Source organism: Meles meles, chromosome 13, assembly GCF_922984935.1.
Source record: "Meles meles chromosome 13, mMelMel3.1 paternal haplotype, whole genome shotgun sequence".
NCBI classification, from domain to species: domain Eukaryota; kingdom Metazoa; phylum Chordata; class Mammalia; order Carnivora; family Mustelidae; genus Meles; species Meles meles.
In genome coordinates, this window is record NC_060078.1 from 30,965,966 (window position 1) to 31,068,145 (window position 102,180).

The 102,180-nt window shown below is 49.1% G+C and overlaps 4 protein-coding genes across 9 annotated transcripts; 1 reads left to right on the forward strand and 3 right to left on the reverse strand.

Moving 5' to 3' along the window:
* Positions 1 to 2,581: 2,581 nt before the first annotated feature.
* Positions 2,582 to 47,717, forward strand: LOC123955299 (core histone macro-H2A.2). The gene is made up of 9 exons (XM_046027188.1): positions 2,582 to 3,967; positions 22,952 to 23,182; positions 35,096 to 35,202; positions 36,466 to 36,663; positions 37,905 to 38,015; positions 39,495 to 39,594; positions 44,354 to 44,443; positions 45,149 to 45,323; positions 47,018 to 47,717. Exons 2-9 carry the CDS (start codon positions 23,011 to 23,013, stop codon positions 47,181 to 47,183), a joined length of 1,119 nt encoding a protein of 372 aa, XP_045883144.1. The 5' UTR covers positions 2,582 to 3,967; positions 22,952 to 23,010; the 3' UTR covers positions 47,184 to 47,717.
* An 84-nt stretch (positions 47,718 to 47,801) lies between these two features.
* Positions 47,802 to 64,054, reverse strand: AIFM2 (apoptosis inducing factor mitochondria associated 2). 4 transcript variants are annotated; one of them, XM_046027187.1, is made up of 10 exons: positions 63,891 to 64,054; positions 56,037 to 56,230; positions 55,556 to 55,671; positions 54,585 to 54,704; positions 53,770 to 53,862; positions 52,228 to 52,336; positions 50,970 to 51,122; positions 49,624 to 49,824; positions 49,304 to 49,478; positions 47,802 to 48,036 (listed from the first exon to the last, which is right to left on the reverse strand). In XM_046027187.1, the coding sequence occupies exons 2-9, from the start codon at positions 56,212 to 56,214 to the stop codon at positions 49,327 to 49,329; spliced, it is 1,122 nt and encodes a 373-aa protein (XP_045883143.1). In that variant the 5' UTR covers positions 56,215 to 56,230; positions 63,891 to 64,054; the 3' UTR covers positions 47,802 to 48,036; positions 49,304 to 49,326. The 4 variants fall into 4 exon arrangements, with proteins under 4 accessions (XP_045883143.1, XP_045883142.1, XP_045883140.1 ...); XM_046027186.1 differs by having other exon boundaries at positions 47,802 to 48,068; positions 63,891 to 64,053; XM_046027184.1 differs by having other exon boundaries at positions 47,802 to 48,090; positions 63,891 to 64,053.
* Positions 64,055 to 70,736: 6,682 nt separating this feature from the next.
* Positions 70,737 to 78,358, reverse strand: TYSND1 (trypsin like peroxisomal matrix peptidase 1). 2 transcript variants are annotated; one of them, XM_046027182.1, is made up of 4 exons: positions 77,064 to 78,358; positions 75,221 to 75,351; positions 74,532 to 74,717; positions 70,737 to 73,073 (listed from the first exon to the last, which is right to left on the reverse strand). In XM_046027182.1, exons 1-4 carry the CDS (start codon positions 78,242 to 78,244, stop codon positions 72,856 to 72,858), a joined length of 1,716 nt encoding a protein of 571 aa, XP_045883138.1. In that variant the 5' UTR covers positions 78,245 to 78,358; the 3' UTR covers positions 70,737 to 72,855. The 2 variants fall into 2 exon arrangements, with proteins under 2 accessions (XP_045883138.1, XP_045883139.1); XM_046027183.1 differs by lacking the exons at positions 70,737 to 73,073; positions 74,532 to 74,717 and having other exon boundaries at positions 75,227 to 75,401.
* A 3,740-nt stretch (positions 78,359 to 82,098) lies between these two features.
* Positions 82,099 to 96,204, reverse strand: SAR1A (secretion associated Ras related GTPase 1A). Of its 2 annotated transcripts, XM_046027190.1 has the most exons (8): positions 96,097 to 96,190; positions 95,401 to 95,509; positions 91,228 to 91,301; positions 90,985 to 91,104; positions 90,482 to 90,547; positions 87,438 to 87,541; positions 84,337 to 84,468; positions 82,099 to 82,693 (listed from the first exon to the last, which is right to left on the reverse strand). In XM_046027190.1, the coding sequence occupies exons 3-8, from the start codon at positions 91,283 to 91,285 to the stop codon at positions 82,577 to 82,579; spliced, it is 597 nt and encodes a 198-aa protein (XP_045883146.1). In that variant the 5' UTR covers positions 91,286 to 91,301; positions 95,401 to 95,509; positions 96,097 to 96,190; the 3' UTR covers positions 82,099 to 82,576. The 2 variants fall into 2 exon arrangements, with proteins under 2 accessions (XP_045883146.1, XP_045883145.1); XM_046027189.1 differs by lacking the exon at positions 95,401 to 95,509 and having other exon boundaries at positions 96,097 to 96,204.
* Positions 96,205 to 102,180: the final 5,976 nt, after the last annotated feature.

Consider the following 102,180-nt stretch of genomic DNA (forward strand, 5'->3'; position numbering starts at 1 on the left):
GATGTTCCTTTTGTTAGGAGACTGCGATGTTCATTTTAACCAGAGCTACTAAGAATAGGCGTTGTTGGCATAATAAGGGCCTATGTGTTTCTTCAAAGACATCATTCCCTTTCCTAAGTGATTAAGATCCTAAAGCTGCCAGTTTTGGTGAAGGAAATCAAATGAGTAATTAAACATTAATCAAATGTTCACCATTCAAAATATAACACCGGGGAAGACTTCGCATATTTCTAGCCAATAAAAAATTTTGAGTCAGATTGCGTAGTGTTTCTCAGGTTATAGGGTACATTTAAAAGCTGTGTTCGTTTCCTAGAATGGTGGGGTACTTTTTAGCCTGGAGCTTTGCCTGCACTCATAACCTCAGGCCTCCGTGTTGCTATTTCAAGTTATGCCAGTTGGTGCCTTGATGGAATTAATACAGCATCTAGAATTGCCTAACTTACATTCAAAGAAGAGCTTAAACCAATGATTTCCATCTGTTTTTATGACACTCCCAGGGAATCTCAAGTTACTTCAAAGGGGAGCAGAAATTCTCAAATGAAATTAATCTGGATATATAAATCTTAGACACATAATATGCATACACTCACGTAGGCCAGATATAAATATATGCCCACACAATACAGTCCTTCTGGAAGAGGCAAGGGTCAGGAAATTAATAGGGTCATTGCATACCAACATCTCAGAAGGGTAAAATGACCACAAATTATAATAGGTGTCTTGAACTATATTGGAACAAATCACGGAAAATAAACACCCACTCAATTCACACAACATCATACATTGGGATCATAAGAAAATAAAACTGGGGGGTGCAAAATCAATGAAGCTGTCTTTAAAATAGATGATTTTGTGAACGAATGACTAGTAGACTCCACAGACTATGAATCTAGCTGCATGGCTGGTTCTCCCCCCCCACCCACCCACCCATCTCTAAATCATGCTACATGGCTCCCTATGTGGAGAAGAAATCCATCCTGCATCTCAATAAAATGTTCGCTAGACTCCTTGTCGCTGATGGAGTCAACTCACAACGAACACATTTATTCATAATGTTATCTACACACACAGTCCAAGGTTAAGAAAATGTTTTCAGCGTGTTGGTAATCAACCAAACCTGCCACACCTTTTCACTGGGCTTTTCGCTGCCTCCTTGAGTATATGTATCGGGAATGGCCAAGGGACTTCCTGTCCTGTGACCGATCACAAAATTACTTCACCTGAAGTGAGCGCACATGTTCCCTCCCACCAGATTAGCACAGGGATTAAGAATATGAAACCGCCACTTCCTAACTCCATTACTGGGGGCAAGTTTCACATTCACTCTCTGCCTCAGTTTCTCCATCCATACGGAGAAGGTAATAGTGCCCAACTCACAGAGTCGTTGTGAGGATTAAATGAGTTAGTAAGGGTCAAAGTACAGTGCACTCTGGAAAAATGCAGGAAGTGCGAACTCTCGTTATTCCTATATATAATTCCCTTCGTCTGTGATTCCTTGAGCTAGGTGCGTGCAGAACTTATGATTACTGATGAATTTCCAATTACGTTGACCATTTTAAATGGTCAATATCATCCGGGTCAGATTTTTGTTCATGTGTCAAATGTCCAATAATAAATACATATAATTTAACTAGATCTGCATATTAGGTTACTTATTTATGCCCTGTACATCCTCTGAAGTTTGGAGTTGGGGGAAACAGCTGTAGGCTGGGTAACGGTAAGTGAACTGGAGTTTCACCCATGTGGTCTTGACTAAGTCACCTGACCCACCTGAAGATCAGATTTCATCCTATAACATATAGGCAGGTGGCCTTTATGATCCCTTCTATTCAAGGAACAAGAGCCTTATGAAGCTGACACCCCCAATGACTCTCCGAGTTGTGACTACATCATCTATTGGAAGAAAACAACCAGGAGGAAACGGGAGAACACTGGCCAGTAAATTCTTAGACCAGCCTTTCTCAGGATAGCACATAACAAAATGCTAGGATGAAATGAGTTACATAAAATGCACATAAAAATGACCAAGTGTACCATTTTTATGGCAAAGTTACAGGGAGAATGTGAATCTAATATATATTGATGAATTATTCAACTATATCTCAGTCAGCCTGGCTGAGTGGGTCACAGGGTAGGAGCATTTTTCAAGCACTCCCAGAAGGCTCCTGAACTCTTTTGAATGTTGGCCTGGAGGTTATTTGTGATCAAGAATGGACACACCAAAAATCTATATAAGAAGGGAGATAGGCACTTCCTCTAGAACAGGAAAATCGAAACCATTTGAGATGCCCCCAAGGGATCATTTGAAACCCTTTAAATATATGTCTCAGGAAAAGAGGACTTTATCCTGACTAGATTTCTGACCTGGAGAGTACCTTCAAAGACAAAGAAGAGTGAGGTCATATACAGAGAGGGTAAAAGGGATAGGAAAGAGAGTGAAGGACATCTCCATAAACTGAGACCATTGCGTCCAGGAGAGCTGGAGAAGCCATACGAGATTTCAACAAATGGAGTTTTATTTATACCTTTCTGATACATGCATGATCTTTTGAGAAGCAGACAGATTTCTCAGCAAAATACTTGTTTAGAAGGCATACGGTCTGGAGCCCTATCTACTAATTCCCCTACTAAGCCCCCATGGACTAGTGTAAATCCCGAGGGCAGCTGGGCATTTGGGTTCTTTCCCACTCCAGGGATTGGAGGCTCTCGGTCACTCCCAATGTTTCCCACTACCTAAACATTTACAGGTTTATGGGGGCAAGTGTGCACTATATTACCAAATGTGAAAGGCTCTGAAAAGCACACATTTGACCAATGCTGGAGACCTGTGTCTTCCTGTGGGTTTCTCTTTTATGAAGAGGTCAAAATTTCACCTCTCCCAATCCTTTGAGTCATGGGGAGAAACCCGAGGAAGCATGGGTGGCCCATAGCAAGTGAACATTTCTCCCCGCAATAAACACATTCCTTTGACTCGCCCCCAGCCACGGAGCCCCCACCACCATCTCCAGTGACAAAGGAGATGGCTTCCAGTAAAAGAGCTACTACTAATCCCACGATCACACCTGATATTGTCCACGGCATCCCTAGAAAAATACATTTCCTGGAAACTAACATTTGGTCCTTAAGACAATAGCCTCGCGCCCATCTTAACACCTGCTTCGATATTACAAATTAACACACGGTAAAGCAACCGAATTCAAAATTATGTCCACGCGCACCGTCTCCCCCACCAAAACATCCATCTGCTAATATTATGCAACGCTGGAATCTAAACTGGTCTGAATTTATAAAAAGCCAACAGGCATGGATACACAGTCTCAGTTCTCGTGGCCGTGGCCACCCTAGGCAACAGCCCCAGGCGTAGACACGAACGTTCCTATACGGTATTCGTTATTATTTGAGGACACGAGACCATCGAAGGGGGCCGTTTGGGCTTTCCCCTTCTAAGGCTCTCCCCAGAAGGGCCCGATGAACGCCCATGCCGTCTTCTCCCACCAAAGGTGGCTCCTGCTCTCCGGAGCCTCCGGATCCTGACCGTAGCGCTTCTGTCCCCGGCCCTGGGGAAAGCCTCGTCTTCGCGAGTGGCCCTCGGCGCAGCCGGCAGATCCGCCCGCGACGCGGAGGCCGCGCGGTTTCATCATTAATGCTCCTGAAGGACAATAGCTCATCAAGCCCCACCGAAAGCCCCGGACCCGTCGCGGAGCCTGGGCTGGCGGGGGATGAGGCTGAGCGACTCCTCCTAGAGGTGGTTATGTGGAGAAGGAGCAATCCCTTCTCCCTCCTCCTCCTCCCCCCGCTACTATCCGCGGCCCGGAGAACTGCCGCTTGCCGCCATTGACAAGCACCGATAGAACCCAAAGAAAGGCAAAGAGTCCTGCCCCGCACCGGCGCGGCGCGGGCCAAACCTGCGCCCCGGGAGCGGCGCGCCGAGGGCACCGGGCGCCCGGAGCAGGCGGCGCAGCACCAGGTGAGCCCGCCATGGCGATGGCATTATTGTTCAGGGGGCTCCGGGGTCTGGAGACAAAACGCGCCGCGGGGGCAGCGCAGGGGCCGGAGAGAACCCCTGCCTCTCCCGCCGCCCGGCCCCTGCGGGCGCACCCCGAGAGCCGACCCTCCCCGCCAAAGAAAAGAGAAAAGAATTAATAAATCAAGCTGCCCAACTTGCTTCCTCGCGAAATAAAGGCGGGGGGGGGGGGGGGCGGGGGTGCGAAAGAAGCGGTAAAATTGCTTCGGCCGGCAAGGAGCGGGGGGCATCCTGGGCGAGGAGGGAGAAGGCGGCGGGATGCGGGGTCCAGCGGCGGGCCGCGGCGAGGCCGGCCCGGCAGGGAGCGGAGGGCTCCCGGGATGCGGACTTCGGGGCGCCGGAGCCGAGGAGGGAGGCGCCCGGCCGCCGAGGAGACTGACTGCTCCGGGGCGGTGGGCCGCTCGGGGGGCCTCCGAGGGTGCGGGGCTGGGTGCCGGCCCGCTCAGGACTGACAATGGAAGGGGCGCGGGGGCGCGGGCCGGAGGGAAGGGGGCCGGGGGCGGGCCGCGCCGCGGAAGGTCAGGCCGGGGACGCGGGCGGAGGGGGCGACGCTGGGGGCCGCTGCGCGGTAGCGGGGCTCCGCGAGCTCCGTGAGCCCCGTGAGCCCCGGCCGGCGCGGAGGAGGGCTCGGGGCCGGGCACTCCCCTCCGGTTCCCTTTCCGGGGCGCCCGGTGCCGCCGCGCGCTGCGCTTTCCCCGGGAAATGGCGGCCCCTCCGCGGAGCTCGCTCGAGCAGTCCCCACTTCCCGCTTTGCGCGGGAAAAATACAATAATAATAATAATAATAATTAATAGTAATAATAATAATACAAGGGAAAGGGAGATAAAAGTAAAGTGGCCGCGACGAAGGAAAGGGCTACGGCGAGCGCCAAACGGCGCGCGAGGCGCGTGCGGGGCGCGGCGGGCGGCACCGGCCCTGCCTTCCCGGCTCGCAGCCCGCTCTCCCCAGCACCCGGTGCCAGCCTCGCCCGCCGCCGAAATCGCGCCGTCGGTGTCCTTCCCCACCTTGCCTCGTGGGGGCGCCCTCCGCTCCTGCCCTCTTTGTTCCTCCCAACAATGGCCAACGGGCATTGAGCCCCCAAAGGGCCAAATGAGCCTCTTCTTCAGGAGTTCCCGGGTGCTGATTGCTGCGGCCGCGACCTGGGCCACCACGGGCTTGATTTCGGCCGGGTCACTGCTGGGGTTTAGTGGCAGCGGTCCCATGGTGAGCGAAAGGGGCCAGAAGAAGCGGGCTGAGAAGCCAAAGCACAGGTCCCTGTGTATCTGGGCAGGGTAGCCCCGACGAGAAAGGGGGTCCCCGCACCCCAGCGGCGCTGGTGACCCCAGGGAACTCCGAACAGGGCCCGCGACTGCTCCCCCCAGACCTCAGGGGCCCACACCACTGGAGCCGTCAGTCCACCCTAGCAAACGGTTTCCTCTTTTTTTCTCATTTGTGTTTGTGTCCAAATACCACTGTGCCCCCTCCCTGGGCTGCACAGTTGCTACTGAAACGGTTCAATAGGCGAGAGAAATAGAAACGTTATCCAGAGCGAAACGCGCCTCGGTTTGTACTGTTTCTTATTTAGCGACACGCCAATTCTCAGCTCGTTCATATTTAACTGAAAGTTATCTTTTACCCTTTTGGAAAACTCCTTTTTTTTTTTTTTTTCAAGTGAATGTTCAAAACGGCAAGATTTGGAAACACGCTCACGGATTTTTAGAATCGCTTTAGCCCAAGATTATCATACAAATAAATATAGGCTCCGCCTGAAGGAAAAGTTTATCTTGCATCCAGTAATTCACACCTCTAAAACCTCCCTTTCCTGTAACCAAATTGAAAATATATTTATTTCCGGTTCTCCGCTCCAGTTCTGCTAGCCTGTCACAGGTCTTCCTCACCCGGATCCATTTATTGCCATGCTTGGGACATTATGAATGATTTCCTCTATTTCAGAACTCTGTAAAAGAATTTCATTCCTTGGATCTAGAATGTTCCAAAGAGGGACCTTACTCCCTCTCCATCCCATCTTCAGTCTAGTTCCCAGGGATTCTGAGGCTTTTCCCAGTGGGTGGGACACCCTGCTAGCTGTTGTCTGAGACAGGCAGGTCTGCTTTCACTGCCTTCTGCCTGCAGAGCACGAGGGAATCCTGATTTAGGCAGACAACTTTGAAAGATATCTGTAACTTGGCCAGGGGGAAGGATGTACAAAAATCCAACCAAGTTTTTGAAAAAAATTTTTTCGTTCTTAAGAAATAATCTCAACGATAAATACTTTTTTGGCACAGGGATGAGCAAAGATTGTGATTGGAGATCACTCCCAAGCATCTACTGGGACCCAATTATTAAACACCTCTGGTTGGGGGAACCAATGCACGTATGTAGAAGTCATGGGCCTTGCTCTGAGAGAGCTCAGGTTCCAAGCCTAGGAGATAAAATATGTATGCAAGTAAGACAAGGTAAAAAATGATTACCCTTGGCAAGCTAACTGGGAAACCGTTACTTTCTTACTGCTAACAGGTGTGTCAACTGGTACAGCCAATTTGGAGGGCACTGTTAAAGTCAAATAATGGGCACACTCTGTGACCCAGCCATTCCGTTTCTTGGTCTATATCTTAGGGAAGCGGGCACAGATTATGTAATTCCCTCCCATTACAGAATTTTGGCAGTTTTGAAACTGAAACCAACCTAAAGGCCATCATAAGGAATGACTAAATAAAATCTGGTACATCTATCTTCTGGACAGATCAGGCAACAGTTAAAAAGAATGAAGTAAGCCCATATATACTGAGACAGAAAGGTCACCAAGACATACTAATGAAAAAGGCAGTTGCAGAACAATACATACTGTGTGGTACTATTTATGTAAAAAACAAAAACAAAATACTATGCATTCTACAAGTAAAAATGCACATATAAAAAGATAGGAAGGGCATAAAGACACCCACTGAAAGAGATGAGAACTGGAGAAATTGTCAAGGAAGAGTTTAGTCATACAATTATTCATACCCATCTGTAACCATTGTTACAACATTTGGAATTTTACTATTTGAATTAATTTCTGTATTACTTGCATAACTAAATACAATTAAGAAGTTACAAGTGATTGATAACGTGTAATAACAGTCCCAATAAAATGCTACAACCAGTTTTTAAAGGGAGAATAGAATTTTAGCCTGAAAGAAGGCTGGGAGTAGGCTTCACAGAGAATGCAGAAGAAGAGGAAAGGGTCCGAGGCAGGCAGAAGGAAGACTGACCAGACAGAGCTTCTCCTCTTTCTTCAATGTCATCACGTTATCATGTAAATTCCCTTGCGAGGCTGAGGCCGGCCTGCCCTGCCAAGGTTCAGGTGGATGAGAGTACTAAACCAACAGTTTATACTTGTCTAATCACTATGATTCTGTGAATATCTTACATTAGATTTAGATGAGAGAGAAAAAAATGAACCAGTAGAGGAACTTCTGACAATGATACTGGAAGGTAGTATTTTAAAAAGGAAGATAGTGAAAACTTCAGGATGGGGGAGTTATTTTTCTCCTGGATGCACACAGGGCTATATATGGGGAATTGAGTTGGAGGGAAAGATGAGCGTTTGAGAGGACAATTCACTTCCCCTCCCTGCAAAAATTCTCAAAAAGAACCCCCCAAATGCTTTTGAAACAAATATTTAAGGGGTACCTGGCTGGCTCAGTCCCTAGAGCATGCAACTTTTGATCTCAGGGTCATGAGTCCAAGTCCCACATTGCAGGTGGAGACTACAGTAAGAAGGAAGGATGGAAGGCAGGAAGGAAAGAAAGAAGGGGACATTTAAGGCTAGTTTCTCTTATTCACTCGTTCAAGGAATATTTATTGAAGACCAAATGTGTACATAACACTGCCAGGTATAAACGAGTACAGGACAATCAGCCCCAGACCAGGGTTCCAGAAGTGGGGGTGAGGGGCTGGTCATAGGTCTGGTCTCACATGGACTGTGTGGTCATGGACAAGCTGTTTACTGACCCCCGCCCCTCCCATGTCACACCTTCTGTGGTGGCTAAAAGCAGGAGGGGCACTAAAAATGGTCGATCACTCTAGTCCCTTTCAGTCTTAGATCATGACCTTGCTAAATCCTAGGATTCTAACCATGTGATGACTGATTGTGAATTCCCAGACAGATGGAATTTGGGTGATTGGACTAGGAGGGGCCCCAAAGTGCCCCGTCTTGGGAAAAATAAAAGTACTCACTGTCTTGAAGTTCTCAGTAGCTTGGGTAGCCCTCGGAGTTTCCCCAGGGTGGAAATTTCATCACCAGCCCTTTACACAAGCTCCTAGGAAGATGTTGCTGAGGTCCAGCTTCGTGATGTACACAGACCACCCAGCGCTGCGGGATTGTCATTGTTGCTTTTGAAATAGAGGGGAAATGCCAGCCTGCACTCCATGAAAATCATCCCCTAAAATTGTTTCTTCTCTGGAAATAAGTCCACAATGGCTAAGGTTTATAAAATGCCTTACTGCCTGCCAGGCGCTGTTCCAGACACTTTCTCCATATTCACTCCTTTCAGTCTTCCAATAGCGCGAAAGGCGGGTACTATTATTAGATCCATCTTATGGGAAAGAAAAGAGAGGCGGAGGATATGCCCACAGCTGGAGGTAGACTTGGGAGTCCGGTCCAGACACCCTCCCTCTACAACCCACATCCTCCCCTCCATGGGGTGAGAACAAGGTCCTGCGGGCCTCCCTAGGGAGTCAGATTAGGTTCGATACGCAAATTCTTACTTTAAAAACTTCTCCGCATCACCATTTTACCTGCCTCTGTCAGATGAAAGATAAAGATTATCCGATTGAGCTACACAACACTGTGCTTTAAACTGTCTTGTCACAAAGTATTAAATAAGATGAACTTGGTGGTTTCGCTGAAGCCCTTGCCGTTCATTTATCCATCCCGCCCTCCATCATACTTCGCCCGATTTATTTGACTGGCGTTGCCAATTTGGACTAGGAATGGAGTAAGTAATTCAAGTCAGAATTCTCGTGCTTTGACAGAAGGGTGTGTGGAAATCCGTGTCCGACCAGCAGCCTCAGCCCAGGGACGTCTGCTCTAGCTCATTCCGGGGATGCCAGGATTAGCTATGGGCAACCATAATATTGAGCCCAAAACTGTGACACGTGATCTGATCAGAGATTTGGGGTTATTTCTGGATAAAAAAGGCAATCCTGATGATATAGTTTGGAGGGTTAAATGTGGGGTGTTTCCACCACAACTGGACAAAAACCTAACAAAGTAAAAATCAAAACCGATCCTGGGAAACCCACGCCCTGCATTTACTGCATTTACATCAGCCGGGCGCTAATAACACCATATATTATGCAATGTGTATTCTGGGCTGCCTTAACCGTTCAATAAAGCCATTAAAATTAAATAGTGGTGGCAGAATATGAAAAGGTAAATTCCAACAGCTTTTGTAATAGACAACATAAACTTTTCGATCAGGTGATTGTTCACGGGGTTCCCCAGCAGGATGCCAAGCTTGCAGGCCGATCACACTTCCGGAATTTTCGTGCAGGCTAACCCACTCCAGTGTTGCCCCCGTGCTACGAAACTGGATTTCACCCCTGCTGCTCTTCAGCGAACACTATAGATTATTGTCTTGGGGTGGAGAAGGGCAGTTCCAGAACAAATCAAAGTAGAATATTAAAGTCTGGTTTTTCTTTCCTATGATTGCTGTGGATGACAAGAGAGTCCCTTCAAAGGAAAGGTCACCTGGCTGTGACTTCATTCTACTGGGTCGTTCCATGTCTGTGGATGTAACGGAGGGGAGGGGGGTCAGAAGGAGGGACCTTTTGAGCATCTTCATAGAATAGGACCATCTTTCAAGTGGGAAAGGACCTCACAGGTCGGCAGGTGTCATGCCTGTCATTTCTCAGAGGCCCAAAGCAGGCAAGGCGGGGACCCAGCCATCAAGGTTCTCAGGGACTTCCCGACTGCACCCAGGACTGTTCCCCTTCCTTCCATCTGTTTCATATGTTGGAATTCCCGAAAGATTGTTCTTTTTGTTGTTCGTTTGTTCGAGCAAAGTTAGCGGGGTTGTGGGGGGAGAGGTATTGAAAAATCAGTGGGTTTGGCTGAGGACCACAGGTGGTGAGTACAAGACTGGAGCCCCCACCCGTTCACACCACACACCGCCCCCCCGCCCACTCCCGTCCCCTGTACCTCCCGTCTGCCATTGTGTCGCACCCTCGAGGTCTAGCGGCTTCCACTCATAGATGGAAAGGCACCCCACGGTTGCCCTTACCTAGGGCAGTGCATACACCTGCCAAGCCCAGTCCGTACGTGCACACCAAGAAAGGACACTGTGTGTCGCCAGTATAGGACACGGCAGCCGGAGTCACAGCCCCCACCCCCACCAGCACCCACCGTGCAGCCACTGCCTTAGGACCGACAGTGAGGAAAACAGGGTGGGAGAGACAGGCAAGGGAGGGATGGAGGAAGAGGAGTTCCAGGGCAGCTGCCTCTATCTTGAGCACCCACAAGCGCCCCCACCTATGCACTCAGAGGCCCAGCAGTCATGGATGTCTCTGGAAGCCCCTGGTGGATCAGGCAGTCCCGGGGGGCTACAGTCTCCTTGCTGTCTGATACTGGTATGGTCACACCCAGCCCCGAAGCTGGTCCCGCATCTCCTCACCCCTCACCTGAAAAGCTCATCTTGGCTCAAAGTTGGTCCCCTGCTCAGAGGATAAGAGACCACCACTGATAACAATAAACCTCACTACGAATCTGAAACTGCTCGATTTTGAAGAAAGAAGACAGCTTGCCCACTGTTCTGGTTTGTTATTTCCCAAGAGCAAAAAGACAAGAGACCAGGCTGGACCCAGTGAAGGGTTTGGTTTTTATTTTGTTTTCCATGAATAAATAGATTCAGGAAGACAGTTTTCTTCTGGGGTGCCTGACTGAGATCCAATAAGAATAAAACTCTTTTTTATTCATTCATTTATATTCATTTCTCAATCAACTGATACCATAGGTAACCAAATATACTTATATTGTGTTAGACAATGGCAGGCTAATAACAAAGAGACTAAATATATATTAACAACTTGTCCTTTTGTCTTTTTTTTTTTAAAAAAAACTTGAGCTCACGTTTAGCAAAGGTAACAAAACCTGTTAAAAGTCACTGAGTACCATCCTAGCAGGATTATACTCTATATCCAGACCCTATCTGTCCCCCTGCCCCCACGCTCTGCTCTCTCTCTCTCCCGTCTCCTCTAGAAGGAGATGGGCACACACTCTGACTCTCGATTATAAAGAATTCACTGGAAGCTGACGTCCTCCTAGATTATTCCAGGACATGACTTGAAAGACTTTTTAAAAAGGGAATGATTTGTAACCCAATAGTCTAATTTAAATAAATTGGGTTAATGCTTGGTTCTAACGTTCACAGTTGGTTAATTTAGTTAATTTGATCCGTGCGTCATTTTGATGAAATTGCATTTGATATAGCTCTTTACATTATAAATTGTTAATGTGCTCTAACATATACGACGATAAAATTATTGACTGTTCTCATTCACTTAAAGGTGGCCTTGGAAGAAAACGGTTTGGAAAGTATTACTTGTGCAATAATGATTTGCCCTTGGACTTCATAAATGGAAATGTAATAGAGCAGGTGATTTAGCTAGTATTACTGAGAATGGTTTTTACAGCTACAAAATAATACTATTATTATTTTAATACAGTACATAGGGGAACACACCAAAATATATTAGAATTCTATTAGGTATGAGGCTAAGAGGTTTTTTTTTTTTAATACCCTTTAAAAATATATTTCTACATATAGTTAATACATTTGTATTGAATTCCCTTATGTTCTGCCGAGTTTTATTTCATCTCATTTTAGTCTCCCAAAGGCGAGTTTTGAACTGACAGAGTGAAGATGCTTCATTGCGGCGTCTACCTCGTTTTTTTCATAAATATTTACAATACGAGATATTCTGAAGCACGGTCCTACAGATTAGAAAAATATCACACCATGGGATGAGAAATGAGTACATCTCAGCAATTTTAAAACAGTACTTAAAATTTTTAAAAATTCATTCCCATCATTAAAAGCTACAAGTCCTCTAACTTCCGGGGGTTTTTTTAAAGATTTTATTTATTTATTTGACAGAGGGAGAGATCACAAGTAGGCAGAGAGGCAGGCAGAGAGAGAGGGGGAAGCAGGCTCCCTGCTGAGCAGAGAGCCCAATGCGGGGCTAGATTCCTGGACCCTGAGATCATGACCTGAGCCGAAGGCAGAAGCTTTAACCCCCTGAGCCACTCAAGCGCCCCCTAACTTCTGGTTTTAAAGTAATATATAGATGAAAGCATTTTGATTCACATCCTTTTTTATGGGGATTCACTCTTTCACTGACTTACTCAACAGAAACTTCGGGAGAATCATCTAGGAGGCAAGGTTTGTCTAGCTAGTGCATGGATAAAACAAGACCCCAGGCTTGTTGATGTTCAGGGGTCAGGCCCCTCTCGCCGGCCAACCCCAGGGTCCCTCCTCACTAAAGCAGAGGCTTCTATCCAGCCGGAGCAGCCTACAGGCAGATGGGGGACCAAAGCCTGCCCTGGAGCATTTGCTGCTCCCAGCCACTCCCTCCCCATAGCCCCTGATCGCATACTTCTGAAGAGAACAAGCTCAAAAGAGTAATTTAAAATAAGCTGTCTTGTAATTCCAGATCCTTTGTCAGGGTGGTTCATCAGCCCAACCAACCCTCACCTGTGACACGTGGCCTGCAGTGACTGTTCCCATCTCAAATGACTGCTCTCTTTAGCTTTGCAGCATCTTAACAGCAGGAAAAGGGTCATTGAAATCAGGATCGCTGGCGGCTTCTGATGGACCATCTTGCTGATTGGCTAGAGTTTGTCACAGTCCTCATCAGTTTACATATAATAAACATTGCAAGAAGTTGTTGGAGGCAGAAAAAATGGATTACTCTTAATCAATTCTTTATGCTTGAGAAAGAACATATTTAAATTAAACAAATATTGGTCCAAACACACCAGACTATTTTGTCTTCTCAAGAAGGCAGGCAGGCAGAGTGTTAAGCAAAGTTTGCTGTTTCCCATCAAAAGCAATTCATTCAATAAGGGCAAATGCTTGGGATTTTTCTTTCCTTTCTTCTCCTTCCTTCTGGGATTACAGTATAATTATAAATATTGTTTATAGGAATCCCATATGCTATAGTTGGGCAAATACAGACACACTGAATTTGATTCGGTTATATTAATGGGTCTTACATAATCTCTTGATAGGAAATTTTATATTCCTCAATTATCTCAACACCAGTGACTCACCTGGTGATGAAAGCGATCTAAATTTTTCAGTATGACATTATTACTCAATTATAAAACAGTTGAGCTTTTTCTCTTTACCAGCATACTCATTTCTAGGCTGATTTCCAATTGATGTTCTTTAGGATGTTAAGTTATAATGACACCTTCTGTTTCCAGTCTACATGATGGCCAGAGTGCAAGGGCTTTCCCTCTCCTGGAGCCCACAAATATAATGGTTAAGAATTTCAAGGAGGGGCGCCTGGGTGGCTCAGTTGGTTAAGCGACTGCCTTCGGCTCAGATCATGATCCCAGGGTCCTGGGATCGAGCCCCACTTCGGGCTCTCTGCTCAGCAGGGAGCCTGCTTCCTCCTCTCTCTGCCTGCCTCTCTGCCTACTTGTGATCTCTGCCTGTCAAATAAATAAATAAATAAAATCTTTTTTTAAAAAAAAGAATTTCAAGGAAATTCAAACAACATTTGTGGAGGGCCGGTGAGGGTCTTCAGCAGGTGGGAGATTTTAACAAATTGCTGGAATACCCTATTGCCTTGGACCATGCAGACAGTGTCACACGGGAGAGCTTCGCATTTAAGGGTAAGGCAAGAGAGAGCTGCAAGGAAGGTGGGCAGGGTGAGAGAGGGGGAGTTGCTGAGAGTCTGTTTCCAGAACAGCCAGTTGAATTCGTCCCTCTCCCTCCCCTCCTCCCTACAGTTTCTGGCCAGCATGTATACACCCAACTAACAATCTGGGTTTCCTCTCTCAGGAAATAGACTAACTACATGGGGCACCTGGGTGGCTCAGTTGGGGAAGCGTCTGACTCCTGATTGCAGCTCAGGTCATGATCTCAGGGTCGTGAGACCGAGCCCTGCTTCGGGCTCTGGGCTGAGCATGGAGCCCGCTTGAGATTCTCTCTCTCCCTCTCCTTCTGCCCCTCCCCCCTCAAAATAAATAAATTTATTTATTTTAAAGAAGAAATCTATTAATGTTTATTTTTTTTAAAAAAGAGAGAAACTGAACAACTACAGGGCAGGTCTAGAATTTCTAGGACACCTGCAGCTCCACGAAGTGATGCTTTCCCATTCTGGCATTTGGGGGCTCTCAGTCCCTGACTGGGTGCCCAGGTGATACGTGCTTGTCAGGCCCTATGCACACACCCAGAGCAAAGCAGGAACCATGCCTAGCTAATAACAACAGCTGAGAAAAGCTTTTCTATCTGCCAGTAATGATCAGCCTTGGCTTTCATTCTTAAACATGAAGGCATGACCAAACTCACCAGACAGTGAAGGAAATCTGACATGAAAGAGAAAGAAAAGAAATACATGGGATGACCGGCTGGACCAAATAATTTCGAGAACAGACGATCACACTAACACACCCTAACTAGTCTCAGAGAGACTTGAAGACGTGGTGCATTCATAAAAGGCGGCGCTGATATGAGAAAAGGAATGATCAGAGAACGAGAGAGCGCTCTTGGAAATTAATAATATGGTTGCCAAAATTAGATGTTAAGAGGGCTGAAAAAATGGAAGGAAAAAGACGAGAGACTTCGAGGAGCAATGCAGGAGCTCCAACCCCTGGTTTACGGGCATCCCAGTAAGAGAAGAGACAGGCGGGAAGAATAAAGAGACAGGGCAAAATGATCAAGTCTGAAAGAGAAAATGTCCAGAGTTATTAAAGACTCCAGTCTTCTGACTGATTGAGCAGGGTGAATGGGGTTGGGGAGGACCCATCCTTAGACATCATCCTTAGACACATCCTTGTGAAATTTTAGAACAGAAAGAGGCAATCTAAAATCTTGGGGTTGGAGCTCCTGGGTAGCTCAGTGGGTTAAGCCTCTGCCTTCGGCTCAGGTCATGATCTCAGGGTCCTGGGATCTAGTCCCGCATCAGGCTCTCTGCTCAGCAGGGAGCCTACTTCCTCCTCTCTCTCTGCCTGCCTCTCTGCCTACTTGTGATCTCCCTGTGTCAAATAAATAAATAAAATATTTTAAAAAGTAAAAAAATAAAAGCTTGGGGTTGGGGGCACCACACTTCTCTGTAACACTGGAGGAAAAAAACAATGGATGGATGGTTTCAAAATGTTAAAACAAAATTATTTCATGGTGAAAATTATATACCCTACCAAATGCTCACCCAAAGATCATTCAGTAAAGACAGTTCCATTTATAAGAGACCAAAGTGTACTTACTTCCCTGTACTGTCTCCGAAGAGTTGCAGGAGGCTGACCCCGAGCAAACCAGGCAGGGAGTAGAGGAGGAAGAGGTGGGGTGAGGGAGGAGCTAGGAAGATGGTCCCGGGATGACCGCTGGGCGGCACCACCATTCCAGACTGGAGCGTGAGGTCAGAGGTCTGAGAACTTTTGGGTAAAAGTCTCTGGGAATTAAGTGTCCCCCGCAAAGAACAATGAGTGAGAAGGGGGGGGCGGCGGTTAGGCTATGGCAAAGCCACACTTAAGGAAAGCACAGTCAATCCTCGTTATTCAGATTCCGTATTAGCGAGTTTGCCTGCTTACTAAACTTTATTTGTCACCCCCAAATCAATGCTTTTTCTTCTTCTTCTTTTTTTTTTTTTTTTTTGTAAATTTATTTGACAGAGAGAGAGATCACAAGTAGGCAGAGAGGCAGGCAGAGAGAGGAGGAAGCAGGCTCCCTGCGGAGCAGAGAGCCCAATGCGGGGCTCGATCCCAGGACCCTGAGATCAGGACCCGAGCTGAAGGCAGCGGCTTAATCCACTGAGCCACCCAGGCGCCCCCAAATCAATGCTTTTTCAGTCTTTCAAAGACATGCACAGAGCAGCAAAACATTTGAGCCGAATCACTCACTTTCCCAGCCGAGTTCTACCGAGACTGGCCTTCCTCTTTCGTCTCTCACTCAGTAAACTCGTGCCGTTTCCACAGCCTGTGTAGCGCCGTGGTTTGCACATCTGTGTGCTTTGCATGGATGATTCCACTTTTCGAAATGGCCCCCAAGCACTGTCCTGAAGTGCCGTCCAATGTTCCTGAGCACAAGAAGGTTGCGAACAAACGTGCCTCTTTGGGAGGAAATACATGTGTTAGTTGAAGCTCGTTCAAGTTTAAGTGATAATCACTAGTTCCCATGAGTTCAATGTTGATGAATCAACACTACATATTACATAAGGTATCTGTAAACAGAAACACACATAAAACACACATATATTGATTTCATTAATGAAAAAGTGATGACCAGGGGCTTGCGGCCACCTAACCCTGTTTCCCCTAGGAGCTGTGCTCCCTATTCACTAGTCCGGTGTTTCTGGTTGCTTTGTAGAACACAGCTACTGCCCCTCCCCCACAGCCGACAGTGATTCCTAACTTGGGGGTGGGGGTAGGGAGCCTTGTAACAAAGGCAGGATCTAAACGTGAAGCCAAGTGAAATGTAGAATGATTGTTGAACAACACGTTTTCAGAGCGCAGAGAATCCGCTTGTTAATCCTGAGACACAAGGCATCCGGAGCTGGACCACGGAAGGCCAATGTGAGCCCCGCACCCACCTGATTCTGAAGGGCCAGTCTTTATAAAGTCTTAGTCACATAAACGCTGCCTAGGAGCATTTCACTTTCTTTTTTTTTTTTTAATATTTTATTTATTTGACAGAGAGAAATCACAACTAGGCAGAGAGGCAGGCAGAGAGAGAGGAGGAAGCAGGCTCCACGCCGAGCAGAGAGCCCGATGTGGGGCCCGATCCCAGGACCCTGAGATCATGACCTGAGCCGAAGGCAGAGGCTTTAACCCACTGAGCCACCCAGGTGCCCCACATTTCACTTTCAAAATCAGCCTAGAGCCAAAATGAAGATTTCACTGTGATTCCGAAACCAAAGGAAGGTTGTGAGTGGGGATGATGGGGGCAGGGAGGGCAGAGGTAGGAACGGGGAGGAGAGGTAGGGAGTGGAGGACCGGGGAAAGCTCAGGGCACACAGCTCCAGTCTACCTAACAGCAGCTCAATAGGGAACACCTGAAGTTGGGGGAGTCAGAGCTTGAAGTGTGTTATTTAAAGTTCCCAAGGTAGGGGTGCCTGGGCGGCTCAGTCGATTAAGGGTCCCACTCTTGATTTCGGCTCAAGTCCTGATATCAGGGGCCTGGGATGAAGCCCTGAGTCAGGCTGCGTGCTCCGCGTGGAGCTTGTTTGTCCCTCTCCCTCTGCTCCTTCCCCTGCCCCCCGCTCAAGCTCTCTCTCATTCTCAAATAAATAAATAAAATCTTTAAAAATAAATAAAGTTTCCAAGGTAATCGGCAAAAGAAATAAAAATGGTATTATGCTGTCAACAGCTAGAAAAGGGAGGAGAAAGTCCTTGTCCTTCTTAGGCATTGATAGACTATCTAAAAATGGAAATAAATCACCAAGTAAAAGTATAAATACTAGAGCTGAGGAAGTGACCACCAGGACTAAAATTATAGAACTGTTCCAGAATGGCCTCTGGAGGCAAGATTAAGGGTAGAAAGAGTGGGGTGGGAGACTACTGCTTTTCATTTTGTGCATTTCTTTGTCTTTTTGCTTTATATTACTATGTGCAAATATTACTTAGATTTAAAGATAAAATAAACTTAAATTTTTATTTTAAGATTTTATTTTTAAGTCCTCTCCACACCCAGTGTGGGGCTCGAACTCACAACACCAGGATCAAGAGTCACCCGCTCTACTAACAGCCAGCCAGTCGCCCGTAAACACAAAATTTTAAATAACTAATTTAAATTTTTGTTTCCTTGCTTCAGGGTGACCTTGAACAAGTCACAATTATATGTTTCAGCCTATTGGTGATGCGCCCTAACAGAGAAGTTCCCAGACTTTCTCAGTTTACAGAGAAATTAGTGTCTCCACCATTTTTCCTCCGAGTGCCTAGGCCAGAAGAAATACCCATCAGTTCTACTTATTAAGTGGTGAGGTCCAAACACCTTCGTATTTATGTCCTAACAATTAAGAGCTATTTGAAAGAAAAAAAAAAAAAGAATACATGAATAAGAAGAATAAAAAATATTTGTATCCTGTTCTTAAATAGCCACAATGAATTACAAATAGCATGTATGTGTGTGTTGGGCACTGCACAACTTCCCAGACCTTAGAATCATGTTGGACATGGCCATTCTCATTTTCTGTTCCACATCAATTTCTCCCTGGCTTTTGCTTTAATCACAGCAGCAACCAAAAACTCAGCTTTGTAAGATATGGAACCATGAGAAAGAAGTACAATCTGTCATAAACCCCTTGTAGGAACACTTTGACCTGGAGGCTGTAGGGTCCCCCAGTGTTTGCGTATCACTTTATTTCCCTTGAAAGCTTAAACATTTGCTGGCTTGTCCCAGGGTATCCTGGTGTCCAGTTTGGGAACCATGTCTCTAGCATCTATTTGAAACTCTATCATGGTCTGTCTTGCAACTTCATTGGAGAATATTTGAGGACAAGGGCCGTGTATACTCCACAACTTGTGTAGTTTCTTGTTCAATAATAAATGCTTCATAAATACTGTCTTTCATTGAATTGATGATGTCATAGATTGGAAGATGCATACTGATTTCCTGAGATAGTAAAATATAAAAAAAGAAAGCACTATAAAATCAGGGAAATACAGTAGTTATTTGAATAAGCCAGCATGAGTTTATTGCCTTTGTCTGAGTCAACGCTGCAATTTAATATTTACCCTTGTGATATCTGTGAATCTAGCTCATCGGTGTTCTTACGGGCTTAAAACCCATTGTAGGAATAAATCCTAAAACAACGGAATCTGAATGTGCCCTCTGCCCAGCACACAAAACCAGTTTTGTTCTTCCAACTGTGCTTTTGGAGGGAAAGGGAAATGAGCAGGCAGCAAGGCATTCTCAGGTTTTCTTCCCGGAGTCTCCACTGTTAGCATGCTGAAAACTCTCCCATCCGCTTTGCAAGTCATCAGGAGACTTTATATCTTGGTTTTTCTTGGTCTCTCTGATATGAAAGGACAGATATATTGCAGATCTAGGTTCTCTCTGGTCTGGTCCCCAATTCCTCTTAAGGACCCCAGGATACCCCAGGATTGGCCTGGAGGGTGGGGCCGGTTGAGCTCGGCCAGGCGCAGCCTCCAGAGGGCGCCCACGTGGTGCCTGTAACCACTGGGAGAGCTCCATCCAGCTATATTCTCCTCTTCAAACTTGTAAACAAACATAACGTAGGGTAGTCCTTAGCTGTGCCTAATTAGAGAAAAAATTGTTTTAGAGCAGAAGGTAAATAAGTGTAAACATTTAAGTATTAGTCTGATGGAAACAAATTTCACATTGCCATACTGCTTTTCTCTTTCGACAAGTGGCCCTCTACAGTAGATTTCAGAGATTCACAGGAAGTAGATAAAAACCTGTTCAAGTTTTTCACTCCTAACTTCCCAAGACTGGACAGAGTCAGGGGATAGGGAGTCCTGGGAGGGAAGGCAGTTAGGGGTTACAATGTCTCACTGCTCCAGGCAGAGTCCAGCCCAGGCTGGGGGTGGGGATGGTCTGTAAAGGGAGGGTCTTCTCTGGAGCGGATGGCGGTTGCCAAGCCCTTCCTTCCACCTGTGGGGTCCAGTAGGTGTAACACGTCAGCCCCATCAGCATCCTCTGAATCCTTAGGGATTCCCGGATGTGGTCTGGTTCTTACAATACCCGGGTCCTCCCAGCATCTGGGGCCCCGGAGTTGGGTGCCCATCTGCTTAAGTGTCTGCAAAGATGGGTTCCCCAGGCACAGTCTCCCTCGGAAACCTCAGACAGTGCCACCTCCGCAGCTATAAGGCCCTAACCTGGAGGAAAGTCTGGAAGCCAGAAAAAGAAAGCCTGGTTACAAAATGCTATGCATAGGGTGATCCCTACGTTTTACACTGCTTAGCTGACATGCGCCTCTGTCTGATCTGACCCTGCTTTTCCCTACCTGGCTGTTTTATCTTCATGAGTGTTTTAGGCGTCAGTCCCCTGATGTCACCTGTTTTTAGGGAAACTTGTGACTCCGCTTGGCTGACATTGGGGGAGTCACTAGGTGGCTTTACCCTGCATACTTAGTCATTCTCTGGCTATTTTCGTTTGAGAAAAATATGGCGGGTGGGGAGAGATGAGTAGCGGGTCCTGCCCCCGTGGTATTCGTGCCCTGTGTGTCCTTCTCTCTGTTGGTACGAGATATCACGTCCGTCCGGCGTGCACAGTGTCTGCAGGACAAGTCGACAGACTTTCCAGGTGGTTTTCTTGGCAACCAGACCAACTGATCTTCCCCCTCCCCCAACTTACCCGTTACTACAAAAAGCATATAATTCCCTTAGCGGAGTCCCCAATACTAATACATCTTTATGAACCTGTACAGGCTCTCAACTCCTTAGAATTCATTTCCTAAAGGAACTAAAGCTTCTTTATCAGAACCATTTGAAAGTGCATTTCATGAACCCTGGGGTGTTTCCGACGGCAGTGACTTCGGGATCAATGAGTCGCCTCCGTGTCTTACAGATGAGGCCCACACCAATGACAATCAGAGCTCTCCTGGCTACTTACGTAGAAGCGTGACCTCGCCCTGGGCTTCTTGCTCCCGATTCTAGGGGCTTTCCATTGGACCAGGAGCCACCTCCGTTTTGGACCCCACCAGCCAATAACACAGCTGTCGTGTAGCTTCTCTGGGGACAGGACCAGTTCGCTGTGCTCTATGAGTGCCCTGTGCCCCCGGTCAGCGATGACCAACAGCGGGTACTGCGGACTTTGACGGATGCCTGACCTCAATTTCCTTAACGTAAATTGATGGTTAGGACCTTAATGTTGTAGTCGCTTGTTTCCTCCAAACGAGGACATCTGAGCAGCTCCATGAGAGGTAGCAGCCTGGGACAGGGGAAGCACAGAAAATGTGGGAGTTTTAAAAAGGGTGCTATTGTTTGATCCCTGTGCCTTATTATGAGAGAGACAGTATTCTAAGGCTATTTGCTCCTCTTTGCTCATACTTAACTTTGATGAATACCTACATCTTTCGGGGGCAAAACGACTCATAAAATAGGAGTACAGTAAGTACATAGGAGCACGTAAAAAATAATGTATGTGAAGTATGTAATAAAATGCCTCAAATGCTCATTATTCACCTTAAGGATGAGAGGGTGTCGAGGACGAGGTTGGTTGCCAATTCCATTGTGTTGATATAAAATTTCTCAGTTGTAACAGGGTAATCAGCTACTTTAGGAACCTGAACTCTGTGTTCATTCTTCCATCCAGATTAAATACATCCCAGCTTTGTGTCTTTCCCACCAGCCATGCCTCAGTGTCGCACTTTCTTCCGTCATATTTTTGTCCACTTTCTTGGGCCTTTTCAAGGTCACGTTGGCTGTTGGTAAATGAGGCTAGCTAGCATGTGAGACAGGCAGCCTCCGCAAATAGAACCAATCTCAATTTCTTTTTGACTTTCTTATTTTGCATTCCCAAACGAAATAATCAGAAAGAATGACATTGCCCTTGAAGCAGAGAATTTTGACTCATTTACGGATTTCCTAGAAATTTTGTTTTCTTCCCCCCCCCCCCCCGTTGGTCATGCGTGTTTGTCCTGTCTCATTTGCTTTTACTCCCTCAACCAATGGGTGAAGCTCTTCTATGATTCTCTGAGTGAGCTTTTCAGAAGTATATAATTATCTTATCTTCATACAGAAGACCGGTTCCTGAAATAACAGTGAGCTATTGGCGTGTCTGTCCATGCGTTGTATTGAAGTCACCTCTTCAGGCTCTTTCTGAAGTTTCTCCCCCAAATCAGCCTGCACCCCTCATTCAAAGAAAGGGAAGGTTGGGCTCCTTTGCAGCTCTTAACTTGCTGGGTTTTTTTCCTCTGCATTTAGCATGTTGAATACACTGCATTTTCTGGCGTCTTTCTGATTTTGAGAATTGGAGATTGGAAAATTTAAAAAAGCACTTTCATCCGAGAAACGCCCAGGAGCTCTGAGTCGGTCAGAGCCAGCCGTGACAGGCATTCCCCTATTAACGAAGTACCCTGGAGCCAGACAGGCAGAAGCAAATCAGGGCAAAGAAGAATCCTATTCATTTTCTTGCTGCTGCTATAATAACTTAGCCCCAGTTTAGGGGTTAAAGCAATATGAATTTATTCCCTGACAGTTCTGGAGATGAGGTGAAATTCAGGTTCTCTGGGCTAAAGTGAAGTTGTCGGTAGGACTCTTTCCTTCTGGAGGCTCTGAAGGGAGAACCCATTGCTTTTCCCATTACATCTATTCTACTCACTCATCTCCCGCTCCCTCTTAAAAGAACCTTTGCAATTATGCTGGGCCTGTCCCAATACTCCAGGATAATCTCCCCATCTCAGGATCCCCGACCTCATCAAATCTTCAGAGAATCTTTTGCCATATAAGGTGACATAGGCAGGGATTCTGGGCATCTTTGGGGCCACTGTCCTGCAGACAGCAGCACTGTGACCCCTTTCTCTAGTGACTTTCTTTGGCCTCTCCCGTGAGGTTGGGCTGACTCAATGGGGTGGGGAGATGTTTACAGAGTGGCTGCCAATGCCCCGTGAAGCCCCCATGCCCAGCTCCCAGCCCTCAGTGGCTGGCAGTGACGGCCAGGTCTCAGCTGCCACCCTGGGGCCACCAAATGTGTCACCTGGTGTCCTGATGCCCCATCACCGTTCCCCAAATGCTTGCCAGCCCCCCTTCCTCACCCTGCCTTCTTTCCTTCTCAGCATCGTGTTAGAGCCTGGAGGCCTCCGTGTCAGCAAGCTGAGAGGGAAACTGAGGCAAGATGTCGGGCCGGAGCGGGAAGAAGAAAATGTCCAAACTGTCCCGTTCAGCCAGGGCCGGTGTCATCTTCCCTGTGGGGAGGCTGATGCGGTACCTGAAGAAAGGGACGTTCAAGTACCGGATCAGCGTGGGTGCTCCAGTCTACATGGCGGCAGTCATCGAGTACCTGGCAGGTAACGTGTCCCCCCGTCCTGGCTCCCTACCCCAGCCCCTCCACCCCTGCCGCCCCAGGACAGGGAGGATCGCTCCCCTCGGTCGCGGGTTCGAGGCTCCTGCAGGTGCTAACAGGGTTTCCGCGTGCCTGCTTGGCTAAGATTCATTTTGCAGGCTTTAGGGGAGGGAAGAGGGCACAACAGGGAAACGACATGGAAAGAAGAGACCGCACCATCAAATGGCTTCTCTAGACCAGCCGTGAAAAAGGTGCGTCTTGCTTTCGGCAAACCCAGCGTGCAGAAGGCTAGGTTCCTGCAGAAGAGAAACTCCAGGGAAGACTGTGGGTGTGGGTGCGGGGTGCTATTCACTTTGTAACAGGGGGTCTTCGCTTTTCTTCGACGTCCTCCCTGAGCGTTGGGCCTCCTGGTGTGTAGACACTAGTCCTCGGTGTCGGTGAATAGTGTTGACCCCCATCAGAACCAGCTCCAGCTGGTTCTGTGAAGCCCATATCATTCCAGGAGCACTCTCTGTTGTGTACAGTGGGTCCATAGGAAATAATTCCCATATTGATTGTTAGTAGTACTTTTTTTTACTAAAAGATGAGATTTTTGCCATGTGTGGTCTTTATACGTTAGAGTAACTTCCTGTTTAGCTTTTTTTTTTTTTTTTTTTTTCCATAGAGAGAAAGAGAGAGAGCACAAACAGGGGAAGTGGGGGCAGAGGGAGAAGCAGGCTCCCCACTGAGCCTGATGAATTCTGGAATCATGATTCTGGGATCATGACCTGAGCTGAAGACAGATGTTTAACTGACTGAGCCACCCAGATGCCCCTAGTTTTCTTTTTTTTTTTTTTTTAAGATTTTATTTATTTCTCTAAATAAAGAGAGAGAGTGCATAAGCAGGGGGAGTGGCAGAGGAAGAGGGAGAGAGAGAATCCTCAAGCAGGTGCCCTGTTGGGCGCGGAACCTGACATGGTGCTCGATCTCATGACCTGAGCATCGAAACATCTGCCCTCTTGGCCCCCATCTGTCACCAAGCGACGTTAGCGATGCCTTAATCCACCTGTGGAGGCCTCCCCCTGGAGCTTCCTAGGCAGACCTTGGCATCTTAAGCCTGTCCCTTATTGTGAAATGAAAGATTTATCCTGGGCTTTTCACTGGCATCCTTTAGGAGGTTGGAGAGGAGGGCTGAAGGCTCTGTGAGTTGGTCCAATCAAGTGTGAGAGAGCTGTGTGTTCAAAGCGCTGGCCATCCTGGGGATCTTATTGACAAGGTCTGGGTTGGGGCCTGAGACTCAGACTTCCTCATCCGCTCCCAGCTAGTGCTGATGCTGGCCCAAGGATGGCTCAGAGGAGCAAGACTCTAGCCAGTCTTGTAGTAGCAGCAGCCTAAACGCTTAGGGAATGCTTGTTTAAAATGCAGGATCCTGGCTGCTTGCCCCCCACCTCCACCCCTCATACACACCCTGTGGTCTGATTCACTGGGCCTGGAATGCGACCTGGGAATCTGATGGAAAAATCTGCCGGCCCAGAGAGGGAAAGGCGAATGAAGCTCTAAAACTATCACTTAGGAACACATCACCCAGTGAGACTGGGAGACACCGAGTAACCAGAGATCCCAAAGCCTCCAAGCAGGGAGCCGGGGTTCCCCCGATGTCCTTCAACCCTAAGCCACGTACTTCTGCTGCACTACATTGTCCCATTAATGCTTGTATAATCAAATAATAGTTAAGTACATCCCATGCCTCCACTCGGTGAAAGTCTAAATTTGGGGCATAACAGAACAGACTTTAGACTTTTGAATCACTGGCATCTCTGTTAGTCTATGGTTCCAATAAAAGCTGATGTTTCCCTGTTCACTCGTTTAACCAATACTTGTTAAGCATCAACACGTCGGTGTACAGCAAGTCCTTAGCCTCTCCCCGGTGTTAGAACTGGACCACTGATAGGATTTTTAATTTATGTCGGATTAGAGCCACCAGACCCCATAGGAATGCCTACTAAAGCCCCAAAACAGGCAGGAATCCCCGCCCTCGAGCAGGTGCATTCCGGGGAGGAGAAGCAGCAAACAAATAAGGGAAGTGTGTGTGATCCTCAGATGGTGACAAGGGCTAGGGGACAAATAAAGCCAGGAAGGAGAGAGGCGAGGGGCGGGGCGAATAGCGCTGGTTGAGGACCCACTGGGGGCCGGGCAGGGAGTGAGTGTGTGCGTGTGTGTGTGTGCGCGCGCGTGCGTGCGCGTGCGTGGGAGCGAGTGGGTGCTCCAGGCAGGGGCAAGGCAGGTGCAGGGTGTTGGAGGAGCAGCCTTGGGCCCGAGCGCCAGAGGGAGCGGCTTGTTCTATAAATGAGGCCGGAGGAAGGCTGGGCCGGTGGGGGATAAGAGATTGCACTGGGAGTTCTCGGGGAGTTTTGAGCGGAAGTGGAAGTGATGGGACCCTGTGGGGAGAGGGTACCAGGGCGGAAGCAGGGTAAGTAGCAAGACGCTCTTGCAGAGATCCGGTGAGTGGGCGGGAAGGTACTGAGAAGCAGTTCGAGTACGGATATATCTTGAAGGCAAAGCCAACAGCGTTTGCCAATGTGTTGGACATGAACGAGGAGAGAGGATGAGCACCCGGAAGGATGCAGTTTCCAATAACAGTGTGTCCCCCGGGGCCAGTCCCAGCACCCAGTAGGGTCCTGGGCCAACGGGAGGAGGTGAAGTTGGTCCTCAGAAGCCCAGGTCTGTTCTCTGTGCGCCTTCCTTCCCTTCCTGTCAGTTTAAATCTGGAGTGTCAATTTACAGGCTCTGTTACCTTGGCTAATTCCTGAGCCGCTCTGAGCTCACTCATTGAGCTCTAGGAATGAGCTAACGTATTTTTAATGCCAGGTGCCTAGAATACACTCAATAAATGGTCATTCTTCTGTTGTCCCTTCATTGAGAGCTGATGAAATCATTCCGGGCAAAGATAATGACTAACTCGGTTCCCATGTTACATTTCCCGGCGGCACTTGCATTCTACTGAAACAAAAAGTTTTAAGCCAAAGGAATGAATCCTTATTAGTAGAATTTGCAGACCATTGTTGAGGAAGTAAAAGGGGGTGTTTTGTTACTTTTGGGGTGGGGTGGCAACCATCAGTTGGTTTTGTTTAGGAAAAGAGGTTCAAAGCATGAGAGCATCCTGTCACCCTTGAGACGACTTTCGGCATCCATGACACAAATCTCGACTGAGCTTCTCCTTCGGATCAGGCCTTGAAGATCCAGAGGAAAGCAGAGGCCAGCTCCTGCCTCTGAAGGTGGGGCTGGCAAACCAGCAGGGCTGAGAGCATGAAACACAGCAAAATAAGCCGCATACGTGCTGGGCAAGGAAGTTACCGGAGCTCTGGAAAGCATGCGTGGAGTTGGGGTGCCGGGGGCTGCCTCTTCTCAAATAAGAGTTATTAGGACCGAAACTGAGTTCGCAGCTCTGGTTTTTCTTAAGTTGACTGATCTAAAATCCTGCTGACTAGGCTCTCGTGAGGGTATGTTCTAGGCATCAGGATTTTTCTAAAGCTCCCCCAAATGATGTTGGTGGCAGGCAGAGTGGAGAATAGTAGGAATTAAGTAGATTCTGATGGGAGATTGAGCTAGGGTGGGGGAGATTTTCAGGCTGGGTAGGAACAAGAGTGAAAACCCGAAGTTTAGAGGAAGTGTGTGGCTCCTTCCAGAACCTGGAGGAGGTTCGTGCCTGGAGCAGAGCTGGGCAATAGGAGGGGGTAAGGATGAGATGGGGAATGGGCAGGCAGGTCCTTGAGGTCATGATGAAAATGTATATGTTATGAACGCACGGGGACATACGCGTGTAGAAGGGAGGCAGTGGCATCTGGGAGACATCACTGGACTTTAGGTGAGCGGTTGGCAGGAAGCACAATCAGAGTGCAGGAAACCACTGGGGCCGTATTTGTGTCACCTTTGAGAAAACCAAGGAATCGAAGAAGGAATAAGCAAGTAGCTGCAAACAAATGAAAATGAAAATACAACAGTCCAAAACCTTTGGGGTGCAGCAAAAGCAGTCCTAAGAAGAAAGTTCATAGCTATAAAGACCTACCACAAGGAACAAGAAAAATCTCAAATAAACAGCCTAACCCTACCCCTACAGGAACTAGAAAAAGAAGAACAAACAAAGCCCAAAACTAGCGGAAGGAAGCGAAGAATAAAGATTAGAGCATAAGTAAATGATAGAGAAACTAAAAAAAAAAAAAAAAAGAGAACAGATCAATGAAACCAGGAGCTGATTCTTTGAAAAGATCAACAAAATTGATAAACGTCTAGCCAGACTCATTTAAAAAGAGAGAGAGATGGCTCAAACAATCACAAACGAGAGGGAAAAACAACCAACGCCACAGAAATACAAAGTGTTATAAGAGAACATTACGAAAAACTATGTGCCAACAACTCGGACAACCTAAAAGAAATGGATAAATTTCGAGGAACTTATAACATTCCAACACTGAAGCAAGAAGAAGTAGAAAGTTTGAACAGCGTAAGCGAAGCAGTAATGAAAACACTCCCAGCAAACAAAAGACCAGGACCAGACAGCTTCACAGGCAAATTCTACCCAACACATAAGGAAGGGTTAATACCTATTCTTCTCGAACTATTCCAGAAAATATAAGAGGAAAGAAGAATGCATTCTATGAGGCCATCATTTCCCTGACACCAAAACCAAATAAAGATACCACAAACAAGAAAAGAGAGAGAGAGAGAGAGAGAACTACAGGCCAATATCTCTGGTGAACATAGATGCAAAAATTCTCAACAAAATACTAGCAAACTGTATTCAACAATACATAAGAAAAGTATTCGCCATGATCAGTGGGATTTATTCCCAGGATGCAAGGGTGGTTCCATATTTACAAATCAAGCAACGTGATACATTGCGTCAGTAAGAGAAAGGATATAGGACCCTCTCAATAGATGCATAAGAAGCATCTGATAAAGTATAACATCCATTCATGATAAAAACCCTCGAAGAAGTCCATTTAGAAGGAACATACCTCACTATAATAAAAGCCTTATATGAAAAATCCACAGCAAATGTCATTTTCAATGGGGTGAAACTGAGAGGTTTTCCTCTATGATCAGGAACAAGACAAGGATGTCCACTCACCATTTTTATTCAACATAGTAGTGGAAGTCCTACATACAGCAATCAGACAATAAAAAGAAATAAAGGGCATCCAAATTGGTCAGAAGTAAAACTATCTGCACTATTTGCAGAGAACATGATATTTACATAGCAAACCCTAAAGACGCCACAAAAAGCTACTAGAACTGATAAATGAATTCAGGAAGGTCGCAGCATATAAAATCAATGTACAGAAATCTGTTGCATTTCTACACATTAATAATGAAGCAGCAGAAAGAGAAATTAAGGAAACAACCCCATTTACAATTGCACCAAAAATAATAAATTACCTAGGAATAAACTTAACCAAGGAGGAGAAGGACCTGTATTCTGAGAACTATAAGACATTGATGAAAGAAATTGAAGGTGACAAAAAGAAATAGATTGGAAGAACAAGTATTGTTGAAATGTCCACACTACCCAAAGGAATCTATAGATTTAACGCAAGCCCTATCAAAATTCCAACCGCATTTTTCACGAAACTGGAACCAACAACCCTAAAATGTGTATGGAACCACAGAAAGACCCTGAATGGCCAAAGCAATCTTAAAAAGAAAAAAATGGAGGCATCACAATTCCAGACTTCAAGTTATAAAACTGCAAAACTGTAGTCATCCAAACAGCATGGTACTGGCAGGAAAATAGACATGTAGATCAGTGGAGTGGAGGTGGCTCAATGGGTTAAAGCCTCTGCCTTCGGCTCAGGTCGTGATCTCGGGGTCCTGGGATGGAGCCCCGCCTCGGGCTCTTTGCTCAGCGGGGAGCCTGCTTCCTCCTCTCTCTCTGCCTGCCTCTCTGCCTACTTGTGATCTGTCTGTCAAATAAATAAATAAAATCTTAAAAATTAGAAAAAGCTAATTTGAAAAGAAAACCCAGAAATGAACCCAGAATTATATGGTCAGTGTTCGACAAAGCAGGAAAGAATATCCTGACACCGACAATGATCTAGCCTCCCAGGCAGAGGGAGAGAAGCTGCATATGCTGGAGACAAGGGGGCCCATCAGGGAAGTAGGGCCCATGGGGCCTCCGAAGCTGGCTGGAGGCTCTGGTCGAAGTGGGTAGGTCTCCCCTCTGGTTCCCAGAAGCAGAGGGACAGCTGGGTACAGATGAGCACACTACAGTGTCCCCATACGAGCACATCAGCCTCTGGGCAACACCGTCCTACCCACAGAGCATCATCACCTTTGCTGTCTCTCCTTACTGAACCTCGTAAGAGCCTGTAAGTCTCACCATTCAGCTCTTCTCTCCTGCCCTGATCTCAACAGCAGACCGTGCTCTTCATACCCACAGTGCATGGCCAAGAGAAAGCAGTCTGCCTTGCCCAGTTTCTCCGGACTGGCTGCCCAGTTGGGCCCTGGTTCATACATCACCAGGATGTTAGAGCCATGCAGTGTTTCTAGTCCCAAGAAAGGGGGAAGGGGTTGCACAGTCTGGTGGCAGAGGCATGCTGAACCGCTCATCTAGAGTGTTCCTTCCACCTGAGACATTCTCAAGCCTCCCAGGATGGACATCACATTCATATTTGTGTGTCGTCTGTAAATGTTGGTCCAGCTCACATCTCCAATAGAAGTGAGGGAAGACGGACTGAAAAGCACGCCCCCAATCCTGGAAAATAGTTTTGCATTTACCAACAATAGATAAATAACTATCTATAAATATCTATAATAGATATATATAGATATAATAGATATAAAATAAATATCTATAAAAAGATACATGTAAGTTGTTGAAAATGAATAATTTAAATAATTTTTGTAGTGAGGAAATGTTCTATAATATATTTTTAATTGATAGAACATATAGACCTTTTTTTCCATTTTATTTATTTTTTTCAGCGTAACAGTATTCATTGTTTTTGCACAACACCCAGTGCTCCATGCAAAACGTGCCCTCCCTATTACCCACCACCTGTTCCCCCAGCCTCCCACCCCTGACCCTTCAAAACCCTCAGGTTGTTTTTCAGAGTCCATAGTCTCTTATGGTTCGCCTCCCCTTCCAAATTTTTGTTTTTATATAAACATATAATGTATTTTTATCCCCAGGGGTACAGGTCTGTGAATCGCCAAGTTTACACACTTCACAGCACTCACGATAGCACATACCCTCCCCAATGTCCATAACCCCCTCCCCCTCTCCCAACCCCACCTCCCCCCAGCAACCCCCAGTTTGTTTTGTGAGATTAAGAGTCATTTATGGTTTGTCTCCCTCCCAATCCCATCTTGTTTCATTTATTCTTCTCCTATCCCCCTAACCCCCCATGTTGCTTCTCCAGGACATATAGACCTTTAAAAGAACTTCACTTGGGGCGCCTGGGTGGCTCAGTGGGTTAAAGCCTCTGCCTTCGGCTCAGGTCGCGATCCCAGGGTCCTGGGATCAAGTCCCGAATCAGGTTCTCTGCTCAGCGGGGAGCCTGCTTCCCCCTCTCTCTTTGCCTGCCTCTCTGCCTACTTGTGATCTCTCTCTCTCTGTTAAATAAATAAATAAAATATTAAAAAAATAAAATAAAAGAACTTGAATTTCCAGGTACCTTAAGTCCCTGTGTCACATAGAAACCCATCATTTACATCATTTCCAGACGGTTGGGTCTCTCCATTTAACAACAAGCATTTCTTTATCTAATGATTTTCATTTGTTACATTTATGTTTTGAAAAGATCACTTTGGCATCCAGGGCCACATGTGTGGTTGTACAGGTTGTACACTGTGCAAGGACACACATTCCACTCATGTGTGGGAATATCATTGCAATCACAGACCTCGAAGATTTGTATATTTGTTACGAGGATTGCCAGCAGATGGCAGTAAAGGGTGTTGTTCTGACAAAATCAGGGCAGCAATGTGTCTGGCAGAAGGGACCTCGAATTTGTACAAAGGTGCCTATGGGCCAGCAGTGGTAGTGTTGGCATGGATCTGGAGGAAGACAAAAATGGGGACAAGGAAACCATTTGGGCAGCCATGACCACTCTCTGGGCTCAAAGAGAAGAGGGCCTGAATTCAGGTCCTCAGGCAGCAGGAATGGAGAAGAGGGGCAAAGGTGTGTGACTTGTGAGGCCAGGAGGAGGTGAGAAGGGGAGTTGGAAGGAAGGACTTGCAGGTCTCTGGGAGGAACTGTATGGAGTTAGAACTGCCACCCCCAAGGAAATGATTTGGATTTGGGGATGTGGTAAGTTCGATTACCTGTGGAACAGCCAGGGGAGGCTGTCCAGGGGACATCCCATCAGGACTGGAGGTGCGGAGCTGGTGGCACAGAGAAGCTAGAGCTGTGAATGGATGGGGTTTCCCTGGAAGACTGCATGGTCTGGGCAGACCAGAGGGCCCAGATAGACCCCTGGGGACATCATCACCTCATGGGCAAATGGGCAGGAAGGAAGGGGCTGAGGAAGGAGACAGTCTTGAAGGCATGGCCATGCCATGCCTTCTGTCCCAGCCCTGCAGTTACTCATTATTTCCGGGCTCCCATGGGCTCAGGTAGCCAATGCTGGTTCAGACTATGGACAAAACGAGAGGACCCAACTCTTGCAAGATTATGTGCATGATGAGATTTCCAAAATCCCTTTTGGCTACAGAAATCATTTTTTTTTTTTTTTTACGACCAGATTCTAAGCCGTATTCCAGATGGTTCCTATTGCTGGAAGTGTGACTTCCGAGAATATAGAAGTCTATAGACTTCCAAGGAAGTCTCCACCGCTTCACAGAATAATAATCTTCCCACAAAATTTTCAGCGAAACAAATTTGTGCTATAGAAATCCATTTTTCCTACTGACTGCCAATAAAAAGATACTTATGTTCTCAAAATCCATAAAATCACTCAAGAATGTAATAAACATTTATAGTTCATGTGAATATATAGATCATAATAACACTTGGAAAATATTAATAATAACGTTATTTCAGACATTTAAACCATGAAGTCCTTGTCCCAAGGAACAATCAGACCACCTATCCGACAGAGAAGTCCTTGGTCTAGATTTTCAGCTGTGTGTTGTTAAGAAATTTTTCTCTTGGGGCACCTGGGTGGCTCAGTGGTTTAAGCCTCTGCCTTCGGCTCAGGTCATGATCTCAGGGTCCTGGGATCAAGCCCCGCATCGGGCTCTCTGCTCAGTGAGGAGCCTGTTTCTCCCTCTCTCTCTGCCTGCCTCTCTGACTACTTGTGACCTCTCTCTCTGTCAAATAAATAAATAAAATATTTTAAAAAAGAAAAAAAAAAGTTTTTCTCTTTCTACAGCACAAGTCTACCTGTTTTTGTGCTCGAGTACAGAATTGAGGTTTTTCTCTCCTCTGTCTGATTTTAGAAAGGGCTAGTCCGGGAGTCCAGTGGCATGCTGGCCGGGCTGTGCTGCCCTGGATTCCGGCAGGCTGTCGGTCTGTGAATCCAATGTGTCTGCATCCTGTCTGTCAAGCTGAAAATAGCCCGACCTCAGGGGCTTCCTGAAGCCTCCAAGTCTGTCGGGCTTCCCATTTACCCTGCCTCTCATGCTGACAGCTAATTTGTAGAACATGGCAGGGTGCTTAACGTCTTCCTCAAGTGCTGGAGACACAGGCAGGAAAGTGGTAGTCCCAGATCCTGAATTAAATTCAGTGGCTCAGAAGTTTAAAAGTGGGGGGCTCCTTGACCTCCCCCACCCAATCTAGAAAAAGGGCTGAGAGGAGTCCTCCTTCCCCCCAGGGGTGGAACCCCCAAGATGAGCAGGTGCAGGCAACTCAAATGGCGAGCTGTACATTTTAACCTAGAGTCAAAAAAGCCAGCCTATTTGCAAAAGCTTTATAACTACAGTTCTTTGTGATGGATACCCTTCTTTCAAGGGAAAATGGGGCTGGTCAGCAGCTTGAACTAGCCAACCAGATGACCTAATAGGGCATGAATTTCAAATACTCTATCCCATTGTCCCAACAAGCGTGGTCATACTTCTCAAACTACCGTCCCCCAGTCTTTGATTCCGAGAACACGGCCACTGTATAAATGGATTGTGGGTAAACACGATATTCATTGCTTAATAACCTGGAAAAGATCTTGTGAGAATGAATTTGCAGTGATTTATAACTTTTCATTATGGAAATTCTACATAAATATTTAACTCTAATGCGTATTTTATTCTAATTTTTTGTTAATCACATTTGCTTAGTTAATATGGCATACTTAGGCAGTTTTTTTTTTTATTGCCATAGATTTTTATGAGTGATGGCAATTTCATGTGCTATTTATTTGAAATTAGGTTGATTGTAAAGACTCACACAGAATTGCCTGTTAATTTTAGAGCTTAGTATTTATGCCATTGTACCAGCAAATTCTCCCAACACGCACACATACACACACACTTTGCCACCACAGTATCAGTGAGACAACGCATTGGCACATGCCTCTAGCGTTCTAAGCGAAGGAATTTTTCCTTAAAGCTTCACTAATACTTTTGAAGGTGGACAAATTTGATTAGCAGAACATCCGTCTGAAATTGAGGAAGAAAGAAAGAGAGGAAAGGGGGAAAGCATATGGATGTTATGATCCAACTCTACAGATTTTTTTTTAATTTTGACTAAAAATTTTGATGACATGTAAGAGAATTGTAGGAAAATTCTTCTTTATCAGCCCTTTTATGCTTATCAAATGACATGTTTGGTAAAGTCAGATCCTTTACCAAATGTAAAGGGATATGTGGAAACCCCCCAAACCCCAAATACCTTCCTTCCAAGCCTTGTAGGTATCCCACATTCAGAATTCACTTTCCGGGTTAAGCATTTCCTCCTCCCACAGTACAAGTCAGCTCTTCCCATCCACTTTCCTTTAGGACAGGAGGGACCTGGGGCATCAAGTGAAGAGGAATAGGAGATTCTGGAAGATGTCCCAGTAGGCACCAAAGATAGACTCTGCCTACATCACTATCCTCTTCAGAGATGGCCCTGCTCTCCTGAGACTAGAAGAGACTCCAGTCCTGTGTTAGGGCTCCATATGGGTCAGCATTAACTCCTGCTGACTGTGGCTTAAACGGGAGAGGGTACTTCTCTCTCATACAAAAGAAGCTAAGAAAGACAGTCCAGGAGTAAGGACAGGCCAGTCAGGAGCTTCCACCATCACAAGAGACTCCAGTTCCTTCTGTTTTGTTCTTCCTCTGGGCCAAATTCCAGCCATCACGTCCCCAGTCTGGCAGCAGAAAGGGAAGGAGAGCACAGTCCCGCCATTGATGGACACTTCCCAGAAGTACCGCACAGGAGGACGCCTCCCTCTCATTGGCCAGAATCTAGTCACATGACCACAGTTATCAACAAGGCAGGTTGGGAAATACTTTTTTCTCTTGTGATGGTGGGCTCAACAAAAAGTCAGCGGTCCAGATGCTAAGGAAAATGAGGGAGAATTAATGTCGAAGGCCGCTGGAAGACTGCCATGGGATCATAGAGCAGGACTTGCTAAAACATCGTCCTTGTCTATAACCTGAGTTCTTTTTTTTTATTAAAGATTTTATTTATTTATTTGACAGACAGAGATCACAAGTAGGCAGAGGCAGGCGGGGGGCAGGGGGAAGCAGGCTCCCTGCTGAGCAGAGAACCCCATGTGGGGCTCAATCCCAGGACCCTGGGATCATGACCTGAGCCAAAGGCAGAGGCTTTAACCCACTGAGCCACCCAGGCGCCCCTATAACCCGAGTTCTTTCCAGCTTTCTGGATTTCTTTCCAGGCCCTGACATTAAAACTCACAAATGCATCAATGTGATTACATTTAAAGACCATTTCCAAAGAAAAGCTCTAGAAATCTCAGACGCCATTCTGTGATTGCCTATTAACTCTCCATTGTGATTTCAGCGGAAATTCTAGAACTGGCTGGGAATGCCGCGAGGGACAACAAGAAGGCCCGGATAGCACCAAGACACATCCTGCTAGCGGTGGCCAATGATGAGGAACTCAACCAGGTACGTCTTGTCTGAAACATCACATCACGACAAGACATAGTTGCCAAACACACAACGGCTCGTGGACCCTGTTGGCTACGTTATCATTCCTGCTACAGTTCCCAAGCATATTAATACAAAAAAAAAAAAATTCAGATTGTGTAAAAGAAGAACCATTTCTGCTAGCTCAGTCATTCAAAGAGAAGACTGCTTCTGGAATAAACCCGTTACCTACTCTGGGTCTTGCCAGACCTTCTTTTCCTCTCTAGAAGCAAGCTCTGTGTGTGGCTGGGGAAGGTACAGTGCAGAGATGCTATTCATGGTTTCTTCACCTGAATTTTGTTGATTTATTCTGATGAGGGCAGGAGAATCTTCTTCTTAGCATAGAATTAATTACCAAGTGTTGTGAATGCCTCCCCCGGGAAATGTGAGATGGATGGTGGCTGGTGTAAGAATTTTTATTCTAATCGTTTTCTTCTCAAACTGTGTGTGGTCAAGAATCAGCTCTTATATTCCAATCCATCATGGACTGATAATTTCCAAAAATACAATAAAAACTAATTGCCAGAAGCATTTTTAAAAAAACAAAAACATACAAACCACAAGTCACAATTCTTTGCTATTTGATCCAGTAGATACACCGTACATTTGTCAGCTTGCTTTAAAAGTTTCTGGGCTCTTCCTTGCCATTCCTGTATTTCTCTTGCCCTGGACAGTAACTGCCTGTCCGTGGGCTAGTCCTGGCTGCAGACCACCCTTGGAGTCCCTGAACTGTTTTGGGTGTGCAGACTGTGCTAATGCAGCAGCACATGTCAGTTACGTGCAAAGTAAACATTAACGGAGAGGCGCACAGTCCAGCCTACTTTACAGATGGAATGCATGATCCCCAGAACGTGAGACCACTGATCTGTTGTTAGCTGGGTCTAGCCCTACCATGGACCTTTGAACCCAGTTTTGTCAAGCAAAGCTCTCCACCTGCAAAGCTCGTTATCCTCCTTTATGTCTAGAATTCCACACCCGGGCAACATTGCTGGCTGCAACCCCTCCACCCTTTCCTCGTGCCTTCCTTGTTTTGCTTTCTGTATGAGATCAGGGGATGCCTGGATACCTACAGAGACACGCTCTGCCGGTGAAACAGGAAAGCCAGTGAAACCACTAATCACACAGTGTCTCTGGGAAAGCAAAGGCCAGATGTTAACACTTGTTTTGCCATCAGTTAGAACAGTATTAAATCCAGAACCAGCAAGCTCTTTGCTGCCTGAGTTCACACATTTCTCTTTCTAGCTGCTAAAAGGAGTGACCATCGCCAGTGGAGGTGTCCTGCCCAGAATTCACCCCGAACTTCTGGCCAAAAAGCGAGGGACCAAAGGCAAGTCAGAAACTATCCTCTCCCCTCCCCCGGAGAAAAGGGGAAGGAAGGCGGCATCGGGCAAGAAGGGAGGCAAGAAATCCAAGGCAGCCAAACCACGGACGTCCAAAAAGGTGAGCCCGGGTTGCTGTGTCAGCCAGGGACTCTCAGAGAACTGGAGAAGCTGGAACAGTTAGAAGATGAGGGTGTAGGGGCGCCTGGGTGGCTCAGTGGATTAAGCTGCTGCCTTCGGCTCAGGTCATGATCTCAGGGTCCTGGGATTGAGCCCCGCATCGGGCTCTCTGCTCCGCAGGGAGCCTGCTTTCTCCTCTCTCTCTGCCTGCCTCTCTGCCTACTTGTGATCTCTCTCTGTCAAATAAATAAATAAAATCTTTAAAAAAAAAAAAAAAAAGAAGATGAAGGTGTAGCCAGCGAAGCTGATGGGCAGAGGACTCTCCCCGCAGGGAGAAAATGGCAAGGGCCTCTGGGACAAGAGCTTAAACCACCAAGCAGGGTCTACTAGAGGTTTCCAAAGCCAAAGCACGGGTGGTCTTCACGTTGCCAGATGCTTCCACTGGCCCCGTCTGAATCTTAAGTGAGAGATGATAGCCTGGAGTTCATCATTTCTCTTCAGAGCTCCTCATCGTGCACAAAAACACCTCTGTCTCCTACAGACTGTGTGTCTGCCACAGACAGTCCCCTGGGTCTAGCCAGTGAGATGTGCTAGGTAGCCACAGCTGGGAGATGCCATTTACAGAGTAAGACTCTCATATGCCGCCTAGTACCAGAACCACTAGCCACATGTGCTCTCTGAATTGGAATTCATTAAAACTAAATCAGATTAAAAATCCAGTTCCTTGGTTACATCACCCGCATTTCAAGTGCTCAATAGGCGTAAAACACTTCTGTGATCACTGAAAGTTCTACGGGGCAACGCTGCTGCAGGGTCGCCACACTTCCATTCCACAGACCTCTGTGATAACACAAAAGGTTTGTAAGGGTTCACTCCACTGCCTCCGTGCCCCAGGGAAATCCTGGGAGGTTGAGCAGTGGGCTAGGAATGACCCCGCTTGGTTCTGAGGCTTGCCATCATAAGCTGTAGGCATTGCAGAGGACAAGAATAACATACTTGTGTCCAGATTTGAGTGGGGAATACAGGTACCTATGAACTTCTTTAACATTCTTTCTTTGGGGCGGTACCCTTTTCTTTCCCTCGTATCACTGTCCTTGCTTCCCTCCACCAAACAGCAGAACGGAACACCTAACTGCTTCCTTTCACATCCAAGGTGGTCATAACCACGGGAAGAACTTAATAACGCCTCTTGGGACATTTTCTGGATTAGTTCCCATCTGTCCTTCTGATTTCTACCAACAGTCCAAACCAAAGGACAGCGATAAAGAAGGAACTTCAAATTCCACCTCCGAAGATGGGCCAGGGGATGGATTCACCATTCTGTCTTCTAAGAGCCTTGTTCTAGGGCAGAAGGTAATAAAGACTGTTGTGATGTGCTGTAGTAAAAACACTATTGCATTTTTATGACCTCCTGTTTGCCACAAGCAATGATGCTTCCTTCATCCCTGCTCCCCCAAAAGGACTCTCACTTTGGTCTTGAATTATTTACGTTTTGACTAAAGGGCTTTGACAAGGTCTGTATTGTGAGAATCAACATGCTCTTTAGCACTGAGAAGTGTTCATGGTGCCATCGGTCAGACAAAGATAGAGAAGCTTCCAGGTCAGGCAAAAGAATGGCACCATTGCCGGGAACTCCCCACGCCCCCCTCATTCCTGGGCCTGCCCAAAACATCCTCAGCTAACTCTCTCAAACAGCTCTGGGAGTCCAGCCGGACGTGGTTCAATGTGATTTATCAGAAAAAGAAAATAGAAATAGATGTTTCCTGAACATCCCCGGTGCTAGAAATGAATTATTTGCCAATAATTCAGTCTGCTTGCCTTTCTAGACTGCAGAAAGAAAACAAACAGGGCTATGCGTTTGAACAGTCTGCGGCAGCCAAGACAGACATGCAAATAATTCATTCCCACTAGCATAAAGTTTACGGACTAGACCATTTATCTACCATGTCAAACGGGGCTGAAGTAAGACACACACAGGGAAAACAGTCAGTGAATCACGTCTCCGGGAGCTGAATGTTTGCAGCCTGGTGAAAGGATCCACCGCGACTGCAGCAGATGGGAAGAGCGTGTTCGAGAAGAGTGTACCTGGGGCGGGTTCCTCATTTTTCACTGATGAGCACAGTGAAGCAAAGAGGCGGCATTGAGGTCCCCTGCAGGGGCTGGCTATGGCTGCGCGACGATTAGTTCTCTGTCCCTTACCTAGGGGAACGTGACTGTCGTGCTCACAGGGGAAACAGTGGAAAATGCCTTGCTTTCCACTGGGCTGTGCACACCTAGGACAGCATTTCACAAGTGTAGCCCCAAGAATGTGGTCCCCCAAAGGCAAGGTGGCCCGATGAAGGCAGGTCAGGGTCCTGGAGCCCATCACTTTTCTTGAGTGAGGTCCCTCGGCCGCATGTCCCTGCCCCCAGAGGTCCAGGCTGCTCTGGGGAGAATGTGGGATGCTGAGCGGGGAGGGGGAGAGCCAGCCCGGGCTTCCCTCCTAGGAGCCGCTCAGACTGTGTATCACCGCACACCAAGGCCCCCAGGACTGTGAGACGGAGGCATAGCTCTAGGGAAGAGAAGACGAGGCGAGGGCCCATTCCTGCTCCTAGAACAGGAGGCAGATTTGTTGCATGCTGCCGCCGTCATAGTGAAAACTAAATCCGCTGAGCTGCAAAGAGCCCACCAAAGGCCAGACACCTGGCAACCTTGACAGTCACTATGCCCCGGCCCTTTCTGCGGACATTCGGTATAAACAATTACGAGAAGTAACAGACGGGAGGTGAAATGTGAAGATTTTAACTGGATTTGATCTTTCCCACACTCTCCCATCTTCCCTTCCTGACGCAGCTGTCCCTGACCCAGAGTGACATCAGCCATATTGGCTCCATGAGAGTGGAGGGCATTGTCCACCCAACCACAGCCGAAATCGACCTCAAGGAAGACATAGGTAAGATCCTGAGACTCGGGTAGAGGGGCCAGAGCATTACCCACGGCTTGGGCACATCCTTCTGAAATCGGTCATTGTCGACTTGATACCTTCTCCTGGTGGAACCATGTCACACTCGGCATGTCCCCAAACAGCATTACTAGAAAAAAATGAATTTTCTTTTGAATCTGCGTGTATTTCCGAAATGTTTATTGAGGTGTTCTATAAAAACAGATCATTAGGTACACCTGGGTGGCTTAATTGGTTAAGCAACTACCTTTGGCTCAGGTCATGATCCCAGGGCCCTGGGATGGAGCCCCGCATCGGGCTCCCTGCTCAGCGGGAAGCCTGCTTCTCCCTCTGATGCTCCCCCTGCTTGTGCACGCATGCTCTCTCTTCTGACCAATAAATAAATAAAATCCTTTTAAAAAGTCTCTTAAAAAAACAAATAAAAAAACCGAGGTCATTAGGGCACACCTAGATGACTTTTCCTCTGAGTGAACACAAGTGTGCAGCGGGCACCTTGATCGTTGAGCAGAGTCTCACCGGCACCCCAGAACTCCCCTTCCTGCCCTGCCCTAGTCCCCCCTCTAAGTGCTGCCACTGTCCTGTCTTCTCACAGCACAGATGGCCGTCCTCTGTTTTGGATTTTATGCAAAGTCATGCCCTGAGTCTTCTCTGTCTTTTGCCCAACTCTGTATTGTGAGATTCACCCGTATTGTCACGCGGGGCTGGAGCCGGGTCCTCTTCCTGGCTCCCCCAGGGACTCTGGCCGCGCGCTGACCATTCCGCTGCGGGTACCATTTGCACGGCTTCCAGTTTGGGCTATGACGAGTCGTGCTGCTGTAAACGTTGTTGTATGCGTGTTGGGTAAACCTCCACATTTATTCTGAGCTTAAAAATTAACACCTTTGGTAAAAAGGAATCGGATATCTGGACAAAGCTGCCTGTGAGGCTGTATGTTGAGTCACCTTTCCGGGGGACTGCCACCAGCCCCACGGGTGGTGGAGGGAGCTGCTCTGGGCTGGATGAAACTGGCGGGGGGGGAGGGGTAAGCTCTTGAGGGCACTGGACATAGTAGCCCTCTGGGTGACCACTATCTTAGCCATTTTTTTGTAAGACAGAAGTGCCTTAAGCTTACCAGTGAAAAAGTAAAGTGAGCAAAGAAAGAAAGGGCTTTGTCCCTCGGGTTCCAGGCTTGCTTCTGAGGTTGGGATTTAGGCAGAGGCTGGCAGCTCAGCCTTGGGTGGCAACACCAGGGGCCCCAGAATGCTGGGCAGCCTCAGGTTTCCCCTGTGGCATCAGAGGCCACTTGCTTTGCTTAAAGGAGACAGGACAGCCTCAGGAGTGGGGGCGGGTGAACCACAATGGGGAGAAGCAGGACTTGCACACAAAACCTGAAAATTTCTCCTTCCTCCTTCAAACCCAGCCCTGGTCCTACCAACTGCCCTGAGCTCCCCTCTCCCCCCCACCCCCATGGAAAGACAACCCCCCTCCCCGCACCGGAGCTTTAGTCTGAAGCTCTGTTTTGACATATATCCTAGTTTCTTGAAAACAAAACGAGGAGCAGTGTGTTACTTTCTCATTTCTGTAGTTTTCATTTTTATATCAGGAAAGTCATCGTGATTTTTTTCATTTTTTTAAGTGGCGGGGCAGGTGATAGGGTAGAAAGGATACAGGTATTGGGGCAAAAACTCAGGCCTGGATTCTACAAACCACCTCCTAGCTGTGTGACTTTAGGCAGGTTTCTTAAGCTCTCTGAACCTCCATTTCCTCCGCTATAAGTGAGGATAGCAATAGCGCCTGCGTCACAGGGGCGCTATGAAGAGTAGGGTCACACATGGATGAAGCTTAGCACAGGGCCGGGCTCACTGTTGTCCAGTGAGTGCTGGTCTTTTTGGTTGTTGCTGCTCTGTGTTTAGAAGGGGGCCCTGCTGTCATGATTCCATTTTCCACGACCATCATCCAAACCAGTCATCCCCTGTAGATGAGACCCTGATTTAGTCTATTTTATTTAAAGATTTTATTTATTAGAGAGCGTGCGTACATAAGTTGAGGAGGCTGGGGACAGGGAGAGAGAGAATCCCAAGCAGACTCCTCACTGAGCACAGAGCCCAACTCAGGGCTCGATCTCTCGACCCTGAGATCCCAACCTGAGCCAAAATCAAGAGTCAGACACTTAACTGACTAAGCCACCCAGACACCCCTTTGAGTTATTCTTTTTAAAGCATTGTGTGTTACTACAGGAAAGTTCGAGCACACACAGAAACAGCAGAGCGCGATAAACCCTACACGCCCTGTTACAAGCGTATCTACCCGGGGCCAAGGCTGCTTCAGTGCCTCCCACCCGCAGCCCCCAGACCTCACCCCAGCGAATCTGTGGATGTGTCAGAATAAGGGCAAGATTTTTGACAGCATCACCACGATACCATTATCACAACTCGAAAAAGTCATGTCATCAAATATCAGTCACTGTTCAAATTTTAATCATGTCATTAATATCAGTTTTTTTTTAATGAGTTTGATTCAGGATCCAAATAAGCCCACATGCTCCGATTGGTTAAGTCTCTTATAATCTACAGCCTCCTCTTTCACATCTTTTCCTCCTTTCTCGCTCGCTCTCTCTTTTTTTTTTCAATTGATTTTGTTGAGGAAGCTGGGCGGTTTGTCCTGTAGGGTTTCCCAAGCCTGGATGGTACTGACTTCATCTTCCTGGCGTCATTAAACATGTTTCTTCTCTGTTTTTCTTATAAGTTGGTAGTTGGATCTAGAGTCTCAATGAGATTTTGGGCTCCAAATTTTTTGGCAAGACGGTTTGGTCAGTGTTGGAATGTTCTTCCATCAGGAGGCAGGTGACGGCCAGTTGTCTCTCACTGATGCTCCTTGTCTAGGTGTGTCAATTTGCTAGGGGTGGTGTGGGGGTGGGGAACTGTATCCGAATTCCAGCCTCCTTCCCTCCTTCCCTGAATGCTTCCAGGTTGCGTTCTTCTTGGAAGTCTTCAGGGAAGAGGGTGCGCTCACCTTGCCTGTCACAGGCTCCCACCTAGTCCCTTACACCTGTTCCCCCTGCAGCTCAGTGTGAACTGGGCTGCCGGCTGTGGTTCCTGGACGTCTCGGGGCTCCTATGACCCCACAGCTCAGCACCGACCAGGAGTCTGAGGGCCCAAAAGGAGACCTGAAGGCCCGAGGTGACCATTTCCTAATGATGGCACTGAAACCCAAGCACATTTGTGAAGAAATCCCCTCGCCTCCCCAACCCCGGGGGAGAGTGGCTGCTGGAAAGACATGGTCCCCAATATCTTACACGACATCCTATGGCTCTCCAAATACACTTGGGCTTCTCGGTGGGGCATGGGGAAGCCCCCTCACCCAGCTCCCAAGGAAACCCCTCAGCTGAGTATTAACCACCATCATAATAATTCTGAAGAGAGCGCCGAGACTTGCCCCAGACAGCCAGATGACCCAATACACCAGAAGCTGAAAGCACGTTGGGGGAAAGACCTCATCCCGCACCCGGGGGCAGCCCCCATCTCGTGTAGACACGATGCCCGGATGTCAGCTCAGAGGCTTGGGGAGCCCCCAGTGTGCTGACATGGGGTTCCTGCCAGCCAGAAGGGGCATCCTGCCATCTCCTGGGGGTTCCTCTTGGCCTCTGTGGAAGCATGACTCTGAGATACCAAGAATTGTCCTAACATCAAAGAGCCAAGGGATCTCCCATCAGGAAGGTCCTTAGAGTTTAGCCTCTCTAAACTGCCTTTTTCCATTGAAAACCATGGTCTGGTTTGGAGAAAGATCCTTGCGGGCCACCCTGGGCCTGTGTCTGTCCTCTGACCAAGACTTACCACACACAAGTGGTGAGCTGGGAGTAGGGCCCTAGAGCTCTCTCCGCGCACCCCACCCATGCCCCAAGGTTCCTGCTGAGTCATCTGTCACCATGGGCCTGGGACCAGCCTCGGGACCTGGTGACAAGAGGCAGGCTGCAGGGTCTGTGAGAAGGCACTGCCTTCAAATCACCAAGACACTGAATTTGACCAACCCAGCATGGGGACTGAACCCAGACTCCAGAACACTGGAGCCCCAATTTTTTTTAAAGTTCACCTTTACTACAGCGTAGGGAGTAACGTAGGCAATGGTATTGCAAGGGCACCGGACAGTGCCAGGCAGCGGCCCCCGCGGTGGGGAACACAACGTAACGTGTAGACTTGTGCCATCACTGTGTGGCCTGCCTGAAACTCATGTAGCCTCATGTGTCCACTATACTTCCATTTAAAAAATCACCTTTAGGTTTCGTGTCCTGAGGCTGCTTATGACGCCATCACTCCCTCAACGTTCACTTAAAAGAGTTTGCTAGAGGGGCACCCGGTTGGCTCCATCGGCTGAGCATCCGACTCCTGATTTCAGCTCAGGCCAGGATCTCAGGGTTGGGAGAGGGAGCCCCGCACCGGGCTCCGCACTCAGCAAGGCATCTGCTTGAGATTCTCTCTCTCCCTCTCCCTCTGCCCTTTCACCCACTTGCAGGAGAGCGAGCTCTCTCTAAAATACGTAAGTAAAATCTTAAAGAAAAGAAAGAGTTTGCTAGAATCCAAGTCCTATGGGACAAAAGCCAAGACCCCGGCCAGCAGTGACCACTGGCAACCAGGACTCCCACTACGAAGCGTGATTCCTGCTTCTCAGGGTGATGGGTGGGTTTGTCTTCTGGCCCACTGAAACTATGTGACACAGTGTGGCAGATGACTTTGGAAAGGACAACAGCAATGGCTTCCCTTGTTCTCCTCCTCAGGGAAGGCCTTGGAAAAGGCTGGCGGCAAAGAGTTCTTGGAAACTGTGAAGGAGCTTCGCAAATCCCAAGGCCCTTTGGAAGTTGCTGAAGGTGAGTGTGGCCTTGAGCCCGGGTTCCCGGCCCAGCCTCAGCTGCCTCCCCGCCAGCATCACTTGCTTCATGCACAATCGGTGTGCCAAGCAAAACACACCACAGCCAAGATGAGACCCACTTCTGCCCCACTCCCTGGCTCCTGGCCACGTCGCTCCAGTCACCTTCTCCTCCCATCACTGCTCCTACCTTTGACCTCCCTACCCACCCCCCTCCGCCCTGCTTTGAAGGACCCAGGTGATTACATTTAGGGCACCCCCTGATAACCCCAGATAATCCATCCCACAGGTCTTCCCTAACTCACCTCTGCAAAGCCCCTTTCACCATGTAAGGTAACGTCCCCAGGTTCCAGGGATCTGGACGTGCGACATTGGGGTCAGGCCACTCAGCCGTCAGAGATGATGCTGGTGGGTACCTCCTGCTGGGAACCATGATCAGGAGGTCGCCCACCCTAGCGGCCAAGGGGAGCAGTGAGGGCCGCTGATGCATTCCTCTGGAGCTGGTGTCCACTGGCCACGGCAGGCCGGACAGGGCTCCCGCTCTCTGGCAGCCATCCGGTCCCATCAGAGGCACAGAACGGTGCCCAGCCAGCTTCTCTCGCTGCCCCATGCACGCACAGCCAAGAGGCTTCCGTGAGGTCCAGCCTCGGCCCCCGGCTGAAGGGGAAGGTAGGAAATAACCCGCCGTGTTTCTCTCCTGTTCCAGCCGCTGTCAGCCAATCCAGCGGACTTGCAGCCAAATTTGTCATCCACTGTCACATCCCTCAGTGGGGCTCAGACAAATGTGAAGAGCAGCTTGAAGAGACCATCAAAAACTGCCTGTCGGCAGCCGAGGACAAGAAGCTCAAGTCCGTGGCGTTCCCACCGTTCCCCAGCGGCAGGTGAGATGCGTTCCTGCGGGAGGGGGCAGCGGGCGGCCGGGGGAGGCCGGGAGAGGCCTGGGGTCTCCCCTTCCAGCCTGCGGCTCTCCCACAGTCACACCCAGTCTGGCCAATCCAGAAGATACGACCGAGGGCTGCCGGCGCAGCCAAGGGCACCGACCCGGTCATTGGGCCAGAAACCCAGTTTCCAGCCTCTGAAACACAGTGAAAAGGCAGCGCTGGAGAGGAGCCAGAAGCGGAGCTTCTCTGACAGGCTGCCATGGTCAAGGGCCGCATCCCCAGCGGCTACTCCTGTCAGAACACGTTATCAGAAAACCTCAGGCTCCGGGCTCAGCTGGTTAGGCGTCCAACCCTTGATCTCCGCTCAGGCGGTGATCTCAGCGTCGGTCAAGAGTTCAAGCCTCACCTTGGACTCTGCTGGTCAAGGAGCCTCCTTAAAAGAACACCAGGCTCAAATGTCTTGCTATTTGAAGTGTTGCCTGTGGCCGGGCCACGCTGACTCTGCTGTGTTCGAGTGTTAAGAGTGCGGAGTCTCAGACCCCCCTCCACAAAAAACTGCCACCTCAGAGTGCCAGGGGGGCTTGTGTGCTGCCGGGGTGGAGGGGAGGACAGCCTGAGGCTGCGGCCCTCACAGACACGCCCAGAGAAGGGACAGGCTCCCACCAAAGGTCTGCTTTGGGAGTTATAAGTGCTGGTTCTAATTGTCACGGATGCAGCTGAGTGCGAGAGCCGCAGCTGGTAGGGAATGAGGCTGTCTGTCCTCACAGGTGGCCTGTCCTCTCCCGTCACCCTCGCAGTCAAAGCGAGCTATTGCTTCTGTTTTGAACATGCTCTCTCTCACAAGATGCCCCTCTGTAACACGGATAGGATTTACACACCCAAGATGTGTGTAAATGGTGAGGCCTTGCTTCCTGCTGTCATCCCACCCCAGGCTGAGCCAGCAGCACGGGGTCTCCTTAGCCTGGCCCAGGAGCACAGCAGCTGAAGTCTTTGCGCAGCCAGGCCCACATGTCATGATGTTCTGGGCTGGGACTCCACAGGCAAATGAGAATTCCTGTCCGGTGGACTCATCCCGTCCTTGCCCGAGGGGGCTTGGTGGCCAACCCCACACAACTACGATGGCCGTGTCCCCGGAGGCTAATGCCATGGCCCAGCCCGGCGGACAGCCACATCTCTGCTGGGTGCTTGGAGGCCCCCACACTCAGATTACAGCGGCACGTCCGTAGGGGGCCCATGAGAGGAGCGGTGAGCGTACATTTTCCCCTTTCACCAACGACCTGACACCGTACAGCAGTTTCAAGGGCACTCAGAAAAACTAGCTCTGCGTTCTAGAACTCGAGCGATGTCAGTGCTGAGCTGGTCGTGGTTTTAAAGCGCGGCTCGACTGGAGGCAGGGGACATGGATTCCTCTGTCCCTATGACTTGGGCTGAGCCCACCGCACCTGTCCCAGCCAGCATGGCTCCCGTAGAGCGGGGCCTGCCTGCCCCATCCCAGGCTGCCTCTCTGCCTCGGCTCAAAGGAGGTGGTCCATGGCCCTGCTGGCACATAGGGAGACCCCGTGAGACAGAAACCGAAAGGCCTGGTGCCAAGATAAGAAGGCACCGCGCTGCCCCTGGCCCCGGGCTGAGGGCCAAGTTACCCCGTGGGTCCTGGGAACCAAAGTGACATCTGCTCTTCTTTCCCTTCGATGCAGAAACTGCTTCCCCAAACAGATGGCCGCCCAGGTGACCCTCAAAGCCATCTCGGCCCACTTTGATGACTCAAGCTCGTCCTCGCTGAAGAATGTCTACTTCCTGCTCTTTGACAGCGAGAGCATCGGCATCTACGTGCAGGAGATGGCCAAGCTCGACACCAAGTAGCCGCCCCCCGCCCAGCCACACTGGCCCACGGGAATCGGAGGAGGATCCAAGTCACAGGAGAGGGGTTTCTTTTTTAAGAGGAGAGAGGAAGGGTGACGGCAGGGGAGCGGAGTGCAGCGGGTCACGGGGGCTGCCAGAGCGGGGCCTGCCCACGGAACGAGCCCTCTGCCTTTTCTATTCTCGTTTCAAAGAGCCTCCGTCTGTAATCAAGCAGGTCTCCACGAGGGGTTTCTTTCCATGTGTTTCCTTCCTGTTGTTTTAGAACTTTTTTAAAAGACAGACTTCGTTTTAGATTTATAGCATTGACTTTTACACACACACACACACAAAAAAAAATCCTTTCAAAATTCTTAAAACCTTGTTTCTCCTTTTTGCAAGGGAAGAGGGCATAAAAGTGACTTGGGCTTTGTCGGCTGTCTGTGTTCGGGGGCAGAGAGAAGAACATGAGAAAGGCGTCTCACTGGTGCTTTCCTTTTCTGTTTTTAGTGCCCCTCCCCTCCCCCCATGACATCTGTATCTACTCCTAAAAAGATTTTGCTTCAGGCTTTTGTTTTGTTTTATTTTGTTTTTAAAGAAAAAGAAAATGAAAGGAAAAAAAAAAAAAGAAGATCCAGTGTCTTTCTTACAACATAATCTTTTATTGCAACATTTTCCTCAGTTTAGAAAACTGTGTCCCCATGGGTGGACACTTGTAAAATGTTATAAATAGAACAAGGCCTGTCATGCACAGGCTGAGGAGCCCACCCTGCCAGGCCCCAGGGCAGACAGCATGGACTGGTCTGGGCAAGAGGAGCCTGGTTGGCCTTAGTCCACAGGAAGGGAGTCCTAGGTGAAGCCTCGGTGGGCAGCCATTCTACAGGAGAGAGGCACAGGTCTCACATGGACCTAGAGAACAAATGGAAATGACCTGGGCCACAGCCCAGGCAGGGAGGACTGAGAACCCCCATAGGCTGTGTCCTCAGGACTCTGGCCAAGGACCCAGAAGCCACCATCAAAAATGAGCAGGGCCTGCATTTATGCAGATGAAATCAGCAACCACTTCCACTATGGGAATTTAAACTCGGTCTTCCAGAAGAGACTCCCTCCAATGGAAGTCCTCTCCCCAATACAGGAGTCATTTATGTACCTTAACACAGCCAGTGGCAGGCAGGGCCCCCACGAGTGTCACTGCGGTAGCCAGGAAACCAGAAGCACAGAACCCAAGAGGTTCCCACAGGGTCCCCTGCCCCAGCATCAGCAGGAATTTTGTCCCCTACAAAATCCACTGAGATAGTAGCCTAGAAGCACACAGGGACTCACTTGCAAGCCCCACTCTGCTCCCTGAATGTGATCCCAACGGCAGCCCACCCAAGTGTCCCGTTAGCTCAGCTGCCTCTTAACATCTCCAGCGGCTGGCCGGCCAGGCTTCCGTCTCAACCCACTAGCTTTGTGAAGAACTCACTCTCCGTTAGGATGGGCTAAACGGGAGGGCAGTTTATCTAATTCTTTCTTCTTAAATGTAACCTAAGACGTATAATCGGAACTTAGAAAAGGAAATATAGAAAGTTTTGTGAAAATGAAAGACCGTAGGGACTAATAGTTTGAAATTAGGCTCCTAATAACAACCTGGGTATTGCAGAAGGCACGGGCTTCCCCACCCAGGATGCGACGGGAGAGGCTTGGGGTGCGGGCCATGACTACCCAGCTCCCCTTCCATAGCTGGTGTCACCATGCAGTCTCCCCTTCCTTCCCCAACAGACAGGACGCCAGCCACCAGGAGACCCTGCTCTCTCCTACTCCAAGAGCCCTGAGTCCCAACACATGAGCCTGTGTACATACACTCAAGGAGCCTGAGGAAGAGAAGGCCAGCTAAACCCTCCCCAGGACCAAGTGAACCCCTCAGTCAGCACAAAGGCAAGCAAACCTCTCCAAATCCAGAAAGAATCTTCTAGAGGCTGTCTTTTTTCCAATGGCTCACTTGCTCCCTCTCCCAGTTTTGGCTTTCTGTAAGTTGTGTCTGATCAGCACATCCCCGGCATCTCACTCCAGGAAAAGGGCATCTGCCCTTCGGCATTCATCAAGTGGATAGCACTTGGCAAGCAAACTGTCCCCCCGTCTCCCACCCCCAACCCCAGCAGTACCTCATCTCCTGCCCCGCTCCGGCTCAGGGTGGAGACTGCCGCATGGTCTTCCAGCTGGAGGAGACGAACAGGTCCCGGCTCTTGGCCAGCCGAACCATGAGCCGCCCTACGTAGAAGCCACTGATCTGGCCCACACCATCGTTTCTCCCCATGGCCAGGAGGAACGTCAGTGCCCCTGTGGAGCAGACACGGGTGGGTAAACCAGACCCCCACTCACCATCCGTGGGCCTGCAGTTCCTGGAGCCTCCCGTCTGAGGACTGGGAACTGTGTAAGACTTAGGAAGACGGGCGAGTCTCTGAGGTCCGTGCAGCTTCCTTACCTGGCTTGTAGGCCTTAAGGGGCCTCTGTTTCATGGAGTTGACGATATTGGCCACGGCCACGCTGGCATGGAGGCCGGCGTGATAGGCCATCTTGGGCTCCTTCACATCGGCACAGTCGCCGATGGCGTAGACGCGGCTGCAGCCTTCCACCTGGAGATTCTCGTTCACTCGCAGAGCGCCGTTGTCGGCCAGGTGACTCTCTGCCGGGCAAAGGTAACCCGGAAACCCTGTTATGCGGCCACTAGAACACCGAGAAGAGGGCCCTCTGGTGCCAGCTAAGCCCCCCTCCAAAGTCACATACTCGATTTAGTTCTGCCTCAAGGCCCATCTCAGAACTCTTCTTGCAAAGTCAAGGTTACTATTCCAGGATGGAAACTGGTCAGAAAGACAGCACCTGCCGTTTTATACAACCTGTGTGACTCTGTAAATTACCACGACCAACAATGACTCACAATGACTACACAGCAGCTCAGCCAAGTCTTGAATTTCCCCTTGAACATGGACCAGACTTTTTAAGTAACTGTGGGACTCTAGTCAATGATAAACTTTTCTTTTTAAGGGACCTAAAAGAATTACTTTTGAAAATATGACATTAAGACAAATGGGTGTAAAATATTGGGATCTCTGTCCATTAGGCGCTCAATCCTGTCCCCCACACGTGGCCCGGACCAGTTTCCTTCTTCTGGGACTAGCCAGTTCTTTCCCGTAGTACGGACCTCCCTGTCCAGGAAGGGTGCTATGAAGTAAATGGGAGCAGCCTGGGGAAACGGCAATCCTGGAGCCCGAGGAAGAGTCACAGAGTCTCCAGCTCACACATGATGGCCAGGACTCCACCTCCCCCAGCTTCCAGTTAGCTGGGGAGTTCACTGCTGAGCCTGAGGCCACATTATTTCCTCTACTCCCCAAAATGTCATTCCACATTTGGATCAGGTTCTGGGGAGAACAGCACACCTGTGAATAAATAGTCAAAGGCCTGACCCAGGAATTCCCTCCCCTCCATGTTCACAAAAAATCAAAGGGTGGGTCTTTCCTTCGCCCTGAAACCTGTTCCCCGCTCTCACCACCAGGGGGCGGGCTCTGATTTTGAAAGACTGGTCACTTTGGTCACTTTGGTCACTTTGGCCACCTTGGCCTAAGTCACGGCCATAGTGGAGGAAGGCACTGGGAGAGTGGACCCAAGCCTGAATTTAAAGTTTGATGTCACCATTCAGAAGAGACCGGAGCTGTTGGGATGGAGGGGAAGGGAGGCAGGGCGACACTGATGCCCTGGGGAGAGGCCTGCAGGGCCTGCCGTGGCCGGACAGTGGGGCGATGGCCCAGGCAGTGGGCCGCGGCTCCTGCTTACCAAATGCACTGTGGTAGGCCGAGCTGTTGATCTTAGTACCGTTGCAGACGATCACCAAGTTGGTGGCCACCTCTGTGCCTTTGTCCGTGCGCACCTGGATGCACTCCCGATACTCGTTCAGAGGCAAATGCTCCAGGTTGCTCACGCGCTCACCTGTCAAGTGGGATCCGTGAGCCAGAGGCCGGCAGGGGTGGGCACGGCCTCAAAGCTGGGGCCCACCTAAGAGATCCTTCGGCTCCCACCTTCCTGCAAGTCCCTCTGCCAGTCCACCCTGCTGCCCCCAAGAAGCACAAGGTGGACATCCGGCCACCCCAGAGGATCCAAAGGCAGGAAGTTCCCAAAAGCAGTGTGGGAAAGTGAGGCTGTATTTCCCAAGAAGTTCTGCGAAAAGCTGTTGGAGGAAGACCTCAACCACGCCTCCCAGAACGTCAGCCAGCCATACCATCCTCACCAGGCAGGGAGGCGCTCTTGGTGCACCATGGACTAAGGTGTGAGCAAGAAAAGTCCAGAAGAGGGACACCTGGGTGGCTCAGTCGGTAAGCCGCTGCCTTCGGCTCAGGTCATGATCCCAGAATCCTGGGATCAAGTCCCACATCGGGCTCCTTCCTCAGCAGGGAACCTGCTTCTCTCTCTGCCTCTGCCTGCCACGGCCTGCTCATGCTCTCCCTCTCTTTCTCTCTCTCTCTGACAAATAAATAAAATCTTTAAAACAAAAAAAGGGGTGGGGGGGAAGAAGAGAAAAGTCCAGAAGCTCGCCTACTCTACACTGCCTCAGAGGAAAGGTGGTCACACTAGTGGACAGCCCAGCGCAAGGAGACCAGGAGCTGGGAGGGGTCTGCCCAGAGCAGAAATGTCACCCCTCCCTGCAGAACGCGCAGAGGCTGAGCCCGTGACGTGCGCCAGTCACCGTGCCAGGGTCAGGGTCCCAGTCTCTAAACAAGCTGTGTGGTGCTCTCCCCTCCTCCTGCTCTCAACAAAGCTCACACTCCTCACCACCCTCTGAATATAAACCAAAGAAAAACACACGCAAAAACAAAACATTGTGCCACAGGGACACCATAATTCAGGTCAAATCCTGGAGAAGCCAGGCCAGGGGTCCAGGAGTCCCATGAGCACCGGGGCCTCTGCCAGGTCCGCGGGCAGACACAGCCCACAGCAGGCCAGCAAGGCTCAAATGCCTGACCCTAGGACCCAGGGGGCCATGGAGCTGGGGTGGTGGGCGGGGCAGGGGGCGAGCAGGAGGGGGGCTCGCACATACTCAGCAGCAGCTGGACGCCTTTCTGCAGCAGGATCTCCTTCACTTCCTGCCGCACACAGGGCAGGAGCTCCTTGTCGGCAAGGGCCACCTGGGCGTGGATGAGAGTGACCTGGACAGGCGACCACGGGGCGGAGAAGGAGCGGCTGAATCTCAGGCTCACAGGAAGAGGCTTACCAACATCCACGTCAGCCTGTCTCCCTCCCCACCTCCGCACCTGCAGAGTGGGCAACTGCCCGAGGCTGGAACCAGGGAAGGCGGCTGGGCCAGAGCCCACATCCAGTCTGAGACTCTTCCAGAAGGCACCAGGGCTCCACTCCCCACCCCCACCCACCCAGAGCCACGGGGGAAATTATTTACAGTCTACGTGTAAGCCATGGACACCGTGGCTGTCAGGCGGGCCGACATTTACATTACAGCCAGGCCGGACGCCAGCCCTTCCAGGTGCGGCTACTCGCTGCGGGCCAGCCTGCGGAGGCGGGGGCAGCCTGGGTCCGTGCTCGAAGCTCAGGCTTTAAAGCCAGACGGCCTGAGTGGAAGCCTCGTCTCAGACGCTCACTCGGACGCCTCCCGGAGAGTCCATCAAACAGGGATCCAGGCCCACCCTTGGGAAACTGTGACGATGGGCTGAGAAACCGTGCGGTAAGCACGTAATTCAGTTCGCACTGAGTCCTGAATATAGGGGTGGGTATGTTCCTTGTATCCTCCCCCTGCCAAGTGACAACTACTTCAGCCTTGTCTTTAACCCATAAATCAAAATTAAAACCCTTTTACATCAGTCACTCATAATAAGGTCCAATAATTTGTCAGAGAACAGCTATATAATCCAATTAGCCCATATGATCTTTTCAAAACCAACCTGCCTCTCCCTGGGGAGGAAGCAGCAGCCACGTGCCTCGGAGAAGCCGGGCTGGCGTCAGCCGAGCAAAGCTCTTGCCTCAAGGACCCGTAATGACCGCTCATCACTGGGCCCTGAGCTGAGCCTCTACATCCTGTGGTCTTCCTCTCCAGGGTTCCAGGTAGGTCCTCCTGGCCCCACCCCCCCATCATTTTAAAGGGCCCTCCTGCCAGGGGCGCTGGCCACTCCTTCCCCAGCACGGGCGGTGAGGGGGCGGCATGGCAGGGACCGTGCGGCTACTCAGGGCAAAGGCTTTCGTCCCTTGAAGACCAGTTGCTGCTTGCCCCAGACAAAACGCCACCCGCGGGTGTCTCTGAGCAGGCCAGCTGCCACCAAAGAGAGGGAACCAAAGTCTACATTTATGTCTCAAGAGGCTGAACACAGCAGGGGACACGAGAGCTCACCGTCTGTAAGGTAGCCCTGCTAGGCTCACTGGCCCTGGCTGGACTGGCTCACAGGCCCCCTCCCTGAAGGAGGACACGCCCTGGCTCCCCAGGACGCACTGCCGGCAGAACAGGACATCAGGGGACACCCCACTGCAGAGAGCGGGGCCCCGGGTCGTGGAGTGCCACGGCCCAGGCCCCGAGCCAGTCCCCCGGCTCCTTGCACGCCATGCAGAGAGCCCAAAGCCAAGGCTGCGTGCCCACCTCTTTCTCAGGGAATTCGGTTTTAACCTCGGCTGCCATCTCCACTCCGGCAGAGCCGCCTCCCACCACCACCACCGACTGGGAGCGCTGGACCTGGAGGGGAAGGAAGCAGGAAATGCGCCCTCAGACCCAGCCTGCCCAGGGGCTCGGCCAGGCTGGGGGCTCCCAGACCAAAGAAGAGTCCAAATTTGGGGTCCAAACATGCTTCCTCGGACCCAGGTCGTGGGCGTCTCCCCGCATGGTTCTTGCTTGGCCCCACGAGGAAGGCAGCACCCCCCACCCACCATCCAGGGGACCACGACCCAGGTCTGTCTGAGCTCACAGCCGGGACCCTAACCTCCACATCCACATCTGTTCATGATGGGCCAAGAGAGGCTCCCCAGGCATCTAAGAAGTGTGGCAGGGAGGGAGGACCCGGCCACAGTCACACAGTCGCACTCGCCTTGGGATCCTTCTGTGGGCAACTGTCCCTCGTCTTTCAGCCAGGCCAGACCCTGCCCACCCCTCAGGGAAAACCGCCTGAGGTCACGGACCCACACCTGCTCTGTAAAATACAAAGCCTTGTGCAAACGGGACCCCGAGGGAGACATGGCAGGGATACACCAGCCACTACATGAGGTCGTAGGTGCTCCTCTCCCAACGACGGTGAGGGACAAAGGTCTCTGCCAGGGAGTCTGGGATCTTCCCACTAACTCTCTATCTTCACGGCTGCACCCGAGGACTCTTTGCTGCCGCCCCATGCATCCCCACAGTGGTTCCCCTCCCCCAGGGCCCCGCCTGACCTCAAGGCCCCGCCTGGCCCACAGGTAGCTCACCTGCTTCACCATGTCCTCGTAGGCCTGGATAGCAGCCTCCCGGCTGGAAACCTTGTTAAACTTGCCTGGAAAGAGCCCGGTGCTGCCAGTGGCCAGGATAAGATGTGAGAAGGGCAGGGCCTGGGGGGAGGGGAGTGGAGAAAGGAGGTGAGAGCAGGCCCGGGCTTCTGCCCGTGATTGGGCCCACCGGGCAAGGAGCACCAGGTGGGAGAGGCCTGAAAGGAGCGAAACCATCACACTGAGCAGGCCAAGGGGAAGCCCTAGAACCCGGCCAATACCGAAGGGAGCAGCCATGCGTCCTGCCAGGAATAAATTCAAGGAAGACTGATTTGCACGAAGTCACCGAGGACAGAAATTGTGCCCCTAGGGCCAGGCTGGAGGTGGCCCTTCCCACAACATACGGCAGCTCCCCCATGGCCCCCCGTCACTGCAGGGCCACACCAGGCTCCGGGCTCTTCCCGGGGCTGGGGAATGCAGGGATGAGTGACGGCCTCCCAATCTGGGGGATGTGGGATCACGTGTCCACCTGCCCTTTGATCCCACATAGCCAGGACAGCCCCACAGGCGGGCCAAGCCAGGACCTGGTCTGGGAGGCCAGCTTTCAGTGTAGAGTCTGGATGAAACTACCTGGGTTCATATGCTGGCCAAGTGTCTTACCAGCTGTGGGATCTTGGGCCACTTACCCTCTCTGTAAAGAGAAGCTACACCACCTCCCCACGGAGTCATGGTGGGCAAGAAATGAGACCACGTACAGCTTAAGACAGTGCCAGGCATACAGGAATGGCTCGGGGAAAGTCTGTTGGGGCCAGGCCTTCGCTTATGAGGAATTTGCTACCCGGCTGGCACCATGTAGGGGCCATCGAGGCCTCTCCAGCCTTGAGACCACCCGGGTCCCCTCCCAGAGGCAGCTGCGGAGCCCTGGGGACCCCCTGAAGCCAGCAGAGGGTCAGGTCGGCCCCCACCGTGCTCACCTCGCCGTCCTCGAGCAGCACTGTCTGATTCTGCAGGTCTATCTCCACCACCAGCCCCTGCCGGAAGTTCTCCTTGAAGGTCACAGAGTAGGAGATGAATGTCTTTTTGGCAAACCCTGGGGAAGGGGCACAGAGGAGGTCAGAGAGTGAAACTGGGCTGCCCGTGGGAAGCCAGAAGCACTCAAAACCTTTCCTGAGGAGTGTCCTTGGCCAAAGAGCTGAGCCGGTGGTATTTGGGGCACCCTCCCCCGCCCCCCGCCGGCGACAGCCGCCTGGGCCTCACTGGGTCCTCAGGAAAGCTGCAGCTCCTACTTCTACAGCCTTGACATGGTAGCTGCTTAAGGCCAGGGACCTCAAGAATCTCCAGAATTTCTCTAAAGGTGGAATTTAGGCCTTGCCCTAAGTGGCAAAAACCACCCCCAAACCCACAGTGGTGACAAGACCACTCTGACAAAGAAAGCCCCAGAAAAGGGTCCATTACCACTTTCCACGGAGGCCCGGAGGGCTGCCACGTTGTGGTGGAAGGAGTCCTTCATGTCCACCAGCACGAAGGGGATGTTCAGAGCCTGCAGCTGGCTGGCAGCAGCCATCCCACCAAAGCCCCCACCCACGATCACCACACGCACGGCTCCCATGTCCACGGACACCTGGGAACCCATCTCCAACCAGGCACTGCTGGGATAGGAGGAGAGACCACATCAGAGTCAGGGGGCTCAAAGGCTGGGGGAGGGGGGGCACAGCGAGAGAGGTCTCAAATGCCAAGACTTGATCTTTTAATTTGTTCCTTATTTTTATTTTTTGTAAACTCTACACCCAACTTGGGGCTTGAACCTACAACCCCAAGACCAGGAGTCACCTGCTCTACTGACTGAACCAGCCCGGTGCCCCATGACTTGATCTTTTAAAATTATATAACTGTCTATTAACAAAATTCCAATTTTGTAACATGTGGATTAAATTCTAAAGGAACAGGTGTACTCTAATTCCGTCCCATTCCCCACCGCCAGTCCCCTTCTCGGCGGCATCCGCAATTACCGAGTGCCCACGAATCCCTCCAGAGATGCTCTACACACCTACAATATTCCTTTTTGCACACATTAAACAAATCGTTGTGTACTTGTTTTGCCCTTATAAAGGCAGGGCTTACAGACCTCATGGGGCCAGGTGGGTGAGGCCGATGAGGGCAGACGCAGAGTAACAAGAGGGAACTGGCAGGCACGGTAAGGAAACTGACCACACTTCTCTAAGTGCCGCACTGGGCTGACGCCAGACCCTGCCCTGCTCACAGGCCACCACCTTGAGACCCAAGTCGAAGGAGATCAATTAGCAGGTTATGCCCATCAACCCACAAAACAGGATGTGGTACGATGATGGTCAGGACAGGAGGGTGGCGAAAAGCGGCCTGCAGCGGGCAGGTCACTCCCCTGAGCGTTCCTGGGACAGCGGGTGTGCACCAAGACGGCTGGCCGAGCCACATCCCCCAGGAGAGGAGACAGGAGGCGACGTCTGCGGTAAGAAAGAGGGTAGGGACACGCGCTGACCATGGAGGCTCCGGTCAGAGGGCGTGGGGTACAGGGTCCTACCTGATGCCCATGACAGGGGAGCAGTCACCCGTGAAAGCATCTGCAGAGGGCAGAAGCCAAGATCTGCAGGCCAAGGGTGCCCCAGGCTCACACTCACAAAGGCACTGAGGGCAGCCTGACCAGTTTCTGGCAAACTGAGAACCAACTCTGGTTGAACCCCTAAGGAGTGAAAGTTCAAGGACCATTGCCTGGCACCGAATTGGACACTGGAGGACATCGGAGGCAGAGGACAGCACTGGGCTGTAGACACTGTAGACAGTAGACACTGAACCGCCAAGCCCAAACTAAAGAGACAGTAGCAGTTTGCCGGGGCTCAGCCTCCTGAGGGCCTGGGTCATCCAGGTGTGTTCCAGACTCTGCCTCCAGGGAGGGCGGAGGGGCCGGCCTGGGGCTGCAGTGAGGGGCCCTGTCCCCAGCCCAGCTTAGCCCCAGAGAAGGGCAATCGTGGTACAGGCCTCAGGGCTCGCTAGGGTGAGGAGCGCAGCTGTCTGAGGGGCTGAGATCCTCCCCTGTGGGGAGGGGACAGCTCAAGGGCAACTGGCCATCAAACCTCCTCCCCACCTGTGCCAGGCTCCACTGAGAGGCAGGGATTGCTCTCCGCTGGAGAGCAATGCTAAGGAAAGAAACAAAATCTCCCCTGCACAGAAAGCAGCAAGAGGGGGCGCCTGCGTGGCTCAGTCGGTGAAGCGTCTGCCTTTGGCTCAGATCATGATCCTGGGGTCTTGGGATGGAGCCCTACATTGGGCTCCCTGCTCAGCCTGGGAGCCTACTTCTCCCTCTTCCTCTGCCTGTTGCTCCCCCTGCTTATGAGTGTGTGGCTCTCTCAGTCCAATAAATAAATAAAATCTTAAAAAGAAGCAGCAGCAGAAAGCAGCAAGAGATGTCAACAGATGCTATGAGCTTCAGGGAGGGGAAGTTCAAGGCTGTGGGGGGTGGGATGTGGAGAGGGGGAAGGCAAGGAAATAAGAAATTGAACTTAAACATTTTTTAAAATTTTTTTAAAGATTTTATTTATTCATCTGACTGAGACAGACAGATCACAAGTAGGCAGAAAGGCAGACAGAGAGAGGGGGAAGCAGGCTCCCCACAGGCATAGAGCCCAGTGTGGGGCTTGATCCCAGGACCGCGAGATCATGACCTGAATCGAAGGCAGAAGCTTAACCCACTGAGCCACCCAGGCACCCCAACATTTTTTTTTAAATATTTTATTTATTTATTTATTTGACAGAGAACAAGAGAGAGAAAGAAAACAACGGAGAGAAAAGAGAGGGAGAGAGCAGAGAGGGAGAGGGATAAGCAGACCCCTTGCTGAGCAGGGAGACCACCTTGGGGCTCAATCCCAGGACTCCGGGATTATGACCGGAGCCAAAGGCAGACACTTAACCAACTGAGCCACCCAGGCACCCCAGAAATTGAAATCAACTTTGAAGGTCAACCTTGAAGGACAGACAGCAAGCTGCCTGGAGGCTCAATGCGGAAGCGTGTTCCAGGTCATCTGGGACCCTCTCAGGTAGCACTACAGGGAAGGGGAAGGCCACTATTCTGTTTTGCATCATCTGTGTGGTCTGGGACAAAGTCCCTCCCCTCTCTGGGCCCCCATTTATCCCCTGTAATGAGAGGGGATGCCCTGAGATAGCCTTGCATACCTAAGTTTCCAGGACATGGTGACCCCCCCCCAAGATGGTACCCAGACCTTCCCACACTTAGAGAGGCAGCTTATAGACCTCCAGGCACTGTTCTCATTGGTATTCAAATGCCTGCTGCTTCCTTTCTCCCCTGGGGGAGAGAGAACCTGGGCATGGGGGAGGGGGATTTGGCACAGGAAATTAGAAGAGATTTAACTCTGTTTCTCCTTGGCTAAATGGTCCCCAATGCACTGAGGCACTGTACATTCCACCCATTTTACAGATGAGAAAACTGAGTCCTCAGCAGCGCCATGACCAAGACAAGTCTCCAGCAGGCTGTGCCATTTTCACTGCTCCAGGCCTTCAAAAAGGTCATCCAGAGCTGGTCCCCTGAGTGTTCATCAGGCTGAATCTGCCAACTGGGACAGAATGAGAATATTTCCTGGGGCGGGGACCCAAGAGAGCCCAGGGACCCAGCCAGAGGTCAGGAGAGGATCCCAGGAGCTGAGCAGAGCCTGTGAATGCGGAGGCTAAGGAAGAGATGCATCACCAGCCCCCTCCAACACAGCCCCCTCCGTGCCAGCCTGCTCTGAAAGGAGGTTGGGGAGAACCCAGAGAACTCGGTTTCCAAGTTGGCTGGACACGGGCACTAGAGACGATACACAGCGCGTTGGGGAGATGGGGTCCAGCATGGGTCAGGTCACACCAGACCACCTAGGACAGCTCAAAGAAGATCCTTGAAAAACAGTGGGGCAAGGGGCCTTCACCACCAAAGGCAAAGCTTAGCTCACAAAGTCCAGGGGCAAGAAGGGAGGGGGTAGAAGTTCGGGGAACAAGGTGGGGAGGCCAGGAGGGCAGGTGACAGGTCCCAACAGACACACGTTACGCTGCCAGGGCCATTCTCGAGCCTAGGCTGTAAGCACCCAGGGAGGAAAGCCCAGGGACCCCAGCCTAGGCCTGATGGACAGTGGGTTGGCCAAAGGACTTGAATCCCTGCTCCCTCAGCCCCCAAGGGTCATCAGCTGGCTTCCCCAAAGGGCTAACCTTGGCCTAGATAACCCCTCCGTGAAAGTAGTCTGCTTCTCCAGACTCCCAGTGGAGGGCCTGGGGCTTGAGGGCAGAGCCAGGCCCTCCAGGGGCTGCCGTAGCTAGGCCAGGGGAGGGGAAGGGCTTTTACACTCCAGGCTGCCTGAGGCCTCTCCTGGGATCTGTCCCTCTCCCCTACTGGCCTCTGGCACCCCCCCTTGGGAGATGGGGGCTGGCAGCTCTCCAGCCCATTCCGCCCTTCCTCCTCAGCAGCCTCCCCTGCCCAAGGCTCTAGGACACACCAACGCTCCCTTGGCATTTCCAGTGCCAAGTCATGCCTGGCCCTGAGGACAGTTAGACTCTGCGAGGCCACAACTACTCGGGGGACACCGAGTCCATGGGCTTAAGCCACAGACCTGCGTTCCAGCTACACACCCTAAAGGCGGTCAAAAAGCACGTGGGCCACGGATGACATTGAGTCCCACGCTCCAAGCTAACAGTAGTGCCGTTGGAACAGCCTCGATCAGCGGTTTCAGCCAATCGAAACCTCCGTACGTGGCAGACCACTCTATTACACACCCCCACAATGGAATATCCTGGAGCCGTCCGTTTTCAGAATGGGTGATTTTTTTACATGAAAATTTTGTCCATGACAACGCCGCACCCATAGAACATACGAGGCCAACCGTGAACCCCGATGTAAACTACGGTCTTCGGGTGACTCCGTCCTCGGAGGTTCATCATCGGTAACAACTACGCCACCCTGATGAGTGAGGCTACCGGTGGGAGAAGCTGGGGCTGTGTGGGGGCAGGGGGCACCCAGGAAATCGCGGTGCCCTCCCCTCTGCTTTGCTGTGAACCTAAAACCACTCTAAAAGCATCAAGTCGGGGGGGGGGGTGGGTTGTCTACGGAAAAAGTCTAGTAACAGCAATGTAAGCCTCATCCCACTAGGGGCACCTGGGTGGCTCAGTCGGTTAAGCATCTGCCTTCTCCTCAGGTCATGATCCCGGAGTCCCAGGATCGAGCCCCACACCGAACTCCCTGCTTGAGGGGGAATCGGCTTCTCCCTCTCCCTCTGCATCTCCCACTGTTCATACGCTCTTCCTCAAATAAATAAAGAAAATCTTAAAAAAAAAAAAAAGCCTAACCCGCTGTGCACAGACACGTGATGACTCCACTGGCTAGCATTCATTGTGTTTTTATCTGTACCTCTGTACCCAGCAGCTGTGGATTTCTGTCCCCATCCTGGAAACCAGTTTAATAATTTGTCCAAGTTCAACCCTCAACACTCTGACTGGAACTGAGTTCCAAACCAAAACGCTAATAGAGGTCACTAAGTGATATTTTTACTTGCCTCTTTGAGCCTTTTTCTTTTCTTTCTTTCTTTTTTTTTTTTTTTTTTTTGTATTGCTTGAAAATTTTTAACTGAATATGTCATTTTGGTAGAAATAATAAAGGTTTAAAAACAGGGCAGGCCTCTTACCATCTATTTTTATAAATTGAGATACTCCTATATTCCACTCGTTTAAAGTGCACAGTTCAGCAGTTTCTAGTACACTCATAAAGGTGTGCAACCATCTCCACAATATAATCCCAGAACATGTTCCTCACTCCCCAAAATAACCTCTTATCCACTAGCAGTAACTCCCCATGCCCTCCTCCCTCCAGCCGCTGGCAACCGCTCATCTTTCTGTCCCTATAGGTTCACCTGCTCCCTGCCTTTTGTGTCTGGCTTCCTTCCCTCACCATAACGTTTCCAAGAGTCATCCGAACTGCAGCATATTATGAGGATTCTTTCCTTCTTGTGGATAACATTCCACCATATGGAGATGCCACATTTTGTTTCGTTTTGCTTTTTAAGAGTTATTTATTTATTTGACAGAGAGAGACACAGCGAGAAGGGAACACAAGCAGGGGGGTGGGAGAGGGAGAAGCAGGCTTCCCACGGAGCAGGGAGCCTGATGCGGGGCTTGATCCCAGGACCCTGGGACAGTGACCTGAGCTGAAAGCAGACACTTAAGGACTGAGCCACCCAGGAACACCCCCCCATTTTTTTTCTCCATCGGTCAGTTGAGGGACATGGGGTTGTCCCCACTTTTGTCTGCTATGAATAGTGCTGCTGTCAACATTTGTGTCCAAGTTTTTGTGCAGACATTTATTTCCAGTTCTCTTGAGTATATACACACCCAGCGTGGGATTGCTAGGGTGTCTGGTAGAGTTTGGTAACTCTAGATTTAAACTCTTTCAGGAACTGCCAGACCCACCATCCGGTTTTGAACCAAACATCAAGCCGAGGGGGAGAGTGACCCCGGAGAATCAACTACATCAGTCTAGACTTGGGAGTTAGCATACAGACAGGTCCAAGAAGAGAACAAACCCTAACAGTCCACAACTCCTATGGAATTTTACCTTTGCCAACCCCTCCAATACACACACACACACACACACACACACACACAAACACAATATCTGGTTTACGCTTGTATTTTCTCGGTAAGTCCTCTTTTCTCTGCCAAGAACACCAGCCTGACTCCAGGAGGATTCTTCTCCAGTCATGCAAACAAGAGTCCGCTAGGAACCTACTGAGAAGCGAGGAAGTTACATTTATGCCAAAGCTGCTCAAAGGTCCTGCCTCAGAAGACAGGAGAGCCATGCGGGCTCTGACCAAAGCGAGGACACGACCCCAGCATTGCTTCGCAGAGATTACAAATAAAACACACAGTTTTCTGAGTCATCCCTGTTACCCCAAGGGTAGATTTCCACAGCCATGCTTCCAAGTGGCCATCTGGATGAGGGGGGCGCTGGAGTGTGGCTCACCCCGCGTGCCCCCCACCCAGGCAGCCGCCCTCTCGGTCAGGGAAGAGGGGGACAGGCTGAGAGTTGGCATTTTATGGCCAGCCCCCCAGGGGATGCACACTGAATCTAACCCAAAAGAGAGGGACTTCTGAAAGAAGGGAAAGTCTGAAGGGGGAGCTGTCCTGTCAGGCCCCAGGAGAGGGCAGCTCTGGGCAGACAGGCTCATTCAGGCAGCACATACATACTCATAGGGAAAACCAAGGCCAGGAAACTTGGACAGCCTTCTGGGGGCAAGTCACTTTGTGGTTCCCTCAACACCCAGACCGACAGTCTGCTCCCCGCCTGTCTGGACCCCGGCTTCCTCATTTCAGGGCCGAAGACCCGCTGGTGCCCAGCTCCACCCAGTAACCCCTCTGTAGCCCTGAACGAAACCAGGCCCAGGTCTCCTCCCCTGGCGTGGAAGCCCTCCAGACGCTGGCTTCGGCCCAGTGCTCCTTGGAGGGGCTCCTCTCTAGGCACAGGGTGACAACAAGGGGGTCTGAGAGTTTGGGGTGCTAGTGTGGTCAGGCACACTTACACACACCAACCTGAGCAGGCCTCCCTGATATTTTACATATTTACCTGTTTCATCTGCTGGCCTTTGAACGCAGGGTACAGCTAGCTGCCACACCTGAAAGGCCCATCCCCAACTGACCCTCTGCCCTGCGCGGGTCCCTCTTCGGGATCCTCAGCTCCCTAGGGCCTCTCCCATCCCCACCCTGACAGAGGGGCTCTTCCTGCAGCGGAAAGGCGGGTGTGTTTACTGGGTGGGATGGGGAGGAAATCGCCCCGCATCACACACTAGTAGCAGCTCCGGGGGAATTTCAGGCTTCCTGGCCTTCCAGCCGCACCAGAGTTAGTTCAGGACCAATGGCCTTTGTCCCCGCGGAACCTGGGCTGCACAGGGAGAGAAGCGGACCTCCTAGCGCACGCCGAAGTCGGTCTGCACTCGGTTAAGCCCAAGTATTGCCTCCCTAGAGACGGAGGCTTTCCTCCTGCCTGATAACACTGCTTTCCACCCAGGTTGACTCTCGAGCCTTCCCGGGGGGCCGGGGGAGCGTGAGGGAGGGGCCACCCGTCTTCCCCGGGAAGACTTCGCGGAAGTTTCGAGGGGCCGAAGTTTCGAGGAGTCGAGTTTGCCCTACTCTCCCTGGGACTAAGCCTCCCAATTTTCGTGTGCTGGGAAAACTGGGGTGAGCAGGCCTGGGCCCGGTTACCCCGCACGATCGCCCTCCCCACCAGGGCCCCAAAGCCGCGGCACCGACCTCCAACGCCGTCCGCCAGGTCTTCCAGGCCCCGCGAGCCCCCTCCAGGCGTGTGTGGGGCCCAGCGGGCTAGGGGACGCGGGGCCCCGAGAGCCCGCCCCGCGCGCCACCCCGCCGGACCACCCCGTCCCCACCCCCGCCCCCGCCCCGGCCGCTCCTGTGTAGCGGAGCGCTCCGGGCTCCTCCCGCCGGGCGTGGGCGTGGCTGGGCACGCGCCTGCCCTCACGCCGGGACCGCCCCCAGGACCGCCCTCAGAGTGCGCGGGGACACTACAGCCTCCCCGGAACTGGCGGAGCCACCCCGGCGGCGGATCACCAGCCTCCGGCTGCACCGTTGTAAATCCCAATCCCGGAGACCGCGCACGGGGCATCCTGTAAACCCGCACCCGCTGTAAACCCGGGGCGGGGGTGGGGGGAGGGACAGGGCGGAGACCCAAACAGGCATGGTGTCCACCCTCCGCTGAGCTGACAGTCCGGGGTAAACACGCAAAACCTGTATCGCTAACCGCAGTACCAAAGACGGGCAAAGGAAGCGTCCCAAGGCCTCTCTCCAAGGATGAGCGTGCAAAGACCCAGAGGCAGGACACAGAACTGAGGGGGCTGCTGCAGAGGCCGCCACGGGACAGAGTGACCCCACGTGGACAGGGTGCGCAGCACCGCCCCCCCCCCCCCCCCAGGCCCCGGTGGAGATTGGCTGTGTCATCCCAGGGCGGTGGGATGCCACTGTGTGGCTTTAGGCAGAAGAGTGACAGATCTGACTTATGTCTGTAGGGAAAGAATAGGGGAGTGGCAGGGATGCCTGAAATTGGGGAACTAGTTAGGAGGGCAGTCCTGGAGACCAAGGAGCTTGACTGGGACCCGGAGAGAAACAGACCAGCCCAAGCTCTAACCTGGAGATAGGATGTAGCCAGTTTGGTGATCGATGAACCATCTTCCTCTATTTAATACAAATATTAGCACCTACCCTACGAGTTGTGGAACAGATCCAATGAGATCATCACTGTGAAGTGTTTAGCTGGGCGCCTGGCTCACAGCAACAACACACACACAGCAGCCATTTCTTATAGGTGTTTTATGCAGGCAGACAGTCTGCCCAAGGCTACACAGTATGTTGGCAACATCTGGGCTCCCAGGCCAGTGCTCTTTCTGATACTGCCCTCCATCTTCCTGGTATTCAGAAATATTCACATTAGTAGTCTGAACTGTTCTGTGCCTTTTCCAAAAGCTCTGAGCAAGGACCTTGTATCCTCTGGTACCCCTGGTATAAGGAGGGTTGTTATTGATGCCACCTAGAAGACGTTGGTGCCTAGAACCATCCCGAGCTGGAGAGAAGCTGGTGTCCTCCCGTGAGGGCCCTACACACATTATTAGCCCACACAGCCCAGGCTGTGTGCTGCCCCTCCCGCTTTTGCTTCTTTGGACTCCTTGCCTCTCTCCTATCCCTGCTGGCACCCTGCCCCCTGAATTTGGGCTGAAGAAGGAGATTCAGTCAGAGGTACGGGAATCTCTACCTCCTTCTCTCAGCCCTTGGGGCCACAGAAAAGCAACCACACAGAGGGCTCCTTGTCCGGCCTGTCCTGATGCTGGCCTTCGAGGAACCATACGAGAGCCACGGCATGGATGCCCCAAGCCTTGCACTTGTCCTAGACTTTGCAAACTTCCAAATAGCTTTTAATCTCCTCTTTTGCCTCCTGACACCCCTTGAGAAAAGTAGGGCTGAGATTTAAACTCTGATGCTAAGGAGGACAACAAGCACATTTGACCTGCTTTTGGGGGACAGAGACCTTGCTTTGCTGGACTGTGGATCCCTGGCATCTGGCATTGCTCCCACACAATCAAAAAATGAATGTTTTTTTTTTTAATTAAGGGATAAGTCACATACCATAAAATTCCCCCTTTTAAGTATACAATTCAGTGGTGTTACACTGTGCAAAATTCACCACTGCCTAATTCCAGGGCATTTCGTCATTCCAAAAAAAAAAAAAAAAAAACCCATATGCAATTCCCCAGGCCATTCACCCCACACCACTCCTCTCCTCCTACCCAACAGGGCCCAGAGCCATGAAACTGAAAATCAGGGCTCCCTGCCTAACAGAAGACTTTTGTCTTTGAATTTGCAAGGGTCAGAGTCAGTTAGGAAGGTACGGGTTTGAATGCTGGAAACCCTGGCAGTCTTATGGAACTTTAATGATTAGTAGGAAGGGCGGGCAGATTGTTTAGCATCCCAGAACCTAAGAGAAGGCCATGATGAGCCCATATTTCCTGACAGGTAACAGGTGGCTTTACTGCCAGGTCCCAGGGCTGGGAGGAGCTCCAAGGTCCTGGGGTCAATTCAGGGACCAGGTGAAAGAGAGGCAGGACCCCTACTTGAGGAAGAGGCAACCCTTAACTCTGGCGAGCCTGGTAAGTACTTTCCTTTTGCTCCTGTATTTCCAGCGAAATGTATAAGCCTCAAAGAACAGGGGGAAATTCCCTGTTTCCTCTTCTCTCCCCCAGAATGTGGTTTGGTTATAGTGCTTCCAGCTGTGGAAACACTGTATTCACAAGGGTAGAATTCTACTGCTGGGCCATCTGGACCCCCGAACTGAATGGCTCAAATTCAACAGAAGGGCATTTCTTGCTGGGTGTCAGTACCAGGCCAGTGGACAGGTTCGTGAAGCTGCCCCCTGCTTCACACAGAGTCATCCTGGAACCAGCCAGCCAGAGGCCATCTTTAACAAGTGGCTTCTGACCTCTTTTAGGAGTCCCCTCCATTCCCATCAAGGGGAGGGGGTGAGAGCGAAGAGGTTGTTGTTATACGCAGGCCTGGAATGGTATGCCTCCCTTCTGCTCTCATTCTGTGAGCTGGAACTCATGGACACACCCGCTGTGCAAGGGGCCAGGAAACACAGTCTAGCACATACCCAGGAGTACGAGGGATGCTGGTAAGCTAGGTCTTAGCTTCCCTGGTTTTCTTCCTGCACCTCTGCTTGTCTCTTCTTGGCCCCCTGGCAGGCTCGGACTCTGCCTCTGTCCTGTTAACACTGGCAGCCCCAGGCCCTTCACTGAGCCTGCATCCAGCCTCATGTACAACGCAGACAGCCGTGCAGGGCTTCTCCACCCCACCACCCCCCACCCCAGCCCAGGAACCCAGCCATTGCAAGACCTGAGAGGACAATGGGTCCAATCAGACATCTGGTCCCTTGGGCATTTATGGAGGGAATTTTGAAAACGGGGTGTGTGATAAGGAGAGCTAGAGGTCAAAGGGCCTGGACAGAAGGGCCAGAAAGGTCTGGATGGCCAAATGCAAACTGTACTTACAACGAAGGACAGACCCTGCGTGCAGAGGAGGCCGGAAGAGGAGGAACAAAGCAGAGAGGATGCCGGATCCTCACGTATCCCTAGTGGCCCCTAGAGCCTCCCCAGGTTGAGGAGGTTTCTGGCACCTGTCCACAAGGTTCTGAACACTAAACCTGTTTTTATTTAGGTAGAAGTGAGTCTTTGTTTCTAAGGCAGCACTAAAGTAAGACCCAGTTTGGCAGGGTCAGCAGCTCAGCCAGAGGTCCTTCTGTGGTGTGGGGGTCCTGCCAGGGAGCTTCTGCCCAGCCAGGGACATTTCCCACCTGCCCCTTGCTTCTGGGTGGGGGCCAATTCTGGCTGAAGGACAGTGAACAGTAATGAGATGCATCACTTCTGGTCTGAAGCAGTTAAGAAGCAAAGGTGGCTTCCTTCCCTCTTCCTAATTGATGTAGGAAACAAAGGCAGAAGAAAAATTATTAAATTTCCTTCCTACCTACAGCCCATGTAAGGCGGTGCTCCAAAAACCATGGGAAGTGTTAGGGTCCGTGATCAAAGGAATGAGACCGACACAAAGCGAAAGTCAAGCAAAGCTTTATTTCGCGCCAAGCATCGAAAATCAAACCGACCAGTCAGGGCTGTCTCTTACAAAGAGGCGACGACGACCAGGACACCAACCCCGATTACTTCCCTTACCCGATGATTCCCCCTACCTGACGATTCCCCCTACCCCACGACTCCCCCTACCCGACAACGGCTGCTACCCCATGGCTCCCCTACCCAACGACGGTACTCCTGGTGGCACTGCTCCCTGATGAGGCCGCTTCCAGATGATGACAAGGCGGCTTCCCCATGATGATGCTCCGGCAGTGTTGCTCTCTGGCGAGGCCGCCGCCCAGCTGGCAAGGCCGCTGCTGAGGTGACCAGGCTGCTGAGGCTGCTCCCAATGGCTCCCCTACCAGCTACTCTGACTCCGCCTGCTATCTCTCCCTGCAGCCTCACTTTTTTTTACAGTTTTTATAGAGGTGGTTGAGCCCCGCCCACACACAGGTGGCCAATGGGATTGCAATACACAGAGAAAACTGCACAGTCATGCTAGGTCTGCCACACACAGAAAAAAACTGCTAGGTAACACAGAGGTGGCCAATTGAATTTCAATTTACCCTAGTAGATATATGTGCTCCCCACTGATTGGATGTCTTCACCTGGCCTGACCTGCCCTTGTATCTAGGCTTTGCAAGTAAGTTCCTCTGGGAGGGGTGGGGTCAATCTAAGTTCACTACATAAACACAAAATGACTCCCTCTGGCCAACCAGGCCCTTACAGGAAGATGCCAAAAGAGGGAACAGAGAAGCTAGTTTGAAGGAGCTCCCAACAGCCAATAGGCAGAATGACATTCCTCTAGGGACACAACTGCCTCGATCTTAATACTTTGCTGAGGGCAAAAGACAATCCTATCCCGAACCCCCACCCCCCACCGATCCTGTAAGTCTACTTTAACATATAAAATTTCCTTTAGAAATTTCCTTTATCTCTAAACCACCTAGATATGTGTTGGCAATCACTCCCTCCCCTCACCCAGGGAATTGGCCCACGGATATACATCTGAAGGGTTTCATGACTCGGGTTTTATTAAATGGTAATAAATGACTTTTCCCCAACAATGACTAGCCCCCTCAAGGTCCTGGAAACCTTGCTTCCAAATTCCTTAGAGACTCATGCTATCTCTAACCCCCTCCCAATTTGAAAGTCTATAACGGGCCACTCCTCATGACCCCGGTGCAGCTTTTTCTGCCCATGGGTCCTGTCCCTGTGCTGTAATAAAACCACCTTTTTTGTACCAAAGATGTCTCAAGAATTCTTTCTTAGCTGTTGGCTTTGATCCCTAATGTCTTTCCTACATCACCAGTGAAGTATGAAAAAAAAAAAAAAATCAGTGGGTAGATTTGTGGGGAGCGGTAATGGTGGTCCATATGAGAAGGGCATCAGAGCATGGGCAGAGGCAGCCCAAGGGGGTCAGAAGATCGGCCACATGCAGGGGATGGAGCAAGCAAGTACCTGTATTTCTCACCGACAGGAGGGAGAACACATAGGAATAGGGGAGAGCAAGAAGGAACCTTGTGGCATTTAATACAAATCAGTACTCTTGGTGGTAACTCAAGGCTTACCATATACAGAGACCGAAACATATACAGATGGAGGGTCTACCCCAGAAGCAGCAACACCTCAGAACCATAAGCACACCTTGTACCTAGATCTTGGCTTCTAAACACCATTTTCCAGTAGTCAGAACCCTGGAGAAATGTCTGGCTCCAGGGAAAGTACAAGGCAAGCCCAGCACATTTTTGTTTGGAAGGCTGTGCTCAAAGAACAATGGGAAGATGCCGAAAGAAGGAACAGAGAAGCTAGTTTGAAGGAGATCCCACCAGCCAACAGACAACTTCGGCCTCAAAGCACATAGACAAAAGCAACAGACAATTTCAGCATCGAAATAAATAATGACAATAATAGATTATAATCCATAGAAGAAAATATGAATCCATGAGTCCAAACAGGTACAATTAAACAAATGTAAGGGAAAGCTCTTACATCAGAATGCCCGCTAATAAATGTCAGAGGAATAGTGAAAATAAAGAACCATTTTGCAATGATTAAGGTTATCCAGCCAACAGACATAAATGGGTGATAAACATCGTGGGTGAAAGTGGGGTAAGGAACAGTGGATTTATATCATTTAAAGTGATTCACCACAAAATAGTTATTAATTACAAAGGGGGGGACCTTTAGGGCAGAGAAACCTCGCAGGTGCTGTCTTACTCAAATGACTGACATTATCATCTGTAATAGCACAAATATATGTCCGTACCCCCCAGTAGGTCACAATAAGAAGACGACATCACTAATGTGATCACCCCACCAAAGAGGCATATCCTGAATCTGATCAGGAGGAAGCTTGGACAGACTCAGGCTCAGGCACATTCTCTGTTTCCTTTAGGAAGATCAAGGGCATCAGACTCAGGAAAGAGGGAGGAAGTGCTCCAGGTAAAGGGGGGAATCAAAGCCATAGTGAGTAGGTGTAACTCATTATCCCAAATCAGACCTTTTTTTTTTTTTTTTTTTTTTTTTTAAAGATTTTATTTATTTATTTGACAGAGAGAAATCACAACTAGGCAGAGAGGCAGGCAGAGAGAGAGAGAGAGAGAGGGAAGCAGGCTCGCCGCTGAGCAGAGAGCCCGATGCGGGACTCGATCCCAGGACCCTGAGATCATGACCTGAGCCGAAGGCAGCGGCCTAACCCACTGAGCCACCCAGGCGCCCCCAGACCTTTTTTTACAAAGAACGTCACAGGGGCGTTTGGCAAAAGTGGAATGGGGTGTCTAGGTGAAGGGTGTCTGGGAATTCTTGCAACCTTACTGCATGTTAAATTGTTTCAAAATAAAATTATTTTTTAAAAAAAGCAGCAGGAATTGGGGTGCCTGGGTGGCTCCGTTGGTGAAGCATCTGCCTTGGGCTCAGGTCATGATCTCAGTGTCTTGGGATCGCATCCCACATCAGGCTCCCTGCTCAGCGGGGAGTCTGCTTCTCCCTCTCCCTCTACTCCTCCCCAGGGCTCATACCCTCTCTCGCTCAAATAAATAAAATCTAAAAAAATAAATAAAAAAGGTAGAAGAAAAAGAAGCAGGACTAGATCTGTCTCTTCCCCCATCCACCCGCCAGTTGGAGCAGACATGGCAGAGGACTCTGCGGGACCAGAGGGAAGGAGCCTCAGTCCCTCGACCACCCCTGCACCAGAGCCCCCTTCCCTTCCTGGCTGGTCAGGTCTGCTACTTTCGACTCCACATAAACTTCTATTGTCTGAAGCCGCTGAGCTGGGGGTGGGGGGATCCTGCTTTATCCTGACTCATCTCCTTACTCAACAGCCCACTGTATTTCTCCACTTGAGGTCCCACAGACACCCCGAGGAAACATCTTGCCCCCAAACTCATCAGCTGTATTGCTGTCCTCGTCAAGAAACGCAGGCGCATCTGCCCTTTCTCTCTCGGTGTTGTCCTGGCTCCTGTCCCATCACTGGGTCTCCTCCATGCCCACCCGTCCTGCTTCAGCCTTCTCCCCGACCTGGCCCCATGGAGGTGGTTCCCCAGCCCACCATCCTGCTCCTTTCGAATTCCCCTCCACTTAGCACTGCCTAGAACACACACGGCTCACACTTCCTTGTCCCAGTTCCTGCTGCTCTCTAACTGAACACCCTGTGTCCACGCCATCACGTGAAGACCTACTCTCCTCTCAGCGTTCAGCTCCTAAGACACCTTGAGGAGACCTTACCTGATCCCCTCTCCCTAAGGCCCTAGGACACAGCCCATCGCACTAATGGGCTGACACACCAGTCTCCCCAGAATGCCGAGCTCCTTGGTACCCACTAGAAGGAATATTCCCCTCCCACGCCCAGCTAACTCAGCCCCCAGCCCTCACCCCCTGCTGCCACTACTTTACTATGGGGTTTCTCTCAAGCTAACTTTGGCGTCTGGACCATTCTGAAGCTGTGAAGAGGAGAACAACCATCGCAGGAGTTTTTGTTGTCCAGTTGACACTCAACAGGCAGATGCTGGAAATGAAGTATTCCCGGCGATTCTCTTGGCTTAGAGTTAGTCCCCCAGTCACCACGCCCACAATGGCATTCAACCTGTCAATGACTTCACAGTCTTTTCCTGAGGGGGAACACATGCAGGACCCTGGATATGCAGTACATGTTCTTGACTTGCAAGGCTGGTCTTAGCTCCTTGGGGCCATGGTCTCCTTCATACCTTGAACTCCCCAACACACCCTCCGGGCCTAGTATAGGCCTGGATGCATCCTGGCTGCTCTGGAAGCCCTTACTGCCCGGCCAAGACCGCCACCTTCTGGGGGCTGCGAGCCTTGAACAGTGCTGACTGGCACCATAGGCCTGAGGCCAGGCCCATCTGGCATGAGAGTATCCCCCAAGCTTACATCCCCGCCAAGAAAGCAGGACAGAAAAGGTATATTTCTGTGCCTGGCGGTTTCCTCTTCCAATTCAACTTTTACAACAAAGAAGAAAAAAGAACCTGATATATAGAAGCAGAGTTTCTCCTAGACATCCTCTTTATCCCCAACCCCCAGCGAGACACATTCTACTCCCATGAGATCCCTGAGGCCCATTTTATGGGCAGGAAAGTAAAGGCACTGTGGCAGAGTGCCGCTGGAGGTCAGTGACACCCAACTTATGAAGACCCATGAATCCTAACCTTCAGGGACTCCACCTAGAGACGCAGCTGATCCAGAAAGATGGTCAGGGCTGGCCTCTCTGCCGAGGGTTTCTAAATAACACAGCTGCTCTGGCGGCCAGCAGCCATCAGGAGACAGAACAGACGCAAAGCCGGGGCTGGCCCTGCCCTCTGCTGGCCTCTATTTCTCAGGACCAGGGCTGTTGTGTGCCCACACGGGGCTCCCCAGAAGGAGAAATAACACAGCTAAGTCTAGTGCCGGTGGGCAGACTGAGGTGAGGGCTCAAAAGGGCACCCTGAAACAGGCTGCCAGGTTGGAGACCCATGGGGTCTGGTCCCAATTCCAGAACTGAACAAGGTGGGGGGGGGGTGCACCCTGTCCGCATCCCAAGGCTGCTGCTTGCTATGGCGTAAAACAGGGGCTCTTCTCTCCAGAAACCTGACGCTGTCTCACAGCTTGCTCCGCGGGGCCTTGGTCAGGGGCCGCTGTAGCCGCCACACCACCTTCACGGGCTCCGTGGCGCTATCCAGCTGGCGGAGGCCATCCAGGTCCCCCGTCTGCCTATACCGCCACAGGGCCGGCTGCAGCACCGAGACGGGAATGCTGAAGTTCAGGTGAGGGTAGGTGGCACCCGTGTTATTGTCCCGGGTGTTGCTGGCCACAATGCCTGTGGAGGGGTCAAAGAGGAAAGGGGGTGTGAGCTGGGGGACAGACGTACGGATGTACGGATGGGAGCTGAGGCCCATCCCCAGCCTGGAGCCTTGCCAGAATAGTACAGTCCCTGCCTGCCCCTCACCAACCTTCTCCTCACGTCACTGCAAAACGGTCCTCAGAACCAGGAAAGTCACCTCTTGGAGCAATGCTTGTGACTGAAATACAGGATGCGTTCAGATGTTGCCGGTGATTCCATGAGAGCTTTCTCTGCTCCGGGATGCAATCCAGGGCCCCGGCAGCCTCTGGCTCCTGTCTCTAGAGTCTTCTCCTGTCTGCATCAGTTCCCCTCTTTCCCCACCGTTCGTAGCTTTGACACTTGGAGGAGCACGGGTCAGCTGTGCCGTAGAAGGTCCCTTAGACTGGGGTCACCCGGTGTTTCCTCACGGTAAGCATGAGGTCTGACATGCTTGGGAATACCGTCCCGTGCCCTTTTCCGGGCGACCCACCGGGAGGTGGAGGAGGTCTGTCGGCACGTCTGTGATGCTAGCTAACCTCCATCACTTGGCTAAGATGCTGTCTGCCGGCTGCTCTACAGTGGGCAACAGACTGTGGGCAAGTGCCTAGGAAACTTGGGAAAACAGTTTTGCTGGCTCAAGACAAAGAGAACCATCCACACTTCAACACTGGCTCTAGCTGGTCAATCTGTTTCTCGCGGGGCTGTGAGGTAGGGATTCCGCCAGTACTATGTGTTCCACAGCTGAAGAAGTAAGGGATTCCACTCCCGCTAGCTAGCACAGGGCGAGGTTCCTCATGACCTCAGAAGTAAGGGAAGTGGAAGCACCACGGGGGTCCTGGTGCCAGCGTGCAGGTGGAGGCGTCCACGTGTGCTCACAGTTGGCTTTTTTTTTTTTTTTAATGGACGGACTATTTTGTTTTTTATTACCAAAATTTTAAAATGGAAAGATTGAACAACCACATATTTTTTTTTAAGGGGGGGGTCACAGTTGCTAGCGAACAGCTGCAGAACTGGGCCCTGTTAACCCCACAGTCCCATGTCAGGAGGCCGCGGGGTGCTGGAGTGGGGTGCCGTTCACCCCGCGTCACCCCTGATGCTCCACTCCCTGCTGTCTTCCCTCCCGCACTCATTCACTTGACCTGTGACTCTTGGACTAATCCAACTCTTGAGTGTCACAGATCCAACGAGGTGTGGGGACTTTCCTGAGGTGACAGGGTGGCTTAGAGGCAGAGAAGGAACCGGGACTCAGATCTCTTCCCTCCCTGCTCAGCGTCTGTCCCTCTCCGCCCTCGAGAGCACAAGCGTCTGGCAACTTTGGCTCACTGCCTCTTGGGCATCGGGCCCACCAATGTCCCAAGCCAAGGGTGGCTCCCGGGGCAGGATGCCCAGCACTCACTAAATGGCACTGAGGCTCCGGCAAGGGCAAGGTTGAGAGAGGGCAAAGGGGCTGCTTACCCAGGAGGTCTCCTGTGCAGGTGGAGAAGAGGGGTCCCCCGCTGGAGCCGCCATGCACGGCACAGGTGGTCTGGAGCATCACCGGTCTGCCGTCCACCCGTACCACAGCGGACAGGATACCTGAGGTCACCGAGGGCCCACAAGCCTGGCCAAAGATGCCGAAGCCCACCACGCTGACAGCTTCTCCTGCCCAGCGAGAAAAGAGGGCGAAGGCAGGGAGTCGCCTCTGTCTGACAGGACTCACACGCTCCCCATCCTGCTCCCTGCCCTCTCCAAAGTCCCAACCTTCCCTGCTGCTCAGATACTCCCGCCTCCAGGGAGTCGGCCCCAGGTCCCCACGGGAAGAGCTCAGCCCCTCCACATGACACCGCTGCAGGACCTCAGGGGGAAAAAAAGATGTGCCTTACCCTTCACGGGGACCCTAGCATCCGCCCCCAACACACACACACACCCACCATGCCTAGGACCTGACGCATGCTGGGCACAAGCAGGGAAACCTCCAAGAGCAACCCAGCCAGAGTGCCGAAGGCAGGCTGACTTCATCCCAGACTCATGCCACAGTCATCATTCCACCAGGGGCAAGGCAGGGAGCCCGCCTAGGGAACCGGGCCCCCGATCTAGAGGGTTCGAGTGCCCAGCACTTTGCTTCCTAAGGTCCGCCCCAGACCACAAAGCACCCTGTCCTTTACCTTCTTGGAAATGCTCAGCCAGTACCGGCAGGGGGACATCGTGTAGGTCTTCCTCCAGGCTCACTAGTGCTACATCATAGGGACAGGTCTCCTGGGTGGCAAACACGACACGTCCCCAGATTGTGGCACTCCTGGGAGCAAGGGAAACAAAGTGACACGCTAACTTTCTGACCCTTCAGCGCTGGAAGGAAGCAAAGGGATAACAGTGACTCTAGAAGTCACGGACTTGAGGGGTCTGGCGTCGGCCCTGACACGTGCCAGGCAGGCATCTCTGGGCACACCCCTCGGCCGTCCTGGGGTACTTCCAATCATAAGCTTCACACTTTGATGTAAGCTCCCTGCGTCTCACCGTATTCCTAACCCCTGACACCTGGAGAGTGCTGTGGGCCGGCTCAGGTGTTAATGCTCTGTGCACCCCATTTCATTTAGTTCCCATCGAAGCCCTAAGAACCACTTGTGGTTCTAAATGGCACTGGTGTTATCGCCATTTGAAATGGCACATCTGAGGCCCAGAGAGGTTGAGTAACTTCCTCAAGGTCACGCGGTTAAGTGGCAGAAGCCAGGTCAAACATTCCCGGTGTTTTCCTTCACGGTCTCATTGCAGGAAAACAATCCTGCGAGTCGGTGGGGCAGACGTAGGATTTCAACGCTGTGTCCCTGTTTACATACATACATACACCCTGGCACATCTCTGCTCTGTGTGTCCCAGACTGTGTTCCAAGACTTTACAAGTCAACTCAGGGAGAGGCAGCATAGACTGGCTTGCCTCGGATCACAGAGGGGCCCCCTGTCATACTCTGCAGGAACAGCTTCCAGCAGACCCCGTGGGCTCCCCAGAAACAAGTGTGTGTGTTGTCAGGCGCGGGGGAGTGGTTACCACTCCTGCTGGAATTCCTCATTACCCTCTTCCTTATAGCGCCGTGGCCGCCCTGCTGGCTGTGCGGGGGTGGGGGGTGGCGGTGTTTAACCCTGGAAAGGGATTTGGAAAGGCCTGGGCTGCAAGGCTGGCCTGAGCCGGGTACAGAACCTCAGGCGTTAACAAAAAGGCGCAATACCGCTCCGCTCTTGCCTAAGTCTGGCACCTGGGAGGTCCACAGAAACAGACCACATCCTAGAAACTAAGCCAGGAAGCCAAGGCTGCTGTCCCTGCTACCGGGCAAAAGGAAGGAAAGGAGGGCAAGGGCCCTTTCCCTGCAGAGACGGAAGTGACTGAAGTCCAAACCTGGCTGCCAGGATCATCCAAAGATTGTTCCAGTGCGGCTGTGGGCTCCGCCCCACTCCTACATTCTAACTAGGTGTAACTCCACACATGTAATTTTTACCCGGATGGCAAGTTCTGCTTAAGATCTAAGAGAGCGATCAAGTAGAGTTAAGAGGCTCCTCTCCTGACCCCAGGAAGGCAGCATTCTGGGCCTCTGAGACCTCACCACCCCTCTCAGGGGAGACAGAACAGGGTGGGGAAGTCACCTTCCAAGGAGCCTAGTGGTGTGTGTGGGAGCAGGGCTATGAGACAGCAGAGCTCATAAGGAATTCAAGCTGGGAGAGGGTGCTCAAAGATGCCCGCCCAGCCAGGGATGCTGGGACTCCGCCCTGCCCCCCAATCCAGAGCTGCCTGACATTTTGCTCAAGCCCCGCTCACCCCATGCCAAGAAGGAGGCCCCCCGAACGCCCTACACTAAGGTTGTGAATGCCGAGGAAGAGCGCAGGGACTCAGGTCTCTGTCCGCGCTACACCGTCAAAGCATCAGCGTGACGCCAGAAGGCCTCCATTATCCTCAGAGTTACGATCTGACACCCCCACCCCCCCGGGGCGGGCAGAGTTGGGGCAACCTTGCGGGCCTTACTTAGGGGGCGTGGCGCGCACCAGGACCCTGGACGCCTCCCGAGGGGCCACATGTCGGCAGGTCACCACAAGGCGGGGCGCCACCGCCACTCCAGAGCCCCAGACGGTGCCGCACTCCACCAGCACGGCCGCAGCCGCCCACGGGGGGCCGGGGTCTCGGAGAGGCAGGCCCCACGGGGCGCCCATCTCCTGCGGCAGGAGGGCGGCCAGGGCGCGGGGGCCGGTACCCAAGCGGCCGAGTGCGGCTCGAGCGGCGCGCAGGAGAGGGGCGGCAGCGCAGAGCAGCGTGAGGCCCACCCACTCGCGGGCCTTCCAGCAGAGGGGCGCGGCCACCAGCGCCACGAGCGCCCCCGCGGGCCGCGCAGCGAAGACGCCGCCGCCCTCGGTGCCCGGCAGGCAGCGCGCGTCGGTGAGCAGCAGCGGACCGGTGGCGTTGCTGAGCACGCCGCGGCTGAGCGTGTTGAGGAAGATGTCGGGGCAGAAGGCCCCGAACGGGGAGCCACAGGCCAGCAGCGGCGCGCCCTTGGGCACGGCCCCGAGAGGCGCCACGGCCACGGCCGGCCCGCGCTCCTCCGCCGCCGCCGCCTCCTCCTCTTCCTCCGGCTCGGGTCGCACGCGCAGCAGCGCGAACCATCCCAGCGCTCTCAGCTGGTCCTCCTCCTCCTCCTCCGACACCTCGTCGTCCGGCGCCGCGTTCGCGAAGCGCCACTGCTCGGCCGCCTCGCCCCCGAAGAGGCGCGCGAAGTGGGCTCGGAAGGCCGGGCAGCTCAGCAGCAGCAGCAGCTCGGCCGGCCGCGGGGGCTGTAGGAGCCGCCCGCGGGGCCGAGCCGGCGGGTCGGGCTCCGGACCGGCGCACTGGGGCGTGCACAAGCCGGGACGGCCCCTCTCCGCGCGGCCTGTGGGGCTCGCGGCTGCCAGACCCCACTGCACGTGCAGGCGCAGGTCGTCACCGCAACTGTCGCTGGGCAGGAAGGAGGCGCCGGCCGCTGTCAGCGCCGCGCTCCCGGCCCGCAGGAAGGGGGTGAAGATGCCCCCGTGGCACAGCACCAGGTCCGGGCCGCGGCTCAGGATCACTCCGCTGCAGCTCCACGAGTCCGCCTCGGCCTGCCCGGCCCGGGAGGCGCTCACCACGCAACCCGCTTTCTCGGCCGCCCTCATGGAGGGCCCCCACTGCCGCGTCATGGCCTCCAGAACGGTGCACCCGGGGTTTCCAGAGAAACGACGGAGAGACCGAGATTCCCGGTCGGGCCCCGCGCGGGTCCCACTCAGCGTCACCCAAAGCTGCAAGCGAGAGCTGCAAACACGGACTCCAGCCTTCCTCGTCGGACCCGATTGGCTAAGCCCCAACTTGCCCGCCCCCATTGGCTGGGCTAGGGCCGGGCCCTGACTGGCTGCCCAGGCTGACCCCGTCCCTTTCCCCGCCCCCGCCCCCCCCCCCCCCCGCCCCAGTTCGTTCTAGCCGCCTGTGCCATCTAGGGGCCGAAGCAGTCCAGGAGGATAAACTCAGGGAGAGTGGACGGCGTGTGGTTTTACCGAGAGACGGGGTTCGGGCAAGACAGAGTACCTTTGCTGTTCGTTGGGCTGCAGGAAAAAGAATAGAAATGAGGGCTGACGTGGCTAGACTTGTCCAGGCAGTGATAGGACCTGAGTATCCGCTCAGGTCTAAAACAGCAGCTTCTGGCCCCGGGCTTGATAAGGGCAAGGAAATCCTTGGCCCTTTGGCCGAGTTAGTAATTTGAAATTTTGTAAGTAAACCCTAGAGCAATCCACTAGGTAGCACGCAGCTCACAGGACTACACCTTCGATGCCAAAGCCTGAGACAAAACGGATGAAAACTGGGTTTGCGCAAAGTAAAATTGCCCTTTAAAACTATGAACAGTAACTGAAGTAAAAATTTTCAATTCTACAACCCTGTACTTTGCAGTGTGCATTTTTCCCATACATTTATAACCACCACCTAGGATGTATCTAGGTTAGAGGCCCAACACTCTTTCAGTAAAGGGCCAGAGCCTCAGTGGAACAGCAGTTGGGGACCAGACACTCTCCAACACCCCAAGTCTGCAGCTGTAGCAGGCAAAACCTGGGAAATGGATGGCTGTGCTCCGGTACAAGTTTCCTTATGGACACTGAAATTTGAATTTTATGTCACAAGACAGCATTCTTTTATCCCCCCACCCCACCCACACAGGTTATACAAAAACAGGCAACAGCCCAGAAGATTGTAGTGCATTATTTATGCAGGCATTAACAAAAATGATTCAATTACTACTTAAATTACATAACCTTTCTGCCTCAATTTCTGGATGAAACTAATGCTGTTTTATCCAGTAAGCCTACTGAAGAAAGTTAAATGACCCACCATAGTATGAGGTGAGACTGAAATAAGCAGTCTAACATAGCAGGCATGGTCTTCTTTCGGCTCTGTGACACCCAAGATACCTCCATCACAGGAAAATCTAATTATCCCAACTTCCTAGCAATTAAGAGTTCCTTTCTCTCTGGAGTCCCATGATTCTCCCTCAATGACGCTCAAGCCTCCAGCATGAACCATGATGTGTCAGGTTTTTCTGTTTACAGCACATTAAAGAGTCCCAAGTCACAGCTGGCAGCCAAGGTGAGCCCCCTTGAGTGCTGGGCTCACTGACTCAGTCAGTACTTCTCATGTCCCACTCCGACTCAAACGACACAGATATTATATATAAACATAGGACCCATGGCATCATTTTAGTAACAGGGACATTCGTTTCAATCACAAGATGCCTCTAACACTTTTAATACTTGGACAAAAGGACCTGTTGCATTTTGCTTCCATTCTATTTGTCCCATTGCTTTAGTTTTAGAATCTCATTTGGGTTTTCTAAAAACAAGGCTTCCTACAAACCTGGTAAATGCACAAGCACACATTTCATTTCTTTCCTTGTTTTAACAAATGTAGCATTCAACCCAATCTCTCCAATTTTGTATAAAATGGTGAATGGTAAACAGCTAAACTGGCCCTAGTCCTTAGTAACATGTTAATGTGAGATTTTGCTAAAAAAGCACACCACCAGTCCTGGGATCACATGTTCGAAGCCTCTCGAGTTTATGACTTGGGATGAAATGTGTGAATTGGCCTAGCCCTTTTTTTTTTCCTCCCAGTAGCAAAACCTGTCTCTCATAACCTTTGTAAATATTTCTTTCCCCAAGTAGGAAACAACTTTTGCTTCATCACCCCCACCACACAAACAACAAATGTCAAGACACATTCAAACCCAGAACAAAGCCTCGCAAATAAATGAAAAAATAAATGGCACAAGAAAGCAAGTCTGTTTTAACTTTTTATTAAAATGCTTAGGATACAGATTGACTTTCTTTTGTAAATGACTGTTTTAACTTTTCCTGAAATAGGACACATATGCACTCTGATAAAACAGAATGAAAAGTCTCAATTCATGGGAGTTCCTGTACAAAGCTCTGATCCTCTCTGTTAAGAGCCAAGCTCCTCACAGCTGCTTCTTTTGCAATCTTTTCATAGGAACAGCGTTTTCTGTGGAGCAGGAAATAGACAGATGCCAGACTTTTCAATCCCCTCTTTCTCCAGTGGCCAAAATAAACCACTTTCACAAAGAGCTGAGCTGTGTAGAATCCATAGTTTTCTAGCTTGCTACGAAGTGATCAGGGACCAAGAGGAAAACACAAAACCAAAAACAAGAAAACTAGCGCTGTAATCATACTTCTCAAGTCTCTGGATAAAGAAGTACGGGTTACCTTTAACCAAAGGAAATTAAAATTATGCACGTTAACTACCTAGTTCATTCACCATTAGCTAGATTTGTTCATTTAAGGCTTTCACCCTTTCCAAACCAACAGTTTTGTTGCAATCCAGCTATGCTTGCTAACAGAAGGAAAGGCACGCTCTTCCTAGATTTATCCTTTACTGAGCCTCTGCATTTGTACCTAGCAGTGAGAAAGTATGCTTTCCTAATAGGTTGGTACTGAAGACTGACAATGAGAAGTCCTAATTAAAGAGTAACACTCCTACTCACCCCTGGAATGTTACCCACACTTCCCTACCCTCACATTAGACACCAAAATTCCACTGAATTTATTTCAAACCTTTGCATCATAATTTTGTTTTGCGGAAACTACTTGTAATCTCTCATTAAAGAAAAATGAAGATATCCACCCATTTTAAGAGAGGGTCTAAGATCCTGAAAATCCAATTTTACACGTGGCACTAAGAAAAAGAAATGCTATAAAAATGATCATCACACTAGTGGGCATGCTGAGGCTTTTATACTGAGCTCTTAATGACAAGGGACGCTGGCTCAGAAAGAACAACACTACACGAAGTCCTCAGTTTCCCCAGCTTATTTCTGTCATGGAGAAAGGCAATTTCATACCACAACCCCCCCCCCCAAATAAAGTAACCTAGAAAAAGAGCTCATGAACATTCCCATAAAGAAGCAAGATCTTGCAAGTGAGAATTTTAAACCCCACTACATAAATCTTTCCTGGATCCAAACAAATGCTACAAATGCCAGGTTTTTAAGTTCTCAACTCACAGAATTAAAAGCCCTTCAGCTCTACCTGCCCTGTGTGACTCACCTATCCCGAAAATGTTCTCCTAGACTCTGTGCAAAAGTAACGGACACATGCCTGCAGTGTAGGACAACATGGGGGATGTTCTCTTTTGATGCCAAAGTCATTTTTTTAATAACTGAAAATGAAAAAGATGCTATGGAAAGATAAAAGCAAAGACTGCCTGAAATTTGTAGCTTTGTAAGTAAAAATAATGAAATCACCACTCTATATTGAACTCCTCCACAGCAAACCAACCATCTGTTCTACACACCAGGTGAGGAACGACCCTGGCTGACCACAGTGGAAACCTGCCGCCGCCACCAGGCCGGCCGGGCCCTCTCCTGCTCCTCTGCGCACAAGGTTGGCGCCACCTACCACAAGGCAGTCAGAGAGCCGGGGAGCTTGGCTCACTGACCTGCTAACTCAACAGAACTAAGTTCACTCAACTGAGCTCTGGCCTCCAACATGTTTCATGTGCATAATTTTATGAAGAAGCTAAATGCCATTCACTAGACCAAAAAAAAAAAAAAGAAAAGAAAACTCTGGACCAAGTAAATTTTGAACTCAGAAAGTTAGGAGGGACACCAATGACATTAACAACACTTTCTTTAAAAAATAGAATCACTTTCTTTTGAAATCAACCACAGTGGTGAGACGTGTTTTTCTTTTCAGGTGCCCCAGGATGGCACACAGCTTTACCCAGCAAATCCTGCCAGCTTCCAAGTCCCGGGATGCTGAGCCGCACCAGCACGGGGGCAGCGTTACCTCCCGACAGCGTGGAGAAGAGCACATGTCACCACTGGGCCATGAGAGAGCTGACAGAGACTCTTGGCTTCTCAACGCCAGACACGGTTGAAGAGCTTTCCTTGTTCTATTAGAAAAGTTCATGAGGAAGCTGTGAATAGGATCAGTCCAGAGAAGGAAAACTCGTTTATTTTCACTGTCCAAACATCAGTCAATATACTGGGAAAGCCAGCGGAAGCCCTCGCCGTAGCCTTGCCTCTTGAGCACGCTGCACATGAACACTTCCATGGGGCGGGCGTTCAGCTCCTTCAGGGTCACGTTCCCCTAAGGGAGGCAACACCAAGAAAGGCCTGTTAGCATTCTCATGGTGGAAAAGCTTGAAAGGGTGATCACAAATCACTCTCTTTGTTCCTCAAAAGCAAATGGAAGTAGGAATTACTTATACAAATGGACTCAAAGCCATACAGATTATCTTCCTCAGAGCATCATGCTTTCAAGACAAAATAAGCAGCACAGTTCCAAAGAGCCTTTACTTTGAACACACCAGCATCTCGAAAGTTACAGCAGCTAACCAAGAAAAAGGCCACTAGAACCCACAGAACCAGCATGCTCTTTGATGGAGAGAAGTCCAAGACTCGTGGAAATAAGGACATTCCTGAGGCAGCTGGCTGGCTCAGCTGGTTCAGCACCACCAACTCTTGGTTTAGGCTCAGGTCATAATCGCAAGGTTGTGAGATCCAGCGCCATATAGGGCTCCTCATTTAGTGGGAGTTGGCTCAAGATTCTCCCTCCCTCCATCCCTCCCCCCATCACGCATGCTCTCTCTCTCAAATAAATAAATCTTTAAAAAAAAAAAAAAAAAGGAAGGGTACTTGGGTAACTCAGTGGATTAAGCATCTGCTTTCAGCTCAGGTCATGATCTCAGGATACTGGGATGGAGCCCAGCTTGGGACTCCCTGTTCAGCGGGCAATCTGCTTCTCCCTCTCCCTCTGTCCCTCCCCTTGCTCATGCTCTCTCTCCTTCTGTACACTCTCTCTCAAATAAATAAACTCTTAAGGAGGAAAACAAAAAGAACACTCTCTTTAGCACAAGCATTCAGAAACTAATAAATTATATCAAGGAATTTAAGAATTCATGTTGTGTAACACTCATGTAGAAGAGGGGAAATTAAATTAAAGCTAATGTTTCTAGAAAAAAACAGATAATCAAAAAGAGGTAACACTAAGAAATAAGAAACCATAAAAAGAAAAAAGTCAGAAGGTTATCAAAGATCTCAAAAAGGAAAATTTTTAAAACTGATCATGCCAAAACTTCAAGCTGAAAAAAACCAGAATTCCTGCTTAACTACTGCTGATCTAGATTTTCTCTCTCACAAGCACTGCAACAAGTTCTCCTTCCAACTGGAAACAGCATATAACCTACTGATCCGGGAGACTCAGGTTCTATTCCTGGTTTTATCACTGACTTGTTGTGTAGATCTGAACAAATCACTCTCTGATTTTCCTCATCTTCAAATTAGGGATCACAGTCCTACCTCGCTCGGCGAGAAACACTGACGATAATCCAGTGCTTGGGTTTCAGGGCTTGGAAAGTGATCATGAATGACCACTCTTCTTTATAACCTGAAATCTCCAGTCAAAAACAAAACTGATTTCTGGTTAAGGCGGCCTTCTTCAAAAAAGATTTCTCTGAATGAGATTTGAAAGAGAGTCAGAAAATTCTTAAATTGGTAAGCCTGCCTTTCCTCCCAATTTCTTCATCCTCATATAACTGAGGAAAATTTCCTCAGATAACAGTGAAAGAACAGGCTCCTGCCTTCACAGCGACTACAAATCACCTATGGCAAAACCAATCCTAGGCCCAGTTAAACTTTTGAAAGACAAGTAAAATCTAGATAGTAAAACAAGAATTTCTCAAACGCTGTGAATTTCCTTAATAATATGTTCCCCGACGATTTTTCTCTTACCTTTCCTGTGGTCTGTCCATAAAGCCCAAATATCTCACGGAGTTTTTCTTCACTGATCGCATCTGTTCTGTCAATCTTGTTACCCAAGATCAGGATTGGCACATTGGATATTGTTTCATCAGTCATTAGCGCCTAAAGACAACATAAAGGAAGAGCTAGGTGAGAATCTATGAATGCCCACTAGATCACAAAAACCACCTGGACCTTCACTTGTCTACAATGAATCAAATGTAAAGAGAAATATCTAATCGTCTTTATACCTGAGCAATGATATAAAAATGCTGACATTATACAACACTCTTAATGTTACATAAGAAGCCCCTAAAAATTACCTTGACATTAAGTAAAAATCCCCTAACAGCCTCAGAACAATTGCAGCTTCAGGCTCTGTCTATTTACAAGGCAGGAGAACTGCCTCAACCTTAACTCTGAGATAAATCACTCAACCACAGACCATCCTTGGGATCTCCACTGAGCACGGTCCTAGAAGACTGAATGTTTTGGCTACAGAGTTTCAAGGAGGGCTACAGAAGTCCCCGAGTGTACACTGAGTGCTCAGTGTGTGCAAAGCACTATCTCAGGCACTGAGAGGAGTACAAAAAGAAAGGTAAGACATATCCCTGGCCTCAAGAAATCCTCACTCTATGTTCATACATCTGTCAGCAAAGCAAAGCAAGTGTATGATTAAGCGTCACAATGAACAAGGACAGAATATAAATACTAAAAGACATTCAGGGAAATCAAATGGCAAGGAAAATGGTGGACTTAAGGAAAGTCTTAGCAAAGCAGAGGAACCCAAACTAGGCTCTAAAAGAGGGGCCGGATTTGGACAGATGGAAAGGAGAAGGAAGAATATAAGCAATGGCTTTACGGTCGGAAAAGAATTCAGAAAGCCACATGGAGAATCGCCTGTCCTTATATGTTGACACACAGTAATAACAGAATGGGAAGGCATGGTGCCAGCCTAAGAAGTTAGTTGCAACAGATCCTTAAGACCCCAAATCCAGAAATTACTGGATAGAATCTAAGCCTGAGGGGCTCAGTCAGTTAAGCATCTGCCTTCGGCTCAGGTCATGATCTCAGGGTTCTAGGACCAAGACCCACATCCAGCTCCCTGCTCAGCGGGGAGTCAATTTCTCTCTCTGCCCCTCCCACCCCACTCTCCAAAAAAAAAAAAAAAAAAAAAATCTGTGCATAAAAAAACACAATGAAGTCACACATAGTATCTATGTGCGCTCAGATAAGAGACAATGACCTAGCCTAAGATGGCAGCATCCAAGGAACAGTGAGTGCAGCAGGCACTGTGGACAAAGAGGTGAAGAGACTGATGTCTGGAAGACAAGACAGGAAAGAGGGGCCTGAGCTGGCAGAGATTTCGAGCCTGCGAATCCAGTGCCCACTGACAGGAAAAGCTTGGAAAGGAGAGTAGAGCTGAAGGGATAATGCAGAACATACTTTTGACCATCTTAGGTTCTAGGAAATGTTAGACAAAATCAGAGTAAGGATGTCATTTCATTGATTAAATACTAACCAGATGCTACTCTATGTCTGATGCTTTGCTAAGTGCAAGCGTTTCACAAAGAACAAAACTAGGTCCCTTCTAAGTTCACAATCTGATGAAGACACCTGCAAGAAAACCAGTGAAGACCACAGACATTGATAAGGTGGCGAGTCTAAGTCCGAGAGGTCAGGGAAGGCTTTGGGATCTCCTAAAGGACACTGTTTGATTTGCCATTAAAGTGGGCGGGGTCAGATGAGAAAGCCAGGCAGGGACAGCCACCACTTGTGCAAACTGAAGGAAGGACAAGTTGTTCTCTATGTTTGGAATGTAGTTCAAGATAGGCAATAAAGAGAAAAGAAGCTGGAGAAATAAAGAGAGGAAAGATCAGGAAGACTTCATGTGCTATGCTAAAGACTTGTGGATTTTATCCAGAAGGTGACAGAGTTCTATTAAAGAATATTAGATAGCCAATGATGTGTCTGAAAAAGTTCCTTCTAGCATTTTAGAATGTGGCAGGGTGGTAGTGAAATCTCCGGTCATTCACAGTATCTGGACTGCATGTCCAGGTAGATGGTAGGGAAAAATTCCATTCTGGGAGACTGGAATTGGCAGGTGGAGCTCTTTAGTAGGCAGCATTATGTGTGAGGCTGGATCCCAAGAGAAGTTTAAACAAAAGAAATCCATAGGGGATTCAATGGCATGTGAGTGGCAGATGAAGGAATGAGAGTAGCCTTGATCAGCCTGGGAGGAAGTACAGACCCTAAGGAACACCACGGTTTAAGGGCTAAAGGGGAATGAGTGCCTGTGAAAGAATCTGAGAACTATTAACCAGGGAGAGCACACCAAAACCAAGAATGCAAATGGGAACTCAAAGAAAGAGAGAATGCCAATACCAAGAAGTCAAGTAAGAGAAGGAATGCCCTACAAGTGATTCTACATGAGACCAGAGCTATAGATGCAAGAAACGTACTCACAAATAAATGTGGCACAGGTTCAAACTGCCAGGAACAAGAATGCAGAGAGACAGTTACAAATCAAATAAAAAGAAGAGGTGCAGGGTGACCCAGTAGGGATTAACAAAGACAACATGACAAGAACTGTGAAGCCAAGCAAATGCAATGTTGAGAAAGGAGAAAACCTGACAGTATCAAATGCTGCCCATGACCCAAACTGACAACTGAGAACAGACTATGAAGGTCTGTGAGGTCATTCAGTGCGAGGGGGGCAGGCACAGAGTGAGAACCCAGATTCAAACATAAAGAACCCTTAATCTCTCTCTTAAGGTTTCACTCTGAAAAAGGGACCATCCACGGTACGTGAAGGGAAAAGGTGTCACTATGTCAGGGCAACAGGCACACACTGGGGAGTGTGGGAGCAAACTGGACACAGTCACCCTACAACAGATATAAACAACGTTAACTTCCTCAAGTTCAAGCTGAGTCTCCTCAGGACACTGAAAAGCAAGGTCTTCGATTTAAAACACGTTCTTCCTGTAACTAGGACTTCCATCAAATGCTAACGGGAATGCTGAAGTGCTGGCACTACTGACCTGTATTCCTTAAAAGAAACAGAGGCCAAGAAAAGAAAAATATAATCGTACATTTAGCTCAACTTTGGATTCCATGAGGCGAGGATGATCTGCACAGTCGACCAGAAAGACAATCCCATTAATTGCTGGGAGGTAATTTTTCCAAACGCGACGTGCTGGAAGACAAAGTTTGTAGTTGCATTTAAAAAAAAAAAAAAGGTATTTTGAAAAATGTTTCTATTTTTTTTGCCCTAAAATGGGCAAACTTTGGCTCGGTTTCAATAGCATTCAATTCCATATGGATTCTCCAAGTCCCAACCAGTATTAAATAAGAACAAAGGGTATATATATACACTGATGGTCCATGAACCTGATTTTTTTTCAAATTAAAAAATCCAATTTTTTTCAGATTAAAAAATCAAGGTTTCGTGCCTGATTTTCAGAAAAACTGCAACATCTGGCAATCCCACACATACCTGCCCACATGTCACTGATCAGCTGGAACTAAGTGCCCCTTTAGATGAAATCTGGGCTCTTCCATTTGGCAAAGTTTTCACCATTCTCTACTGTCTGAAACCCAGTCACTTTGACTCAGTTAAATGACCTACCTTACCCCTAAAGCCAAATTCATCAAGATGCAAATTACCTGTCCACACACCATTCAGTCCCAAGTTAGTACCTAAATAACCAATGTGTACAGGTACTGACACACCCTCTCCATCCACTCTCAGGAGATGAGACCTGACAGGTAGTTGAAGTTCCCGGGCAATTACCTCCGTCTCCCATATTTAACCCAGGAGGAGTTATAAATTTTATTTATTTTTTTTGTTTATGCCATGAAGTGATAATGGTTTGGGAAGCAATACTTTAATTATATTATAATTTCTAAGCCATTCATTTCTAGTACTTTCACTGGGATGAGTAACAAAGCACATCTGCATCAAATAGTTAATAATGGTTATTTCTAAAGAGTGGGATAGGGAGAGGCTGGGGAAACTTCCACTTTTTGCTTTCCATATTCATATGCTGAGTGTATATTCAATTTGTTATATGGAGCCAGAAGTTTTGTTTTTTTTTTTTTTTTTAAAGTTATCCCTATAACCAACCTGAGGCTTGAACTCGCGACCCTGAGATCAAGAGTTGCATGCTTTTCTGACTGAACCAGCCAGGCACCCTGAGCCTGGCCTACTTTTATAAGTTAAAATTTTTAAGTTTTTCTTTTTAAAAGGAAATCTCCAAATATATAGCATTTTAGTAATTTCTGTAAAATGGTGACTAAGTTATTAGGATAAAGTAATTTGTTAAATAAATTTTCCGCAAACAAAACAAAACTACACGTAACACATTCCTCCCCTTCTTAAACTATCAAAACCTGAAAGCTAAATTTATCACACCGAATACCACCCTAAGTCTCAGTTCGGGGGGTCTAAAAACATCTTTCCTACATTCTCAAGGTGGTCTAAGCTCAGTTCCCACAACTGTATTACCTCTGAATTTCAATTTGTAAGCAGTTACAAATCCTTTTGAAAGAAGCAGAAAAGCCACCATACACCCATTCCTACCCAAATGAGAACAATACAAGCTCATTACAGAGATGATCTATAATCCTCCATCGAAACACAACTACTGCTAATGTTTTTGTATATATTTGTTCAATCTTTTTTCTGTACAGATATTTTATGTGATTATGATCATACTACATATGATTTTGTGGGATATAAATATTAAGTGACTAAAATAAATGTAATTATGTTCATGAAATCACTGACTGCAAAATCATTTGGATCACTCCTTAGATTTTTGGTTAAAATTACTTGGCTAGGGGCGCCTGGGTGGCTCAGTGGGTTAAAACTACTCTGCCTTTGGCTCAGGTCATGATCTCAGGGTTCTGAGATCGAGCCCCACATCGGGCTCTCTGCTCAGCAGGGAGCCTGCTCCCCCCCCACCGCCTACTTGTGATCTGTCAAATAAATAAATAAAATCTTTAAAAAAAAATTACTTGGCTAAAAAATTAAAATTACCAATATTCTATTCCTTTAACTATACTTTTAAAAAGCTGTATTTGATTCAACCTAATACAATGAATGCTCCAAAAGGAAACTTCTCAACTCCATTTAGTAACAAATGAATAAATCTGACAAAATTTCAATATTTTTCCTACTTTGCAGAATATTTATTCCCACATCTTAAATGTTTTACTCCTAAGCCTAAAGTCTTGCCAAATATAAAGTAAGTGTCCATCAGAAAAAGATGCTCTGGTCTACGTATCTCCAAAACCCACACAAGATACCTAATAGGAATCTAGGAACCAAATGGACATGGCCTGCGTAAGGCAAAGAGTACTATAAAAACAATACGGTAGAAGGAAATGTTCTACCAACCGCCCCATATGAAGAGAGTGTACTAAATAGATCAGAGTGGTCACAAGTATATCCCTGTTAGCGGCACCTGGGTGGCTCAGTCGGTTACGCCTCTGCCTTTGGCTCAGGTCATGATCCCAGGGTCCTGGGATCGGGCCCCAAATCCAGCTCTCTGCTCAGTGGAAGCCTGCTTCTCCCTCTCCCACTCTCCCTGCTTATGTTCCCTCTCTCACTGTGTCTCTGTTATATAAATAAATAAAATCTTAAAAAAAAAACCCAAAAGTATATTCCTGATATTATTTTTCCAACTTTTGACAAATTTGAAATTACTTACAAATAATAATTTTCTACATACTTACACTCCATTGAATAGGGATATAAAAGAGACATGATTAAATTTGATATTGTATTAGATCTTGCTCAAGAGGAAAAATGCTATAAAGGAGATTATGGAAACAACTGACAAAAAGAGAAATATATACTACACAGTAGATAAAAATAAAACTTCCTAGGTTTGATAATTTACTATGTGTTACATAGAGACTAATAAATTGGAGCAAAAGGTATAAAGGAGTAGAGTTCTCCATATGCAACTTTTGACAAGTTTGAAAGTACTTAACAATTTTAAGTAATAAGATCTCAATCATAATTTAATCATAATTTAAAAAGGCAAAAATGTCACACTGCTTAAAAAAAAAAAGAGGGAATAAAAAGAACCATAAGTTAACAGCATCCTTCCATTGAATCGTCTCTTACCTTGCTCATGCCCACCAAGATCAAAAGTTGTAAACGTCATTCCAGCAATTGTCAGCTCTTCTGAGGCTGAAAAATTGTCAAAATAGAAAAAAGACATAAACTCCTCCATCCAATAAGGCCCAGCTCCCAGTACTGTACGCCAATACAAATGCAAAACTTAATGAAGCTTTTACCTTGGAAAGAAAAGGATACAAGGATGAAAACATTCTTAAATTATTCTAAAAAGCCAAGTTTCTTTTTCTCCAAAGTGTGTGTCTGCTGCTTCTTAGAAGTAGATATGGGAGATGTGTCCCCTTAGAGAACTAGTGAGAATTGATACTGAGAGTCCCAGAGGGTTAGATTTAGGGGTATGTGACCTGAGTGTCCTACATGGAAATTTTTTTCAAGTGAGTTGTCTTTAGAGACCTCAGTTAATACAAGAAATGAGTCAACTGGGGATTCATCCTCAAACCATGACAATGACCTTCAAGTATCAAAAGGTCACCTGGTATTTTCAAACCTACTCGGATGTAATGTTGGAACATGTTGGCCCAATCGGTCATCTTTGAGCATGTGTAGAAGAGTGGTTTTGCCTGCATTGTCCAAACCCAAAAATACAAGTTTTCCAGATTTCTTGTAGAGTCCTAAAAAAGAAAAAAAATTTAACATAATTTTGCTTTCTACTTACCAAAGGCTGATTGTTTTAGATTGTTGGATGAAATGTACAAAGTTTGAAACCTAGATATATTTCAAGGAAATGGCTTTACCTAAGAATTGGAGCACACTGCTGAAGCCATTGTAGATCCACTCAAAGATGAAAGACATTATTAATGCTTACTACCTGTATAAAATATGAAAGCAGCAAACATTAGCTTTCTGAATGCTAGTATAGTTCCAGAGAAGTTAACTCTTATTCTGTAGCCCTGATGCATGTTTATTGTCCCATGTTTTCAGGCTTAAGAAAACAAAGATTTCGCACCCTGGAGGGGAGTCTCTGGGGTCCTCAGATCTGTTCAAAATCCTGGTTTTCTATCAGTTTTCAACCTATGATACTCTGAGGGCTAGGAGCTAGGAGTTAAAGATACACTTTCGGGGCACCTGGGTGGCTCAGTTGGTTGAACAACTGCCTTCGGCTCAGGTCATGATCCTGGAGTCCCAGGATCGAGTCCACATCCCTGCCTAGCAGGGAGCCTGCTTCTCCCTCTGACCTTTCCTCTCTCATTCTCTCATTCTCTCTCTCTCTCTCTCATTCTCTCCCTCTCTCAAATAAATAAAAATAAAATCTTAAAAAAAAAAAAAAAGATACACTTTCATCTTTTACTGTGTAACTTTCTCCTCCAGGCAGCTGCTCATTCACATTCCCTAGATACACCACAGCTATTACCAGTTAATAAAACCTCTAGGAAATGAATCCCATCAATAATCTGGATCAAAACATCACATCGATACACTAAGCAGAAAATAAGAATGAAAAGCATATTAATCCTTCCTTGTAAACAGCTCTAAAACACAGTTACCAAAATCCTAATGGCTGACATGATTTGCCCTGCCCCACTTACCAATGACGATTCTTTTTTTTTAAAGATTTATTTGAGAAAGAAAGAGAGCTTGTGGGAGGTGGGGAGGGGCAGAGAGAGAGAGAATCTCAAGTAGACATGCCAATGAGCAAGGAGCCCCGAGATCATGACATTGAGCTGAACCAAAAGTTGAAATCTTAATCAACTGAGCCACCCGTACGTGCCCCACCAATACCCTTTCTGAAACAATATTATTTAACCCCTCTTGCAGATTTGTGTCTCGACTTATAAAAAGAGATGATATCACTATTTTGGAGAGACATTAAGAAATAAGATAATCTTTTCGTAATATGAGTAACCAAGACATAACCCATTTTACAAACAGTGATTTTCTTAAAATAAGAGTACTTGTTTAGGGCATAGAAATAGGTTCCTAGCCAAGTACACACCCTAATTAGTACTAACACTAAGACCACTTTTCATACTGTTTTCCATAAGCCTAAACAAAACAAAAGATCACCCAAAGCTACTAGAAGTCTACATACACTGGTAATGAGCAAGAGGACCTCTGAAAGAAGTTAAGAAGGTAAGATCTAAAGCCAGTACTAATGTCAAAGTTTCTGAGGTTCAGCATTTCCTGGTCACTGAACTTTTGCCTCAGTATCTCAGATTTGGTGCAGGTAAAAAAAAAAAAAAAAAAAAGAAGATTCCCCCACTTTCACTCCTCTTCATCAGGAAGAGCATATTAACACAAGGCTACAGTAGATGTGACCAACTATTATCAAATGCAACTTTCACGAACTTTCGTTTCTTTTACTAGTGACCTTAACGGGGTTACCCACAAAAACCCACCTAGATTCTTCCCTCAAAGAATGCTACACTGGGTGCCTGGGTGCTCAGTCAGAGGAACTGTGACTCTTGATCTTGGGGTTTTAAGTTTGAGCCCCAAATTAAGGGCCGAGACTACTTAAATAACTAAATGTGAATACACACACACATACATATATACAGACACAAACATATATTTAATATACATATATATGTGTGTGTGTGTGTATATATCTTTCTTTTTCTGTCCAGTGACTGAGTTGGGTTTTTGGTTTGTTTTTTTTTTTTTTTAAAGATTTTATTTATTTATTTGACAGAGAGAGATCACAAGTAGGCAGAGAAGCAGGCAGAGAGAGAGAGAGGGAAGCAGGCTCCCTGCCGAGCAGAGAGCCCGATGCGGGACTTGATCCCAGGACCCTGAGATCATGACCTGAGCCGAAGGCAGCGGCTTAACCCACTGAGCCACCCAGGTGCCCTGTTTGTTTTTTTAATCAGGCCTGGGCACCTGGTGGCTCAGTCAGTTAAGCGGTTAAGCGACTGCTTTCAGCTCAGGTCATGACTCCCAAATCCTGGGATCCAGTCATGCACTGGGCTCCCTGCTCAGTGGAGAGTCTGCTTTTCCCTCTGCCGCCTAAGCCCCACTCCCAGCTCGAGCTCGCTCTCACCCTCTCTCAAATAAATAAATAAAATCTTTAAAAAAAAAATCAGGTCTGACTATAAACTTTAGGGGCTGCCTAATGCTTGTTTTCTATGGCTCTTATCATGGAAAGCCAAATGAGGCTTGGGAGTTTGGGTGAGAGCGGAGGCTAAGACAAAAGCTTTTGCAAAAAAAATAAATAAATAAAATAAAAATACTAACCTTGGGGGTTTTTTGTCCTTTTCAGTAACATTAAAATATATTTTGTCAGGGTGCCTGGTGGCTCAGTTGGTTAAGCATCTGCCTCTGGCTTGGGTCAGGATCCTGGGGTCCTAGGATTGAGCCCCACGCTGGGCTCCCTGCTCAGCAATGAATCTGTTCCTCCCTCTCCCTCTGCCGTTCCCCCTGCTTATGCTCTCTCTCTCTCACTCAAATAAATAAAATTTTAAAATATGTATATTAATATTAATATATATTACATATATTTGGGGAGGACAGGGACCAAATTTAGCATGTTAAATAATTTGTCTGATAACTTAGCCGGCACTTTAAGAAGTTTAATGACTTAAATACACCTACAAAGCTCCTGTTTTTAAGTTTCCACTGTAGGTAAGTAAAAGAACAATGTGCCTCTTCTCCACAATTCCCCCCAAACCAGTCATCTCTCCCTTCTACTCTTCTCACTCTACAACCTGGAGAAGTGATGCTCACCTTTACAGAGAACCTCTCTTTAAGATCCCTCCCACTCTGATCACTCCTTTAAAACCCACTGGTACATATTCATTTGTACACACAAGTTGCAGTCAACACTTCTACAGACTCTTTGTAAAGTTTTACCACATCATTTTACAAGTCTTCCAAACTCAATGAATTCTCCAAAGCTGAAAGTGGGAAAACCCCCACTTAAGGAATTTTTTCACGGTAACTGAATTAGTTTGATTTACCAATTTATCTTCCCTTGACATTCCTGCTTTAATTAAAGGTCCCTCCAAAATGATCGATGGAAAAGTGCTTGAAGAAACTCTTCAGGTGATGTTAAAAAAAATAATAAAAACCATTACTGGACCCAAAGTGTTGTACTGTATTGCTACCCATAGTTAAGGAAATGGCTTTGGTGGTTCCCCCATCCTTGCAATCTTAGGGTTTGTAACCCTCGTGAGCAGTTCTACAATACAGTGCCTGCACATACATCTCATGTCCTACTGGGCAGGGGTCCTTAGCCTTCGATAACAAGACAAGGACACTGACACTCCTAGGTCAGCTGGCTGAACCAAAAACTGCTCAGCTAAAGAAGTCTAAGTGCCAAAACTTAAACCTTCCTTTGAAAATGCCAAAGCTAAAGCTCTTCCTGTTAATATTACATAAAATTCAAATCAAAATCACAAAACTGCTTTTAAAGAAACATAAAACTTCCTTAACCTACCAGCTAAACAGATGATAATCTTTCTAAGTTTCCTTCCTTACAATTTATCACACCTTCTGAATGGTATTCTAATAACTAGCATTCTATTTACCTCCTATCCTTGAACCATTCTACCACTTTATGGCATCTTGTGGCCAAACTGGCATACTCTCATTTAAGAATTTAAGAACTCTCAACTACCACAAAAGCACTGCCAATGTACCCCAAACTCAAATTTGCCTATTTCAGGACTGACATGAGAATGAAGTAAATAAAAAAGAAGAGCACTAGCCAATGCTGACCATTAGCCAATAATGTATGCATTACTCTCTCCATATACTCATTATTTCTTAGGCATACTCTTCACAACTTGGAGACACCATTGCTGACAGATCTGGGAGAGCAGGCTGTTGGTTCTTAGCTAAGAAACCAAGCTTAGCTGCAGGGTAAATACCAAAGGTCAAGCCCCCAGGCAAAGCACCACAGGTCCCCTGTCACGACCTAAGCAGATGGGTCGGGGTAAAGAGAAAAGACAAGAGCAGGGGAGATTACTAACCGAGACAATTTAGTGCCAGCCCTCACAAGCGCACTCCCGGCCTCCAGGAGAGAATCATGAAGAAAACACTAATCTATACCAAACGCACTCGAAGGAATTTTTCCACGCACTGAAAAGAGGAAGGAAAAGAGAAAGGTGGAAGAAGAAATATGGGGTTCGAGACCCAGGGCATCAGACGATAACAGAGCTGAAAGTCGGGAAGGGGGGTGCACACTGTACTGGGAGTCAGGAGATCCGGTTCGAAAGCTCTTCTCGTTATCTGTGGGGCCTTGGCCAATTCAGTGCCTCCCGAGCCTTATTATTCCCCCGCACCAAGGACAGTCATCAAGGACCCCCACCAGCCCGACCCAGGGCTGTGAGGCTCCTCCGAGACGGGATGTGAAACCGTTTCGCAAACCTGAGCGCACAGTACAGACAAGAAAACTGTTACCCCGCCCAGCAGCTGCGGGACCCCGAAAGGAATGCAGATCGACCCGACACCCCAAGGGCTGTCAGGGAACGGAGCAGACCTGCCAAGTCGGCCCGTCCCCACCCAGAACCAGCCCCGCGGCCCCACAGAACCGCCTGCGTGTCACTTCCCCCCCACACACACACAGCAACCCCGCCTGAGCCGGCCTCCGCCCTGACCCTCCCCGCCGTCCGCCCCAGCCCCTCCCGCCCCTCGGCTCCTTCCTTCGCAGCAGCCCCCCGACTCACGGCCAAAGGGGGGGGGGGCTCCTCCGGCGGTGGCGGGCGGCTTCGACCCTCCCTCACAGCACACAGCCCAGCAGCACCCGGGACCGCCAGCTATTCGCCGGATATACGTAACACCTCCTCCCCCGGGACTTCCGGGCGCGTGCTTGCCCCCGCCCCCTCGTAGCGTCGCGGCGCTCAGCCACGCGGGGGCCTCCTACAGACGACTCGGGCGCGGATGGGCGGGCCTGAGGCGCGCAGAGCGACCCCGGGAGCGGGCCACGTTTGGCTCCGCCCCCCACCGTCCGGAGGGCGGGGCGCGCGAGACGTGGCAGGGCCGCGGCTCCAGGGGCGGAGCAGGAGCCTGGAGTCTCGCAGGGCTTCTAGACGCTCTGCATGGCGGGTTCGGGCCAAATCGGTAGCAGCGACAAGTGGCTAGGTAGGTTCTCAGAGCGAAGAGTTGCCCCGACAGCCCTCGACTTAGGGTGGATCCCGGAAAGCCTTTGCTTTCAGTCACCGTTTTGTGCGACAGCCTGTGTTTTGGAGGAACAGCTAATATTCATTGAGCACTTAGGTTTCCCGCAGTGAACTGAGTACTTCGCTTGCGTGCCCCCCGTATTTGACCTTGATAACAGCCCTTATGAAGCAGATTTATTTCCCCCCTTTTGCAAATGAGAGAATCGAGGTTCAGAATAGTCCAGCAACTAAGCCAAGTTCATAGGCTAGGAAGTGGCAGAGCGGCACGTTAGCTCCTACTCTGCCCTTCTTCCCAAGCATTTTCTCATTTAATTCTGAAGACACTCCTGAGATTGGTATTACTCCAGTTTTACAGATAGGAAAACTAAGTCAAGTGACAAGATGTTTTTGGGTAGTAAGATCCAATATCAGAAACATTTCAGTTCTCCTTAAGTACAATTATAAAATTTAACATAATTCCCATAAAAGAACTAATAGGATTAATAGGTTGTGTGTGTGTTTTAAACTACCCTATTTTTTTCTAAAATTCAAATGGAAAAAATAAACAAGACTATTCAGGGAACAGGCTCTGAAAAAGAACAAGGAGGGGGACCAAGCACTATCAGATACTCAAATATATTATAGATCCTCAGTAATTAAAACACTTTAGGGGGGCAAGGAGGGAGCACCTAGGTGGCCCAGTTGTTAAGCATCTGCCGTAGGCTCAGGTCCTGATCCCAGGGTCCTGGGGTCAAGGTCCTGGGATGAGCCCCACATCAGGGCTCCCTGCTCATCAGGAAGTCTGCTCGTCCCTCTTACCCTCCCCACTGCTCATGCACTCTCTTTCTCTCTCTCTCTGGCTCTCGCTCTTGCTCTCTCATAAAAAAATTAAAACTTTAAAAAAGACACTTTGGTACTAGTGCATGAAAAGCCAAACAAACCAATTCGAACAAAATACAGAAATAGACCCAAATATGTGCAGAAATAAAATTTAAGTGGCATCTGACAACTCCAGTAATACTCAGAGGGAGCTGGATAGACAAGCTTGCCACTTTCCCCCCTCTTTTTATCCTGTAAGTCTTCCGCATTGAGTTTGAATCCTGTCTAGACACAGAAAGCCATGTTCTGAGGCCTCTGCCCAGCTCTGGTGAAACCAGAGCTGTGTCCATAGGGCTTGGACCCCTAGTGTGTGTATTCTGGAGACATAGGGCTGCCTTAGCAAGAGTTATTGCATTGGATTACTGGCCCTGATAGAAGGCTGTCTGTGAGAGGTTGGGGTGGGGGAGTCCCAAACCACAAGGATGGCTTGGGGGGCTCAGGAGGAAGGAAGGAGCACACAGGCAAATTATCAGGACAGCTGCAAACTCTCCTTACCAAGTGGGCAGCCTTGAGCAAGTTGACAGATACCCCAGATCACAGGGTACCCAGCTCTAAAATGAGTGAAAGAAGGATGTTATACATGTAAGCAATTTTTCCAGAGTATGTTTTCAATAAATGTTTCAGTTATATGTTTAAAAATAAATAATAAAAGGGTTGGGACAATAGGTAGTCCAAAACAAAACAAAACAAAAACCTAGGGGTGCCTGGGTGGCTCACTGGGTTAAGCATCTGACTCTCAATCTCAGCTCGGGTCTTAATCTCAGGGTCATGAGTTCAATCCCCATGTCAGGCTCCATGCTGGGCATGGAACTTACTTAAAAACAAACAAACACAAATACTGCCTAAATACTTAAGCAAAACTTTTAGTTGTATTTGATGGGAAGGCTGTTTGAGCCCAGCCTTGCTTTCAAACATCTAACCACACGTATTCTTGTTTGGGTTTTTATTTTTGTTTTTTGTCTGTTATGTCTTCATCAAAAGAAGAAAGTATTTCTAACTCAAAAAAGAAAAGATGGGCAAATTCAGCTACAGGAAAACAGGAAAGTTTTATATGACAGAAAAGCGCTGACCTAACAGTGATGACGCCATGAACCCCAAAGACAGCACGTTGGGAAAAAATATGCATAATCACATCACAAGTGAAAGGCTAATATGGAAAAGACTAACTGTTGTTAGAAAGATGTGCAAGGAGGGGCACCTTGGCGGCTCAGTCGGTTGAGGGTTGAGCATTTGACTCTCCGTTTTGGCTCAGGTCATGATCTGGAGCGGTGGGTCAAGCCCTGCGTCTGGCTCTGTACTGGCGTGAGTCTGCTTGGAATCCTCTGCCTCGGCCTCTCCATCTGCCCCACCCGCTGCTCGCAGCAGGCATGTGCTCTCTCGCTCTCTCCAAAATAAAAATCTCAACAAATGTTTAGAAAAATAGACAAAGTATAAGACTGGACAATTCACAGGAAAAGAAATACAAATGGGTCTCTTAGAATAAACAATAATAGGAACAGAGGAATTTTATGTTATCCCCCCCGACTCTGTTCTTATCCCCTACACATGCTCAGTATTATTAGATAGACGGGATTCAGAAGCTAAAATGGGGATTGAAAAACATGTGTCAGTACTCATGGCTCTTCATATATATGTATACGTACATACACATACAGATGTATACATATATATGAGGAGATTTATTTATTAGAGGAATTGGCTCACATAGTTATGGAAGCCAAGATGTCCCAGATCTGCCATCTGCAAGCTGGAGAACCAGGAAAGTTGGTGATATGATTCAGGCCAAGCCCGAAAGGTCTTGGAGTGGAGAATCAGGGGGCTGCTGTGTCTGCCCTAGGGTCTGAAGGCCCTAGACCCAGGAGCTCTGATGTCTGAGGATAGGAAACATGGATGGCAAAGCTCAAGAAGAGAGAGAAAGAGAAGTTGCCCTTCCTTTGCATTTTTGGCCCATGGGAATCCTCAAGGGATTGGGTGATGCCCACCTACATTGGTGGGGACAGTTCTCTTTCCTTAGTCTACTGAATCAAATGCTAATCTCTTCCAGGAAACACTCTCACAGACACACCAGAAATACTCTTAACACCTACCTGGGCATCCCTTAGTGCAGTCCAGTTGACACATACAATAAACCATCAGCATCTCTTGGAACTGCCAACATGGAGGTAATGGGTGAGCTGGATAAATGCAGTTTTGGGGAGTAATGAGGATGGGTGCTGGACTGGAATGGCGTAAGGAGATATGAGGAGAAAAAGAAATGGGACAGTGACCATGGACAATGCCGTTAGAAATGTGGCTGTGAAGGAAAGGAGAGACCGAGGATCCAAAAGGGCATAGATGATGAAAATTCATATTCTTTTCTAAAAGCTCAGTGGTAAAAACTGGAATACCATCTGTGTCAATACTGAAAAGTTGGTTCAAATCTTGAGAAAATAAACATTTGATATACCCCCAAAAGCAATCTATTTTAAAATTTGAGATGAATTGTTGAAATTTTCAGATGTTTCCCCTTAGACATCACCTAGAGGCAATTAGAAAAAAAGCACTTCTTCCTTAAGTAGTACATTCCCCAGTTGACAAAGGGGTGGGAAAGGGCATCTAACTTGAAGTCCTTTCCTGAAATATGTTTTTATAAATTTCTCTGTATCTAGGTTCTGATTTCCTTGGTCATTATAGTTATACAAAGATAAGTTTTACCTCAGATTTCCCCCTGGACAGGGAATCCTTCCAAAACTGGATGGGTTTTGGAGCCAGAAAAATCACTAAAAGAGAACTAGTTTCTATTGTATCTTTGTTCCAAATAAACTCCATGTCCTCCTGAATAGTATATTACTTTCTTTGTCCGTTGTTATATCCTTGTAAGAGTTGAGGAACTGATAAGCCAAAATGCCCCTTCCTTCACTCTTTCCAAGATGACTCGGAAAAAAAAAAAAAAGGCAAATCAGAGCTCCCTGGGTCTTCAGTGAAATTACTCTCAACTCCCCAGAAAACTAGATCAAAGCATACACACTGTGATACTCAGGGAGATTTTCAAGTCTTTTTTGTCCTGTTTGTATTAAGAATAATGCCTTATCTTTATATTGGTGATTTTATGTAATATCATTTCATTCCAATCAAATACAGCACTCTCAAAAAGAAAAAAATGGGCAAAGGGCTTGAACAGATCTGTAAATGGCCAAGAAACATGGAAAGATCCCCAACATCATCAATCATCAGATAAATGCAAATCGAACTGACATAAGAGGTCACCTCACCCATTGGGATGGCTAGACTCAAAGCAAACAAGAACAAAAACAGAGAATAAGGATTGGCAAGGAGGTGGGAATATCGGAACACTTGGGCTCTGTTGGTGGGAATGTAAAATGGTGCGGCCACTATAGACAACAGCATGGGGGTTGCTCACAAAGTCGAAAATGGAAGCACCATCTGATCTTGCAATTCCACTGCTTTGGTATATATCCCAAAGAATATGAACACAGGGTCTCAAAGAGATATTTGTACCGCCATGTTCACAGAAGCATCATGAACAGTCAAGAGGTGAAAGTAACCCACTTTATGAATAAATGAAATGTGATGTGTACACACAATGGATATTACTCAGCCTTAAAAGGGAAGGAAATCTAACACATGCTACAACATGAATGAACCTTGAGGACATGCTAACTGAAATAAGATAGTCACAAAAAGGGAAATACTATAGGATTCGATTCATATGAGGTACCTGGAGGAGTCAAATTCATAGAGACAGAAAGTAGAATGGTGGTTGTCTGGGGTTACGGGAAGGGGGAATGGGAAGTTGTTTAATGATTATAAACTTCAAAGTTTGCAAGATAAAAAAAATTCTAGAGATCTTTTCCTTAACATTATGAATGTACTTAACATTGTTAAACTGTACACTGAAAAATGGTTAAGATGTTAAGTTTTTAAATGGTAAAATATTTTGCCACATTTAAAAAGATTTTTTGTTTTATTTAAGGAACGTCTACGCCCAGTGTGGGGCTCAGACTCACACTCAGAGATCAAGAGTCACATGTTCCTTTGATTGAGACAGCCAGGCGCCCCTAAAAAAAACATTTTTTTTAAATGCACATGTTTCGGGTGCCTGGATGGCTCAGTGGGTTAAAGCCTCTGTCTTCTGCTCAGGCTGTGGTCCCAGGGTCCTGGGATTGAGCCACGTGTCGGCCTCTCCTCAGCAGGGAGCCTTCTTCCCCCCTCCACCTTCTGCCTCTCTGCCTACTTGTGATCTCTGTCTGTCAAATAAATAAATAAAATCTTTTAAAAAAATAAAATAAAAATAAAAAAATAAATGCACATGTTTCACTTGTTGCCTTCAGCATTTTCACAGATTTGTGTGTCATCTTTGTGCTAGGCCATGCTAATCTGTCTTCCATCCCAGTGGTAGTGTATGTACTGCTGAAGTGAGCAGAACCTCCAGTATTTTCAGCTTTCTGTGCAAAGTCTTTTTGGGGAATCTCCATTTTCTGCAGGATTATTCCCATCCTCCCCAGCACTGGATTTCCCTTTTTTCTATCTGGGTCCCTTCTTTCCCTTCTTTTTTTTTTTTTTTTTAAAGATTTTATTTATTTATTTGACAGAGAGAGATCACAAGTAGGCAGAGAGGCAGGCAGAGAGAGAGGAGGAAGCAGGCTCCCTGCGGGGCAGAGAGCCCGATGCAGGGCTCGATCCCAGGACCCCGAGATCATGACCTGAGCCGAAGGCAGCGGCTTAATCCACTGAGCCACCCAGGCGCCCCCCTTCTTTCCCTTCTTTGAAGGA

Coding starts and splice junctions, on each gene's coding strand:
- LOC123955299 (XM_046027188.1), top strand. CDS start 23,011: ATGTCGGGCCGGAGCGGGAAGAAGAAAATGTCCAAACTGTCCCGTTCA. Junction 35,203..36,465: donor ATGATGAGGAACTCAACCAG/GTACGTCTTGTC, acceptor TTCTCTTTCTAG/CTGCTAAAAGGAGTGACCAT. Junction 38,016..39,494: donor GCCTTGTTCTAGGGCAGAAG/GTAATAAAGACT, acceptor TTCCTGACGCAG/CTGTCCCTGACCCAGAGTGA.
- AIFM2 (XM_046027187.1), bottom strand. CDS start 56,214: ATGGGTTCCCAGGTGTCCGTGGACATGGGAGCCGTGCGTGTGGTGATC. Junction 54,705..55,555: donor TGCTGCTCGAGGACGGCGAG/GTGAGCACGGTG, acceptor CCCTCCCCCCAG/GCCCTGCCCTTCTCACATCT. Junction 51,123..52,227: donor AGGCGTCCAGCTGCTGCTGA/GTATGTGCGAGC, acceptor CCCACTTGACAG/GTGAGCGCGTGAGCAACCTG.
- TYSND1 (XM_046027182.1), bottom strand. CDS start 78,244: ATGACGCGGCAGTGGGGGCCCTCCATGAGGGCGGCCGAGAAAGCGGGT. Junction 75,352..77,063: donor GTGCGCGCCACGCCCCCTAA/GTAAGGCCCGCA, acceptor CCTTGCTCCCAG/GAGTGCCACAATCTGGGGAC. Junction 74,718..75,220: donor GGCTGAGCATTTCCAAGAAG/GTAAAGGACAGG, acceptor CTCGCTGGGCAG/GAGAAGCTGTCAGCGTGGTG.
- SAR1A (XM_046027189.1), bottom strand. CDS start 91,285: ATGTCTTTCATCTTTGAGTGGATCTACAATGGCTTCAGCAGTGTGCTC. Junction 90,548..90,984: donor TGTTCCAACATTACATCCGA/GTAGGTTTGAAA, acceptor ACAATTTTTCAG/CCTCAGAAGAGCTGACAATT. Junction 82,694..84,336: donor ATGGACAGACCACAGGAAAG/GTAAGAGAAAAA, acceptor TGCCTCCCTTAG/GGGAACGTGACCCTGAAGGA.